This window comes from Venturia canescens, chromosome 11 (genome assembly GCF_019457755.1).
Source record: "Venturia canescens isolate UGA chromosome 11, ASM1945775v1, whole genome shotgun sequence".
NCBI lineage: Eukaryota > Metazoa > Arthropoda > Insecta > Hymenoptera > Ichneumonidae > Venturia > Venturia canescens.
The window spans coordinates 3,593,031-3,737,209 of NC_057431.1; the positions used below are offsets into that span (position 1 = coordinate 3,593,031).

A 144,179-nucleotide genomic window follows, 5' to 3' on the forward strand; every position below is an offset into this window, starting at 1 on the left:
GAGATCTCATCGGAGCAATAGAAAAGTTGTCAGACCGACCAGAATTCGCAGGAGTCCTAAAGGATATTGGGTCACGACCTTTTTATGTCATGTATCAGACTCCTTCTCAGTTACACGCGTACATTGAATATTGTAAAAATAACAAAGACAGTACTGTGATCATTGATGCTACAGGTAGCTTGGTAAAAAAAATTGATCACAACAACAATACCAAATCTGGCCACATTTTTTTATACAGCATGGTGATTAATTTTGACAAGCTTACAATCCCGGTATATCAGATGTTATCAGAGAAGCACAAAGCAGGATTTATCCATTATTGGATCTATGTATTTATGGAAGCAACCACTATTAGACCAAAAATAGCAATTTGCGATTTTTCAAGAGCTCTACTTCTCGCAATGTGTCTTGGCTTCAATAACATAACTCTAAAGAGCTACATTCAACAATGCTTTGAAAGTTTACTTGCAAACAAACTTTTTCGGATTGTAACTTACATTTTTGTGGATGTCGCACACATTTTACATTTCATTGCTGGATGGGAATGTTGGAAGACTGTCGCACACTTAGAAATCAAGCACTTTTTTCTGAGATGTGTTGGATTATTAATTGAAACGTCTGACTTGAATTCGTTTGCAAAAATTTATACGTACCTCTGTACAGTAGCTGCACAAAAGTTCTCTGACTCATTAATCAACATTCCGATCAAGAATGATGAGCCTACAGCAGCCGATTTGATGAGTGTATTGGCCATCAGGAACTGCCTTGAGGATTTAATTGGAAATAGGATGGATCTCAAGAAACTTGAAGAACCATATGCTCCTGAGAAAACCAATTATGTTGAGTTGAATGAAGATGTTGAAGAATTTCCAGGTGATAAATCTGATCCCGAAGAAACTGAAAGCATTACAACATGGATTGAAAAACTATTGACGATAGCCACAAATGCAACAAAAGTAGGCACCGAGATGAATGTCTTCTATTTGCCTAGTTTCGTAACATCATTGAAAAAAATTGCAGTTCTTTTCCCCATTTGGACAAATGTTGCAATGCCTGAACGCGGAAAGAAACATGCATCGTCGGCTTATGTTGAAAGCCACTTCAGTGACTTAAAAACAAGAGTATTCCCCAGCGGACCACAGCGGGTAGACAGTTTCATTGTTACTCACATAAGGGATATTATTGGTGGAACGCTTCTCTTTGTTGCAAACACCCAGAAATATCAAAACAAGTCACAGGTATCAGCGGACATGGCTATTCAGAACGTCTCCACCTTTTCGGAGGTTGACTCTCAAGATCCAGTCAACAGTTTCAATGACTCTGATTTGATGACCTATGAGGATTGGAGAGGAAAGGCATCGAAAAGTGAAGTGATCGCCGGTGACGACAACGATGAAGAACTGAATCACATTGAAGAAGTGATAGATAAGTGGGATCACTCTTACAGCAAGATCGACGTGGACTCTTTAGATACATCCAAAACAGAGAATCCAGAAGTGCAAGCAACTAACGCAAATGACGAAAAACAAAAAGGCACATATTTCACAATGTTCCCGGAAATTAAATATGTCAATAGCCAAATCGATCACAAATCTATCACTAGACGTCGGAACAAAACTTTTTTTTTGGAAAATGGCTCGAAGATTCAACAGCCGGTGAAAACAGACGGCAAATGTTACTTCGTCGAATCCACCTGTGGATTTGATTCATTGGTGCAAATTTTAATCTGCGGAGCCGTAGATCATTCCACTTATGCATCGTCGATCCGGAACTCAGAGAATACAACACTTTCCTTCGTTTCACAAATATTAACAACTGGTATAACTAAAAATACGTATGTCGACCGAGCACGACTTCTTTTGCAGTGGTACGCGGCAACACCGAAAGTTCAAACCGAAAAAAAAATTATCTCGTACACCGTGAGTGCATTTGACAGTATTGACAACTTAGTCAAAAAAGCTATGGCGTGCGAACCGAGTGTGCGCATGATCGAACGGTGCAACCGGTGCAACGAATGTTCCGAAAACTCAAATTCCTATAGTCAAGAGCAGTCATTGGTGTCGATTTCACCGAATCATAACACCATAAAAAAAAGTGGGTTCGGCGTCTTGGGAGCAGCTCTTAAAATTTGCCCGCAACTTTCGAAAAAATGTCCTGATGAGAATTGCTGTGGAATAATCAATACTTCGAATCGAATGGGGATTCACGTTTTTATTGAAAGCGATGTTCGTGCGAATTTAGGAGACCCGCGTGGAATAAGATGCAAGCTGACCAATATTCCGAAATTTATTCAAATTCCGGATTGCAACGGAAATCAGGTGCAATACCGGTAAGAGATTTTGTTATAAAAATGATATTATCCCTAACATGATTTTATCCCACTTAATTTAATTTTGATGTATTTCAGACTGATTGGTATAGTTGCGTACGAACCAAACCATTTTACTGCGTACTGCCTCCGAAATACAACAAAATGGGAACTGTACGACGATTTACAAAGAGCTAAAATTAATAAACCGGCGAAAACAGAAATCGAGCCACATCTAATCATTTATATTCCGACGGAAGTGTAATTCGTCCGCAAAACAATTTTGGTAACTCGAGAATTATTGTAGATAAATATATACTATTTCGATTTAAATATTTGTAAGTCAAATCAATTAATTTCTGTTTTCAATTTTTTCATTTGATGAACGTACTTAAAAATTTCGATTCAATCTTTATTCTCTTGATTAAATAATACATTAATTAAACGAGATTTCGACTAATTTATTTGGAAAATATTTGTGGTTAATGTAGAACCAAAGTTTCATTGGCTTCGTCGTGGTTGTTAACCGAGCCGCAGCCAGCCGAAGGGAAGGATTGCGTGCCGGCCCTTTATGCCCGAATCAAACGTTGGATACCAGAGCGGTACATTCATTTGCCGATCAACGCCGATTACATAGACACGCGATCAACGTTTTCGAAAATTGCACAGGAAGAAGTTTTGACTTGCCTGGGTATTTATGTTTCTGAGAGATTGCATCGCGTTCATAGACGATTTCGTGAGGAGGAAACAGTTCGTCGAATTTCGGCTGCTATTGCTATTAATGCACTTACTATGTTTTTTTAGTTTTTGGGAATTAAGATAAAAAAGACTGAAGTCAACTACGGCTCATTATGAAATTATTCAAATTTATTGTCGAATACATAATTGCAAACGCATGCGAATTTAGGATTCCGTATAAGTCAACGAACTGATCGATTTTTGAAGATTGATGCTCCGATTCGCAAAAAACGAACGAAATGCGAAAAAATTATTTGGTATTAAGAGAAGGTGAGTTTGATAAAACTCATTTTTCTAAAATCGTTTAAAAAACAGAAAAAAAATATTTGTACTTTCGACTGCGATATTTAATAAATTGACATGGTGACAACTATCAATTACATTTTTTGGCCTTTAATGAATTGTATAGACAATAGAAGGTACATAATGTCGTTTTCGTGGAAAACATTTAGTGAAAATCGATGACGACCAATTTAAAGCACCTTAACATTTATATGTTGTGTATCTTATGATACACATCCTCGTTTATACGAGGAATCTTATAACAAAAGATTCATCGACCGTCATTTTTATTTCTTCCTTACAATTCGTCTTTCGTCCCTGGTCCCACAACAATTCCCAACCTCTTTTTCATCCATGTCGAAGCATTGTGTAAAGCGTAATAGAGCAAAAGTATGCTATCAATTGGTTCATGAGGAGCTTGATGATAATGTCTTATTGAGGCACTTACTTTCCTTTAATTAGTCCACGTATTGACTGTTTCATGCCCATGAACCAGAGACAATAAAGCTGGAATGCGTGTCTTTCTAGTAGACTTGATTTTATTGATATTACCAAAGCTGGTGCGACAGGCATCTCACAAACGATGCACTAGACAGAAACTCTACAGGTAAGCAAAAAAACGCACATCAAATTAGGGAACATGATTTCCTAAGGAAGTTATAAGGAATTCAAATTCAAAATTAAAAAATGTTTTCGAAGCATTTGTATTTGTTTGCTAAATCTAAAGACCTTTTAACGTATTTCCTCATTAGTACAGTTGAAAAACAAACATTTGTAACTGAATATCGTTTGTGAAAAAAGTTGCACAACGCTAATGAACTTACTTCTACAATACTGTGAATCTATATTCTGTGGAGATCATCCTTCATTCTATTCATGTTCTCAAGTACATCACTGATCAACGCCTAGTAGTCGAATCGAACTACAGCATTTTCGTCCCTTCATGAGCTAAGTTCGTCTTCGGCTACGTTGCATTTGCCACTTGATTCTCATTGCCTGATGGAATTGTTGTTTTACAATCGTTTATCTTCACATGAAATGTAAATCCTTTGGAACCATCTTTGCTGCCTAATCTCCAATACTCCATCTAATCCTGTAAACAGTTATTTGGGATATTATTTTTTTTCAAACAGTTATTAATACTACCAGAACTCGCCTTTCAAAAATTTCAGAAATTAATATTATCCAAAATCTTCCGACATATTTTTTTGACAATAATTAATTCTTCAATTTCTTTTCCTTAAACTCCATTACAACCCATCAAAAAATTGTATCAAGTTTTTTTTTATATATTCCTGATAAATGAAATTTTTTATTACCCATTCTGAGTTACTGAACAGTAAGCGGTTATGAAATTCTGCATGAGCCGCCACAGACTCAAAAGTTACTGTAATAATCCATTATAATTTTTCCTTCACGAGAACGTGAAGAGGTTGGGGCTCCTCAACTTCTTGTACGTCCATGCTCATTGACGTACTTCGGGGTGATGACATTAGGGCTCTATTTGGTATTCGATGAATTGCCAAGATATCGACAAGATGTATACAAATTTAAATCATATTTTTTTCGTACTGTTCCATAGCAGCATTTGATAGCGCGAGAACTCTAACAATATTCTTTTCCTAGAAAGCATTGCATGTAATATAAGAGGAAAAAAACAATTCTAAGGATTTGCCAAGAGTCAGGTTGAATATTGATTTTTTTGTTTGGGCGCAAGCTTCGTAAAACGATTTGTCAATTCGATGAGTGCGAGAGGCATAACTGAACATGTAACACTCGCTGTTCTCAGAGACACTCGATATTTTGAGAAAAGAAAAATTACGCGTTGCAATGACTAAGAGAATCCATGCAGCAAGATTTCTACCAACCACAAGGCGTAAATTACTTTAATCAAAGAGTATGAAAAAGAAAAAATATGTACTTTTCGTTTGAGTTGATTTAGCACTTCCTCCAACGTTTGCCTCAATTTATTGACATCGAGCTCATGTTCATGTCGTTTGTGGTTAAAGCATTTTTCAGCAGGATCCCATCCTGTCCGTCAATCTCTGTAGTGCTTATTTTGATGTCAACACCTATCGTCATTGTATAACTACCATTGAATGTGTTGTCCACAAACCTCAGCAGTAACAAGCTTCTTCTCACACCTGTAAAACCAAATTCATACAATTAACTCTGTTTCCAAATTTGCGCATGTTTTTTTTCTGCCACTCAACTCCAAATTATCTTATGGGAACAGAACTTTTTATTCGCCGCAAAAGTTATTTTTCTATAAAAAGTTACATACACCGCCAATTAGTTTGTCTACTATTTGTCATTGTTTCTATATCTTCTAATGCTTGATAACCCCTTCGTTTATATGAGGGAATCACATAGAGGACAGTGATGAATTTTTCTTGAATGCAATGCAATTATTTTTTCTTCCTACCAATTACTCAAGTTTAAAAGTTAATTGAATACAATAAACTGTGCTTTTACATTAAATTGCAAATGGTCTTTGTAATTTAATTTATTTGAGAAAAACTTCGAGTTTCGTGGCAATTTTATAGACAAATTCAATATTGCACGTATATACGCGCAAAGAGCAAAAGAGAGAGTGAGAGAGGAAACTGGGAGACTGGGGGGACAAAATTGATTGGGTTAGCGAAACAACACAGGTTGAAAGATTTTCGTGCTTATTCACTGAGAGACTGTCTACTTCCATGTCACGTCTAATAATCTACTGTTTAGCTCCGACCCAAACGATATGAATGATTGATATAACCTCCTCTTCCAACATGCGGCTGCCACCCAACATGAGATACACCACTTTATCATCATTTTTATCATCTTCTTTCATATCCAACGATTTTCTAAACTTTTTGTAACTATCAAGAGCCGCTCGAGGCATAAAAAACACCAATTCATCATTGAATAAAAATATTACTCTACAAACTTTGCTCTTGCCTCCTAACAAAAAGTCTAGTTCTTTCGACTAATCCAAGTTCATGAGCGCAAAGCCAATCAATTTATTAAATGTTTTGTTTTTCACCTGGTGTACAGCCAGAATCGATATCACCGATGTATCCAGGTGGATCAGAAGCACATGATTGTAAATCGAGTCGAGAATTCGAGTTGTCCAATGCATGAATTTTTACAACGCACGGATTGTCACAACACTCATTCAAGAGAGCTTTGTTGGAAGGGCAATCGGTGTTGCTACATCCTAAAAAAAGACCTGTATAGTCTTTAGGCAACTCATGAATTGCCAGCGTAGCTCGGAGAATATTCGCAACGAAAGGCATGATGATTAATTCGGTACCACTCGGCTTTCCTGGCGTGGGGAGCTAAAATTGCGGCGAGCACGCTGGGACGCAGATGTCTTACACGCAAATGCACTTGCTGCATTCTTAGTCAGATCGAGTCAGGAACTGCGTAAAAATATTGAAATTGAATTTGAAAAGTTTATGAAAAACGACTATTCCCGGGTCTGTAGTCTGTATTTTCATCCATTTTAGATGGAAATATTCGTTGCCGATATCTGCGTTCTGCAGCATGAAATTTTTTTCTTGCACTGCACTGCGCACACTCACTGCGCACACCGGAAGTGCGTCGTTCTAGGGACCCTAGGTTAAATCAACTAATTATAAATAATTTAATATCAATTAAAATATTAACTCTCGAACGATTTTCTTTCACTCTCAATCTCTCTCAAACGATTTTCAAGCGATTAAAAAAAAAATGAAACGTCCAAGTCCATTATTCTAGGAGATAAAAAAAATGGGGGCCAGCTTCACGCTAAAAAATAAAATCATTTTTGCCAAAAAAATAATTACTCTCAAACAATTTTTTTTTTCTCTCACACTCTCTCTAACGATTCTCAAACGATTTGGGTTAACGAAAGTTTAAAATAATTAAATAAGGGGGCCAAGTTAACGGAGGTGTATCTCAACGCATTCTGATTGGCTCACTCCATCTGACAGACCACGTTTGAACTCCTAAACGTATCCACGGTCACACTCCATGAACGAACGTAACCACGCTCAGACTTCGTCAACGTATATATGTACAACCATCTGTCAGTTTTTGATAGCATCATGAACAAACGTAGTTTCGACATAACAAAGTGCGGTCTAAATTTAATTTTAAAAAATGTTTGTTGTTTAGTAGAATGCATAATATTTATTATTTTAGTAAAAATAGTGATGTGGTGTCATAATATTAAGAAAACCGGTCTTTTAGTGAATTAAACCGGTATAAAAGCGGCCGCGCAAATGTAGTCTGTGATCCGTGTGTTTTTGGGTGATGCAGATTTTATTATTTCGTTCGATTGGAAATAAGTATTAATTCCTTCAATTGAACCAGTGTGCGAAGGATATTGTCCAGTGTAAATATATCGTCAGTTATAACGTGGTTATATGTAATGTGTGTAATTAGATTATGTATACGAGTTCGTTTTGATAGTTGTGTGGTAACGAATCAGCCGGCGTTTGACGTTACGAAGGCGCGACAAATGTAACGAACGTTCGCATAGTTGGTAAATAATATAAACTTGATAAGTCAAATCAGTTAATCGAAAAGAGTTCTAAAAGTTCAAAGTTGTGAGGAAAAACGTGCGTCAACCTATAATCTCAAATTTTCTTTTTGATCTGAAATGACATGGTTGATAAATAATTAATAAAACAAAAACACACGGAACTGTTAGTATGATGTTAGAAACTTCAATTGAATAAATGTTTTCTAATTTATTTCTTCTGTCATCATTATTTTTGAATATTCCCATATTTTGCTTCCTATTCAGTTTGGCTCTGCTCTTTCCGATCCTTGTTTTGACTCCATCGGTTTGCAGCAGATTGATACATAATATTAATTGGTTGCCTAATATGTGTCCTATGATTTTCTACTATTTCTTCATGCTGATTGTGATAACGTGATTCAAGAGGTTTCCAGCTATGATCATCAAACGCACATTTTGTACATCAGATTCTCAAAACAGTTTCTGGTCTTGATATAAGTGTAGTTATTCTTTTTCCACCTGGTCTGTCGAGTAATAAATTTTGAAACTTGTTCCAAAAAGTCTTTGGATGCTTTTTTTGCTGATAATATGAAAAGTCGTATCTTCGGAATGCGGTAGGCAAACACAAATTTTGACAACAATACTTATGAAATGACGTGTATGTTAAGTATTCCTATTCTACAAACTGCAAATGTGGAATTATTAGTGAAAAGATTCATTACGATAAGTCTACAGTTGCTCAGTTTTGGATGCGATTAAGTATAATACCTGCCAACATCATGGAAACCTACAGAATTTCTGAATATTATGTGCGCTATGTCATTTTAATGTAACATCATGACTTTTAACAACTTTTCACTATAATACTATAGATTTGGATCATTGAAATACAGCAAAAATCTGCAAACTATAAAATTTATATACTGTGCCATTCATTTTACTTTTTGACGCTCACCGTAACATAAATATGAAGTGAAAAATTCATTAGAAAAGTCTTCAATTGCTCATTTATGGATGGATTTGAAATTGCTGTCTTCCAAACTAATTGCGCAGATACATTGAATCGCAGCAGATACCTGCGAACTTTGAAATTTCTGTGGATAAATATGTGCCAAGTATCACTCCCTATCTTTGATTATGGTAATATGTAATGGAACTTAGTTGAGCAAGTTTTAAAGTGTTTCTTTTCAAATAGTATTGAAGTTTGTATTACTGCGGTATGGAGCGAATACCTTCAAACTTTCATATTTTTGTGTCGCAGCATTTGTGCCAAACATTCAAATTATTTACTCCAATCGTAGCATGTAATCTGGAAAATTCATCACAAAGGTCTTCAATTTTTCTGAATTTCTTAATTTTCATTTTTCTATTCTATTCTGAATTTTTACATTTCTGAATTCATTTCTAAATTCTCCTGAAATTGTTTTTCTCCAAAACCAATGAAGGTACCTTAAACGTTTTTGAATTCTGTTGCTCTGTTGAATTAAGTACGCTCAATTTTTTTTGCTTCTTTGAGTTCTGACATAATAAATGTTTCCGGGTGCCTTTTTTCGGCCACTGGCATACTTTGGAAATATATTTCATCGGGGGCACGTTTTGGATGACACGAAAATATCTAGATTCAGAATGCAAAAGCGACATTTAAAAATGGACAATTCTGTTGGATTTGTTGTGTCTTGAATTTGATCAATCTTTCCTCTTTTCCTTTCTTTTTTCTAACTTTCTAACGTTATAAGCCGAAAATCATATCTCAGCCCGCAACACGTATTTCGGCATGCTCTTGGGTTGCCAATAAGCATAACATATTAAAGTATAAGGAAAAAAATCGCCAAAGTCCAAGGATAGACCTGTGACGAAATATTTCCAGTACAATTTTGACGAAAAATAGATCTTTTTTCGTGAAAACCAACGTTATAAGCCGAAAATCATAAATAATTTATAGAAATTGAAACTAAAATCCTATAGTCATCTGAACATAAATAAGGAACTTTCGAGAAAAAAGACGTGATATCAAACCATAAACTTCTCCTAGGAAAAAAAAGGTTGAGACAAGTATATTGAAGGTCCCTCGTTTGCTGATAATTCCATCCATAAAAAAAACTTGAAAAATTTTTTTTTTTTAATTGTAAAAAAAATTATTTTGCAAAAAAAAATACAGAACAATTCGAAAAAAAATTTTCAAATCTTGAAAAAACATTATCTTTGAAAATAACTAATCTATATCTATTATTTAAAGTGTCAAAAGAATCAAATAACAAGTAAAAAATAAAAAACCGAAAAATCATGCTTGAAATCATTTTGGAAACCGATGCCTCATTCTTCTTATTTGATTCGAACAACTAAATCAATTGAAAAAATTCCATCTAATTTACGTGCAGCATTAAAATTTATGATATCAATCGGTGGACAAGTATTTTATTAGTAACTCCAAATTTTGACATTATTAAATTCTTCTAAGAAGCTTTTAAATCCAAAAAAATCACATGAAAGCTAGTCATTTGTTACTCTATGGTGCCAGAGACTTATAAGAAAATCGATTCTTCTCAGACTTTCAGGATCCTCTGGTATTATTCACAAAATTCGACGTCGATTGGATCGATACAAATTATGTTTAAATATGTGTTAAAAGTACTTGTCCCGCCCATCACTTTTCGTTCAAATTGTTTATCCAAATAAAAATCAGTGCTTGTCTAGAACTGATGAGTCACAAGTATTCATGCAGAGGGAATTGAGAGAATTATATTCAAGTAATTGTTGCTTAATTGCACTAATTTAATAAAAAACGGAAACAAATTATTTCGCAATATACAAGGGATATTATTGTGCATCGATAAATGAAAAAAATTGTACATAATACATATGTTTTAGCTTCCAAAATAACTCTCCAGTTTATATTCAATAACGGCAATTTTTACTTCCCACTTATTCTTCCAGCGAACGAATTCCATTCGGAATAAGAACTAACTTATATTATTATTAAGAACATTAAATTAATAATGAATAGCACTTCAACAAATTTTTAACCAGATTATGCCGTACAATTTCGTTTTTTTATGATTGATTTTTTATTGAATGAATAGTGATGGGCCGGACAAGTACTTTTAACACATATTTAAACATAATTTGTATCGATCCAATCGACGTCGAATTTTGTGAATAATACCAGAGGATCCTGAAAGTCTGAGAAGAATCGATTTTCTTATAAGTCTCTGCCACCATAGAGTAACAAATGACTAGCTTTCATGTCATTTTTTTCGATTTAAAAGCTTCTTAGCAAAATTTAGAGTTACTAATAAAATACTTGTCCACCGATTGATATCATAAATTTTAATGCTGCACGTAAATTAGATGGAATTTTTTCAATTGATTTAGTTGTTCGAATCAAATAAGAAGAATGAGGCATCGGTTTCCAAAATGATTTCAAGCATGATTTTTCGGTTTTTTATTTTTTACTTGTTATTTGATTCTTTTGACACTTTAAATAATAGATATAGATTAGTTATTTTCAAAGATAATGTTTTTTCAAGATTTGAAAATTTTTTTTCGAATTGTTCTGTATTTTTTTTTGTAAAATAATTTTTTTTACAATTAAAAAAAAAAATTTTTTCAAGTTTTTTTTATGGATGGAATTATCAGCAAACGAGAGACCTTCAATGTACTTGTCCCAACCTTTTTTTTCCTAGGTATGTTCTATATAACAAACACTCGCGAACCGATTGCGATGAGCGTAAACTAACCCACATGGTTTTCACAAAACTTACATAACATTTTTTTTTTATAGTCATATAAGAATTTTGAATCGAATTCATACAGCTCGCACTATTTCTCCGAAATTTTATCATTCAGATCGCTGTTGCTATTAATTTTCTCATGCCATCAAAAACTGACAGATGGCGATGTACTATAAATCACTGTGGGCTCCCGAAGCTTCTCATCACCGCCACTACGCGGCTAAATCCGTCGAACAGTTTCTCGTAAGCAGAAGGTTAGGTCTGCGTTTCAATATAACACACATCGCTCTGCGCCTCGACATCCACAGCGCGTCTAGGGCACGGTACGAGTCACTCAGCCCTACTGATGAGTCTGTGACCGTACCGGAGACGAAACGCAACGATCCCATTCTTTTCGACCGCTACGCACTGCGTAGGGATCTTCTCTACCGACCTAACCATTCCTTAATTACATGGAAACTCCTCGACGGTACACGATTTGTGTTGGATTCGGGCCTGAACGTCCCCACGGACGCGCCGGGCACACCGAGTCGCTACATCACGTCAAAGTCACTATATGTCTGGTTTTCGTAATACTGTATGACACCACATACCACTATTTTTAATAAAATAAATACATATTTAACACTTTATTATATGAAAAATATTTTTTTGTCACCCCGCACTTCGTAATGTCGAAAATCCGTTTGTTATAACATCAATAACTGACGGCTGACTGATAGCCTTTATATTCATAAACTGTATTCCGCTGGAACGGTACAGCAAGTGTCCTGACCAATCACAACTCATTATTTCTGTAGCCGGGGTCCCGGGACCCGAGCTTCCATAGAAATGGGTTATAGCTGACACAGTGAATCCATAGATGTGTTAGTAACTTTTGCATAATATTGAGCCCGTGCAAAGTTTTTTCTCAGCAATTACGCCACCGATCGTATTGATTTTGGGCGCAATCGAAAGAGAATTTCTTAATTAGCTGAAAGTTCAATTTTCAAATTGCGACATAACTCCTGAGCTTCACAATTCAAGAAAATGACATGTCAATTTTACCCCCACCACTGAAATTTACTTTATTCAGAGATAATATAGTCTCGGCGAGACCCTCGGGCCAGCAGACGACAGGGCTGTCAATGTACTTGTCCCGAGACTCTACCGAGTCTCTTGATAATGTACTGTTAAAAACGCCAACTGCGACATGATAGCTCGCAATGCATCTGAGCTAATCCGAGGAATGTATGCGAACAAAGCTGAAAGGAAATTGATAGAAAACTCTAACTCCTTCACGTTAAACGATTTGCGGTATTTGAATTTCAGCAAAGTCAGAGTGAAGAAACAATTCGCTCTTGAGACTTCTGAGTGTTATAACTAATAAACTAATTATCCGACAGGGCCTGGATTTTTCACAAAGGAAGTATCTATCAAAACCTACAATCGTACAAAAAAAAATGATTCATCTTTAAGATTAGCGACGAAAGAAATTTTTGAAAAAACGCTACTTTTTAATGTTTTTTTTAAATTTTCTCCGTTAATTGTTAATCGATCGGGTCGTTTCAGGGCTCATTCTCTTCGTATTTTTGTTCTCTACATTTCGTCTATTGTTTGCTTTCTCATAGCTCCATTGGTTTTCGTTTTATAAGCGAAAAACCAAAAAAAATGCGTTTTCTTTCACTAATTTGTTGATAACAAATAATAAGATCATAATTTTTTGTCCACAATTATTCAGTTAAGTTTGGGGACCATTACGCGTGTGATGGCACTGACGGCTTTCAGATTAGAAATGAATCACAGTCTGAGGAATTTAGAGCTCCGTTTCCTGGCCTAATACTGAAACGTTTCGTTATTGCCACGTGTGTCAATCGGGCAGCTCAGTCCCGGGGGGGGAGGGGGAGGAGGAGGATTACGAAACAACAAATGAGAGTGAGATGGACTCTGAACTCTAAGATTTTGCTTGATTGGAATCATTTTAATCGGCAGTCAGCTCCTGTCTCGATTTTCACTGGTCGTAGTAAATGTTCCAGGGAGCAGAAGTACTTTCATGTGTACGAGATCGACCCTTCATCATAGGCATTCAGTGAATGCGAGAAAGAGATCGCTGCTAGAGGCACAAAAAATACGAGGCAAAAGAATCACAATTTAAATAAAGTCTCAAAGAGTGGAGTTCTTACCTTGAATGTGGAGTATTACTTGATAGGAAGTATTACTTGTTGAGTATTACTTGATAGAAGGCTTCGTAGTATTTTATCAGCTCAATTATTAACTACGGAGTTCGAGATCCGAGAGCGCTTATGAGAAGAACAGGATTATAAATGAGCAAACCTGTTGATCGACACACGGGCGTCCCGCGTTGGTGTGCGAGTGGCTCGGAGTCACTCACACACGTTCTTACCTTATCTCTCGTTCGCGAAGGTCTCACACGTTATGCCACACAGACGCGAGATTCGACGATTTTAGTTATGATTATTGTGGCTCAGGACCCGCATGGCTCTACATGCAAGGGAGAGAGAAGGGCGATGTGAAATGAAATGCGAACACCGAAATATGCTCTACTGCTTCTTTATTCAAGAAATTACGAAGTTACATGGAATAAAAGAACGCATTAGCGTATTAAGATATTTAGAGAGTGCTTTCGATTTTATACAGATAGAAGAGGAGCCCGAAGACGCATTTTGAATTCGGATTTAAGTCTTTTAGCTGTTAAACTCCCGTGAAGCGGGAGGTTCAAGGCACGAAGAGAGGAGATTCTCTGTCTGTCTGTCTCTCTCTCTCTCTCTCACTCTTCTCACGACGTGGGCTGTACTGTATGCTAAGCTGGACGAGAGGAGGCCGAGTTCTCTGGTACTACGAGAGACGAATTAAGAATTCGCTCTGAAAAAATGACAATTTTAAATTTTCGAATATTTTTACGGGGCTAAGATCCGACGGAAGAGAGGCTTCCGTACGCTGTGTCGCGGTAAACAAGAGCAAGATCGTAACGTAGGGTAGAAAGGTGCGCTGTACGATTTGCGGTGTAACTATAAAGTTAAGGGTGGATTTCTCAATTTGCGAATCTTTTGTACCGGCCTACCTACGGTCACTTTCTATTGCCAAGTCTCAAGGTCTGGCATCCAGTGCAGTACTGGGGCTTTCCAGGAGACTTGGGTCCTTACCACGAGCTCAGGTGGATATTAGGCTGGAGCAATGCTCGAGAAGTTGGAGCATTACCTTTTGGTGAAAATTTTGTTGTCGAAAAGATCATTTTGGCGATAGAATCACCCTTATGTAGACACGGACCATAACCATCCCTTCTACCGCTGGCCGGTAGTTTTCTGGGTGGGATGACGTCGAGAGTGGTGGACTGCTTGGCTGTTGAACCACGATGATTGTTTCGCCTCCATTGTTGGAATCTCGCGATTATTTGCAATTGTGGAACTGGGATTTCTCGAGGTGTATCCGGGATTCATGAGAAGTGGGGAGTTATTATCGTTGATTTCGGGCGGCCACTCACCTGAGTTGGGCGTTCGCATAGTGGTCACCAAGCGGGAGATGGAGGTTCGCATGAGGTGACAGAAGCGTATCAAATAGTGCGGTGTCTCCAGAAGTAATGTAAGTGGGATGGTACAAATGTTTGCGCGCTCTCCCGTTCTCTCGCATGCCGAGGCCACTTGCCCGAACGCTATCGCGTACGATCGGTTATTGATGTGATGTGCCTTTTATTTCCCTTCTTACACAGTGTGGCGTCTCGTTACAATACAGACACATCAAATTTCTAAATGTGTTAGTAGCTTTTACATAATCCTATGCAATAAGCCTATGCAAAGTTTTTTCTCAGCAATTACGCTACTGATCGTGTTAAATTCGGGCTCATTCGAAAGTGATTTTGAAAATTAGTTTCCAAACCAATTTTCGCTTTACAAAACATCTCCTGATATCTGCAATTTTAGAAAATTACATACCACTTTTACCCCCACCACCACGAATCGTTTTATTCAGAGAAAATATAGTCTCGGCGAGAGCCTCGGGCCAGCAAACGACAGGGCTGTCAATGTACCTATCCCGAGACTCTACCGAGTCTCTTGATAAATTTCGAACCGATAACTCTACAAACAAACGATTGTAGCAGCAAAAGCAAAGTTGTGATTTTTTGTCTTTATTTGCAATTAACTGCTTAATTAACAATGATAGCGCATTTTTGTATATTTTTTATAAAGGACGTCATGCCGAACAACTTTCATGTTTTAAGTTTTTCGATCAGATGCGTTCCCTGAGCACCTTCTCAAAAAATCGATTTTTTTTCAATAATTTTTTATAGCAAAAGTGCAAGTCGGATTTGTTCGAAAACTCAGGGCTAAATTCCTGTAGGTCCAAACACAACCTATAAAAAAATTGGCTAATCTCTTAGGTCTCTTGAATAGAACTTATGCTAAGGTGACTGGAATAATTCAAATACGTGTTAAAAGTACTTGTCCGGCTTATCACTTTAGCCCATCGCTGAGACTTTCTAATGTATCGAAGATTCGTAAGAATCGTGGAAACGATGAATTCTCAACACCGTACTTCTAATAACAATCCTTCAAACATTTTCAAAGGCACAATTGTATTCGTGTACCCCATTCCGATACTCGTAATACTGATACATTGGTGCAGCTAATTGTCACAATGCAGGGCAACAGAAATCCCCTATTTAATGATGAATTTTGAATCTCCTATGATATCTGTGATTCTTTATTGCATCATAAAGAATATCACCGGCATTCTGTGGGATACCGTGATGGTTACATTCACACCAATTATTCTGACTCTTATACTTAGTTGGCAAACTATCTCATTCATATGGAAACTTAACTAGAAAGCATCCAAATTCCTCATAACCTTCCGCATTGTGATAAATTTTAATGACTACCAGCTGTTTCAATACGAACTTATTGACATGCATCTTAAAACCTTGCAAATCCAAAATGACTTCCATTACTTAGCTTTTTTCATGGTATCGCAATGCCTAAGTGTTCAGCATAAAGTGATTCGATGGTGAGGGAAAAAATCGCCTTTTATAGGTTGCACCTCCTACTATGACACTCGCACACATTTTTTTTTAATTTTAGAATCAAAACTCGAGAGCCTTTCAAATCGAGATGATGTCATCATTTTGGAATATTTAAAATGAGGTCATCATTCTGGAATATTCGAAATCACATCATTAATGGCGTCATCATTCTGGAACATTCGAAATTACGTCATCAATGACGTCATCATTCTAGAACATTAGAAATGACGAAGGTTCCAGGTGATGATGTCATCGTGACAATGATTTAGCAGAATACCGTAACGGATTGTACGACCAAGGCATCGGTCGAAAAAAGTACAAAAACGACCGAAATTGGTCGTTTTTCGGTTGTTTTCGGTCGTTATTGTACTTTTTTTACCGATGCCTTGGTCATACAATCCGCTAGGGTACCCAGAACCGGTACTATATGTCTGCTGAGAACTTCCCCGGCTTCGATGTGCATTTTCATCTAAAATTTGCAAGTGTCCCAATTTTCAACACCTTTCAGATTTTCTATACTCACGAGCTTACTATTCATTGTGTCTATTGTTGCACTATTGCAACAATAGCTGGTTTTAAACTTAAAAGAAAGGGTCGTGAATCTCGTACTCGATCAAATTTCCTCATTCTCACAACGAACTATATTTAATTTTCAGGATCTGGGCCCAAAGCCTATTGTCATATTAAATTATTATTAAAAAAAACTGTACGATCACAAAGATAGAAAAACAGAACTTGATTTATTGAAAGAAAGAAATACGCACACTTTTCAAACAGAAAAAATAACAACGTAAAGAAATAAAATAGTTACTATGACAATAACAAAACAAATAGAGTACATTGCATGTCACGCGTTATCATATAAACAAAAACAGTCGATCCAACTATAGGGTGAAAGTCGCTTTACTTCCCAACGAAGGGTTATTTTTTCTATACGATGGCGAAATATTACACGCATTTGTTCCAGTAATTCTCGGAGGATCATTTCAAAACCATAAAAGTCCCCTCTAGGGGAAAAAAATATGGATAAGTACATCGATGTATGATCGCCTGTTTCCGCATGATATCACAAAAAATGTGAAAGAAAAATTTCGTACTAAAAGTTATTTTAAACCGTTACAAAAAATCAAATACACCACTCAAAATCAAAATCCTATATAATGATCCTATATCATAATCCTATAGCACCCAAAGACCTCGCTTGAAAACATTTTAAAAACCGATTTCCCATTCTCCTAATTCCATTCTGACAGAGGAAAAACTGAATGAATTGGAAAGTTGTAACGCGTAGTACAGAATCGTTGTTATTATCGCCATTTAAAACGAAAGGAATTCGGTGTGAATTGGAAGTGACTTTTTCTGATTTCAACAACCAAATTCTCATGGGTTTTTGTAACGATGTATCTAGTTACCCACAAATTGGTTGTCGATAAAATTGGTGGTCAACAAAACCTCCAGATCGGATAGAAACAAAATTTTATCAACCATCGCTTTGTAATCAACGAAACCTCCGCGATAACCAAATTGTGCTAAAATTCCACAAAAATAAAATGAAGAGTTCTTAACTGAGTTCGGCACTCTCGTGCGACAACAATTCGTGAGAGCAGTTTTTGATAGGTTATGTGGCCGATCAGAGACCAGACCATGCAGGCGAAGCAGTGTCGATACTACACAGCATTCAGGCGTATGATGCACGGTCAGGAAATGCTTCTACTTTGCGCGGCGTCGTACCTGAGAAACGAAGCTCACAGCCTGTGCTCACTCCGCTGCAATTGCAACATTTTGGTGCTAGATTGACGCACTCATTCGGCGCTCACCTTACGTTATACTGATACAATCTTGACAGGATTTCGATTTCTTTTGAACGACATGGTCAGATTAACTAGCATGCTCCAGTCGTGCTGACAATGCCGGCTGATTTTAGGACCGAAAGCTGGTTGTTTCGTTCAGCGGATTGTGGTTGAAGTGACCACCTGGTCCAGCGTCCAAAAAGGCATTCGATTGAAGCATACTGGTTGGAACGACCAATTTTTAACCCAGCCAGCTAGTTGTTCCTACGTAACACGACCGACGAGATTTCGATTTATACTGTTCACCGGTGGACAACTTTTTTCCGAAGTACTTTTCCTACCATCGAAATGATTGATATTTGAATTAAAAAAACTTAGGTCAAATTGTTAATATATTGTATTATGATGTCATAATCAATCAAATAAATTTGTATTATCGGTGGCATCTAAAAAAAAGTATTAAAATTACACCGGCACACAAAAAAAAGTTGTCAGTACTTTTGAACGAACCCATCAACAGCTATATATTTCGACTCGCTAAATCGGAATTTCAGCCCAGTTCAACGCCTACACCCACCGATTTTAAGTAAATTTAAAAACCGATAAAAATTTCAAAAAATTGCAATTCCCAGTATTCAAAATTTCTTTCTGACCTACTTTATATAATGCATGATTTTTATGTAATTTGATGCGCTGAATCTGAATTCAGGGTTATCTCAGTTCGTCTACCGCTAAAAATTAAGTAAATTGCAAAAAACCATTAGAAATGTCCAAAAATCGATATCCTAAGTTGACTTAACTTTGGATCATCAAACCGTTGAGTAAATAGCGAAAAACCTCTAATAATGGTAAAAAAGCGTAGCTATGCATAAAAAAAATTTATTGATTTGATTTAGGTATTGTAACGGTACGCTTTTTAGACGTCACCCGCTACGCGTGTGTTCGAGCTACTAAAATTTATGAGCAGGCATGAAATGAACGAAAGAGTGAGAATTTGTGTTTTGAAAATATAATAATTGGGTTTATTCACTGTTTCTTTTGTGTACAAAATTAAATGTGATGCGAATCGTTGGTGTTTTGTGGTGTAAATGAAAATCTCTCCCTAATTTCAATCAATTTGTCCAGTTTATGCGTGGTATCGCTCTCTTATGTAAAGAAACTTGTCCAGTTTTAATTATTTCTGCTCTCTTTTGCTAATTCTTATCAATTCTGGTCTGTGAGCTCAGAAATTAATTCCTAATTTTTTTTCGATTCTCAAATTTAATCAATCTGATTAATTCTGTGTTCCTATACAATTTTAAAGGCTATTGTTGGACTGGCTCGATACAAATCAACTGAGATTGATTAAATTTTTCTTGACAATTAAATTAATTTTTATTTTAATTAGCCCTCGCTTCTAAGAGAATAGTGGATGCTTATGCTCTCAAAATAAATGATTAATGTTTCCAACAAAATAAAAAGGGAAAATTTGAAAATGGTCCTATGCCAAGAATCTTCAGACCCCACGGAATCGCAGGGTCCCCTCCCTCTTTAGCATAGGAAAGATGGATCAAGTTTGAGAATCTTCAGACCCCACGGAATCGCAAGGTCCCCTCCCTCTCAAACTGAATGAATAGGAAATCACCCTCGAATCTTTGGCCTGAACGGAATCGCTCAGTCCCCTCCCTCTTGGCGTGATCGGAAAGGAATCTCACCCTTGAATCTTTGGCCTGAACGGAGTCGCTTAGTCCCCTCCCTCTCGGCGTGAGATTTGGAATATTGTGGGTGGTTTGGTTTGCTGGAGCTTGTTTTCCAGAGTCACTACCTCTGTACTTGAAGCGAGAGCTGATTTAAGAATGGGCTGCCGTGGTTGCTCCACACGGCCTTTTATACTCGTTTGAACAAAGGAATAATAATAATAATTCCCTTTAAAAATAACTTGGACTTCGATTCGCTTAAAAAAATAATCTCCAACCAGAGTTCGATCTCTAAATTCGGGGATTGGATCTCCAATTCCCGCTCGAGCTGTGGTTGGACAAACTTGAGGTTGATTTCCCTCGCTTTTGTGAAACTAATAGTCTTTGTGTAAAATTAACTGCTTTTAGCGAACAAAAATTGTATTTTGCATCTTCAAGTGTAAATAAAACAAGTTTTTCTTTAGTGAACGTTTAATTTATAAATTATGATCATTTTGGACCATTATTTCCCCTAGACCCAAGTGCTCGCTCGTGACTGGTCATTTCCGTTGGAGGCAGCACGCAATTGGAGTTTTCTGGACAAGTTTTACCTGAACTCTCTTTAATTTGTTTTAAAGCTTAATTTTTATAAGTTTTGTTTAATTGAATCTCGCCTCGTATCAAAATGAGATTGATTGTGTAATTTAAAACATAAAATGAAAGTAATTACGAAAGAAAAGAGTTTTTCTTTAATAAGGCAATAGCCTTTACGCCGAGCCATGGAGAGTCGCGTCGAGCGGCTAAGTACGAACTCGCGTGGTGCGGGGTTCAAATGTGATGTTCACGCGATTAAAAAGGTAGTGCCATTTCAGTATGTTATTCGTGTATTGAAATTAATTTTACTTGATTGAGCGAAGAGAAACTGCAAACACCGTGACAGCCTTCGCAGAAAACAAAAAAAAGGCCGTGGATGAAATTGTAACTCTTGAATCAATGGATTTGAAGCTTCCCGATGAAGAGGAAGTCATGGAAGTTGACGAGGTTTTTGAAGGAAAAAGTTCAGCTGACGATGAATTTTTGCCAAATGATGGCAGATATTCTCCGCAAACCTTCGACCAAAAAGAATTGAATAATCTCGTACGAGATTTAGAGTTATACCTAAAGACGGAGCTGAATATTTCCCAGCAGCATTGAGAAAGAAAAATCTGTTCGCTAAAGGAACGTCAGCTTATTCCTATCGTGATAGAGAGGAAAAGTTTCGGCAATTTTTTGCGAACGATAAAGAGAATTCCTTATTATAATGTTAGGATGTAAAAGGCTTGGCTGATGTATTGAAACCTAATTCGTACAAAGATGATGAGTGGACACTTTTTATTGATTCGTCAAAAAGAGTCTCAAAGCTGTTTTACTCCATAACGTAAATACATACGCATTCATTCCAATAGCACAATTGATCAAACTGATAGAGACTTATGAAAATTTGCAGATTTTAGTGGAAACATTAAAGTATTCGGAACATTTCTGGCAAATTTGTGGAGATTTGAAAATTGCAACAATACTTTTAGGATAAAGGGTTTCACATAAAATCTCTGCTTTTTATATTTATGGCATAGTAGGGACAGGAAACAACACTCCGTTCAGAAAGAGTGGTTAACGAGAACGAACTTCGATCCCGGTAGTAAAAACATCATACGAGTACCATGAATTGATTTATCATAATATCGTCTTCCACCGTTACATATTAAGCTCGGTCTTATGAAGCAGTATATTAAAGCTTTGAATAAAGATGGCAATTGCTTCCAGTATTTGAGAAAAAAGTTTCCCGTGAAAAGTGAAGCTAAACATAAAGATGGTATGGATCCCTCTTCGATGAATCCAAAATTCGTAGTTTATTTTCAGATGAAAGTTTTCTTGGAGCAATGAATGATATTAAAAAAGCTGCTTAGCTAAGTTTTGAAAATGTATCTCAAAACTTTTTAGAAAATAAAAAAAGTGAGAATTACCAGAAATTGGTAGACGAGTTTTTGGAATATTAAAAAAATTTGGGTTGCTTGATGAATCTTAAGACATTTTTAACGGTTTTTAGCAATTTCCTTGCTGCTTAGAGATGGACGAGCTGGAATAACGCTGAATTCGAACTGAGCGCATTAAATTACATAAAATTTATTCATCATATAGATCAGAAAAAACTTCCGAATAATGGAAAATGCAACTTTTTGAAATTTTAACGGTTTTTTGAAATTTATTCAAAATTAGTTGGCTGAACCAATTTTAAAATTAATTTACTCAAAATAAGAATTGAACTGGGCCGGAATTCCGATTCTCCGTATCAAAATACATAAGCAATTGATGGGTCCAGTCAAAAGTACTGACAATTTTTTTTTGTGCCAGTGTTATTTATAAAATTAATTTTTTTTCTCACCATGATTATACTCTCATTTAATTTTAGCAATGATGAGGAAGCAAACTTTTTAATTGACAATGACAAAATAGAACAATCATTCAAAATTAAGACTGCGTACTGTTAATACTTGGCGTTCTCTTTTTACTTTTTGAAAGTATTTGTTATAAATATACCTGACCCTAAATTTTTTCGCTTCAATAACATTACCGGTCATGAAAATATTCTTAATTTTTTTATCTCCTCAATTTGGCTTTAAGAAATTGGTTTTGCAAACCAACAATCTCCATGTGCATTTTTGTGGATGTGTGTTGTGACGAACAGTCACTCCTTTTTTATACAACGCACTGCTGCGCCGTTAAAGTACTAAGAGAGCGCTAAACGGATGATCATGGTCAGACAATTGTCGAAAGAAACGGCATTATCTAATTCCTCTACTTTGAATATTTTTTACACACGTGCGAAACCTGCGCCTTTTGAAACGTCGCCCTAGCTGTTAACCAGCACTTCGGCAAAGAGCGACGGGATGTGGTGATTTTACGCGCAGGGCGCAGCAAGTTCACGCACTTCGACCTCACTCATCGATTTCCAATATTTCTCCTAACCCGAGATCTATGCGGAAGGAGGACCACGCGACAGAAGAAAGAGAGTCGAAGGAGAAATACCGTCGGGTAGACAGGTCAACGAAGTAATTGTGGCGTCGGATAAACGAATTTTTGTTAAAGAGCTTTTTTCGTCGGTTAGACGAAGTTTAGTTAAAGCGCCGGTTAAGCGAGAATTGTTTTCGAGCGTCGGATAAACGAGTCCTAGTTTATTGTTACGCTGGTTAGGAAAAATCTACGAGATTTATTGTAATCCGAGAAGAGGAGATTGGCTGTACCTGGCATTGTCACGCGCAACGATACGAGGAAATTGTTATACCGCGCGATTAGCGCACAGCGAAGCGAGAATCGATATATTGTACAGACTTGCGTAATTTGCACGCTGATTGAATAAACCAGGGGAAGAATTTTACACCTCGAGTCCAATTGTTTGAGCAGCGTCTAAGAGGTAAGTTTGAAAGTTCATTCTGTGTTAGTATAAAAAAGAAAAAATTTAAATTAACAGATTGTGATTTGTGCATGCAAGTTCGGTGTGGCCTCCTCACGACTCCCTTTCTCCTCAAGCGCGCGCTAACGCGAAGTCTAAAAGCATTCTAAGCCGCGTATAGTTTATACCACCCTCACAATTGAGCTAGTCGAATCAAGTGCGTGAGCGAGTTGGTTGCAATGTAGTGCGTTTGAAATTATCTTCCGTTGAAAGGTCCAACTTTTTTTTATTAAACTCTGTAATGTAGTGAAAATAGTATATTACACTACAAGGGCAGAAAGTTTGAAATTCCTGCACTGCGCGTCATAATGCCCGAGGCGAAGCCGAGGGCATTTGAAGCGCAGTTCAGGGCTTTCAAACGTCTGCCCGTGTGGTGTATACTATTTTTCTTTACAGCCGGTCGAAAGTACGTTTCTTCCGAAATGTTCATCTATCGATAGATGTTTTGATGCCTGCCCCGACATTTGCCAGCTGGTCGGGGGCAGGCATCAATATAAAAAACAGTAAATATAATTAAATAAAAAGTTCAAACTTGTGCCATTTTTATATTTTAGGTTATAAATAACGGAACAAGTATAAATAATCGAACGATACAATTATTATAGTTTAAAGAAGACTATGTCGAGTCGTCTGGAAATCGTATGAATAAGGTTATGTTATGAAAACAGCGCTAAACTGCTACAAGTCCGGATGGTCCGGACTACGGATTACACACGACAAAAGTTCTCAGCAGCAATATATAATCCGGACGAATAGGCTAATGCTAAATATACGGTAACCGGACGATCAGACAATGCGTTTAAAAAAAAGTGTGTACTTTCATAATGTGTCACTGGTTTTGTTAAATTTATTCCACGCATTTTCATTTTTCGCTACATGCAGTTAACAATTTCTCTATGAATATTTCCCGCTACTATACTTGATTCGATTACATTATTTTTTGTCGTCGCATCGATTTCATCTGGAAGAGTAAATGCATATTATTCGCCCGGTCATGTAGCAGTTTAGCGCTGTTTTGGTAACATAACCTTATTCATACGGTTTCCAGACGACTAGACACGGTCTTTCTCAAAAACTGTGTAGGCAATATCGATTTAAACGTCAAACGTCAAAAAAATCACGTCAATAAAACTATATCAAACCTTTCGGAATGCAGACAAAATTGTTTGCTCCCGCTGAGACAAATGACGCGCGTGCAGTTTTGACAGTGCAGAAATGTTGTACTTTCGGTACTAAAATTGGTGCAAAAACTGCGTACTTTCGACCGAGGTGTAAAGAAAAAGTAGGTTCCATATCCTAAACTCGTAATTAGATTTTGAAATAGCAGGTATGATAATAGGTTTTTGGGCTCACATCAAATTATTTACCATAAATATTTTATATGGGTCTGATGATATCACCGGTACACAAAAAAAAAGTGGTAAGTACCTAGAACCAGACTCATCAATCTCTACGTATTTTGGCCCGCTGAATCCGAATCCGGAGTCAGATTGGCAAATATACCTCCAAAATTTTGAGTAAATTCCAAAAAACCGCAAAAATTGCGGAAAATCGCTGTTAAGAGCATAAGAAAAGTTCTCTTCGCTTTACGCGGGGGTGTTTTTCATGTAATTTGACGCGCTGAATCTGAATCGAGGGTTAGATTGACTGATACACCCCCAAAATTTTGAGTAAATTCCAAAAAAACTGCTAAAATTGCGGAAAATTGCTGCTAAAAGCATGATAAAATTTGTCTTCGACCTTACGCGGGGCTGTTTTTAATGTAATTTGATACACTGATTCTGAATCGAAGGCTAGATTAACTGATACATTTCCAAAATTTTTAGTAAATTTCAAAAAACCGCAAGAATGACGGAAAATTGCTGTTTAAAGCATGATAAACGTTGTCTTCAACCTTAATCGGGGGTGTTTTTTTATGTAATTTGATGCGCTGAATCTGACGGGTGGGGGTCAAAACAACGAACGACAAAATAGCGAACAGGACATCCAGTATATCTATATATGCATATATAGAATATACAGAATGCCTGTTCGCTATTTTGATCGTTCGCTGTTTTGACCCCCACCCGAATCTGAATCTGGAGTCAGATCGGCTGATATACCCGCAAAATTTTGAGTAACTGCAAAAATCTCTAAAAATGGGTCAAAATCGCTAGCATGGGTAGAAGAAGAGTTTTATTGATCTAGATCGAGTACGCTCCTTTTGTATTTTGATGCGCTGAAACCGAAACCGGGCGTCTATTTAACTCGTACGTCTCTAAAATTTTGCTTCCATGGAAAAAACCGGCTTTATGAATTTCGAGCAGCTCAATGCGAATCCAGTAGCTAGTAGTCGCGATCATACATATTTCGGTCGAAGATTGAAAATAACAAAAAAATAGCAAAAAAACGTCAAAAATAGTTTTTTAAATGTTTTACATGTGCATGATTCATCTTAAATTGTACACAAATAAAAAGATCTATATATTCTGTATGCAATAAACTAGAAACTGAGGAAAATTGTATAAAAAACTTGAATTTAAAACTATCGCAGGCATGATTGTTCTTTCAATTCTGCTTAATTGATTTTTTTTTCACTTTCCACAATAATATGAGAATAAAAAAATGTTCATCTATCTTAAACCGTCGTTCTCTTGTAACGGATTCTTTTCTCTTCAAACGACCTATGCAGTGGGTTTCTCTTCCTATTTCTATCTTCTCTTCCTCTTTCTCTCTTTAGCGTCCAGCAAAAATCTGCCATCATATTGATATTCCACCTTCCCTGATACCGATTTTCCATTTCGCTGATGTCTTGATGAAATCTTTCTCCTTGTTCTTCACTTAGATCTCCAAGGTTTTCAGGAAAGTAGTCGAGGTGGGAGTGTAGAAAGTGCAGCTTGAGATTCATCAAGCAACCTAAGTTTCTAAAATTTTCCAACAACTCTTCAACTAAATCCTGGTAATTGTCAATTTTCTCATTTCCCAAAAAGTTCTGAGAAACTTTTTTGAAAATTTGCCATGCTGCCTTTTCAGTATCGTTCATTTTTTTAATGAAATTTTCGTCGCCAAATAAACTACGAATTTGTGGTCCATCAAATATACCCTCCTTTAACTTTGCATTACTCATCGCGGGAAGCTTTTCTCCCATATACTGGAAACAATCGCCATCTTTGTCCAGAGCTTTGACATACTGCTTTATAAGACCAAGCTTAATGTGGAGTGGTGGTAGCAGATATTTCGAAGGATCGATCAATGATGTTCGTATGATGTTATTACGGACTAGATCGAAGTTTGTTCTTGTTGGCCACCCTTTCTGAACATAGTGTTTTTTTCTGTCTCTACTGTCCCATAAACATAAAAAGCAGGGATTTTCTGTGAACCCCGATTGTTGACCTAAAAGCAGTGTTGCAATTTTAAGATCACCACAAATTTGCAATTGATGTTCCGAATACTTTATATTCTCCAATACCAATTGTAAATTTTCGTAATTTTCTTTCAGCTTGGTCGAGTGAGCTATTGGAATAGGAGCATATGTGTATCCGTTGTGGAGTAGAACGGCTTTGAGACTTCTCTTTGACGAATCAATGAAGAGTCTCCACTCGACGTTTTTGTACATGTTAGGTTTGAATTTATCCATTAAGCCTTTCACATCTGAACAGAACACAGAACACCAATGAATTCTCTTCGTCGTTTGTGAAGAATTGCCGAAACTCTTTCTCTCTGTCACGATAAAAATAAGCCGATGTTCCTTTCGATAGCAAGTTTTTCTTTTTCAATGCTGCTGCCAAGTATTCAGCTCCGTCCTTCGGTAGTCCTAAATCTCGTATGAGATCATTCAATTCTTCTTGGTTGAAGGTTTGGGGAGCTTTTCTTTCACCATCTGAGAGGGAATCGTCATCTTCGGAACTTTCTGCTTGATAGATCTCGGCAACATCCATGACTATCTCTTCATCAAAAAGCTCCACATTCATCGGTTCGGTAGTTCTGATTTAAACCACGCCCACTATTTTTGCTGATTTCTGCACTGATGAAACATTGGCATACACAATTTTACTTCTGGAATTTTTCGTGAAACCAGTGATGTCGGTCATACAAACATAGCAATTCCCTTGACCTATCAGTGCAGATAGTATCGTAGGTTTTGTGAATTGCAAGGACTCTTGCTTTCTGGACTTATTCCATCGTATTAACATTGTCTTACACCGACCACAAACTGTATGTGGTATCCAATTCGCACTCCAGTCTACTATTTTAATACCGAAGCAAACCTCATAAAAGAATTTTAATCATGCCTGCGATAGTTTAATATTCAAGTTTTTTATACAATTTTCCCCAGTTTCTAGTTTATTGCATACAGAATATATAGATCTTTTTATTTGTGTACAATTTAAGATGAATCATGCACATGTAAAACATTTAAAAAACTATTTTTGACGTTTTTTTGCTATTTTTTTGTTATTTTCAATCTTCGACCGAAATATGTATGATCGCGACTACTAGCTACTGGATTCGCATTGAGCTGCTCGAAATTCATAAAGCCGGTTTTTTCCATGGAAGCAAAATTTTAGAGACGTACGAGTTAAATAGACGCCCGGTTTCGGTTTCAGCGCATCAAAATACAAAAGGAGCGTACTCGATCTAAATCAATAAAAATCTTCTTCTACCCATGCTAGCGACTTTGACCCATTTTTAGAGATTTTTGCAGTTACTCAAAATTTTGCGGGTATATCAGCCTATCTAACTCCAGATTCAGATTCAGCGCATCAAATTACATAAAAAAACACCCCCGATTAAGGTCGAAGACAACTTTTATCATGCTTTAAACAGCAATTTTCCGTCATTTTTGCGGTTTTTTGAAATTTACTAAAAATTTTGGAGATGTATCAGTCAATCTAACCTTCGATTTAGAATCAGCGTATCAAATGACATTAAAAACAGCCCCGCGTAAGGTCGAAGACAACTTTTATCCTGCTTTCAACAGCAATTTTCCGCCATTTTAGCAGTTTTTTGGAATTTACTCAAAATTTTGGGGGTGTATCAGTCAATCTAACCTTCGATTCAGATTCAGCGCGTCAAATTACATGAAAAACACCCCCGCGGAAGGCGAAGAGAACTTTTATTATGCTCTTAACAGCGATTTTCCGCAATTTTTTTGCGGTTTTTTTGAATTTACTCAAAATTTTGGAGGTATATTGGCCAATCTGACCCCGGATTCGGATTCAGCGGACCAAAATACGTAGAGATTGATGGGTCCGGTTCTAGGTACTTACCACTTTTTTTTTGTGTGCCGGTGTATTTACTTGGTCGCATTCTTTACCTCTTCACTGGTGGAGCATTTAAGAATGAAATGGCCTTTTCGGGTAGACGATATTTTGCTTACTATGAACTTGAAATTCGGTAGTCGGGGGTTTTCGGGGTCACTAATTACGACTGGGCCTTAAAAATTTCGGAATTCAAAATGGCGGACCGAAAATACAAAACATAATTAAATGAAAGCGAAAGTTGGTACTCTGGGAATTTTGAGGTCGCTGATTACAAATCTACGACAGCCCGCCATATGGCGGGCCCATCAGTGAAGGGGTTAATTATGAAATTTCTCTATAATATAAAAAGTTTATCATTAGCTAATACTAAAAATATCGATAATGATAAAAGATTTCACAGAGGAACTTATATTCTTATCAGTCAAAATTTATCAAAAGACATGGCATTTCGTATCCGGAATAGAATTTTTTTTCATATTGTGAAGGTCTTTAAAATTTGCGCAAGTGATGGCTAAAAATCGACAAAATCTAAGAATCAAGATTTGTATAAATGTTGGTGAAAATGAACTAACGACTAGTGAAGATCAGCGTTGTCTTAGTTGAATTTTCCCAGTTCATGTTTTTGTATGACGCGAACCGAGTGATAAAGAAAAGAATCGATTAAGCCGGCAACCGTAAAGACACCACCGATAATAGCGCATACGTTGGTAGCAAAATGCCCAAATGATTTGTCCTTTTCCGTATACTTGACCATTAATGGACTCAGTTCATAGGTGAAAAATACACCTGGTACGCCTGATTCACCAGTCAGAACTGAAACTTTGCGTGAATGTCTCGTGACTGAGAATTGATTAGTTTGCCACTGCCAGCCACCGGCGCGAACATAAGTGGTCGGTACGATTTTAATGTAATGTTGGAACATCATCGCTCCTGGAATAAAAAGAAAATGATCAAAGTAATAATCAATCATGAAAATTCTTGGGAAATTTAAAAAGGAAAATGAAGATGATAGTGTAACATCTCTACATGGCTATTTTCATAAATTCGAAATTAAATTATGCTGGGAAGTCTGAATTGCGAATAATGGTTAAACCTTTCCATGTCACCGTCAGCTTTTATGATTTTTTTCAAGTTTTTCTGTAGAGCCGTTTTTAAATCTTTGAAAATTCAAAGATTTGCAATTGATGTTTTTTTTTGTGTTAGAAATATCAATCCTCTGAATTGTTTTTTGAAGCGTTAACGTAATGATTTTTATATCTAAAAATTTTAGCTTTTTGATGAAAATATTTTCCCTATTAAACATTTTTTAAATATTTTTTTCTATGAATATACAGTGTTCATAACATAGTGTATTTATCTAAAATTCCCTTAGGAAAAAAAGGTTGGGAGAAGTAAATTGTTGATCCCTTGTTTCCTAACCATATCACGAAAAATGTAATGAAAATTCTATAAAAAAAAATATGAAACCAACTGTGAATAATTTCAACAGAACAATTCGAAAAAAAATTCACAAATTTTGAAAAAAAATTACGTTAAAAAAAAACAAATATGTAATTATTTTGTTAAATAAAAAAAATCAAATAAAACATGAGAAATAAAAAACCGAAAAATCACGCTTGAAAACATCTTGAAAAACAATGCCCCCTTCTTCTTATCTTATTGTAACAGCTAAATCAATTGAAAAAAAATCGATTTAATTTACGTGCAGCATTAAAATTTATTATATCAATTCGAGGCCAAGTATTTTCTAATGAATTGAAAATAGTTACCACTTGAATTACGTGCAGCACTAAAATTTATGATATCAATAGGTGGGTTCGAATCCCGGCCAAGACACCAATGAAAATTGAAAAACCTAGGGAAAAAAAGGTTGGGACAAGTACATTGAGGTCCCTCGTTTCGTGATCATATTACGAAAAATGTGAAAAAAAATTGCATAAAAAAATTATTCAACCAACTGTAAATTATTTACACACAAAAATTCGAAAAAAATTTCACAAATCATGAAACAACATTACATTAAAAAAATCCAAATCTGTAATTATTATTTGAAGTGTCAAAAAATTCTAATAAAACGTAAGAAAAAAACGAAAAATCAAAATGAAGAATTTAAAAAAATCAATTGAAACAAATTTCCATCTATAAGTTAGGTTCAGCATTAAAAGTTATGATATCAATTCGAGGCCAAGTATTTAATGATAATTCAGAATATTCATTCCTACGGGTACCATCAGAACTTGAGAAAATTCTTATGAATAAAAAAAGTTACCATTTGAGTTACGTGTAGCATTAAATTTATGATAGCAATCGGAGGACAACCGTTTTAGTAGTAATTTCGAGTTTGAACATTATGAAATTGTTTCAAGAAGCGCGAAATCCAAAAAAAAACACATCGAAGGTATAGTAGTTTGTTACTCTATGGTGGCAGAGACTTGGTAGAAAATCGATTCTTCTCAGACTTTCAGGATTCCCTGGTATTATTCACAATATTTGACCTCGATTTTAGATCGGTACAAATTATCTTCAAATATGTGTTAAAAGTACTTGTCCGGCCCATCACTATTCATTCAAATAAAAATCAATCATAACAAAACGAAATCGTACGGCAGAATCCGGTTCAAAATTTATTGAAGTGCAATTTATTATTAGTTTAATGTTCTTAATAATAGTATAGATTAGTTATGCCGAATGAAATTCGTTCGTTGGAAGAAGTGAGAAGTAAAAACTGCCGCCATTGCAATACAAACTGGGGAGTTATTTTGGAAGCTTGAACATATTTAATGTGCAAAATGTTTTCTATTTATCGATGCACAATAACATCCCTTGTATATTACAGGACAATTCGTTTCCATTCTTATTAAATTAGTGCACTTAAGGGAAAATTACTTGAAGATAACTTTCTGAATTCCCTCTGCATGAATATTTTGTGTTTCATCAGTTCTAGAAAAGCCCTAATTTTTATTTGAATAAACAATTTTAATGGAAAGTGATGGGCCGGAGAAGTACGTTTAACACATTTGAAGATAATTTGTACCGATCTAAAATCGAGGTCGAATATTGTGAATAATACCAGGGAATCCTGAAAGTCTGAGAAGAATCGATTTTCTTCCAAGTTTCTGCCACCATAGAGTAACAAACTACTATACCTTCGATGTGTTTTTTTTTGGATTTCGCGGTCCTTGAAACAATTTCATAATGTTCAAATTCGAAATTACTCCTAAAACGCTTGTCCTCCGATTGCTATCATAAATTTAATGCTACACGTAACTCAAATGGTAACTTTTTTTATTCATAAGAATTTTCTCAAGTTCTGATGGTACCCGTAGGAATGAATATTCTGAATTATCATTACATACTTGGCCTCGAATTGATATTATAAGTTTTAATGCTGAACCTAACTTATAGATGGAAATTTGTTTCAATTGATTTTTAAAAATTTTTCATTTTGATTTTTCGTTTTTTTCTTACGTTTTATTAGAATTTTTTGACACTTCAAATAATAATTACAGATTTGGATTTTTTTAATGTAATGTTGTTTCATGATTTGTGAAATTTTTTTCGAATTTTTGTGTGGAAATTATTTACAGTTGGTTGAATAATTTTTTTTATGCAATTTTTTTTCACATTTTTCGTGATATGATCACGAAAACGAGGGACCTCAATGTACTTGTCCCAACCGTTTCTTCCCAAGGGGAATTTTTCAGATTTTATATCACGTCTTTTTTCTCAAAAGTTCTGCAATCTTGTTTTTCGGGTTAAAAGCTGGGCTTACCATGCACAATCACGCTGAGTTCGAAAAATAAAATCTATATACTCTACGATCAGAAAATTTAAAATTTGATTCAAGAAAAAAATGTTCACATACGAGACAAAAGTACTCGTCACATCGATATATTCTTGAACCTCCTTACCTATTTGTTTTGCAAAATTGAGAAAAAAAATTGGCTATTAGAACGCAAGAGAAAGTCGTAATACTAAAAAATTCTCTTTTATCTCACGTAACTTGCTATACTGATTAACTCAAGAACAAAAGTCAACAGAGTGTGGAATGCGAAATTGAAACATTGGTCCATCTATCGAGGAATACTCTGTCATATATGCTGGAATAAATGAAAGTTTCGTAAATAATATTTTTCTCATTTTTTTTAAATAATAAATCGAAAGCCGAATTATGACAAATAATTATAGTCATCAATTTAAACCATGGATGTTTGTTTTATGTGTCCAGTGCTTGAAATTCGATTCAAAACTCTAACGTTGAAAATACCGCAGAATCGGTATTTAAGTAGATAATATTATCCACTAATGCTGTAAAATTGTAATGAATTTGAATATTCCTCACGGTTTGAAATAATTTTTATTGTGAGATTTGAGAATTTTTGTTTACATTTTTTGTAGTATAATGCAAAAACGGGCGATCATCAATGTACTTGTCCAAATTTTTTTCCTCCGAGAGAGAATTTTTGCGGCTTGATATCAAATCTTTTTTCTGTGGTAGTTCTAAACGACCCAAAATATTTTTAAATAAGGTTTTCGAAAGTTTTCCAATGTTTCTATTATAATGTTTAAACATAATTTCTCCAATGATTTTCGTTAAGTTTTGTGCTATTCATAACAGTTTGATATTCTTCGAATATTTGAAATTTTGTGGGATTAAAGTCATTTACCGTAAGGTTTATGAATATTTCGTATCATTATGGAATTTTCCCCCCTCATTTATAAATTTTGTTTTCAATTTTTTTGATGAAATCATTGTGAATAAAAAAGATATGAAGATTTTTCAATGAAACGAATTTTTTGATTGATTTTCCTTAAAATTTAACGCAGGAGAGAGAAAAAAATATATACAATGCTCACCAAGTCTACCAGAATTCGCAATTTTCAGATATGTAATATATTGAATTTTGAGGCTAGCCATTTTTATTTCATTGAAAAATGTGCTTCCAATGACTTTTTGAAGCATTCTTTTCTATTCGTATTATCATACTCAGAGATAGAAAGTTGACGCACCCACGTCGATGCACAAAAGTTTTCAACTCTGCATTTAGCCACTAAGGTTCAACCGGACAAAAGAAAAAGTATGAAGTGCGTCAAGGCCAACAAAATTGCTTATTTATTAATATGTCCATTGCATTTGAAAACATAACTTCTTATGTCGTTCATAAATAGGCCATCACTGACTTCTTGTATCATTTATCATTATTTTGAATTATTTATTATTCTTAATCCATATCGAAATTCTGTAATTCTTCTATAATTTTTATTATTTGTAAGTATCCATATTTCATAATCGAAAATAGGAAGTGCTAATATCTAGCGTGCATGTCAATACACAGAGTTTTCAAAGTTTGCAAGTATCCGCTGTGATTTATTCATCTACATTTTAATACAGACAGAAAAAAATACTACCGATTCATAAAATTCATTATGCCAAAACTAAAAGAAAAAAAGACAGCGCACTTGAAATTCAACAGAACTCATAATTGTTTCATGTATCTTTGTTTATATATCACAGTTGGAACCAAAAAGTGAAAAGAATAGCACACCTGCCATTTCACAGGAATATTAAAGTTCATAGGTACTCGCTGTATACCAGTAATACAAACTTTGGTGCTATGGGGCAAAACACTCAAAAATTACCCGAATCACATTTTTGAAACTTATTATGTCACATTCAAGAAAAAAAGTGACAGATACGCTGCATGTTGAAGTAAATCAAATAGTGTAATTTAGTATGTCTCCATGGTTATACACAGACAAAATATTTGATCACATTAAAAAATGATCAGGCGTAGACTCACAGACATGAATTTTTCAACCCATAATGCCAATCGCAAACATGGTCTGGAAATGCTCCATATACATGTCGCTTCATCACTTTGTCGAACTTTAGAGGTGTTCATTGCATTTCGATGATATAAATTTTCATATCATGAAAATTAAGCACCCAATGCCTTATTGAAATAAATTTCCAAATTCATCATGCAACAACTCAAGTAAATATCTATGCATTTACATGGCCCAAAGATTTTTTAAAACTCGGGTGTATAAACAAGCAATCATGAAGACTTTTTGTTATAAATTTTTAAACTTATCTTGTTGAAATTAATATGAGAAAATATAAATACACATGTCTCACATATCGTCTAGAGAATAAATAGACATTGGTATGGATACACTGTAAGTTAAGGAGGTGGGAAAAAGGGCCAGGTGGACACAGCCAAACTAAATGAAAGAAAATATGACAACAATACATTGGATTAGACAGTTTTACTTGATCGAAGTTTTCCAAAATTTATTTGAATTTATTTACATACAACCACGTATATTTTTTTTTTAATATAATTACACAACATAAAATTTTTGTTTGGAAAGAACGTTTGAGAGGTTATAATGAACGAACGTTTTTTTCTCATTATTATTATTATTATTATCATTCAACACTAATTAGTCACGTCATTAATAATATCGGTTCCTTCCACTTTTCAATAACTATTTTCATTTTTTTACACTCCGCACGCAACAGCACTCTGGGGATCATAACCTCAAACGTCAACATGACGTGAAATCTGTTTTTTCTTTTATTCACTCATTTATTAACTGTACTTTTATTTACAGTCACAGCTAGTTATACACTGACACTCATCTTTCGATCGAAATTATGTCTGTTGTTACCGTGCTAGGTTTTTTTTAAATGTCTGCTGTGCTGCCGTGCTACGTTCTGAAGTTGTCGTCAGATTTCCAATCAACAACGACCAATTTCAACAACCAATCTAAAAATGGATGTCGTCAGATCGAACCAATCAGAAACTTGAGAGCATCCAAGTGCCTTTGACGGTGTTGTAAATACAGACACATCAAATTTCTAAATGTGTTAGTAGCTTTTGCATAATCTTGAGCCTATGCAAAGTTTTTTCTCAGCAATTACGCTACTGATCGGGTTAAATTCAAGCTCATTCGAAAGTGATTTTGAAAATTAGTTTCCAAACCAAATTTCGCTTTACAAAACGTCTCCTGATATCTGCAATTTTAGAAAATTACATGCCACTTTTACCCCCACCACCACGAATCAAGAGACTCCTTTTGTATTTTGATGCGCTGAAACCGAAACCGGGCGTCTATTTAACTCGTACGTCTCTAAAATTTTGCTTCCATGGAAAAAACCGGCTAAAATTGTTCTTTATGAATTTCGAGCAGTTCAATGCGAATCCAGTAGCTACCCAGATAGATATTTTGCGCTAGAATTACAGCAATAACACGGCACGAAATTGAATTTTGAAACACAAATATGGTATCTTTTGCCGCCGCATAAAGCTTTATTATGACGGCACGGTATTGCGTTTAATACCGTAAAAAGAATCACAATACGCCGACACGACGTGCCAATTCGTAATAGCAACAGAACGACAACAGAACAGCACGCTGTGCCGTTGTATTAACCGAATAAGCGTGGGTAATGTAACAGCAACGAAACGGCAATAGAACAGCACGTTGTGCTGCTGTATTGCCAGCAAAAGAACAGCACATCGTGCTGCTGTATTGCCAGCAACAGAACGGCAAAAATAATTTTAACAAATTGAAAAAAAGCGGCCGTTCCGAGGGAGACTCGATCCCGGGACCTTCGGAGTCCTAGTCTGATGCGCTATCCACTACGCTACTAGATGTCTTATAGTTTAGAAACAACAAAACTTCTATATAAATCTTGGTTCACAATTTACATATAAATTTTGTTAGTATGTAAGTACAATATGCTGATAACGGAGTACATACGGCACTAGATTCGAACTCCGAAACTCCCGGGGTCGAATCTCGCTCAGAGCGAACGATTATTTTTTTTCGATTTATCTACATTATTTTGGCTGGCAATCCAGCAGCAGGCAGTGGTATCGCCAGTGTGAAGGCGATACGAATAGAATACCAAAAATAATTTGAATAAATCGAAAAAAGCTATTCCTCCGTGATTTATATAAGAGTTTCGATGTTATTAAAATATAAGACGTTTAGTAACGTAGTGGATAGCGCATCAGACTAGGACTCCGAAGGTCCCGGGATCGAGTCTCCCTCGGAACGGCCGCTTTTTTTCAATTTGTTAAAATTATTTTTGCCGTTCTGTTGCTGGCAATACAGCAGCACGATGTGCTGTTCTTTTGCTGGCAATACAGCAGCACAATGTGCTGTTCTGTTGCTGGCAATACAGCAGCACGATGTGCTGTTCTATTGCTGTTCTGTTGCTGTTACATTACTCACACTATTCGGCAATGCAACAGCACGGCCTGCTGTTCTGTTGCCGTTCTGTTGTTGTAACGCATGCACGCGTATTGCCGACATCTTGTTAATATTATTTTTCACAATTGTGCTGCCAAATTTACCAACGTGCCGTTAGTTTGCAGCTCAACTCGGAAGCAAAATATGCAATATTTACGTCATGCTATTCCGAATCGTAACGTCGTGTTGCTGTAGTTATTCTGTTTCTAATTTTTTCACAGCACGTTTGTCTATCTGGGTAGTAGTCGCGATCATACATATTTCGGTCGAAGATTGAAAATAACAAAAAAATAGCAAAAAAACGTCAAAAATAGTTTTTTAAATGTTTTACATGTGCATGATTCATCTTAAATTGTACACAAATAAAAAGATCTATATATTCTGTATGCAATAAACTAGAAACTGGGGAAAATTGTATAAAAAACTTGAATATTAAACTATCGCAGGCATGATTAAAATTCTTTTATGAGGTTTGCTTCGGTATTAAAATAGTAGACTGGAGTGCGAATTGGATACCACATACAGTTTGTGGTCGGTGTAAGACAATGTTAATACGATGGAATAAGTCCAGAAAGCAAGAGTCCTTGCAATTCACAAAACCTACGATACTATCTGCACTGATAGGTCAAGGGAATTGCTATGTTTGTATGACCGACATCACTGGTTTCACGAAAAATTCCAGAAGTAAAATTGTGTATGCCAATGTTTCATCAGTGCAGAAATCAGCAAAAATAGTGGGCGTGGTTTAAATCAGAACTACCGAACCGATGAATGTGGAGCTTTTTGATGAAGAGATAGTCATGGATGTTGCCGAGATCTATCAAGCAGAAAGTTCCGAAGATGACGATTCCCTCTCAGATGGTGAAAGAAAAGCTCCCCAAACCTTCAACCAAGAAGAATTGAATGATCTCATACGAGATTTAGGACTACCGAAGGACGGAGCTGAATACTTGGCAGCAGCATTGAAAAAGAAAAACTTGCTATCGAAAGGAACATCGGCTTATTTTTATCGTGACAGAGAGAAAGAGTTTCGGCAATTCTTCACAAACGACGAAGAGAATTCATTGGTGTTCTGTGTTCTGTTCAGATGTGAAAGGCTTAATGGATAAATTCAAACCTAACATGTACAAAAACGTCGAGTGGAGACTCTTCATTGATTCGTCAAAGAGAAGTCTCAAAGCCGTTCTACTCCACAACGGATACACATATGCTCCTATTCCAATAGCTCACTCGACCAAGCTGAAAGAAAATTACGAAAATTTACAATTGGTATTGGAGAATATAAAGTATTCGGAACATCAATTGCAAATTTGTGGTGATCTTAAAATTGCAACACTGCTTTTAGGTCGACAATCGGGGTTCACAGAAAATCCCTGCTTTTTATGTTTATGGGACAGTAGAGACAGAAAAAAACACTATGTTCAGAAAGGGTGGCCAACAAGAACAAACTTCGATCTAGTCCGTAATAACATCATACGAACATCATTGATCGATCCTTCGAAATATCTGCTACCACCACTCCACATTAAGCTTGGTCTTATAAAGCAGTATGTCAAAGCTCTGGACAAAGATGGTGATTGTTTCCAGTATATGGGAGAAAAGCTTCCCGCGATGAGTAATGCAAAGTTAAAGGAGGGTATATTTGATGGACCACAAATTCGTAGTTTATTTGGCGACGAAAATTTCATTAAAAAAATGAACGATACTGAAAAGGCAGCATGGCAAATTTTCAAAAAAGTTTCTTAGAACTTTTTGGGAAATGAGAAAATTGACAATTACCAGGATTTAGTTGAAGAGTTGTTGGAAAATTTTAGAAACTTAGGTTGCTTGATGAATCTCAAGCTGCACTTTCTACACTCCCACCTCGACTACTTTCCTGAAAACCTTGGAGATCTAAGTGAAGAACAAGGAGAAAGATTTCATCAAGACATCAGCGAAATGGAAAATCGGTATCAGGGAAGGTGGAATATCAATATGATGGCAGATTTTTGCTGGACGCTAAAGAGAGAAAGAGGAAGAGAAGATAGAAATAGGAAGAGAAACCCACTGCATAGGTCGTTTGAAGAGAAAAGAATCCGTTACAAGAGAACGACGGTTTAAGATAGATGAACATTTTTTTATTCTCATATTATTGTGGAAAGTGAAAAAAAAATCAATTAAGCAGAATTGAAAGAACAATCATGCCTGCGATAGTTTTAAATTCAAGTTTTTTATACAATTTTCCTCAGTTTCTAGTTTATTGCATACAGAATATATAGATCTTTTTAGGGAGAGCGGTTGGTCTGATGGACAAGGACTCGGGCCCGCAATCTGGGGTGGGGATCAAATGTTGGAATGACTAAAATTTCGAACAGCTAAAATCTCGAGTTTATAAAATTCGAATGATAATATGGAGACAAATAGATTTGACTGGAACTTTGAATGCCTAAAATAAATAAAGCAGAAACTGCAAGGTTCGAAGCACGTTTACATCGAAAATAGAATGTAACAATCGCCCATAGGACGATGACTAAAATATCGATTTTTCGAAAATTCGACTATCACTCTTTCGATTCATAAATTACTACGGTCAGCAATACTGTGAAAATTCACCATTTTGAAAATATAATAACGAAAGACCAAATATTACTGAGGTTGAAATACTGAAACACCAAAAAGTCGAACAGTCAAAATAGCGAAACGTTAGAAAGTCGATCGATCAAAATAAAGAAATGCAGTGGAGCTCCAAATACACGCGTCTCACTCACTCACTTACTCAGACCGGTGATCTCCAATTTTAAACATCGTCATTTTGTCGCCTTTTTGAGCTATCGCTATTCTGCATATCTAAGTTTCATAGGCTCGAAAAATTCACTTTCGATTTTTTGCTACTCTATATTCAGGTCTGTCTGTAAAACAATTACTCTCCATTTTGAATTCGAAAATATGAACTTTTGACATTCGAATGGTCTGTTAAAATTGCATTCGAAATGAAAACTATTGAAATATATATTTTCGGGTAAATACGAATTCAAAGAAGGAATTTTTAATTAAACACGCAATCTGCTGAATAGTCGATCGGGAATAAGAATTTCAAATTACTTATTTTTCTCCAAACTGATATCACAACTTTTAAAATTTCGAAATATCGACCGTTCTACAATTCAGTTATTCGTCATATTGAACCCCACCCGCAATCTGCGGGTCCCGGGTTCGAATCCCGGCCAAGACACCAATGAAAATTGAAAATATTTTCAATTGTTTTCTACTGTGATCCCGGGTGGTTCGGACTCCACCTTGATAAATCCACGGCCAAACACCTCTCTGTGATGCATGTGCGGTCGGTGTACGGCTTCGGGGGCCTCCCGTGGACGGTTCTCATCGTGCGGTGATGGCCCTCTAGCCGTGCACTGGCTGGCGCAATGTACCACAGTAGAGGAGGTGCATGTTTGAGCACCTCTGGTGGGAGCACTTGAGCGTACTCGCACTGCCATCCGAGGGGATCAACCAAGTACCGGCTGTATCGGCAAGGTTTTCTGCAGTTTCCCTTCGCTCACGGCAAATGCGATACAGTGGGGAGTAAGTCGGCTGCAGCCGCAACGGGCGGGGGAAAAAATGTGGAATGGGGACAAGGGGGGGGATAACGTAAAAACCGAGAAGGTATACGAGTGGAAAAAATTAATAAAAAAAAAAAAAAAAAAAATAGATCTTTTTATTTGTGTACAATTTAAGATGAATCATGCACATGTAAAACATTTAAAAAACTATTTTTGACGTTTTTTTGCTATTTTTTTGTTATTTTCAATCTTCGACCGAAATATGTATGATCGCGACTACTAGCTACTGGATTCGCATTGAGCTGCTCGAAATTCATAAAGACGGTTTTTTCCATGGAAGCAAAATTTTAGAGACGTGCGAGTTAAATAGACGCCCGGTTTCGGTTTCAGCGCATCAAAATACAAAAGGAGCGTACTCGATCTAGATCAATAAAACTCTTCTTCTACCCATGCTAGCGATTTTGACCCATTTTTAGAGATTTTTGCAGTTACTCAAAATTTTGCGGGTATATCAGCCGATCTGACTCCAGATTCAGATTCGGGTGGGGGTCAAAACAGCGAACGATCAAAATAGCGAACAGGCATTCTGTATATTCTATATATGCATATATAGATATACTGGATGTCCTGTTCGCTATTTTGTCGTTCGTTGTTTTGACCCCCACCCGTCAGATTCAGCGCATCAAATTACATAAAAAAACACCCCCGATTAAGGTTGAAGACAACGTTTATCATGCTTTAAACAGCAATTTTCCGTCATTCTTGCGGTTTTTTGAAATTTACTAAAAATTTTGGAAATGTATCAGTTAATCTAGCCTTCGATTCAGAATCAGTGTATCAAATTACATTAAAAACAGCCCCGCGTAAGGTCGAAGACAAATTTTATCATGCTTTTAGCAGCAATTTTCCGCAATTTTAGCAGTTTTTTTGGAATTTACTCAAAATTTTGGGGGTGTATCAGTCAATCTAACCCTCGATTCAGATTCAGCGCGTCAAATTACATGAAAAACACCCCCGCGTAAAGCGAAGAGAACTTTTCTTATGCTCTTAACAGCGATTTTCCGCAATTTTTGCGGTTTTTTGGAATTTACTCAAAATTTTGGAGGTATATTTGCCAATCTGACTCCGGATTCGGATTCAGCGGGCCAAAATACGTAGAGATTGATGAGTCTGGTTCTAGGTACTTACCACTTTTTTTTTTGTGTGCCGGTGTAATTAGTGTCGATAGTTTGAATCAACCTCGAAAACTAATAATTATCTCATTTTGTGTTTTTGGCAGGAAAATTATTGTAATGGTGGAAAAATTTTCGATTAATAAGCTCTAAATGTCAAGCCCACTCAAAACTTAAATATCAATTCACATGCATAATTCTCAGAAGGTTAGTATATAGCCGCAGTAGCAACGTCAGTGGCTGACGTTAGAGTGGTCAACGGTTCGAATCCCCAACACCAATATATTTTTTTTCCCCCATTACGACATTAAGAGGAAAGACTCAGTTTGATTCTTTTTTTCCAATTTTCGAATTATCTTTTTTAAACCTACCACAACAATTAACCGCCTTCTTTGCCTTTCCCTCTCTTTTCTTTCTTTTAGCCAGATAGGGTTGAAATCACAATGTTCCCCACTTCTTTACCAACAAGTTTCTTTTTACTCAAGTACTTTTTTACATTCCACGACTTGAATATTTAGGCATGAAAATGATTTTCTTTTTTCATTAAATATAAGGAATTTTGAGTGAACTTTTCGTTGCCGACGTTTGTGCATGACTAACATTTTTACATGGTTATTTTTTATTCTGATCTGACGATTTATAAAGAAAAAAAAACTTGTTTTACGTGAAAAGTGAGCGGCTGGCGGCACGTTAAACTAATATTTATTCATGCTTCAGAAATTTTCTACGTAACCAATTATGTTCAACGAATACAAATCAACGAGAAATCATCGAAAAAATTACGCAAAGTTTCTCATCAATGAGTGGTGCATCTATGTAGAGTCGATCAACCTCTTGTTTGTCTTTTCAATTTTTCTACTAAAGCTGTTTCCAAAGTTGCATGTTTATTTCCACGATTTTTCAGCTTTCTGTTACTTTCATATGGATAAACTTGAACAGTTTTTCAACTTTTCTTCTAATTTTACAATGATAAGATAGATCTCTCCACATATTAGTTCATGTGTTTGTGCATATAGAAGAGAGGGTTTGGAGTCATTTTAAATACTTTGGAAGTGACGAGCCACAGGGTCCTAATCTCTATATTACGTATGCACATTCATATAAAAGCAATATATTCTAGTCAACATTAAGTGCTTTAAAATTCTTAGTTAATTCATTAGTAAAATTCGTTTTTTAGACATTTTCAATAAGTTTCATTTATAGCTTTGTTTTAGTTTTGTAAAGAGTTTTATTTAGTCATAGAATTTGTTGAAATTTTTACTCAAAGTTCAATTTAAAAAAAGGTATTTGATTGAATGTTAAAATTGAAGTTTTATTTTTGTTTTTTCTTTTCAAAACTTTGTTCGTTTATTATTATTTTTTTTCTGAGATCTCTTAACTCTTTCGATAAACAACATCAGAATCTTGCATGAAAGGGTAATCCTACTGTGACATAACATGTTTAAAAAATCCGAAAATTTATTCCGAAGGAAAGGAAAAATTCTGTTTCTTTTTCAATTTTAAGGAAGCATGCGTCTTTTTCCGTGTGATAACCTCTTAAGATGATGGATCAGTCGGTAATCACAACCGTGAGTGCGAGAGAGATAGCTGCAAATTTCTGAAAAGGACATTTTTCCACATCGTTCGTCTGATCGAAAAAATAAAAATGTCATCGAATTTTTGCGATCGTGCTGCGTACGATGACATTTTTATTATTTTAATCGGACGAACGATGTCAAAGAGATTCAATTTAAAAAATTCGAGGTGTGATTACCGACTGATCCGTCATCTTAATTTCCCACTGAATCTCATTTTACCTTCCTTTTTCTATAAATCCTTCCCCTTCTGATAGAAAAAACCCACCACCTCCCCGTGGTTTCTATTGGATAATTTCAGCTCACGTATGTCTTTTTCTTATTTTACGCACTTGCTGAAATTCACTTTTCATCTATTAAGGAGTTTCGGTACAGAAGTCTAAATATTAAGAAATTGATCAAATTTGGTGATAATGTTTTTCAACATCAAGTGCGAAAACACAATTTTTTTCAAAATTTTCTTCTACTTAGTTATCGAGTAATTACGCATTAAAGCAGATTTCTTATGGCCGGAATGTATACCTATATATATGGAAACGCTATGCTTTTACGCATGAACTTTAGTGATCAATTACTCGATAACTGTGTAGAAGAAAAATCTTAAAAAATTTGTATCGTCAAATTTGGCACTAAAGAATATGTTCATCAAATTTTATAAAATTCTGAACTTTTTGATGTTTTGGCAACATTATCTCGCCTGTATCGAAACTCCTAAAATGGATTTTTTTGTGTGAAAATACACGTGAACTAAAATTAACTAAGAGTGGGGTCACTATTGCTTATACTTGCATGATTTTTAATTTGTTCGTTAATGGCAACTTCGAATTATTTCAACATGAATTAATCTATACATTAAGATTTGAATTTGAAAGAAATAATAAATTGTGATACGTACAGTCTCTATATTTTTTATACGAATTTTGTTTTTTCATCGATTTCAATCAAACTCTTTGCACATCAATTTATATTATGAACGAACTAAGAATTTCATAACAAAAAGTTTGAATACAAATAGTTTAATTTCTTCCGAAAACTCTCAATACTGAAATATAAAAGTTCGTTTCCTCAGACTATTTTAACACAACCTCGTGTTTGACATGAACATCATCAGAGAATGAATTAATGTATCAGAAAAATTGAAAAATTTCAAATTATTTTTAATGCAGAAATAAAACTTTTTTGTATTTATGGTTTTTGATATAAAACTCATAGTTTGATATCTATGAACATTGATGTACTTGGGGATTCGACTGATTGTGAAATGGTGAAAAAAAAAATCCACACAAGTAGGATTGGATTGCTCTACGCAAGCCGCTCAGCACAAGGGTTTTCGCTCTCAACATCCGAGAAAGAGATATATGCCCCCCCCCCTACCCTCCCCCCTGTGCCATGACGGCTGTTCGCTCGTCGCGCTACCAGGCGGCCGATTCGGCCGCAGAATACTTGTCTTCAGGCCGCTCGTAAGAACTGGCCTTCTATGTAGTACGTTTGAATTCGTTGGTAAAGCTCAGGCTCAGGTTATCCAGCCAAATTTGCGGAGGTTTCCGTGATTTGGTGCATACTGGTGCAGTACTACCAATCACGAACCTTGCAATCATCCTATATGATAATAGCACAACAGATATATAACAAGGTATAAATTGAGCCGATGATCCAACCGGCTTTGGGGCCTCATTGAAATATATTTATTATAACAAAGAGTGAGTATTTAAAAAGATCGGGCCAAAATAAAAATGTGCGATCAATTATTCTCCTTAAAGATCGCTAACATTTTTTGGAAACTGAGCAAGGTGTTGGTTGAAATCATCTTTATTTTCTAGTATCTCTAGTGGATTTTCCATCACGAGTAAATTTAACAAATGTGAAAGTGAAAAATCTCTCCACAACATAATTGTTTGAAAAAAAATACGAACCCGAGCTTTTCTAAAGTAAATACCAAGTAAATGTAAATAATCAGTCAAGTTTTCAAGATTCAAATGGTTTTCGGATAGGTTAGAATGCCCGTCGTACCTAGCAGCGCCTACCAAACTTCACAACCATCGTGTTGGGATAGAATGAAAATGGGTTTTGGACTTGGATTTTGCATAGGAATGGCATCAGGGGCACTCTTTGGTGGATTTTCAGCCTTGAGGTATAGCAAAAATATCGAATTAGTAATAAGAAAATTTTAGTTCTACATCATTGCTTTGTAAAAATAAAATATCTTTCTGGATTTAGGTACGGCCTGAGAGGAAGAGAGTTGATAAACAATGTTGGTAAAACAATGATCCAGGGTGGTGGAACATTCGGAACGTTTATGGCAATTGGAACAGGTATCCGTTGTTAGCAGTAAAACTAGCTGCTATCTCTGGTTTACAATAATGTTAAATTGTTGCATTGGACAGTTCATATTGTGCCGATATTGTTAAAATGAACATTAGGAGACTAAAAGGTTACAAAACTCAAAAAAGGTTCTATAAAAAGAACACTGAAATTGTGCGGACATGATGAAGTAAAATAAAAGAAATAAAAATAACTAAAAAGTAATATAAAAGTAGTATTCAACAAAAACCAAATAATGGTACACACCTTCTTGTGCTATGACCGTCGTGTTATCCATAGGGTTTGTTTTTCCTGGTATGTTGCGACCGAAACTCAAATGACGAACTATGTGAGTGAGATTAAATTGCGAAGATGTGTACGGCTGAACATCATGCACTGTAAGAACAGTTGTTCACATCGTTTCAATATGTATTGAAGATCAACATTAAATAATATTAGCATGTATTGAAAAATACTTTTAAAAAATATAATTAACCATGAACATGATTGATGGAAAAACTTTCGCCAGGTGAAATGTGGAAACTCCCACCAACCCGATTAACTTCCATGTATCCATAAATTTGACAACCCTCACTTGTACCTCGCTTCAGTTTCTCCATTGACTCATCATTGTGACATTGTTCGATTGATACCGGATCCGGAAATGCCCATTTTTTAATTCTATATGCTTTTCTCACCTCCTCACATGTGTTGCAGCAACTAAACATCAAATAAGTATATACTTTTATCAATAAAATCTCGAACTCTGCCAAATGAATAATTTAATAAAAAATTCCATAACAATACTGTTTTTGTATGCAAACTTTTATTAGAAACTCACGTTATGTTCATTCCTATGTTTTCAGCGCCATAGCAGGAGCCACAGGCTATGAGAGTAGCATTGTCCTCCTGCAATGACATTTCAACCTAAATGAATTGTTTATTCTAATCAATAATCAACAATTTGACAAGAAAAAATTTTTTATATCACGGGGTACGTAAATGGACGCTTTTGCGTACGCTTCGCATACACAAAACCCCCATTTCCGCACCTCGTAATATAAAATTTCGTATAACACGCGTACGAAAAACTTTTTCGTCCTAGTGTTATAATGTACTATTATTCATGATCAACTACAAAAGGAAACGCATTTAAAAGAACAGCAAATTTCAGTTTTTCAAATTCGATCTAGCTAATTTTCTCATATGACATACTAGATGTTCTCCTCAGTTATTCTATGAATTCGGAGTGATGAGACGTCTCTAATACTTCGGAGATATAAACATTTTTCATATCAGAGCTTTTGAATTTGTATAATGGATTAAACTAGCTTTTATAGAAAAATTAACTATCTTCGAATATTTGAGCGATTGCCTCGTTCGCAATTGAGTGTATAAGAAGGAGGGTCTTCTAGATTCATTAATCAATTCTGTACGGCTATATTGGAAATTTTATATTTTTATGACCAATTGTCCATAGTTTAAATAGCAAACTAACATTAATAGAATTGAATATAAATTTCTAAGAAGCAACTCACTTTACTTTTTCCACTAGATTTTGTTTCCATAATATCTGTTTTTTTGGGATCCTCTATGGGTTTTCCGCTCAAGTCCAAGCGTCTTTTAAATATATTATGATCTATTTGCAGATGCTGTTCCCCTGTTGTGTCCATTGCATCTAAAGATAGAACTGTATTCGTCCAAAAAAAAAAAAAAAATAACGATTTCAATATAGTCATAAGAGGCATTCTCAAAGTAGCTCCTCATTTTTTACATCACCACACTTTTCAATTCCAATTCTTGGAGGGTAATTTAACACGAGGAGTTAACACATATCTCAGAGTCGCTGCCGCAATTCTAGATTTGCAAATTCTCCAATTGCAAATTTTCAAAGCTTAGAACTCGAAGGCGGAGATCAATTTTTATTCGAGAGAAGATATCAGGAAAATAGGTTTCTGTTGATTTTCAAAATTATTCATTTGAAAAAAACGAAATTATGTTTTTTCGAATATCGCAACAATAGAAAACCATGAAATAAGGACGAGATGCTCACGAACAATATTGTACTGTATTTGTGAATGTGTTTGAAAAATAAAACAAATGAATTGACTATATCATTTCACATGTGATAAAGAAGTTTAATTTTTCAATTCACCTGGATGAAGTTATATTTTTTAGCACTGATTGAAACACTATTAAGGTTCCTGTTATCAGTTGATTGCTTGAATATTTACAACATAATTAGAAAACGTTATGAGTTTTTAAATTTTTATTTATAACTCAGTTATTATGAATCCACATTTCTGTTTCCAAATTGCATAGTACAAACTTGTTTCTGAAGAACACATATTTTTTTGAGTAACGAAATTGATTGTCTCTAAAATTGTACTTTATATTCGTATGAATTTTTTTTTCATACATATACTTTTGCAATAGTCGTTCGTGCTCTTTTGACTTGCAAAATAAATATATATAATTAAAAAGTTCAGAAAGAAAATTGATAAATTGATAAAAAGATATTGGTGGATTCCTACGGTCACAAGAAATGGCAGGAACAACAACATCCAAATTAATTCGTAATTTGGAACCCCTGGAGGTGTCGACAAATAACTCTTCGTTTATACTTGGTGTGAGATAATCTTTCAACTCAGAGACGAATAGTACAAACATAATGGTTGAGCTTATTATCGTCACTGAAAAGAGATAAACAGAAAAATTTCAGTTTTTTTTATACCACCAGAAAAATAAAACTCATATGGTTATAGAATTATTTGTATTGACGAGCCTAGTAATGTTTACACATTAATATTCTAGACGAAATATTAGATTCGGTACATGATTTACAAAACATTCTAAGCTATTACTACATTTGATTGATTTACAAAAAATTCTAAGCTGTTACTAGATTTTTCCAAATTCTATAATTTTATTAATCAAACAAAATCATAGTAATTCTGGTTGCCTTTCTGAAAAATTTGGAATGCTCTTTTTCAGTAATTGAGAAAAAAATATGATATGTATACATAAAGTCAAAGGTTAATCACAAAATATATAAATTTTTTTTATGTTCCTTGTAAGAGAGGCATGTAAAACTTAAGGAGGGTGGCTAGGGACGATACAATGTTGCCATGCTAAACCATGTAAAATACATTAAAATTTTCAAAATGATAAGAATTTAATAAAATTTGGTGAACATATTCTTTAGAGTTAAATTTGACAATACAAATTTTTTAAGATTTTTCTTCTGTACAGTTATCGAATAATTGATCACTAAAGTTCACGTGTATAAGCATAGCGTTTCCATATATGCATTAATGCGTAATTACTCGATAACTAAGCAGAAGAAAATTTTGAAAAAAATTGTGTCTTCGCACTTGATGTTGAAGAACATTATCACCAAATTTGATCAATTTCTTATCAATTTGACGAACGTAGCCACCCTCCTTAAATCTTGGACAAAAAGTATTTCAAGTTGGAGTGAATTGTCAAAAATTTTACAAATAAAAAATGAATGACAGTATTTCCAAATACAAACACTGTTTAAAGAAATGATGATTTTAAATTTTAAACACGACGACCTTCAATGAATATTTAACAGACTTTTCTCAATGAAATTGCATCAAAACGGGATACAATAAGTAGCTCATGTCAAAACAATATAATTTCAGACTAGATTACTTTTACATTATAGTACCAAAATATTTTGTTATTATATTATTTGGATATACATGATCAGTGATAATTCTGAAACGAAAAAAGTCGGGCAGATAAGATTACGAAAAATAATTAGCGAAACAATCTGCAATTACCAATAGCGCCGCTGAAAGTTTTTACTCGAAAATCTTCGAGAGTTTTTGGATAGGCATCCGCTTGCCTCAAAACCTCCACAATATTCATTTTTTCGACAGTAGAAAATATAACCTGCTTGGCTACTCGAATTCACGATAATCTAGCAGCGGCGCGAATCGCGCCCACAAGTATACTGTATACGTATACAAATTTGCAGAACCAACGACGAAAAATCTGACTTCGTGACAGTATATACTGGTATATACAGTGAGTATAATATACGTACAGTGATCACGTGTCACAGCGTACGGCCTGAAGTTTTTTCAAAAGGTCTGTTGGTGTAACGAGTGCAGCTAAGGCCCGCTACACACGGTCAATAATATTGCACAGTAATATTGCACAATAAGTTTGTATGGTGTGTAGTGCGCCATAAATTTAAGATAACTCAAACTTCTGTTCAAAATGATTGCGCAATGTTTCAATACTACATCTACACGTTCAATAATATTGTGCAATATATTACTGTGCAATATTAGGCCTGCTACACACGATCAATAATATTGCGCAATATAGGTGATTGCACAATATTATTGAACGTGTAGATGTAGTAGTATATTGAAACATTGCGCAATCGGCGCAATCATTGAACAGAAGTTTGAGCTATCTTAAATTTATGGCGCACTACACACCATACAAACTTATTGTGCAATATTACTGTGTAATATTATTGACCGTGTGTAGCAGGCCTAAGGGCCGGTGGCCGGTCGGTACGGGACGGGAGTCTAGAGGCCAGAAGGGAGCGCCTCTATCCGAGGCCCCTCCGAAAGGAAAAAAGAAGAAGAAGAATTGTCTGCTCAGTCATCGTCTGGATCGTCTGGATTCTTTTGATTGATTGCATTTTTATTTTTAAAGCAATAAAGAACAAGGTTAATCGTGTTTTAGTTAATTTGGTGAGCCTCATCACGAAACTTTCTCAAATTCCTTTTTTATAATTCATACAAATGTTTCCTGGAGATATAATGTGTTGAGAACCCAAGTGAAAGAATGAAATATATGAGAAGACGTCAATTTGTAGGTTAAGAATCTCTTACGAGAATAAAAATATATTTTGAAAGATAGTAGGTTACTGTTGAACTACAATTCTAACAGCAGCTGTTTAGTAGTTATTTTTTAGGAACAGAATAAGGAGTAAAATAGTATTTGACAACTGAATCAAATATCAAATGTTGTTCTATTCAATTTTTAGATACAAACAAGAATGGCACTCTTCCCCTGTACCCATTGGATGGTAAAATTACGCAATATTCAAGCGAAACATCTGAGCAGTCTGACAAAAATTGGAGAAGCAGTAATATTTCCAAATGAGGAAACGATAGTCTGTTGGCATCCAGATAAAAATTTCCCTTACAAGTATTCGCAGCCATTGCCACGAGAGGAACATACTGCATTTTCGACACTTAAAATCAGTGCCCCCAAGGCTCGAGCAACCTTTGCCAGGAAGAAAGACAACAAAACAATTGCAGAAGAATGTGCTAAGCTAACCCACACTACAATGCATCCTTGGTTCCCAAGAAGCAGAGACAAGAAAGCAAAAAAATCTCAGGCCGACAGACCTTTTCTATAATTCTGTCAATTTTTTTGAAATTATTTTCATCATTTATTGACAATGGACAATGTATTCTATTTGTTTTTCTATGGGTATTTATCTAAATACACGTAATGATAAATAAAGCTCATTGATTCTTCAATTGTGCTCAAACATTAATATATTCAATACATTATACAGATTTGTCTTTTTCCATCTTACAATATTTCTTATAAATTTATAGTAAAAAAAAGTCAACAGTCAAAAAAATGGATGGACTGAAATGCGATCCATTGAGACGCGAGTGAAAGATTCTTGGCTTAATTATACAACTGATGCTCTTGCGGATCAGAGAATGACGTTACGAGGAAAGAGCTGTCGTTCTCCCTCATGCATAAGGATGTTCATGGCCTTGTAAAGAAGAAATTTGCCGAGAGATTTTTTTTTCTCATGGTTCATGGCGGTCGCAGTATAGCCGTAATAAGTACCGTAAACGCGATTCGTCAAATGATTAGTACCCAAGGCTTCGATCATAAGTGCTTCACGAGAGCAAGCTTCTTCGGCCATTGTATGATTAAACATATTTAAACACACGACACCTTGGCCACTCTGCCAAATTTCAAGAATACGAGAGATTTTACGGCAAATTTTACTGTATCTAGATTCTTTTTCACTGGACCAAATTTTGAAAGCATCATATAGATGAGCCGCCGGTCTCGCAGCTTTCCCCTTGCCTACATAAAATACAGCTTTGAGAAAACGATGCCATCGTTCCTCTATCGTTAAATCATAACCACAACGTGGCAAATCTTGTGTCAATCTCGGATCCAACAAGAGATAGCAGAAGGAGCTTTTCGATGTCCCACCGCGATATTTGCGTTCCGGGTTGGCAATTGCATATTCTTTAAAAGCTATTTCTTCCAAATTTCTGTAATAATCCTCACGATTTATCCAATCAACAACTAATAAATATTTCGGTATTGTACACGCAAATTTCTCTACTTTGAAATCGGATAATTTTTGGTTATATTGCATTTTGTTGTTTCCATCTTCAACTGGCTTGCATTCCAGCCTCCATAAACGTTTGAGGTACACATCGAAAGTAGTCCGCGTGATAGGCCCAGGTACTTCACCAAAGGCTTTCAATCGATCGCGCAATTCGCGTTCGTCCGTAATTCCTATTGTACTTTTTACAATTCTATTTGACGTTTTTGATTCTCTAGAATCATCTTTTGTATCGATTGATAATTCGCCTGTTGAATAAAAAATTTTCATGAAAAAAATCAAATCAATAAACTAATGAATGGAACTGTGCGAAATAAAAGTTAATAAATTCATTATCTTTTTGAACTAAGATACGCTATATTTACCCAAGCGATCGATCCACGAATTTTCCCCCTTTGCTCGATTCATTTCTTCTTGTAAGCTGCAACATACAAATCACTACTCGAAATCGAAACAACATTTCACTTTTCTGTTGATGTTTCAAAGACTTGCTATCTATCACGCTTTTTTTGAGAAATTGATGTACAATATTCAAAAATGTTTATCGCCCGCTGCTCAATAACTTTGTTTTGCTTAATTCGCTGAACGCATTCATGTGGGCTAATGTTTGATTATGAAGGTTTCTCAAAAGTTATATCTACAAAAATGTTTTATTTTATCTCTAATGAGAAAGCTTATTTTATCTTACTGAATTGGAAATGATTTTTATATAATGCAACCACGTTTTCCTCGCTTTTTGAGCCTGCTAGCGGTACGCAAAGTAAGTGTTTTACCGACTGTTGAAGTGGATTACCGGTGGAGAGTGCGAAAAACACCACTTTTAACTCCTAGGGGTTAAAAAACACCTACTTTCCGTACCGCCGGCACGCTCGAAAAAGCTCGGAAACGTGGTTTGATTATATAAAGTATCGTGTGCACCTCTGAGGCAAGGACTTTTAACATCTCCTTGATACACAATGTACTATTATTGATTTAATATATGTATATATAACCTTGGGGGAATAACACGGAGATGTCGTTCGATAAATGCAACCCCCTTTTCCTTATCTTCGTAAGTGTATTCTTCATCCACGCTAATAAAAGATTTACTATGAGACCTGTAGAAGAATCGATTATAAATAATTTAGATAGAACTGAAAATTATTTAATTACATATCGAAATGATGATATAACCCAATAAAGGGGTACAATATGTATTTACCACAAACTTATTTCTCTCGGCTCGGCCTCGTGTGGTATCCAACACAAACTCGATTCGTTGTTGCTGTTATCCGAATGAGACATTTTAGTCATGTAAAAATTTTCATAGTTTTCAAGGAAAGAAATTGAAGCTGGCAGAGTCGGACTTCTATCCTTATGAGCTTTATCAATTTCTAGTAAAATTTTCGCCTGTTTGGCAACTTGATTTTTATTCATAGTTGGATTAAATTTTTGCTCGAGGGAATAAACCTTTAATAGATTTGATGATTCAGGATTTTCTAAAACGTCATAATTTTTTTCCTTGTTTTTATACAACATAATCGATTCTGTTTCATGGTAAGTTGTTGTATCTAGTTTTTGGTGATCATACTGTTTATTCTCGTTTTCTTTATTATCTGGAATGGATGAACTTTGCATTTTAACTTCAGAGCTAATTTCAGGATATTCATCATCCATTCGATCCACCAGCTTGATAGAAAGATTTTTGGCCTTATTTTTGTTGACGGCTCTACATTCCTGTAAGAAATCTGTATCCGGTGAACGTAAATTCATTGCCGTGTCAGAAAATCTGTCAGATATTTGAAGCTTTGCCTTTTGTTCCCCTTGCATACTTGATGGACATTTTCTATCTAATATCCGGAATGATTCTTGAAGACAGAGATGCGTAAGTGCTCTGCTTCTCGTAGAACCAGTATTACTTTTCATTGTGTATTCCGCGGATCTAACTTTCATTTTGGGCTGAATATTCATTGTCTGAATGGAGTAATTTCTCATTAAATTCAATGGCGCATTGGTCATTGAATTTTTTGTGTTCGACGTTTTATCGTTGATTGTAAATAATTTTAAATTTGGTGATTTGCTAATTATCGAAATGTCACCATCTTTTTTGTGACGCGATGTTTTTTTCGTACTTACGGTATTATTACCGCTTTCCAAAATTCTTTTTCTAATATACGTGTTTCCGTCATACGTGGACCCCGTTTTGATCGCAAGTCCATTCGAGAATCCATGAATGATATTACTAATGAGAAGCTTCTCTTCATCAAAGTTTTTATCACTGTTTAGATTTACAGGGAATTGCGGAATAGATTTTCCTCTGTAGCAGCGACGAATGGTCACATTATTGTGAAGCCTATTAAACGTTTCAAATGATCTGGAAACTGATTGTTCATCGTCACTGGAAATGAAGCATTGATTTTTTTTGTTTGATTCACTGCTCTTTGTTTCCAATTCTACAAAGCTCTTGGGGAAATTATCAGAGAGCATATACTCTGCGATGACATTCCTCTCATTTAGGAGAATTTTATCTACACATGAGAAAAAATTTAATTATCCACTGATAATGATAATAATAAAAAAATTGTATATGATAAATAATTTCTTTGGAATAATAGTAATGATACACAATCTAAAGATTAGCAGTTTTTACGCCACATATTAAAGAGGCAAGTCAAGAAGGGCAGCGTATCTATACTCGAGATTAGGCAATTTCCTTTGACTTGCAAAGTTGAAGTGGTCGCCATTTGTAGAGAATTTACTATAAATACTTGATGGAGGAAAAATGCAGAAGCTACCTAGCGTCAATTTGTAGTTGGGTCTCTCATCCATGTCAATCTTGTTGATGTCATTACTGGTGCAGTAATTTCCAAGTATGGCAATGATGTGGTAATAAGCACCATCAAAGGCATAATGAAACGGGCTGCGACCTTCGTCATCCAAACATAATGGATCACCCCCATGTGCTAACAACAACTTTAGCACCCCAGCTCTTCCCCAAGCTGCGGCAACATGGACGGGTGTCATCCCATCAACAGATCTAACGTTTGGATTACCTTCATGATGAAGGAAAAGTTTGGTAACGCATTCTGCGAACTTTTCCGATTTGTTGCCAATTGCAAGATGAAACGCCGAAACTCCATGATTTGGGATTAAAACGTTTGGGTCGGCACATTTAATAGAGAGGAGTGTTTCCACTTGTCTAGAAAAAAAGTTTATTCTTATAGTATTTACTATTTAATACTTTATAACAGCAATTGTGAAGGAAGAGAGATTCTACAGAATATATTCGTTTTTCATGCATATAAATCTATATTATATATAACACATTATCAGCAATGCGATCTTGCGTGTTAAAAAAATTTTATACTAACATCTTTTTGATAAAAACTAGAATAGTTTTTCATGTATAATTACAGATTTTCATCTCAACAGATACAGACACCAAATTTTAGAAAACGTTCGAAATATTAATTTTGAAGTACCCCCTAGCGGATTGTACGACCAGGCATCGGTCAAAAAAAGTACAAAAACGACTTAAATTGGTCGAAAACAACCGAAAAACGACCAACTTCGGTCGGTTTTGTACTTTTTTTTTACCGATGCCTGGTCGTACAATCCGCTAGGGCCAATTGTAAAATTCTCGAAAATTTAATTTTTTCAATAATTTTTTATTCAAAGACAAAAGCGTTCGTGCTTGGACAGGAACGACTCGGATTTACAGAAGTGTTAAGTGAAAAACCGATTAGAATTTCGTAATCGTGGTGGGCTGACGCTTTTTTTCTAGTTGTTTCCAATTTAATGATCGATAAATGCGTATATGAAAAAATCACTTGATGATACTGAGCTGGAAGTGTTCAGTAAAAATAATAAGTTATCTAGGTCGTGTGTTCCGATATTGACTGCGAGTACTGCGAGTACGTGCCTTGCTATAGATAGAGTTTATACAGAACATATAATATTCGTTGTTTGCATATAAATTAACCAAGCTCACCGTAAACTATTATCTTCGAGTCCATCGCAAAGTGCAGATGCTAAAAACAATTTACTCCGAGATTTGGGGGTTGATAACATTTTTCCTTTTTCTTTCATCTACTTTATGTCAATGAAAAGTACACACGGTTAAAGAAATAAGGTGAAACAAAAGGGAGCGATAATGAAAATCCTCGATATGCCCCCCTTTTTGACAACTGTAAAATAATAAAGAGGGAAAAATAATGTTAGAGCTCGTCGTTGTCAACGAATTCAGGCTGTGTCCTAACAACGGCATTAACACTAACGGGCCCAAACCGTTCCGAGAGAGAAGTACATCTGTGCTAACGTCTCTTTTTCTATTTGATTTGTGCGCACGCGCATTTTTTGTCAGTACGTCGCACGTGTTCGATTTGAAGTGAACGCGGTGACGCTGGTTGCGTTCACGTCATCTTCGATTTGGTGCGATTAGAAAATGGCGGAACCAACAAGTGATTTGTTCTTTTTCAATTAAGGCGGGTTATTGTTCCAACTTCTAGGTAAGCCTATCTGACAGTTAAAGGTCTACAAGTCAATGCTTTTATCCGCCAGATAAGCTACAGACGATTCTCTCTGTGGATGCGTTCAACCATGAGAACACAATTCTAAACGCACCCATCGAAACGCCTGTAGCGTTTACAGCTAAGTCGAAAGCAAAATATATAGCGCTATTAACGCTGTCAGCGCCCAAATAGAATGTACCCTATACACGTCAAATTTCTAAATGTGTTAGTAGCTTTTGCATAATCTTGAGCCTGTACAAAGTTTTTTCTCAGCAATTACGCTACTGCTGATCGTGTTGAATTCGGGCTCATTCGAAAGGGATTTTGAAAATTAGTCTCCAAAACAATTTTCGCTTTACAAAACATTTCCTGAGCTCTGCAATTGTAGAAAATGACATGCCAGTTTTACCCCCACCACCATGAATCATTTTATTCAAAGAAAAGTATAGTCTCGGCGGCGAGAGCCTCAGGCCAGCAGACGACAGGGCTGTCAATGTACTTGTCCCGAGACTCTATCGAGTCTCTTGATGAATTTATTGATCAACTTATGGCCGTTTTCTCCGACGCGGTTCAAACTCAATTCAATTTTTTTCATATAGCTTCGAGATAGAATAAACCGGAACCGAGTTTAAGGTAATTCTATCGCTTCAGTCTAGTCATACCACTGCTAATAGTTAAGGACTTATAGTAATTAATATTATTTTGACATATGGAAAAAAAATTATTTCTTATAAGTAAAATTTTCCATGTGTAATCCTTTAAATGAATGTTCCTATTGAATTATAAAAATTAAAAAAAAGTTAATCCAACGATTCACGTAGTATCTCCAAGTTTACGTTTGGTAACCAGAAGTGACCAGAAGTTAGGTTTTTGTCGTTTTTGTATGCTGTTTTGAAATTCCTTCACGAAAACCACCAAGTATATCTGACTACGTTTACACGGCCCTCTTATTCCGGTTTAGTTATATCATTATAGATATACAAAATGCATATCTGTCGATTTATATAAATATACCCGTCTGTATATACAAAACCGGAATAAGAGGGCCGTGTAAAACGTAGTCATAGTTCATGGTGGGAAGTCAGTTCGTGAATAAGCTTTACGTTCAAAGTCACTAGGCAGCGGCGCATCTTTCTATGTACTATTTTTGTAACCACTCGTGTCGAAAATGGCGTCGGTGTTGTGAATTCGCTCGCAGCGCAGTTGAGAAGTGAGAAAAATATTTTTGTTTATTAACAATTAATCATGGAAAACTTAAATTGATTTCTTCATTTTCAATCAGCAAACTCTCTGGAGAGCGATTCAACAACGCAGTATAGATTGTTATTCCATATGTGTCTGCAGGTGAAACACAAATCCTTGTCATAGGTCTGAATTATTCCCCGTGTCCGGAAAAAAAGAAATATGTGTCGTTCCGTATCGTAAAACATTTGACGGTGGCTAAATAATTTGGAATATTCGAAAAAATTGACACAAGATTAAATTCAAATAGCAATCATGTTTTTACTTCCACTCCACTCCACAGTTACTTCCACTCACTTGCTTGGTATATTTTTATTATTAATAGTGGGTAGGTGTTTTTTTTCGATTTTGTTCATATTTCCTTCATTGACTATTTTTGAGCAATGAATTTATTTAGTTTGAACAATTATTATTTCTCGAATTTTATGTTTATTTAAATGTATATGTAAAACGAAAAAATGCTGCCTTAAACAGAGACACGATTTTAAAACAAGTTAAATACAATCTTATTGAAGTAACTTGGAAAACCATAGAATGGCTTATAGAACCCAAAATTACTGGAACAACTTATTGAATAACTTGCTGGTGCCGAAGTCTCGTTATTTTTGTCTTCACAGTATAAAAATAATATAAAGTGCTCTTGGACACATTATAATCGGTATATCAACTAGAAATATAATCTCTTATCAGCACAGAGTATTGTATATAGCTGCAACCTAGGCTTATCAGGGTGATGCAGTTGCTGTGCTATTTAATCATATGTGAGATAATTTTCCATATTGTTGTTACAGCCTATTAAACAATCATTAGAACTAATTTTTTATTAATTTTCTATTAATGGGCCCTTTGAGTATTACACCATTACGACCAATTTTGATTATAGATGAAAAAATTTTTTTGCGATATTCTAAGCAATATTTCTTTTTTATTCAATTTATTTTAGATGAGTTTAGAACAGAAAAATATAACTGATATATGTAGGATGATAAATCCAGTTTGACTGATCTTCATTAAACTTCTGAATTACTTAACAATCTTCCCTATGCTCAACCGCATTAATGAATTCTTCTGAAAATGAAATATTTTTTATTGGATTTTGTGGAGTCATTCTACCGACTGATGGTTGACCTTAAATTTTTTGGCTAAAAGCGCATACATGAATCCATATGCAAAAAAAAGAAATTTGCATAGCTCTTAAAGGTTCTAACAGTCTCATATTTATAATTCAAATAGGAAATGATAAAAAATTTTAGGCTACACTGGAATATAGTAATCTGTTTTACTTTGATCAGGATAACTTTGGCAATATAAATTTTCTATTGGAAGACTGATAAAATAGTTTACGTTACATATTTGAAATGTTTATCAAATGTGAAACCATGTGGAAATAAAAATGTAGCTACCTCAAGGATTTTAGCATCACTGTAAAAATTAAAAATAAGACGCTTTATATTATTCTACAAGTGCTTTTGCATTTTTTTCTGATTTGAATATATGTCAACCTGCTAAATAAAAAAGAAGCCTTATCAATGATGAAATCTTATGATTCAGGGGTTATCACCTGCTCAAGGATACATGTTGCAAAACCACACAGGGGAATAAAGAAGGAGAATAAAAAGAGATTTGAGCCGAGCAAGGTAAAGAAAAATTAATGAGAAACAAAATTGAAGATCAAACAATGTACAATGAACTACAGCGGGAACATGCCAGACTGGCATCAATATAATGCGTCGCAAAGATCAAGAACATCATCTTCGTCATTGATATCGGGAGGGATAAAAAATGGTAACAAACACATATATGTACCTGGAGCAAGTTCACCGGCACTGGACGGTATTGCTTTGACAAACGAGATACACCGTATGAACGGTAAAAATTCGAATGATGGAAGTATCTATCATAGTGGAAGGAATTATGGTATTGCGTCAGGAGCTATACAATTAGGAGGAACTCATTATAGTTCAACATCGGTGCAAGATCCGATAATGGATACGCTGTCGCCTATTGGAATATCAGTTGCCCCGGCTAGTGTTACTGATGATGTTTCTGTAGCGCATCATAATGCGCAAATAGCGTTTGTTTCAGGAACAAGCGGTAACATACCAGGAAGCGTTGTGAACCCAGGTTCAGTCATGCATAATTCAATAATGGGATCACAATGTTCACCAATGGGATCTTCTTCCCCAGTACGCGGAGCAGTAATTGGTGGAAGTCAGACTTACTCGGCTTGCAAGGCTCCATGTTGCAACAGTGACTCAAATTTGTATCAGCATTGGGAAAAGTATCCGCATTACGGGAATAATGCGAGCACGTATCGGGAAACTATTCGCCAGGCTAATAGTTATTCCAGTTCTATTGATGGGAGAAGATACTTACCAGATGTGCGAAAAGATTGTCATGAAACTAAAGAAATAATCGAGGCTGGCTCTTATTCGGGAGACCATCGTGGTACAAGACACTATCAAGATTACAGTAAATACGGCAGAAAAGATAGTTTAATGACTAGAGCGTATCCTGTTGGAAGTGGAAATACACTTTTACATCAAAATTATCCAATGCAAAGCTATCAGTTCCCTAGTGATTACCAAAAGTGTCCTTATTCTGTTAAAGATTATGCTAGACGGAGCTCAACCAATCATCCTCCCGTAGCGAATGCCAAAAACTCCGGGATGATGAAGTATAACGAACAGAATGTTATGGTTACACAAACATATCAACATCCAAAGCAATTACAGTATCAAAGTGCTCCTGGTTCCGCATCGAGTACTGCAAGACCAAATGTTAACAATGTTTCGCCAGGCTTGCAAACCTCGTTTTATAATTCAAATCATCATCCGCGGAATTATCTACAGGATTATGGTTCTCAGGATCAATCAGTTGTCGCTAATCGTATGGCTCAATCAGCTACTAGCGCTCACGTTCATGGCTCTTTTCAAAAGTATCACGTGTATCACCAAAAAATCGCGATGCAAAGATTTTCCTTGGAGAATCATTTGCGTGCATTCTCACGTATTCCAGGCTATCAGACGCATCCAAAATATCAAGAGTGCGTCATGAGATACCGAGAATTGTTGAGATTACAACAAACGGTAGATTACCAGAATATAATCCAAGAATCGCCGAAAGTTCCGAGCCCTTCGACTGCACAGACAAGTCCAGGAGTAGCCCCAATCAGCCTGCAGTTTGATCAGAATGGAATGCTGATTAACTCGAATTATATGTCTTCTTCCGGAGTGTACAACAGTGGAGCGGCAGGGTCTGTTTCAACCAATGATATTAATAACAGCGTGGCTAATAAAAATCGTAGTTTGCCTTTTGCTAATGAGTCTTACGAGAATTCCCATGACTCTAGTGATCGGAAAAATGAAAGGGCTTCGGATGATAACGAAAAATTGATGAACCACAATTCGAACATAGATCCTCTGCGAGGAGAGAATGCTGAATCTTACTTTGTGGTAAACGAAAAGAAATCTGAGGAAGATCATGAGCTAACGGCTCATGAAACTAGTAAGTTGAATATTAACAAAAATTGTCAGAGGATGGTTTTCATGAATGAGAGGGATAAGAGTAAATCCCCAGGATCTCCGATTGAGGAGTATAAGAGTACGAATGATTTCGCTGACAAACCAGAGCTCGATGTGCGACAATTTTTAGCGAATTGGGATGAGTCCGAGGATGAGGAAACTGCAACAAGTGTTCTAGAAGTTACTCGTAAATCAAAAACTCCAGAGAATTTTGAGAAGAACAGTTCAATCAACTCTGAAGTTACTGCGGAGAAAGAAGCCTCAACGCAAGTGAATGTTGAGAAGAAACAAGAGAACGTCAGCGAGATTGAATGCGTAGAATCGGTGGAGAGCATGGATGACATTCCAACAATTCATATAGTCGAAAACGTGGAGAGTAATGGAGTAGAAATGGAAAAAATTCATACAGTGTTTGGGGATTTAGCCTCTACGGTACTGAAGCCCGTATCGATTTGCGAAAGTGCCGCCGAGATTCAGCCCATTGAGGCAAGAGACTTGACTGAAACGGACACTGCAATAGTTTTATTTGAACAGACGCATAAGATTTGCTCTAAAGTTCTGGAGTTTAAGATGGGAGAGACAGTGAGAAAAAAAGAGCAGCAGCTAGAGCAACAATTACAAGGAAAAATCGACAATGTAGAGCTCGCTAAAGGTGCTATAGTATCGTGTGCCGATGTTCCCCGATCAGTTGTCGACGATTCTATAAGCATTGAGGATAAAGGTAGACCAGATATGATACAAAAAAATTCTTGTATCGATGCTTTGGCTGACATCGCAAAGGAAACGAGCACGACGATGATAACCACGACGAAATCTATAGCCTCTATTTCCAGCCCTTCGAATTCATTATCAAGTAGCTGCGAAACCTCATCGAGCAATCCCAAACGTGATGGTGACGTAACAGTTCCGAACCTACATAAACAAAACAGTTTTACAAGTGATGAATCGCATAATCCTGATGACATAAGTTTACCTGATCTTCAAACGTCCGAATGTACACCGATATCGACGACCCTTAATACCCCGATACACTCTGATAGTGAAGAATTATCAGAGCACGTTACTGATCTCACGACATCAACCAACCCAATTGAGATCATTCAAAATAGCCCGATCATAAGTTTTACGCATTCACCCATAAAAATAGAGCCTTATGAGCAATTAGAGCGGGCACGAATTAGCGATAATTCACAAACTATCACCAACGAGCCTGCTTCATTGGATTTTGATTTTGATGAGGAAGTCGCCAGCAACGAGAATCGAAAATATAATGAGAATTGTGATTCGAGTCCAGAGAGCGTTGTCGAAGAGTTGGAAAATCAGGCGAAAGATGTTATGTACAAAAAAAAACGTTCTGTACAGACAATGAGAGATTCTAGTAATGAAAAAAAAAATGATTATTATCACGATCCTCTAGTCGGTATGGCACCGTTGACGAGTCCTCAAACCGAGAAAACTTCGTCATTATTACGAGATGCAAATGTGACTGACCAGAATCCAAACAATAATGTTGGTGCTGAGAATAGCGCGGAAATGTTAGAGCATGATAATGTCGCGGTTGATGAGTTCAATCGTTCCGGCGACCTCGAAACATTGTGTGATATGTCTCTCGATGGCACATGCCTGATTCCGTTGATACCCGACGATGTTGTTTGTGATGAACCTCGGATACCGGTTTCACCCATGGAGGGAAATTGTCTAACGAAAATACTAAATAATACGTTGCCAATAACTGATCTTGACGTGCTTGATAATTCCGGGAGCGCGATCATAGACAAAACTAACGGTGAAGATGATGTTTGGGGCCAAGTGAGCCAGATAGGTGAACATTTTCAGACGTCGAGTGTGGAACCCGTGGCTGAAAAAATGATAAATGTCAAATCCTCGACAAACATGATACAAACCAATAAGTCGTATGAAAAAAACCGGAGTCAAATCGAAAATGATGACTGCTGCTATGCATCAGACAACAATAATGGATTCCCTCAAAACACTGAAGGGAAGAAATCTCTAGAGAAAGATGAGAATTCTATGACTACTCTAGACAAAGTTTTAATTCTAGGCCAGAACGAACGTAAGAAAACCAGCAAACTACATCATGTTGATTCCAACGTGGAGATCCAAGTGGCTAATTTTAATGTTCGAATCCACAACGAAGTTGAAAAAATTATGGATGACGAGACCAAAAATCAAGAATCGTCAGGAAAGGCAATTGAGATAAAAATTAATTTGTCAAGGGGTGATGTAACCCGAATAATCAACAAAAATCTAGAGGACCAATTACAGGAGGGAGAAATTGAAAACAAAAAGAAAAGAAACCACTTAGCTGCCTCTGTCGGGAAAATTTGTGGTCGGAGGCGTCGCCGTAGGTCACTACCCGAACCAACGGACAATTTTGAATCGAAGCGAGCCCGGAAAATAACCGATGAAGAGCTCAGCAAAAAACTAAACAAACATAAAAGAAATCGTCGATTTCGAAAGTCAATGGATGACAAATTATTGCTTATGAATGAGGAATACTCGTGTCGAGAAAACTCGACATCATCCAGTAGTGAAACAAATTTTCGACGGAAAACCGCCATAATGAATAAAAAGGCACGGGTTTGTACTCTGCCCGTGATTTTACCAGATGCGCGATCCTTAAACATTCAGAAAGATGATCTAATGGAGAAATTGAAAAATAATACTTATACCCGAACAGAAAAACAGAAAGATACCTGTTGCTTGCCCAGCCCTTCGTACAATTCGTCAGTACTTGATGTCGACAACTTCGACGTGGCGCCAAATCACTATTCCAATATTGATGAGAGGTCCTCATTTGTGAAAGAGTCTCGTTTTACACGAGAAAAACAACGCTATGAGGATGCGGATAGAAAAAAGAAATTGAGTAATCGCTTCGAGGAACTGACGACGACCGAAGCCTTTGAGAAAAACCTCAACACAGTTCCGATATACACGACTAAAGATGGTAGAATAACATACAGTCCTAATCGGAATTATACTTATCAAGCTTTGATAATGGAAGCTCAACAGCGTGGAAAACGCTCCTCTTCTGGTTTAAAAAAATTATTCCATTATTCGAAATTGAGAAATCCTTATCGGGATATAGGATCTCGACAAAGTTTTGCCAAGCTCTATCCGATATTGGAAAACAAAAAAAGTGTAGATCATAGAAAGAGCAGAACAAAAAGAACAATCGGTAAATTTCATGATGACATGTTGGGAAATACAGATATTAAGCTGAGGAAACATGAAAATTGTCGCACGAAAGAAATATCGAAGGAAGATCAATTCGATATCACTGAAATCTCAGAAAAAACCATCATAGAACAGCAAACATCAGAAGTAAATGTCAGAGACTTGAGATCAGTACCGGAAGACTGGGAGCATTCAAAGACTACAGAAATATTACATTACGTATCGATGAAAAATCCTGAATTAGTCGAAAATTCTATAGGTCCAAAAAATGCTTGCGTCAACGATTTCGAAGCTGGGGTTGTTGCTAGAATATTCGATGATCAAGAACTAGAAATTTCAACGCGTGATATTGACAGACGCACTGATCGTTCAGCGGTATTGATCGAACGAGAAAGCTGCGATTCGAGTTTACGATTTTTTCCGGAAAATTTTGAGCTCCCGAAAACCAAAGCAACCGCAATAATGGCTAGTCCATCAACGAAAGTTATAGAAAAGAAGCCACAAATGTGGAGCATTGATTTTCAAGCGGCACTATCCGATAGCGGCCTGGAATCTTCAACAACTTTTGCGGATGCTTTTAAGGATTCGAGAAAAATACAAAAGTGGACAAAATCGTTTTGTGATCGAGCCAGTAAACCAATGTTCATTGTATCTCAAGGAAGAAAAATAGACTCTGGGTCTACATACTTGTCAAACGAGAATAACAAATCTTTCAATCAAATTCCAAAAGAATTGTCGGCGAATATTAGAGAGCAGTTTCTTGAAACGATTTTAATGCCAGTGAATTATGATACCACTGAAATTGTCGACAGTCTCGATCTTGCGTTTCCATTTAGCAATCAAGAGGATTACGGGCAAATCACGAGAAAAAAGAGACGAAGAAAGACGAAAAAAGAGCTTAACGAGGCTCGAGCAAAGACTGTCAATGAATCCTCGGACTTGTTCCGAAGATGTGTTTCCAACGACAGTGGAGAGTTTACTGGTTTGTTATTTCAGATTCCAAAATCGAGGGATAACTGGTTTAATGTTAGAGATGCTATATCGAATGAAACTATTTTAGAGGAGAGTGAAGTTCCAACGGGATTAGATAATTCAAGCATATTAGAAACAGAAAATTTTACTCCACCCAGCAACGATACCTGCAGCATCTTATCTAGTTCTAAAATTTTAGAGGAATCTAGTGAATTAACAATGGTAACGACAGTGCTTCAGTTAGAAGACACATCGACACGGTTTGCGAGTGAGTCGATGGATTTCAACGATCTACATCCTTTGACCAACGATGATAATCTCATGTATGAGAAAAGTAACTCGTATTTAGATGAAAATGCGGTTGATCCAAGCATTGATTGTTCAAGGAAAAGCGACGATTCTGGAAAAGCACCAATCCTCAGTTTCTCCGGACAAATACAGAGCGACGGCAGTCTTGGAGACTCATATTCGAAAAGTCCTCCGAGTCTTGCTCATGAAAGCCACTGGTCAGGAATTTCGGAGGTCTCAATAAAAAAACTGAGTAACAAAGTACATCCCAAGATACCTAAAATGATTATAAAAAATATAAAATCACGTCCTGGAACTCCTACCAGCGCGGAAGATGGTGAGAAGATATTATCGACGAACGCAAAAATTTCTTCGAGATCTTATAATCAAGGGATCAAAATTGATGAGAGTGGATCCAAAATTCCAAAAATAAAGATCCGACTGGAAGATTCTGATTTGCCGAGAATGATTTCGCGGGATACAAAATATTTGAGAGACGGAGAGAAAAAGATAAAAAACAAAAAAAACAGTAAATTATCTGTTTCTGCAATTGTCAAGAAACAGCTCCCGCTCGTGGGTAAATTATCCAGGCAATCCTCCGAGGTGGAGTCCCAAGATTCTAAGGAAAATACAGACAACAGCTCTTACAAGTTTACTCTGATGCAAAAATCGTCAAAACATCATCATCATCGTAGTAGGAGTAAGGATAAATTGTTTTCGAAGAGTCACCAGAGCAGAAGCATAGAAAAATTACCGAAAAGAATGAGACAAGAGAAAATACCAAAATTAACCATCAAGAAGCACTCCTCAATAAGTATGATTGAGACATCTGTAGCTCAGGCTTCTGAAGAAACAATGATGCAAAAATGTGAATTAATGATTCCTAAAAAAGATGTAGTAAAAAAAGAAGAAATGAACGAGAACAATAAAAAATTTGACGACTGTTATAATAAGAACGACGATTCTCAGCAAAGCATCGCAGAAAAAGTACCTAAAGTTATTATAAAGCGTGCCTCCCCAAGCGCCGAATTCAAATGCGAATTGAGCAAAAATGACCGAGACGCCATTATCAAGGACTCAAAATGGCAACCAGAAGTTAAACTGCAACGCTTCTGGGTGCTTGATTGTATGGCAAAAGAACCCGGAAATGGTCAAGTAGCCTTGAAAGTACTCGAGTCAACTTTGGACCAAGTCGGCAAGAACATTTGGAACGATTTGGTTCGCAAATCGAATTGCATCGATTCGGGCTCTCAAAAATCGAATGAGAAAAAAGTTCATGAAACGAAAGTGAGACGAAAATCTGATTGTGACTTGAGTAAATCTCAAATGGTGATATCTAAAAATCGTCGAAAGAGCTTTGACTTGGAAAACATTGACCTAACGACGAGAACACATAACTTTACAGCCAAAAATTCTAGAAAGGAGATACCGGCAAATGGTGGGTCGAAAAAATTGCAGGCAAGCAACTTCGGGGATAACAGTCATGTGATAAAGATCGATTCGTCGGACGAAAGCCAAACAACGATTGAAATATTGCCTGCATCGCCGGGCAACATTCAAAGTGAATTGGAGCAGAAAAATCAATTTTTCATGGCCAATGGAAGTATGGGCAAATTGTATTCAGAGGATGCTATACCGACACAATTTGAATTGGAGTTGGAAATTGTTGATAACAGCAGTGTGGATTCTCTAGATGTTCCAATTCCAAGCTGTTCACTCAAGGGCAACGATTACGAGGAAGGAGAAAGCAAATACTTCGACAAAATAATCAAATCCAGTGAGAATAATCCGGAAAAGAAAAGTCTGTACAAAACTGGAGCGAGTTCACTTGTCGCGAGCATGAAAAACATATGTTGCTCGGATTCCTTAGTAAAGGAAGTTTTAGCAGCAAAGGAAACATTGAAGCGTTACTTGGAAAAAAAAATATCCAAAGATTTCAGTTCAAAAACATCTAGACCGAGACCCAAAACAGCAGCAGAGAAAAAACAGGGCTCAGGTTATGAATATTTTCTATCTGACAATCATTCAATCGACAAAAAAGATATTGCAGAAATTCCAGTAGAAAATAAGATCAAAGTTTCGAAAGGAGAAAAGTTGGTCAGCCTTCGAGAAACTGATAGGATAACCACTCTTTCCGAGATTGGAAAAGAATCAACCAAGAGTATTGATTGGAAACGACCAAGATCTACCAGTCACATTGAAGTCTGTAAACCTTCAAAAATGAATAATGATAATTTTATGGAAAATGTCCATGTCAAAAGTATTGCAGCAGTACAACCGAATACTTCGACTTTCGCAGAAAAAGCAATAGCGAAGAATAAAAAAAAAGCATCAACTGCGGGGCTTCATAGAGAAATAGGAAAAACCATGAAATCCTACAAAATACCAAAGATATCACAAATCAGGGAAAATCTAGCCAATAGCATCACGTGCTGTTTTAACGAAGAAACAAGAAAATCCCCTAGTCCCATTAAAATGCCCATCTTAGAGCCTCAAATGGATCTCAATTTTGAACTTTCTGGTCGTGATTCAGATCGTGATTATTCTCGTTCTCCACCCGTGATCACAAAACACGAAAGATCACCTGATAATATATCCGCATCTAAACAAATGGAAGATTTGAATGTCGACTCTAAGAAAATTGATAATGTCGAGAAGGAAAGGGACACCAGTGAGACGTCTGTAACCTTTGCTGACATTGTTTCACAGTTGGCTTATCATGAGAAGGTAATACGGGTTTAATCTAATGAATTTTTTTCTTTAATGATTCGAACGAATTCGAACTAGATAATGAGGTTTGATCTTGAAAATAAAAATACAAATCGATTCCCAAGAAAACTGATAAGCAATGTGAATGAAAATAATTTAATCTATACTTGTTTTGAATTTATGTTAACATATCAATCGAAGAAAAAATAATTTCCTAAAAAACAGATAATTGTACAGCAAGTATTTGTCAATAAACAGAAAATACTTGTATTTTTGCAGGCGACGATTAGACATAGACGTTATTGTAAACTATGCGAGCGTTGGTTTCCCACGGCAGCGAGGCATCGCAGACATCTCACTGGATATCAACACCGACACACTGAGCTTACACAGCGGAGAACCGTTCACGCACTCTTCATGTTATTTACGGGTAAGCCTTGTCCTCGTCTGCTGCCTGCAAGTATCGTTAGAACTGATTGCGCCCCAGGCGAGCCAACACCTCTTCAAATCGCTGTTCAGGTAAATAATACTAACAATTTCATCCATGCGTTATAATACGCTATAAAGATTATGTATTCATTTCGTCAACAACTGCGAAAACTACAAGATCAGAAGAAAATCCTAAGGCTTATAAAATTTTCTAAAGTTGCGGCTGTGATTCAAGACAAGGACATTGATGTTATAATGTCGTTGTCGATAAAGCGAGTCGTTACTACAGTCAGTGCAGCTAAAAGAGCAAATTATTTGTTTTGGTGATCCTTTATTGGGCAGGGTCCCAGGTGTGTCCTGGGCAACCGTGGCTCATGTCAACTGTACCGGGCATCCAGCTCTCGTAGTAATTCTCCACCCGTGGCAGGTCTACTTTGTCTCACGTATGGATCGTGTCAACTATATCAACTGTACTCAGAGCCAGCTCTAATTCATGCGAGCCCGATATTCCCCCGCCGCTCGCTTATCCCCACTCTTTGCCGTCTCTATAAGAAACGAACTGGGCAAGTCCCCATGTGTCAACCGTTCCGGCGGGGGATTCGCAAGCAGATAGTGCTGCCGTACAGACGTGCCTCGAGATTCAAATTTATTCCGCTACTATCAATCGTGAGCTCTACCGAAGAGCAGTGAAATATAGTTTCTCCAAAGTGCTAAGTGATAATCTAATAACTAATCCAAATCTAACATGTCTCGTAATTTTTTTCTAACGCATCTAATAGCGACATTAAAAGTAAAGATAGATATATTAACCGCTCCAGCGGCAGAATTATTAGGAAGGAAGAGGAGGTGATCCCCAGCATCTTCCCGACTTCTCCGTCACCGGCTCGGGTTTTCCTCAATCAGACTAAAGAATTAACTTGCACCATTGTTCAGTGGGTGAGCTCGTTCCTGTCGCCTAATCATCTATATCCATTTATTTTTCTAGTCCGATTGTTTCACATAATTTGCTAGAGTCCTTCGAATTCATTCTTTCGATAGTAGTAAGAGAGCTCTTGGTTATCTAGCGGCTCTGCTGATTATAGGAGCTCATCAATTCGCTATTTTCATGTAATTAACTATCAAGTGTTACTCAGCACTATATAACTATTGGTTCTAGCAATAAGAATATCTCTCCTCATTCCTCGATAGTCCGTTATTTTGAAAATTGTTTTGATCAAATCTATTATTCTTTGATCTAGAAAAACATCCCTCGTTCCGCTTCGAGACTTGTTTGGAGTTTTTCCTCTGGAGGCTTGAACCGGGGGTACCTAGGCCTCTTAAGGTTGATGGGTGACGGCTACGTGATTTTTGCAGCAACTATATTTTTCGAAAATTTCAAAAGACGAAACTTGCTTGGAAACCATAATTTTATTATTTTAGAAATATAATTGGTAAAGAGTCAACATTTTTATACAATTTTATTATTAAAAAAACGTTTGAAGAGTTCATTTTGACTAGCGTGGTGCAGCAGCTGCCGCTGCTGTTGATGTCACGCTGTCACTTTTGTTTACAAATTTTATAGGTTGTGAAGTGAGTTTACTGTCCAAAGTAGTATTGCAGTGGAGAAAAATGAAAAAATGAACGATCAAAAAGTTTACCGGGATAAAAATCGTCGTTTTGTAAAAATTTACGAAAAAACGTGGCGAAGCTAACGAACGACAAAATATGACCAAAAGGTCGAACTGACGTCACATGCGAACGTATATTGAATGCAGCCATGTCAAACGTTACTGATCCATTTGTCGTGTAATCCGAATGGTTTCTTATGAGATATTTTTTCATATTTCAGCCGATTTTCAATGGTAAAGTTTAAAAACTAAAATACTCATGTATTCTTGAATATCCACGAAATACAACGATCGATTTTTTTTTGCGAAATCTTGGATATAACTAACGAAAAAATTCAACAACTTTTGATGTGTGTACGGCTTTCATATGCCGGAGTGATAAGTGTCAGAGAAAAGTCGATATTCAATAATTAATTTGCTGCTAAACTGCACGGTAACTAGTGTCGAAATTTTGCAAATCTATCCAGTGCGTATTCATTTTTGCCTACCAAAAATATCACCGCGTAATCTTGGATAGCGAATATTCACCCATCTACCTTAACATAATCACAACCTTCCAAAACAAACCGACTCGTCGGCATATATAGTCACGGGACTCTTGATCCTGGAAACCTATTTCTTATTACATTAAGACTTTACTCTCACTTTATATCCCAGGGAGAAATATAATCTCAAATACGGTTTATTTAATCGCGCAGAGGTCTTCATACTAAAGGAGATCTCCCCAACGTCAAACCTTCTCCTTTCTTTCTAGGTCTCGCTCTCTCAGATAAATTCTTAGATAGAAGAAATTCTCGACTCGCTCTTGGATCCCCGTTCGACTTATATTTTATTTTGCCTGTCAGTATTCCCCATTCCTCTCATCCATTATTGTATTCGAATTATTTAATTCTTCTTGCTCTACACATTGCCTAATCTTGTTGAGAACTGCAATATGTCTCTGTCTCCGCGGGACAAGAAAAGAAAAAAAAATGGAGAGGGATCTTCGTCGCCTGACGAATCCCACTCGATTAAAACTGGATTTAAACCTATTACTCCCTCTATAGTAAACGATGATGCCAATTTTATCCCACCTCTGGTGGAGAGACCACTAAAAAACCGATATTCTTCTAAATCTTCGGCTCCGTACTTAGTCTAGGTCTTAGACACAGCATTAGGCAAAAACTTGGGGAATTTGCACCCCATGAAAATCGGCAAATCCTTTGCCTCTCTTAACAATGAGCTACTGGAAATTAAATCTTCGGGCAATGACAGAATCAATTTAATAATCGAGAAACCGGAGAAGGTGAATCAGCTGGTCACTTCTGGTATAAAAAATATTAACCCGAATTGGGTGGTTTTCATCCCGGACCATAAAGTTTCGTCGCTGGTCCTGATAAAAGCTGTCGATACCGAATTATCGGAACGTCGATTTGGTTCGTCAGACGGAATGTTCTCCCTTTCATTCCAACCACATAAATTTGTTTCAATTGTTTTATTTTCGGCCACGTCAAAGATCAATGCAGATCTAAGACTATAAGATGTTCGAGGTGCTCCGGCAATCATAGCCTAGCCCAATGTACTGAAAATAATTTTTTTTGCCGCAATTGTCTCGGTGACCACGCTCCATTAAATAAACAATGCCCAGCTTTTCTTTTCCACAAAAGAGTGAACGAGTTTAGATATCTTAATAACTTATCTTTTAAAGAAGCTGAGAAACATGTTAAAGAATTGGAAATGGCCAACATTTATTCTGCTCCATCAGACTATGATCGTAACTTTCCCCCTCTGCTACACAACGCTCAAGGTCTAGACAACGCAATGTCACCATCAAGTGCGAAGCGGATATCCCCTCCCCACGTTAACTCGGCTTCTCATTCGTCGAGTCAAAAATTCTCCATGGTTCTCTCCCCAGCTGTAAAAAAAAAGGGTTTCAACTTTCCAAATGACTTATCGAACTACTCAGTTCAAACGCGGGTTTTATCTCAGGATTCCATTTCTGTAAACAATGATGAGAATGATCCCGTAGACGAAAATTCTTGTATCAAATCTTCCTTCGAGTTTGATCCTCAAATTATTAACGTTCGAGAAATTGTCTCGGCGGAAATCGTCATAATTATGAAAGTGTACAATCAAAATATTTGCGAGTCTATTAAAAACAATCTCTCCGATTTCTCTCAACCTGCCGATCTGGCTCAACTTATTTCCGCTGCGGGGGAGCAATTCATCAAGTCGTTATAACCAATGGGCCTGCCTAACAAAAAGAACTCCTTGTTGGTAGGTCAATGGAACTGTAGAAGTGTTTTGCCCAAAATGAATGATCTTCACAACATCTTACCTGACTTTGATATATTCGCTCTTCAAGAGACTTGGCTCCAGAATCATAACATACTTTCTATAAAAAATTTCAACGTGATTCGTAAAGACAGAGAACATTCTCTCGGCGGGGGTGTTGCAATTCTCATAAGAACACATATCCCGTTCCAACAATTAGCCTGCCGTTTTGTTAATGAGAAATTCGAATACTTATTTATAAGCTTTTTTGTAGGTAACGAAAAATTCCACCTTTTCAATTTATACAATCCTCCGAATAATTATGTTACGATCCAACACTGGAATAGTCTCTTTAATCAACTAATTGATAGCTATTCCAACTTGATAATTGTAGATGATTTCAATGCTCAACATCAACTATGGGGCAGTGATCTGATAAATCATACGGGTCGCTCGCTCGCTGAGTCTTTAGAAGCCGTCAATCTTGCCATAGCCAACGACGGCTCATCTACTAGAATTCACGTAGACTCATCTCTTAAAAGCACTCCCGATCTCACCTTAATTTCGCCTCATCTCCTAACTAGAATAGAATGGTCCATATTTCCAGACGCGATGGGAAGTGATCATTCGCCGATCAAAATTTTAATTAAAAATACCGTTATTAAATGGGATAAAGCTCGACCTAGATTTTCGTTAAACAAAGTAGACTGGAGTCTTTTTAGAACTCTTATGGAAGAATCTCAATCAGCCTCTCCTGATAAACTCGAATCCTATCCTATATCCGTATATTACGATATCTAATATCTGAGATGAAAGATAGTTTGATAAAAGCCGGAGCCAAGCCTCCGTTTCGGAATTCGAACTATAAAGCTCCCCCTCCTGTTCCTTGGTGGTCATTTGAATGCTCTAAAGCTGTGGAGCTCGGCACAAAAAAAAATATCTCAAGGGCCCATCAGACTCCTCGTACCAAGGGTATATCGACTCCTGTTCCAACGCGAAAAAAATTTTGAAGAACGCAAAATCGAGAAATTTTCAAGTTTTTCGCTTCTCTCTTAATCCGCAAATGAACTCGGCCAAGATGTGGGCTATTATCAAATCGTTCAAGAAAAGATTGAATGTGGATTTGTCTCCCCCAGGCTTCTCTGGGGAAGACCCTCATATTATTGAGGCAATAAACAAAATAGCCTCGTCTCAAATGCTCGATCCTCCGATCCTCTATCCAACTAACGATCAACTCTCTCGTTTCCCTGAACTCTCTAAGAATATCTCGTTTACAGAGGTGGACGAGGCTCGCAGGAAAACAAATAAAAAAGCTTCCCCAGGTACGGATCTTATCACAAACGAAATGCTCTATAACCTTACTCACAGGTCCATAGAAACTCTTCGTCACCTGTTTAATTCTTTTATAAAATTGAATATTATTCCGGAACAATGGGCGGAATACCATGTGATTTTAATTCCTAAACTTAACTCTCACAAATTTCGACCAATAGCTATCTCCTCAGCGATTTTCAAACTCTTTGAGCGAATTATTAACTGGAGACTCCAATGCAGTATCGAAAAAAACAGAATCCTTCCTAAACAATTCTTTGGCTTCAGGAAAAATAAATCTTGTATGGACAGCATTACGACTCTGGTCACCGATATCAACATAAATTTCATAAGAAAGCAGTTTCTCACTGTCGTCTTTATTGATATTGAGGGAGCCTACGATGATGTAGTTCTTTCCTCCCTACTGTATATTCTTTTCAAATTAAATATTCCTACTAACTTAATTAATTTCATAAACAATATCGTCTCTGATAGAACAATTTTCCCGTCGGTAAATAACATAACTTTTCCACCTAAAAAAGTGAATAAAGGCCTTCCGCAAGGATCTGTATTAAGTCCTCTCCTTTTTAACCTCTATATCCACGAGATCTTGAACCATGTTTGCCCATTCATAAAAATCCTCACTTTTGGAGATGATATCGTTATATACAATTCCAATGGTAATCTGGATAACTCTTTGCTAGAAATTTCAGCCTCTTTATCTTATCTAAATCTCAAATGATAATATTCTCTAAAAATAATCTTCCGACTCCGTTATCAATATCCTTTAACAATCAAACAATTCACAACTCAAAAGCTACGAAATTTTTGGGCCTCTGGTTAGACTACAAACTATCATGGAGATCCCACATAAATTACATAAAAAATAGAGCTAAAGTTTCTTAAGAATCTTGAAAGCAATATCTGGGGTATCTTGGGGGTCTCACCCCAAAACCCTTTTACTGGTATTCAAAGGGTTGACTAGATCGATCTTGGACTGGGGGGCTCAACTCTATGGTGATGCTCCTCTCTCTTTACTTCAATCCTTAGACAAAATTCAATTTGCTGCTTTTTAAGAATATGCTTAGGCTGTATCTGCTCCACTCCTACAAACGTACTTCTCCGTTTAGCTGGCGAACCCACTCTCCCGGCCAATAGAGTCTATCTGATTGAACGGTTTCTGGCCAAAACGATTTCTCTGAACAGCAATATAATCATCCCAAGATTCAAATTAATGGAGGGATTGATGAGACAAAGAAAATATAAAAATAGACGCTCTGGATATCATTTGATGTTTGAAATCTGGCTTCGAGACAAAGAATTATTCCAAGAAATAGCTAGTTACGACTCTCCTCTTGTATTCGCCTTCAATACTGAAACTATTTTATCTCCGATTACTACTAACATTGAAATAGGAAGGGATATTAAAGAGGATGTTTCAGATATCTCTCCCAATATCCTTTTCAGAGAAAAAATATTGAACAGCTTTCCTAACGCCACGTACATTTTCACTGATGGCTCGAAGACAATGGAGCCGGACAGTGTCGGTGCGGCCTATTACTGCCCGTCCTTACAGTTGGTCCGACACTTCCGAATTAACAACCATTCATCCATTTTTACAGCCAAATTAGTTGCAATATTGGAAGCTTTATCGATTATTGAAAGGGATGACATATTGGAAATCATTATAATCTCCGACTCTCTCTCTCTCTCTCTCTCTTCTGTCACCGCTCTGAGTCTTCCAAATAGTAACTTCAGATCCAATTCCCTAATTTTAAAAATAAAAGAAAAAATCCTGTATTGGAGAGCCTTGGGTAAAGCAGTCTCTATAATTTGGGTTCCAGCTCATATGGGTATTCTTGGCAATGAATTCGTGGACAGAGCGGCAAACCATGCGAGATCACTCGATCTTTCTGTCAACTATTTCAAATGTGATTCGCAGGATCTCTCCCCCATATTCAAACAGTCGCTTGTTAAAGCCATTAACGCTTATATCTTGGAAGCAAGCAAAACTAAGGGCTCCAAGTATTGTTCCTTTTCAGGTCCATTTAAAAGAAAAACCTGGTTTCAGTCCACTCTGATTAGTGAAAATATGTATCTATAATTAATAGAATCAAATCTAGCCATACTTTGTCACCGGCCCATCTCTTCAGCAAAGGCATTACTACTGAGGAATCTTGTGCCTGTGGATACTATTCTGGTACCATTAACCATATTTTTTAGCATTGTCACCTCTATCATGACTCGAGAGAGAGAAGATCTCCGCAGCCTTTGCGGAAGCTTAAAATTAATCCTAATGAAGATCTATCTAAATTGTTTTTATCGAGGAAAGTTAGGGCTCTTATTCCTATCTGCGACTTTTTTTATTTTTAATGATATTCTAATTTGAATTCCAAGTTCTTTTTTACAACACCGAGAGCTCTCTTTCTAGAATGGCAAGTTCATACAATTTAATCGATTCCATTCGGGTAATTTTCGGAAGGGCGGCAGGGTACCGGGCCTCCCTCCTCAATTTGTCACAATCCCTCCTCTATTCTTCTTATTATTATGCAGAACGAAATCTAAAAAAAAAAAACAAACAAACAAACAAACAACAAAAATAAAAATAAGATATATATATACAAACAATGTGTCAGTTTTTGATTTTGATCGGATAAACAGAGTTTCGACATTACGAAGTGTGCGCGGGATAAATAAAAATAATTTTCGTCATCTAACGAAGTGCATATTACTATTTATTTTGTTAAAATTTGTGATATACTACACCGGTATCAAAACGGCCGCGTAAATGTAGTCTGTGATGTGTGTGAAAAAGAATATAAAAAAATGCGCGATGCATATGTCAACGAAACTTTTCAAGATTTCATTATTTCGTTCGATTGGAAATAAGTGTTAACTGAAATGATCCTTCAAATAAACCAGAGTGCGGGAAATATTGTCCAGTGTAAATATATCGTCAGTTGCGTTGTTATATATCATGTGTAAATAGGTTATATATACGAATTAATAAAAGAAAAACACACGGAACTGTTAGAATGATGTTAGAAACTTTAATTGAATAAATGTTTTCTAATTTATTTCTTGTGTCATCATTATTTTTAAACATTCCTATATTTTGCTTGATATTAAGTTTGGCTCTGCCCTCTCCGATCCTTGGTTTCACCCCATCGGTTTGCAGCAAATCGATACATATTATTAATTGGTTGCATAATATGTGTCCTTTAATTTTCTACCATTTCTTCATGCTGATTGTGGTAACCTGATTCAAGTGGTTTCCGACTATGATCATTATTCGCACATTTTGTATATCAGATTCTCAAAACAGTTTCTGGTGTTGATATAAGTGTAGTTATACTTTTTCCACCTGGCCTGTCAAGTAATACATTTTGAAACGTTTTCCAAAAAGTCTTTGGATGCTTTTTTTGCTGATAATATGAAAAGTTAAATCTTCGGAATGCGGTAGGCAAACACAAATTTTGACAACAATACTTATGAAATAACGTGTATGTTGAGTATTCCTATTCTGCAAACTGCAAATGTGGAATTATTGGTGAAAACATTCATTACGATAAGTCTACAGTTGCTCAGTTTTGGATGCGATTGAGTATAATGCCTGCCAACATCATGGAAACCTACAGAATTTCTAAATGTTATGTGCGCTATGTCATTTTAATGTAACATCATGACTTCTAACACCCTTTCACTATAATACTATATATTTGGATCACTGAAATAGAGCAAAAATCTGCAAACTATAAAATTTATATACTGTGCCGTTCATTTTACTTTTTGACGCTCACCGTAACATAAATATGAAGTGAAAAATTCATTAGAAAAGTCTTCAATTGCTCATTTATGGATGGATTTGAAATTGCTGTCTTCCAAACTAATTACGCAGATACATTGAATCGCAGCAGATACCTGCGAACTTTGAAATTTCTGTGGATCAAGAGACTCGGTAGAGTCTCGGGACAAGTACATTGACAGCCCTGTCGTCTGCTGGCCTGAGGCTCTCGCCGAGACTATCTTTTCTCTGAATAAAACGATTCGCGGTGGTGGGGGTAAAATTGGCATGTGACTTTCTTTAATTGCAAAGTTCATGAGTTATGTACGGCTTTGAAAATTGAACTTTTAGCTAATGAAGAAGTTCTCTGTCGAATGAGTCCAAAATCAGCATGCTCGGTGTCGTAATTTCTGAGAAAAAACTTTGCACAGGCTTAAGATTATGCAAAAGTTACTAACACATTCAGGATTTTACGTATCTGTATACGCGTACTCCAACCGCTACAAACATAGGCCTCTTGGCCCCCATGATCACCAATCCCTGGTGAGAGAAATTTTGTTGTAACCAATGAAGAGTGAGAGAATTTTTGGGCCAATGACATTCAAGAAAAAGAGCAAGGAAGTTTGGCGGAAAGCTAAGGAGCTCGAGAGCTCGAAAGTACTCGAAAGTCACCAGCTGAAGTTTCACGTCATGTTGACATTTGGGGTTATGATGTTATGAAGTGCGTGCGGGAAAATAAAAATAATTTTCACGTCATCTAACGAAGTGCATATTGATATTTATTTTGTTAAAACTTGTGGAATACTAAACCGGTATAAAAGCGGCCGCGTAAATGTAGACTGTGATCTGTGTGTGAAAATAAAAAATATAAAAAAATGCGCGATGCATATGTCAACGAAACTTTTCAAGATTTCATTATTTCGTTCGATTGGAAATAAGTGTCAACTGAGATAATCTTTCAATTAAACCAGAGTGCGCGAAATATTGTGCAGTGTAAATATATCATCAGTTGCGTGATTATATATCATGTGTAATAATGTAGGTTATATATACGAGTGCCCTTTGATAGCTGTGTGGTAATAACGAACCGGCCAGGGTTTGATATTGTGCGGGACAAATGTAACAAACGTTCGCATAGTTAGTGAATAATATAAATAAGGCAAATCAGATTATCAAAAATAGGTCTGGAAGTTGTAAGGAAAAATGTTCGTCAACCTAAAACGTCAAATTTTCTTTTTGCGATATGAAATATTATGGTTGATAATTAATAAATCAAGAACACACGGAACTGTTAGTGTATAATGTGAGAAACTCCAATCGAATAAATGTTTTCTAATTTAATTCTTGTGTCATCATTATTTTTGAATATTCCCATATTTTGCTTCCTATTGAGTTTGGCTCTGCTCTTTCCGATCCTTGTTTTGACTCCATCGGTTTGCAGCGGATGGATACATATTATTAATTGGTTTCCTAATATGTGTCCTATGATTTTCTAATATTTTTTCATGCTGATTGTGGTAACGTAATTCAAGTGTTTTCCGACTATGATCATCAATCGCACATTTTGTATATCAGATTCTCAAAACAGTTTCTGGTGTTGATATAAGTGTAGTTATACTTTTTCCACCTGGTCTGTCGAGTAATAAATTTTGAAACTTGTTCCAAAAAGTCTTTGGATGTTTTTTTTGCTGATAGTATGAAAAGTTGAATCTTCGGAATGCGGTAGGCAAACACAAATTTTGACAACAATACTTATGAAATAACGTGGATGTTGAGTATTCCTATTCCGCAAACTGCAAATGTGGAATTATTGGTGAAAACATTCATTACGATATATCTACAGTTGCTCAGTTTTGGATGCGATTGAGTATAATGCCTGTCAACATCATGGAAACCTACAGAATTTCTGAATGTTATGTGCGCTATGTCATTTTAATGTAACATCATGACTTTGAACAACTTTTCACTATAATATTTTGCCATTCATTTTACTTTTTGACTCTCACTGCAACATAAATATGAAGTGAAAAATTCATTAGAAAAGTCTTCAGTTGCTCATTTATGCTTTGAAATTTGATTTGAAATTGAATGAAAATGATTTGAAATTCCTGTTTTCCAAACTCATTGCGCAGATACATTGAATTGCAGCAGATAACTGCGAACTTTAAAATTTCTGTGGATATTTATATATATATATATATGTGCTAAGTATCACCTCCTATCTTTAATTATGGTAATATGTAATGGAACTTGATTCAGCAAGTTTTAAAGTGTTTCTTTTCAAATAGTATTGAAGTTTGTATTACTGCGGTATGGAGCGAATACCTTCAAATTTTGATATTTTTGTGTCGCAGCATGTGTGCCAATCATTTTAATTTTTTACTCCAACCGTAACATGTAATTTCAAAAATTCATCACAAAAGTTTTCATCTTTACTATTTAACTTAATTTTCCTTTTTCTAAATTCCATGCTAAATTTCTGAATTTCTAAATTTATTTCTAAATTATCCTGAAATGAAATTGTTTTCCTCCACAACCAATGCAGGTACCTTAAACGTCTTTGATTTCCGTTGCTCTGTTGAATTAAGTACGCTCAGTTTTTTTTGCTTCTTTGAGTTCTGACATAATAAATGTTTCCGGGTGCCTTTTATCTGCAACTATCAAACTGTAGATAATTGGATCTCAGCGGCCACTTGCAAACTTTGGAAATATATTTCATCAGGGGCATGTTTTGGATGACACGAAAACGTCTAGATTCAGAATGCAAAAGCGACATTTAAAAATGGCCAATTCTGTTGGATTTGTTGTGTCTTGAATTTGATCTGTCTTTCCTCTTTTTCTTTCTTTTTTCTAACGTTATAAGCCGGAAATCATATCTCAGCCCGCAACACGCATTGCTACATGCTCTCGAGTTCCCAATGGACAAAACATATTAGAAGACAAGGGGAAAAATCGCTAAAGTCCAAGGACAGACCTGTGACGAAATATTTTCAGTACAATTTGGACGAAAATTAGGTCTTTTTTCGTGGAAACCAACGTTATAAGCCGAAAATCATATCTCTGTCTCCAACCCGCTTATCGCCGTGCTCTTTCGTTCCTAATTGACAAAACATATTAGGGTACCAGGAAAAAAAGTGCCAAAGTCCAAGAACAGACCTGTGACGAAATATTTCCAGTAACATTTTGACGCAAAATAGGTCCTTTTTCGTGGAAACCAGCGTTATAAGCCGAAAATCATAAATAATCCATAGAAATTCAAACTAGGGAGAGCGGCTGGTCCGATGGACAAAGATCCGGGCCCGCAATCCGCGGGTCCCGGGTTCGAATCCCGGCCAAGACACCAATGAAAAATTGAAAATGTTTTTCAAGTGTTTTCTGCTGTTACCGCGGGTTGTTCGGACTCCACCTTTATAAATCCATGGCCTAACACCTCTATGTGATACGTGTGTGCGGTCGCGGTGTACGGCTTTGGAGGCCTCCGTGGACGGTTCTCATCGTGCGGATGGCCCTCTAGCCGTGTACTGGCTAGCGCAACGTATCACAGTAGAGGGGTGCATGATTGAGCACCTCTGATGGAAGCGCTTGAGCGTGCTCGCACTGCCACCAGAGGGGATCAACCAAGTACCGGCTGTATCGGCAAGGTTTTCTGCAGTTTCCCTTCGCCCTCGGCAAATGCGATACAGTGGGGAGTAAGTCGGCTGAAGCCGCAATAGGTGGGGAAAAAATGGAATAAGGGAATAGGGAGGGATTGTAAAAAGGCAGAATGCCGTACACTGGTAACAAAATAAAAAAAAATAAATGAATAAATAAACAGAAATTCAAACTAAAATCCTATAGTCAACTGAACATAAATAAGGAACTTTTGAGAAAAAAGACGTGATATCAAACCATAAACTTCCCCTAGGAAAAAAAGGTTGGGACAAGTACATTGATGGTCCCTCGTTTACTGATAATTCCATCCATAAAAAAACTTTAAAAAAAATACAGAACAATCCGAAAAAAATTTCACAAATCTTGAAAAAACATTATGTTTAAAACAACACTGTATTATTCACTGTATATAACACTGTATATGTTCTGTATCTATTTTTTTAAGTATCAAAAGTATCAAATAACAAGTAAAAAATAAAAAACCGAAAAATCGCGCTTGAAATCATTTTGGAAACCGATGCCTCATTCTTCTTATTTGATTCGAACAGCTAAATCAATTTAAAAACATTCAATCTAATTTACGTGCAGCATTTAAATTTATTATATCAATTCGATGCCAAGTATTTTATTAGTAACTCCAAATTTCAACATTATGGAATTGTTCTAAGAAGCTTTTAAATCCAAAAGAATCACATGCAAGCTAGTCATTTCTTACTCTATGGTGGCAAAGACTTATAAGAAAATCGATTCTTTTCAGACTTTCAGGAGCTTCTGATATTATTCACAATATTCGACGTCGATTGGATCGATACAAATTATGTTTAAATATGAGTTAAAAGTACTTGTCCGGCCCATCACTTTCTATTAAAATTGTTTATTCAAATAAAAATTAGGGCTTTTTTAGAACTGATGGAACACAAATATTCATGCAGAGCGAATTTAGAGAGTTATCTTCAAGTAATTTTCCCTTAATTGCACTAATTTAATAAGAATGGAAACGAATTGTCCTGTAATATACAAGGAATGTTATTGTGCATCGATAAATAAAAAACATTTTGCACATTAAATATGTTCAAACTTCCAAAATAACTTCCCAGTTTGTATTGCAATGACGGCAATTTTTACTTCTCACTTTTTCCAGCGAACGAATTTCGTTCGGCATAACGAACCTATACTATTATTAAGAACATTAAACTAATAATAAATCGCATTTCAATAAATTTTTAATCGGATGCTGCCGTCCAATTTCGTTTGTTTATGATTGATTTTTATTTGAATGAATAGTGATGGGCCGGACAAGTACTTTTAACTCATATTTAAACATAATTTGTATCGATCCAATCGACGTCGAATATTGTGAATAATATCAGAAGCTCCTGAAAGTCTGAAAAGAATCGATTTTCTTATAAGTCTTTGCCACCATAGAGTAAGAAATGACTAGCTTGCATGTGATTCTTTTGGATTTAAAAGCTTCTTAGAACAATTCCATAATGTTGAAATTTGGAGTTACTAATAAAATACTTGGCATCGAATTGATATAATAAATTTAAATGCTGCACGTAAATTAGATTGAATGTTTTTAAATTGATTTAGCTGTTCGAATCAAATAAGAAGAATGAGGCATCGGTTTCCAAAATGATTTCAAGCGCGATTTTTCGGTTTTTTATTTTTTACTTGTTATTTGATACTTTTGATACTTAAAAAAATAGATACAGAACATATACAGTGTTATATACAGTGAATAATACAGTGTTGTTTTAAACATAATGTTTTTTCAAGATTTGTGAAATTTTTTTCGGATTGTTCTGTATTTTTTTTAAAGTTTTTTTATGGATGGAATTATCAGTAAACGAGGGACCATCAATGTACTTGTCCCAACCTTTTTTTCCTAGGTAAGTATATGTGCTAGTATCATCCCCTATCTTTGATTATAGGAATATGGAATGGAACTTTGTTCAGCAAGTTTTAAAGTGTTTCTTTTCAAATAGTATTGAAGTTTGTATTACTGCGGTATGGAGCGAATACCATCAAACTTTGATATTTTTGTGTCGCAGCATGTGTGCCAATCATTTCAATTTTTTACTCCAACCGTAGCATGTAATTTCAAAAATTCATCACAAAAGTTTTCAGCTTTACTACTTAACTTAATTTTCCTTTTTCTAAATTCCATGCTAAATTTCTTAATTTCTAAATTTTTTTCTAAATTATCCTGAAATGAAATTGTATTCCTCCACAACCAATGCAGGTACCTTAAACGTCTTTGATTTCCGTTGCTCTGTAGAATTAACTACGCTCAGTTTTTTTTGCTTCTTTGAGTTCTGACACAATAGATGTTTTCGGGTGCCTTTTTTCTGCAACTATCAAACTGTAGATAATTGGATCTCAGCGGCCACTTGCAAACTTTGGAAATATATTTCATCGGGGGCATGTTTTGGATGACACGAAAATGTCTAGATTCAGAATGCAAAAGCGACATTTAAAAATGTCCAATTCTGTTGGATTTGTTGTGTCTTGAATTTGATCTGTCTTTCCTCTTTTCCTTTCTTTTTTCTAACGTTATAAGCCAGAAATCACATCTCAGCCCGCAACACGCATTGCTACATGCTCTTGAGTTCCCAATGGAGAAAGCATATTAGAAGACAAGGGGAAAAATCGCCAAAGTCCAAGGACAGACCTGTGACGAAATATTTCCAGTACAATTTTAACGAAATTTAGGTCTTTTTTCGTAGAAACCAACGTTTATAAGCCGAAAATCATATCTCGGCCCCCAACCCGCTTTTCACCGTGCTCTTTGGTTCCTAATTGACAAAACATATTAGGGTACAAGGAAAAAAAGCGCCAAAGTCCAAGAACAGACCTGTGACAAAATATTTCCAGTACTATTTTGACGAAAAATAGGTCTTTTTTCGTGGAAACCAACGTTATAAAACGAAAATCATAAATAATCCATAGAAATTCAAACTAAAATCCTATAGTCAACTGAAAATAAATAAGGAACTTTTGAGAAAAAAGACGTGATATCAAACCATAAACTTTCCCTAGGAAAAAAAAGGTTGGGACAAGTACATTGATGGTCCCTCGTTTGCTGATAATTCCATCCATAAAAAAAAAACTTAAAAAATTTTTTTTTTTAAATTGTAAAAAAAATTATTTTATAAAAAAAAAATACAGAACAATTCGAAAAAAATTTCACAAATCTTGAAAAAACATTATATTAAAACAAAAACTAATGTGTATCTATTTTTCAAAGTGTCAAAAGAATCAAATAACCAGTAAAAAATAAAAAACCGAAAAATCGCCCTTGAAATCATTTTGGAAACCGATGCCTCATTCTTCTTATTTGATTCGAACAGCTAAATCAACTGAAAAAAATTCCACCTAATTTACGTGCGGCATTAAAATTTATTATATTAATTCGAGGCCAAGTATTTTCTAATGAATTGAAAAAAGTTACCACTTGAATTACGTGCAGCATTAAAATTTATGATATCAATCGGTGGACAAGTATTTTATTAGTAACTCCAAATTTTGACATTATTAAATTCTTCGAAGAAGCTTTTAAATCCAAAAAAATCACATGAAAGCTAGTCATATGTTACTCTATGGTGGCAGAGACTTATAAGAAAATCAATTCTTCTCAGACTTTCAGGATCCTCTGGTATTATTCACAAAATTCGACGTCGATTGGATCGATACAAATTATGTTTACATATGTGTTAAAAGTACTTGTCCGGCCCATCACTATTCATTTAAATAAAAATCAATCATGAAAAAATGGAATTGTATGGCAGAATCCGGTTAAACATTTATTGAAATGCGATTCATTATTAGTTTAATGTTCTTAATAATAGTATAGGTTAGTTCTTATTCCGAATGGAATTCGTTCGCTGGAAGAATAAGTGAGAAGCAAAAATTGCCGTCATTAAATACAAACTGCAGAGTTATTTTTTAAACTTGAACATATATATTATGTACAATTATTTTCATTTATCAATGGACAATAATGTCCCTTGTATATTGCGGAACAATTTCTTTGCTTTTTTTATTAAATTAGTGCAATTACGTAAAAATTACTTGAAGATAATTCTCTCAATTCCCTCTGCATGGATACTTGTGATCCATCAGTTCTAGACAAGCACTGATTATTATTGGGATGAACAATTTAAACGGAAAGTGATGGGCCGGACAAGTACTTCTAACACATATGTAAACATAATTTGTATCGATCCAATCGCCGTCGAATTTTGTGAATAATACCGGAGGATCTTGAAAGTCTGAGAAGAATCGATTTTCGTATAAGTCTCTGCCACCGTAGAGTAACAAATGACTAGCTTTCATGTGATTTTTTTGGATTTAAAAGCTTCTTAGAACAATTTAATAAAGTCAAAATTTGGAGTGACCAATAAAATACTTGTCCACCGATTGATATCATAAATTTTAGTGCTGCACGTAATTCAATTGGTAACTTTTTTCAATTCATCAGAAAATACTTGGCCTCGAATTGATATAATAAATTTTAATGCTGCACATAAATTAGATAGAATTATTTTCAATTGATTTAGCTGTTCGAATCAAATAAGAAGAATGAGGCATCGGTTTCCAAAATGATTTCAAGCGCGATTTTTCGGTTTTACACTTTTACTTGTTATTTGATTCTTTTGACACTTGAAAAATAGATATAGATTAGTTTTTTTTAAAGATAATGTTTTTTCAAGATTTGTAAAATTTTTTTCGAAAGGTTCTGTATTTTTTTTTATAAAATAATCTTTTTTACAATTAAAAAAAAATTTAAGTTTTTTTTATGGATGGAATTATCAGCAAACGAGGGATCATCAATGTACTTATCCCAACCTTTTTTTTCCTAGGGGAAGTTTATGGTATCTATTATTTTATTATTTATTTATTTTAAATGATAGTGTGATGTCATAATATTACGAAAACTGGACGTCCTAGTAACTTCGATGTGAAAAGTGTCAATGGTGTGATCGAAAAACTCTCCGAGTTCTCGAATATTATTCTTCGAAAATAAAACCGAAACATAACCTACTTTTGAGCCTAATCATCGTTTGAAAGCATGACTCTATGAATGTACAATATATATCTATTATATTGTACAGCCATATCTGTCAGTTTTTGATGGCATGAGCAAACGAGTAGCAACAGCGATCTAAATAATAAAATTTCGGAGAAAACAGTGCGAGATGTGTGAATTCGATTTAAAGTAAAGTTCTTATATATAACTATAAAATGTGTTATGTAAGTTTCGTGAAAACAGTGCGGGTTAGTTTACTCCCATGTCAATGATTTGCGAGTGTTTATTGATATATAAAATATCATGCAGTGTTGAAAAATTTCTACTCGTATAAACACATTGACTTTACGTTTGTTTATGAGATAATTTTGTTGCAATCCTTTTTCTTATATTCTTTTAAATTTTCAAAGTGGGTTGCGAGCAAAAAATGTTTGTTCATTATAACCTTAAACGGTTTTTTGAAACAGAAATTTTATGTCGTGTAATTATATTAAAGAAAACACACGCGCATTTGGTTGAATCTAAATGAATTCAAATAAATTTTTTAAAATTTTTATCGAATAAAAGTGTCTAATCCAATGTATTGTTGTCATATTTTCTTACATTTAGTTTAGCCGTGCCCTCCAGTCCCTTCTTTTCACCGCTTTAGCTTACAGTGTATCCATACCAATTTTTGTCCATTCTTTAGACAATATGCGTGTTGTGTATTCCTATTTCCTCATATCGATTTCATCAACATAGTTTAAAAATTTATGACAAAAACTGTACATCATCGCTTGTTTATACACTCAAGTTTGAAACGATGCTGAAGTTTCCAACATTGGAGTCCAACGAAATGAACGAAAAAAAACGTTTGTAATTCACCAATTTTTTTATTTCACGAATCGTTGGTGCAGCTTGAAAAACTACGAATCGCAAATTTGGCAGAGAACAAAATAGATGAATTACTGGAATTATTGGAGAGTTTTTTTCGATCATTTCGTTGGACTCCAACGTTGGTAACTTCAGCGTCATAGCTTGAAAGAAATCTTTGGGCCAAGTAAATGCATAGATATTAACTTGTGTTGTTACATGATGAATTTGAAAATTCATTGCAATAAGTCATTGGGGGTTTAATTTTCGTGATATTGAAATTTGTATCTTCGAAATGCAATGGAGATCTCTAAAGTTTGACAACGTGATGAAGCGACATGTATATTGAGTATTTCCACGCCATGTTGGTGATTGGCATTATGAGTTGAAAAATACATGTTTGCAAGCCTACAGTTGATTTTTGGATGCGATCAAATATTTTATCTGCGTATAATCGTGAAGACATCAAAAATTAATCCATTTTACTTGCTTTAACATGCACGATATGTCTTTTACTTTTTTTCTTGAATGTGACATAATAACTTTTCAAAATGTAGTTCAAGAAATTCTGAAATGTTTTTCCCTATAGAGCCAAAGTTTGTATTACTGGTATGCAGCGAGTACCTGTAAACTGTGATATTTCTTTAAAGCGGCAAGTATGCCGATCATTTCACTTTCTGGTTTGAACTGTAGTGTATGAACAGAAAAATTCATTACTAAAGTCTTCAGCTGCTTACTTCTGGATAGGTCTGAAATTGCTGTCTTCGAAAGCCAATGCACCTATACATCAAACAATTTGAAGTTCTGTTTGCTTTTAAGTATGCTGTCTTTTTTACTTTTAGTTTTGGCATAGTTACTTTAATGAATCTGTGGTAGGAAAATAAAGATGAATAAATCACAGTGAATACTATCAAACTTTGAAAATCCTGCGTATTGACATCTGCGTCAATTATAATCATTTACTATTTCTGATCGTGGAATATGGATATATATTAAAATAAATAATAAAAATAATTCAAAATGCTACAAAATGTCATCGATGGCTCACTTATGATAGGTATAAGAATTTATGGTTTCAAAATGCAATGCAGATATTGAAAAATATGCAATTATGTTGGTCTTGACTCGTTTTATACTCTTTCTTTCTCCGGTTGAACCTTGGTGGTTACAGGCAGACTTTGAAAATTTTGGCCATCGACATATGTGCATCCACTTTGCATCTCTGAGTATGGTAATATGATGAAACGGCACTCCCTTTTTAATCGCGTGAACATCACATTTGAACCGCGCGCCACGCGAGTTCGTACTTAGCCGCTCGACGCGACTCTCCATGGCTCGGCGTAAAGGCTATTGCCTTATTAAAGAAAAACTCTTTTTTTTCGTGATTACTTTCATTTTATGTTTTAAATGACACAATCAATTTCATTTTGATATGAGGCGAGATTCAATTAAACAAAACTTATAAAAATTAAGCTTTAAAACAAATTAAAGAGAGTTCAGGTAAAACTTGTCTAGAAAACTCCAATTGCGTGCTGGCTCCAACGGAAATGACCAGTCACGAGCGAGCACTTGGTTCTAGGGGAAATAATGGTTCAAAATGATCATAATTTATAAATTAAACATTCACTAAAGAAAAACTTGTTTTATTTAAACTTGAAGATGCAAAATACAATTTTTGTTCGCTAAAAGCAGTTAATTTTACACAAAGACTATTAGTTTCACAAAAGCGAGGGAAATCAACCTCAAGTTTGTCCAACCACAGCTCGAGCGGGAATTGGAGATCCAATCCCCGAATTTAGAGATCGAACTCTGGTTGGAGATTATTTTTCTAAGCGAATCGAAGTCCAAGTTATTTTTAAAGGGAATTATTATCATTATTCCTTTGTTCAAACGAGTATAAAAGGCCGTGCGGAGCAACTACGGCAGCTCATTCTTAAATCAGCTCTCGCTTCAAGTACAGAGGTAGTGACTCTGGAAAACAAGCTCCAACAAACCAACCCACCCACAATATTCCAAATCTCACGCCGAGAGGGAGAGGACTGAGCGACTCCGTTCAGGCCAAAGATTCAAGGGTGAGATTCCTTTCCGATCACGCCGAGAGGGAGGGGACTGAGCGATTCCGTTCGGGCCAAAGATTCGAGGGTGATTTCCTATTCATTCAATTTGAGAGGGAGGGGACCTTGCGATTCCGTGGGGTCTGAAGATTCTCAAACTTGATCCATCTTTCCTATGCTAAAGAGGGAGGGGACCCTGCGATTCCGTGGGGTCTGAAGATTCTCGGCATAGGACCATTTTCAAATTTTCCCTTTTTATTTTTTTGGAAGCATTAATCATTTATTTTGGGAGCATAAGCCTCCACTATTCTTTTTGAAGCGAGGGCTGTCTCCAACATCCAAATTACTTTAAATGTTTGGTTAAAATAAAAATTAATTTGATTGTCAAGAAAAATTTAATCAATCTCAGTTGGGTTATGTCGAGCCAGTACACGAACTTTATTTAAATTTATATCGAATCACAGGATTAATCAGATTGAGCGAATTTGTAAGTCAAGAAAAAGAGGAATTAATTTCTGAGCTCACAGATCAGAATTTATAAGAATTAGCAAAGGAGAGCCGAAATAATTACGATTGGACACGTTTCTTGACATTAGGTAAAGAAATCGTAAATTGGACAAGTTTCTTGACACTAGAGAAAGAAATCATAAAATTGGACAAGTTTATTGATATTAGGGAAATATTTTCATTTACACCACGAAACACCAACGATTCACATCACATTTTCTTTTGTATACTAAACTTACGGTGAATAAACCCGATTATTATATTTTCAAAACACAAATTCTCACTCTTTCGTTCATTTCATGCCTGCTCCTAAATTTTAGTAGCTCGAACACACGCGTAGCAGGTGACGTCTAAAAAGCGTACCGTTACAATGAATATAAAAAAATGCTTTGAAAAAACATTAGAAGCACATTTTTGAATGAAATAAAAGTATCTAGATTCAGAATACAATATATATATATATCTAAAAACTATCAATTTTGTTGGATTTGATGAGCATTATATGTGTTTTCTCTCTCTCTCTCTCTCTTTATTTATTTATTATACTGATTGCACCATGTGCCCCAAAGCATAGATAGGGCATAAATAAAATTCAATCAATCAATCAATCAATCTCTCTCACTCTCTCTCTCTCTCTCTTTCTATAAAATTTTGGAAAAAAAAAATCAAAAAAATTTGTTTTACTGAAAATCTTCATGTTTTTTCTATTAATAATTATTTCAACAAAAAAATTTAAAAAAAAATTTATCAATAAGAGAAACAAATTCAACTATGATGGACAAAAAGTATGAACCTTATGGAGAATAATTTTAATTTCACAAAATAGTGAAAACATTCGAAATTGTTGAAAAATTCAGGGGTTCACTTTAAATATATAGAAAATATCAAACTCGTTATAAAATGCATAAAATTGACGAAAATCATTGGAGAAACCGAGAAATTAATTTTGAACATCACATAAAAACTCTCAAAGACTTTAAGAAACCTTATCGAAAAACATTCCATTACAACTAAAAAAACCGCAAAAAAATAATTTGATATGAAACTATAAAAATCCTTTCTCGATGAAAAAAAATTCGGACGAATACATTGATGATCGCCCGTTTTCGCATTAAATCTCAAAAAGTGTAAATCCAAGTTTTCAAACTTCGCAATGAAAATGATTTAACACGGTGAAAAAATATCAAATATATTACCATTCTATAGCACCCGAAGACCTTACTTGTAAACATTTTAAAAACTGATGCCCCGTGCTCTTAATTTTATTCTGACAGAGAAATAATAACTAAAAAATGAATTGGAACAGTTTCCATCTACGTTACATGCCGCACTAAAATTTATGATATCACTTTGAGGCCAAGTATTTATTGGTAATTGGAAAATTGAAATCAAAATCCTATAGCCAACTAAAAAGATAGAGGAACTTTAGAGAAAAAAGTCGTGATATAAAACCGCCAAAATTCCCATAGGGAAAAAAAGGTTTGGACAAGTACATTGATGTTTCCGTGTTTCCTGATCATATCACGAAAAATGTGATAAAAATTTCATAAAAAAAATAATGAAGCCAACGGTAAATAATTTCAACAGAACAATTGGAAAAAATTTCACAAATTTTGAAATTAAAAAAAAAAACATTACATTAATAAAAATACAAATGTGTAATTATTTTGTAAAGTGAAAAAAATTCAAAAAAATCATGAAAAATAAAAAACCGAAATATCACGCTTGAAAACATTTTGAGAAATGGTGCCCCTATTTTCTTATCTTATACTAATAATAAAATCAATTGAAAAAAAATCCATCCAAGTTACTTACAGCAATAAAATTAATGATATCAATTCGAGGCCAAGTATTTTCTAATGAATTGAAAAAAGTTACCACTTTAATTACGTGCAGCACTAAAATTTATGATATCAATCGGTGGACAAGTATTTTATTAGTAACTCCAAATTTTTACATTATTAAATTGTTCTAAGAAGCTTTTAAATCCAAAAACATCACATGAATGCTAATCATTTCTTACTCTATGGTGGGAGAGACTTATACGAAAATCGATTCTCCTCAGACTTTCAGAAACTTCTGGTATTATTCACAATATTCGACGTCGATTGGATCGATACAAATTATGTTTAAATATGAGTTAAAAGTACTTGTCCGGCCCATCACTATTCATTCAAATAAAAATCAGGGCTTTTTGAGAACTGAGGGAGCACTTACATTCATGCAGAGGATATTTAGGAAGTTATCTTCAAATAATTTTCACTTAATTGCACCAATTTAATAAGAATGGAAACGAGTTGTTCTGTAATATACAAGGGATATTATTGTGCATCGATAAATGGAAAAAATTTGCCACAATAAACATGTTCAAGCTTTCAAAATAACTCTTCAGTTTATATTCAATGACGGCAATTTTTACTTCTAATTCTTCCAGCTAACCAATTCCATTCGGTATAAGTATTAACCTATACTATTATTAAGAATACTGAAATAAAAATGAAACGCATTTCAATAATTTTTTAACCGGGTTCTGCCGTACAATTTCGTTTTTCATGATTGATTTTTTATTGAATGAATAGTGATGGGCCGGACAAGTACTTTTAACTCATATTTAAACATAATTTGTATCGATCCAATCGCCGTCGAATTTTGTGAATAATACCAGAGGATCCTGAAAGTCTGAGAAGAATCGATTTTCGTACCATAGAGTAACAAATGACTAGCTTTCATGTGATTTTTTTGGATTTAAAAGCTTCTTAGAAGAATTTAATAATGTAAAAATTTGGAGTTACTAATAAAATACTTGTCCACCGATTGATATCATAAATTTTAGTGCTGCACGTAATTAAAGTGGTAACTTTTTCAATTCATTAGAAAATACTTGGCCCCTAATTGATATAATAAATTTTAATGCTGCACGTAAATTAGATGGAATTTTTTTCAATTGATTTACCTGTTCGAATCAAATAAGAAGAAGGAGGCATCGGTTTTCAAAATGATTTCAAGCGCGATTTTTCGGTTTTACACTTTTACTTGTTATTTGATTCTTTTGACACTTGAAAAATAGATATAGATTAGTTTTTTTTAAAGATAATGTTTTTTCAAGATTTGTAAAATTTTTTTCGAAAGGTTCTGTATTTTTTTTTATAAAATAATCTTTTTTACAATTAAAAAAAAATTTAAGTTTTTTTTATGGATGGAATTATCAGCAAACGAGGGACCTTCAATGTACTTGTCCCAACCTTTTTTTTCCTAGAGGAAGTTTATGGTTTGATATCACGTCTTTTTTCTTAAAAGTTCCTTATTTATGTTCAGATGACTATAGGATTTTAGTTCAAATTACTATGAATTATTTATAATTATCGGCTCATAACGTTAGAAAAAAGAAAGGAAAAAAGGAAAGATGGATCAAATTCAAGACACAAAAAATCCAACAGAATTGGCCATTTTTAAATGTCGCTTTTGCATTCTGATTCGAGCCATTTTCGTGTCATCCAAAGCGTGCCCCCGATGAAATATATTTCCAAAGTTTCCAAATGGCCGAACAAAGGCACCCGGAAACATTTATTATGTCAGAACTCAAAGAAGCAAAAAAAACTGTGCGTACTTAATTCAACAGAGCAACAGAATTCAAAGACGTTTAAGGTACCTTCATTGGTTTTGGAGAAAAACAATTTCAGGAGAATTGAGAAATGAATTTAGAAATTTAAAAACTCGGAATAGAATTTAGAAAAAGGAAAATTTAGGAATTTAGAAAATCTGAAGACTTTTGTGGTGAATTTTTCAGATTACATGTTACGGTTGAAGTAAATAATTTGAATGATTGGCACACATGCTGTGACACAGAAATATGAAAGTTTGGAGGTATTCGCTTCATAGCAGTAATACAAACTTCAATACTATTTGAAAAGAAACACTTTAAATCTTGCTGAACCAAGATCCATTACATATTACCATAATCAAAGATAGGGGGTGATACTTAGAACACATATTTATGCACAGAAATTTTAAAGTTCGCAGGTATCTGCTGCGATTCAATGTATCTGCGCAATTAGTTTGGAAGACAGCAATTTCAAATCCATCCGTAAATGATCAACTGAAGACTTTTATAATGAATTTTTCACTTCATATTTATGTTACAGTGAGGGTCAAAAAGTAAAATGAATGGCACAGTGCATAAATTTTATAGTTTGCAGATTTTTGCTGTATTTCAATGATCTAAATTTATAGTATTATAGAAAAAAGTTGTTAAAAGTCATGATGTTACATTAAAATGACATAGTGCACATAACATTCAGAAATTCTGTAGGTTTCCATGATGTTGGCAGGCATTATACTCAATCGCATCCAAAACTGAGCAACAGTAGACTTATCGTAATGAATCTTTTCACTAATAATTCCACATTTGCAGTTTGTTGAATAGGAATACTCAACATATTATTAGCAAAATATATATTATCAGCAAAAAAAGTATCCAAAGACTTTTTGGAACAAGTTTCAAAATTATTACTCAACAGACCAGGTGGAAAAAAGAATAACTACACTTATATCAAGACCAGAAACTGTTTTGAGAATCTGATGTACAAAATGTGCATTTGATGATCATAGCTGGAAACCTCTTGAATCACGTTATCACAATCAGCATGAAGAAATAGTAGAAAATCATAGGGCACATATTAGGCAACCAATTAATATTATGTATCGATCCGCTGCAAACCGATGGAGTCAAAACAAGGATCGGAAAGAGCAGAACCAAACTGAATAGGAAGCAAAATATGGGAATTTGTAGTTTCTAACATCATACTAACAGTTCCGTGTGTTTTTGTTTTATTAATTATTTATCAACCATATCATTTCAGTTAAAAAAAGAAAATTTGAGGTTATATAGGTTGACGCACGTTTTTCCTCACAACTTTGAACTTTTAGAACTGTTTTCGATAAACTGATTTGACTCATCAAGTTTATATTATTTATCAACTATGCGAACGTTCGTTACATTTGTCGCGCACTTCGTAACGTGAAACGCCGGCTGATTCGTTACCACACAACTATCAAAGGGAACTCGTATACATAATCTAATGACACACATCGACACACATCACATATAATCACGCTATAACTGACGATATATTTACGCTGGACAATATCCCTCGCACACTGGTGCAATTGAAGGAATTAATACTTATTTTCAATCGAACTAAATAATAAAATCTGCATCACTCACTTTTTTAAAACACACGGATCACAGACTACATTTATGCGGCCGCTTTTATACCGGTTTAATTCACTAAAGACCGGTTTTCGTAATATTATGACACCACATCACTATTTTTACTAAAATAATAAATATCATGCACTCCACTAAACAACGAACATTTTTAAAATTAGATTTAGACAGCACTTTGTTATGTCGAAACTACGTTTGTTCATGATGCTATCAAAAACTGACAGATGGTTGTACATATATACGTTGACGAAGTCTTGAGCGTGGTTACGTTCATGGAATCTGACCGTGGATACGTTTATGGAGTCTAAACGTGGTCGGTCAGATGGAGTGAGTCAATCAGAATGCGTTTAGATACAACTCTACTACCACTAACTCACGTCAAAGCGCGTATACGTATACGTCGAATCCCGAATGTGTTAGTAACTTTTGCATAATCTTAAGCCCGTGCAAAGTTTTTTCTCAGCAATTATGACACCGATCATGCTGATTTTGGGCTCATTCGACAGAGAACTTCTTAATTAGCTGAAAGTTCAATTTTCAAAGCCGTACAGAACTCATGAGTTTCGTAATTAAAGAAAATCGCATGCCAATTTTACCCCCACGACGGCGAATCAAGAGACTCGGTAGAGTCTCGGGACAAGTACATTGACAGCCCTGTCGTCTGCTGGCCCGAGGCTCTCGCCGAGTTATACTTTCTCTGAATAAAACGATTGGCGGTGGTGGGAGTAAAATTGGCATGTGATTTTATTGAATTACGAAGCTCAGGAGCCATTTAGCAACTTGAAAATTGAAGTTTAAGCCAATTGAGTAATTCTCTTTCGATTCCGCCCTAAATCAGCATGATCGGTGTTGTAATTGCTGAGAAAAAACTTTGCACGGGCTCAAGATTATGCAAAAGTTACCAACACATTCAAGAATTTATGCGTCTGTATTTATAAACACCATCAAAGGCACTTTGATGCTCTCGAGTTTCTGATTCGTTGGATCTGACGGCATCCATTTTTAGACGTTGTGATTGGTTGTTGAAATTAGTTGTTGATGATTGGAAATCTGACGTCAACTTCAGAACGTAGCACACGGCGCAGCACAGCTGGTGGTAACAGCAGTCATAAATTCGACCGATATACATATGTATATGTACAAACCATGTGTCAGTTTTTGATCGGATGAACAGAGTTTCGACATTACGAAGTGCGTGCGGGATCAATAAAAAAATAATTTTCATCATCTAAAGAAGTGCATATTACTATTTATTTTGTTATTTGTGATATATTAAACCGGTATCAAAGCGGCCGTGTAAATGTAGTCTGTGATGTGTGTGTGAAAAAGAATATAAAAAATGCGCGATGCATATGTCAACGATACTTTTCAAGATTTCATCATTTCGTTCGATTGGAAATAAGTGTTAACTGAAATAATCCTTCAATTAAACCAGAATACGAGAAATATTGTCCAGTGCGAATATATTGTCAGTGGCGTGGTTATATATCATGTGTACATAGGTTATAAATAGAACAAAAATACACGCAACTGTTAGAATGATATTAGAAACTTTAATTGAATAACTGTTTTCTAATTTATTTCTTGTGTCGTCATTATTTTTAAACATCGCCATATTTTGCTCAATATTCAGTTTGGCTCTGCCCTCTCCGATCCTTGTTTTCACCCCATTAGTCTGCAGCGGATCGATTCATATTATTAATTCGTTCCCTAATATTCGTCCTATGATTTTCTACTCCTTCATGATGATTGTAGTAACATGATTCGAGAGGTTTCTAACCATGATCTTGAATTACACATTTTGTAAATCAGATTTTCAAAAAAACATCTGGTCTTGGTATAGTGTGTAGTTATTCTTTTCCCATTAGGTCTGACAAGTGATAAATTTGGAAACTTTTCCAGTAAGCCTTTGGATGCTTTTTTTGCTGATGATATGAAAAGTCGTATCTTAGGAATGCGGTATGCAAACACAAATTTTGATAACAAAACTTATAGAATGACATGTATGTTGAGTATTTCCACTTTGCAAACTACAAATATGGAATTATTATAAAAAAAATTCATTCCAATAAGTCTACTGTTGCTCAGTTTTGGATGCGATCAAATATGATGCCTACCAACATCCCCAGAAACTTACAGAATTGCTGAATGCAATGTGCGCTATGTCATTTTAATGTAACATCATGACTTTTGACAACTTTTCATTATAATGCTGTAGATCCGGATCATTAAAATACTGCAAAAATCTGCAAACTATACAATTTAAATACTGTGCCATTCATTTTACATTTTGACTCTAACTGTAACATCTATATTATGAAGTAAAAAATTGATTATAAAAGTCTTCAGTTGCTCATTTATGGATAGATTTGAAATTGCTGTCATCGAAGCTCATTGCGCAGATACATTGAACCGCAGCAGATACCTGCGAACTCTGAAATTTCTGTGAATAAATATATATGCGATGGATTACCCCTTATCTTTGATTATGGTAATATGTAATGGAACTTGGTTCGGCAAGTTTTTAAGTGTTCCTTTTCAAATAGTATTGAAGTTTGTATGACTGATATACAGCGAATACTTCCAAACTTTGATATTTCTGTGTTGCAGCATGTGTGCCAATCATTCAAATCATTTACTCCAACCGTATCATGTAATCTAGAAAATTCATCACAAAAGTCTTACGCTTTTCTAAATACTTCAATTTTCCTTTTTCTACTCCATTGTGAGTTTTCGAATTTCTAAATTCATTTCTGAATTGTCCTGAAATGGTTTTCCTCCAAAACCAATGCAGGTACCTTAACCCCTTCGCAGTGAGGTGAAAATCACGTTTTCGTGCCATTTTTGTGTTGGAAAAAAATTTTCTTAGGTTTGTCTCAAAGTCACAGTATGAACGTTTTTGGGGTCACTGATTACGAATTCGACATCAGAATTTCAAAATTCAAAATGGCGGATCCAATATGGCGGACGCAAATTCGAAAAATGGTTTGATTTCGACGAAAGTGAGTACCTCATGGTTTTTGGGGTCGCTGAATCTGAATCTGGAATCGGTTTTTCAAAATTCAAAATGGCGGATCCAATATGGTGGACGCAAATTCGAAAAATAGTTTGATTTTAACGAAAGTGAGTACCTTATGATTTTGGGGCCGCTGAATCCGAATCTGGAATCGGTTTTTCAAAATTCAAAATGGCGGATTCAATATGGTGGACGCAAATATAAAAAATACGGCTTTAAGTTTTGATTTAATTGAGTTGATTTAAACTCGAGCGCCTAAATGTGAGAAAGAATTCAACATAATATAAAAGTATTCTAAACCATGTAAATATATAGCGAGATTTTTTCTTTTCGTATAGGCTCCCAGGTCGCGGAAATAAAGACACCACACTCATACTCGGTATAGATCAGTTTCATTTGGCTTCATACGCGTATTTTTGTACTCAATCAGTTGTAGATTAATTTTATCACTACTCTTCATCTCATATCCGAGCCCGCTGGACCTATGTCTGCACTCTAGTGCTTCTACAATGTTCCCGCCACACCTGTGACATGAAAATCGAGGGTACCATCCTAGGGGCATCCACTATACCCTTGAATCGCTCTCTTTTGACCCGAAGTTGATCTATGATCCCATCGTCGTTCTCTAATAATCAACTCACCATCTCACACACGGTCATCATCGAAGGATTGGGAGAACCAATATATTTTTCTTGAGGGTGTCAAATAGAGTAAAAGTCGAATTTTCATTCTTTGAAGAAGTAAGAAGAAGGACTAAGAATAAAGGTACTCACTTTCGTCGAATTCAAACCATTTTTCGAATTTGCGTCCGCCATATTGGATCCGCCATTTTGAATTTTGAAAATCGAATGTAAAATTCGAATTCAGCAACCCCAAAAACCATGAGGTACTCACTTTCGTCGAATTCAAACCATTTTTCGAATTTGCGTCCGCCATATTGGATCCGCAATTTTGAATTTTGAAAATCTGATGTTGAATTCGTAATCAGCGACTCCAAACACCATAGTGTACCAAATTTCAATCGAATCGGTGCAGTAGAAATATGTTTTTTTACAAATGCCCCTATACGTGTCATGACACAAAAATGGCACGACTTTTTTTGCCCCTATACGTGTCACTCACAGTGAAGGGGTTAAACGTCTTTGAATTCTGTTGCTCTGTTGAATTAAGTTCGCTTAGTTTTTTTGCTGCTTTGAGTTCTGGCATAATAAATGTTAGAAGTTTTCGGGTACTTTTTTTCAGCAACTATCAAACTGTGGATAATGGGACCTCAGCGGCCACTTGCAAACTTTGGAAATATATTTCATTGAGGGCACGTTTTGGATGAAATGAAATCTCTAGATTCAGAATGCAAAAGCGACATTTAAAGTGGGCAAATCCGTTGGATTTTTCGTGTTATGAATTTGATCTATCTTTCATTTGAATTTTGAAGAAAAGGGATAAATAAAATCTGTTCTATTAAGGAAATCTTTATATCAGTTCTTTCTTGGTATGAAGACTTGGAAAAAATCGCCAAAGGCCAAGGACAGACAGGTGACGAAATATTTCCAGTACAATTTTGACGAAAAATAGATCTGTTGTCGCGGAAACCAACGTTATAAGCCGAAAATCATATTACAGCCCACGTTCTGTTGTCTGTTCTGATGTCTGTTCTATTAAGGAAATCTTTACATCAGTTCTTTCTTGGTATGAAGACTTGAAAAAAATCGCCAAAGGCCAAGGATAGACAGGTGACGAAATATTTCCAGTACAATTTTGACGAAAAATAGATCTTTTGTCGCGTAAACCAACGTTATAAGCCGAAAATCATATTACAGCCTACGAGACGCATTTCTTCACTTTCTTGGGTTCCTATTACACAAAACATATTAGAAGATAAGGGGGAAAATCACCAACGTGAAAGAAGAAACCAGTGCCGAAATATTTCCAGTACAATTTTGACGAAAAATAGGTCCTTTTTCGTGGAAACCAACGTTATAAGCCGAAAATCATATCTCGGCCCCCAATCCGCTTTCTACCATTCTCTTGGGTTCCCAATAAGCATAGCAAATTAGAGTAGAAGAAAAAAAATTGCCCAACTCCATGGACAGACCTGTGACGGAATATTTTCTGTACAATGTTGACGAGAAATTTGTTGTTTTTCGTGGAAACCAATGTCATAAGCTGAAATTCATATCTCGGCCCGCAACACACTTTTCTCCATGCTCTTGGGTTCCGAATAGACGAAACATATTAGAGTACAAGGGAAAAAATCGCCAAAGTCCAAAGACAGACCTGTGACGAAATATTTCCAGTACAATTTTGACGAAAAATAGATCTTATTTCGTGGAAACCAACGTTATAAGCCGAAAATCATATTATGGCCTACAACACGCATTTCTTCATGCTCTTGGATTCCCAATAGACAAAACATATTAGAAGACAAGGAGAAAAATCACGAAAGTCCAAGACCAAACCAGTGCCGAAATATTTTCAGTACAATTTTGAAGAAAAATTGGTCTTTTACGTGGAAACCAACATTATAAACCGAAATTCATTTCTCGGGCCTCATCCCGGATTCCTCCATGATGTTGAGTTCCTAATAGGCATAACATATTAGAGTATAAGGAAAAAAATCGCCAAAGTTCAAGGGCAGACTTGTGACGAAATATTTTCACTACAATTTTTACGAAAAATTGGTCTTTTATGGTGGAAACCAACTTTATAAGCCGAACATCATACCCAGGGAAAATAAGATTGGGAAAAGTACATTGATGGTCCCTTATTTGCTGATAATTTCATAAAAAAGATTATCCCATAAAAAATGTTCATAGGAGAATGGAATCTATAAAAATGTACTAAGCAAATAATTCATAGAAATTTATACTAAAATCCTATAACCGTCATAACATAAATGAGGAACTTTTGAGAAAAAAGGCGTGATATCAAACCATAAACTTCCCCTAGGGAAAAAAAGGTTGGGACAAGTACATTGATGGTCTCTTGTTTCTGGATGACATAGAAAAAAGGTTCAGAATCAGGAAAAAAATTCTATAGAAATAATAAACGAAAAATTGAAAAGTTCAAAAAAATTCAACAAAAATAAAAAACAATTGAAAAAATTCTGTAAAGAAAAATAAAAAAATTTCAAAAAAATTCATAAATATTGAAGACATTGAAAAATGTACTATCCAAGTTACATGCAGTATAAAAATGTATGATATCAATTGGAGGCCAAGTTTTTATTGATGATAATTTGGAATATTTATCGAACAAATTGGAAACTTTAATGAAATTCATGATAATTATTTTCACGAAAAAAGTTAATGAAAAAAAAGTCATAACGGAAGTTACGTGCAGTACTAAAATGTATTATATCAATTCGAGGTCAATTATTTATCAGTTATTCGAAATATAATCTCCGGCGACAAATGAGCGTTGAGAATCCTTGTCGGGCTCACAACGTTTTATCAAAATTACTAAAAAATGAATGGAAATAAAATCATTAAAAATTCACATGAAAGTCATTCGTTACTTCAACAAGGTACACACTTTAAAGAATCGATTCCCCTCCGACTTTCAGGATCCCCTGATATTATTCACAACATTCAACTTCGATTGGATCGGTACAAATTATGTTCAAATACGTCTTAAACGTACTTGTCCGGCCCATCACTTTTTATTCAAATTGCTCATTCGAAAACAAATCAAAAACGAAGTTAATGCATGTGTTAATATTAAGGAACAGTAATTCCCGAGAAAATAATTTTCCTTCGAATCGTTCTTGTCAAAATGAAACGAAAATGAAAGATGAAGTTGATTAATCTATTTATATTATATGGAGTCATAATTCACAACAAAATCATTTTTCTTCAAATTCCAGGAATCCACGTGTCGTACTCGACTAGTGATATTTATCAAAATGTGTACGTGACCATAGAAAAAAAAAGTAATGCGCCTGATTATTAATTTCTCATTTTCATTGGTTCTTACCGAATGGTATGTGTTCACTAGGGTGCTTCAAAAAAAATCGATATTTTTTTTTTTTTCGTGGGCCGAAGAGGGGTGTTAGTACATGTAAAAAAAATGATTTACTCAAATTTTCAGATCTTTTGAAAAATATATAACGGTCCCTCAAACGACTTTTGTATTTTTTTTCGTGTTTTGGAGACAAACGTCATGAAAAAAATCATAAATCGTTATGCAAACATAAAATGCACTTCTCCCTTGAATACATGAAACTTTACCTTTGTGTTGAAAAAAACAATCATTAATTAAATGGTCCCTCAAATGACTTTTCTGTTCATATGACATTTTTGTTCGTACTAGTGCACTTGTACTTGTTACATTGTAGACCGTGAAGCAATATAAACAGAGCTACTGTGACCACGGCAAGGACAAAGCTCAACAGCTACATGAGCTAGGGTCTTCGCAAAAAACATGGGAAAAATATGCTTCATATTCAGCGCAGAGAAAAATTATTTCCGAGCTAAATATTCAAAAAACATATAACATAATTTTGCAATGAATTTGCGTAGTATACTCGAATACACATGTTCAGCGCATTATTCAATGTATTTTATGCTCACAATATTTCACTTATTCAACAAAGAAAGTGCATTTTATGTTTGCATAACGTTTCATGACTTTTTAAGACTTTTTCCATGACGATTTTCCTCAAAATAGGAAAAAACATAGAAAAATCGTTTGTGGGACCGCTAAATATTTTTTTTTTAATCTCAAAGTTTGGGAAAGTCACTTTTTTTATATGTACTAACATCCCTCTTCGGCCCACAAAAAAAAATCGATTTTTTTTGACGTACCTTAAAAAACATATAACATAATTTTGCAATGAAATTGTGTAGTATACTGATGTTCAGCGCATTATTCCAATGTATTTTATGTTCACAATATTTCACTTATTCAACAAAGAAAGTGCATTTTATGTTTACATAACGTTTCATGACTTTTTAAGACTTTTTCCATGATATTTTTCCTCAAAATAGGAAAAAACATAGAAAAGTCGTTTGAGGGACCGCTAAATATTTTTTTTTTAATCTCAAATTTTGGGAAAGTCACTTTTTTTACATGTACTAACATCCCTCTTCGGCCCACGAAAAAAAAAAATCGATTTTTTTTGAAGCACCCTAGTGTTCACTGAAGAAAACGAGAAGTGGATATTACTATACGAACTTGCGAACAATCAAGTTCAAATTACTTGGAGATATTATTCTTATTTCTATCCATTTTATTATATTTGTCATTATAGAACAGCCCTGATTTGTTTTCGAATGAGCAATTTGAATAAAAAGTGATGGGCCGGACAAGTACGTTTAAGACGTATTTGAACATAATTTGTACCGATCCAATCGAAGTTGAATGTTGTGAATAATATCAGGGGATCCTGAAAGTCGGAGGGGAATCGATTCTTTAAAGTGTGTACCTTGTTGAAGTAACGAATGACTTTCATGTGAATTTTTAATGATTTTATTTCCATTCATTTTTTAGTAATTTTGATAAAACGTTGTGAGCCCGACAAGGATTCTCAACGCTCATTTGTCGCCGGAGATTATATTTCGAATAACTGATAAATAATTGACCTCGAATTGATATAATACATTTTAGTACTGCACGTAACTTCCGTTATGACTTTTTTTTCATTAACTTTTTTCGTGAAAATAATTATCATGAATTTCATTAAAGTTTCCAATTTGTTCGATAAATATTCCAAATTATCATCAATAAAAACTTGGCCTCCAATTGATATCATACATTTTTATACTGCATGTAACTTGGATAGTACATTTTTCAATGTCTTCAATATTTATGAATTTTTTTGAAATTTTTTTATTTTTCTTTACAGAATTTTTTCGATTGTTTTTTATTTTTGTTGAATTTTTTTGAACTTTTCAATTTTTCGTTTATTATTTCTATAGAATTTTTTTCCTGATTCTGAACCTTTTTTCTATGTCATCCAAAAACAAGAGACCATCAATGTACTTGTCCCAACCTTTTTTTCCCTAGGGGAAGTTTATGGTTTTTATCTTTGTTTGATACCAAAACGACCCCCCAAATGCGAGTCAAAAAAGCCGCAAGGGCAGATTTCCCATACAAATCCGGCTATACCCTTTGACAAATTTATAAATGGGGAGTGGACCCTGAATTCTGGGACTGAAACATCACCGAATCGCTCCGAGATTCCAGGCATCCAGGAAATTTTAGGATAGGTTAGGTTGCTTACCAAAACCAGGGAGAATATTTGAGGTCAGCCTTTTTGTTCCGAGTCAGAATTTTGAGGAAGGACTGCCTCCCGAATGAGTCGCGCAACGCTTCTTATACCCGTTTTCTCACCATAAAATTATCAAACGCCGAATTTTCGGTTTTCGGATCGGTTCTGTGCATCTTTTCCTAACGTGACTCGCGATTGGCCGATCGTGATTTTGCCCGATGCACCGAATTCCGCTTTTTATGTTTTTCAGCTTGTTATTCTATTGAAATGATAAAAACTTTATGAGATTTGTTAGTATTTAATTATTTGAATCATTTGGCTTCGCTATTTTATTGAATCTTGTTCAAATTAATTTTATTCGGGAAATTGCAAAAAGTCACGCTCTATCCGCGCATGCGTCGTAAACACGCGTCTTGTTTTATTTGAATTGACACAAATTTTCTAAAAGAAATAATCTTTTCATTATTTTTTATCGATTCGTTATAATTTTCCGTGTTTTTTGAGCCTAGTTACAAAATTTTACGAGATCGCGTTGAGTGTTTATTAACAAAACAAAAAATGTTGTAGTTCGGGTTTTCAATATGCGGCGCCGCTAGTATCGCGCTCCACGACTTGTTTCAGGCCTTTGTATAGTACGGCCACCGCCGGCCAGCAGTGACGCGGCTCACCAGTCGTTGTTCACTTTCGGGAAAAACATCGCGCCGCGTCGCGATGTATTTTTGAGGTTATGGTCGGGTTCGAGTAAATTCGGGTTGTTCAAGAAGCCTTACATTACAATAGATATGTTTACTTTCCGTTTCCCTTCCGCGCGACAATGTTTATCCTTTGCATCCCCAATGAAAACTTTTTAAAAATGGCAAAAATCATGCCAAGTATTAAAAATATAATTATATCATTTCCATAAAGTCAAAGACGAGGGATGTTTATTTTTGTTTTCTTGAAAAATTTGGATACAAAATTCTAGCTTTTGAATAAAAACTTAGCGTGCATGGTTTTTCAAATTAATAAATTTTCAAAAAAATTACGATAACAAAACTCTCCTTAGACTGTCTTTACTTTTTATTCAATGATTTGATTAGAGACATCTCCCGACAAAAATTCTGAGATCTCTTTTATTCCAGACTTTTTAAAGCTTATTACTATTTTCTTAATTAGAGAAGTTTTTCAGTCGGGAGTTTTATGTTTTTCTAAAATATTTTTTTTTTATTTCACTCTTTTTAAAGTTGTAAAGCTACGAATAGTAGCTTTACAATTCTAAAGCATTCATCAATATATTTTTTTTTTTAGTGATTCGTTTAAAAATAGGTTATTTTTTAATATTTGAAAACCGTAGGTTCCCAGCTCGACAGCGGCCAAGTCGTCAAGTGTGATAACTCTACATCATATATAGATATTCTCCACCGTTGGACGATCGCGAATGATATATCTGTATATAATGTAGAGTTTACACACTTGACCACTTGACCGCTGTCGGGTTGGGACCCTACCTTGAAAACAACAGCTCAAAGTGATAATAGCAGCGTACAATCGTCCGAAGTTATGGATAATCAAGCACTATGTTTTTGGTCATCAATTCGATATGGCAAATTAAGTTTGAACATAAATATTAGTTTTCCAAGCGAGTTCATCATGGATTTTGACAAACTATGTTTAAGAACTCTGTCCATCAGATATAGAAAACACAAGTGAAAATTGGTCAAGACTGTTCCAGAAAAAAGTTGCTTCAAACCCCCCTATCAGCTGATTACAGTGAAACGCATAACTTACGTCTTATTGCCCTGCGGGCAGTCGGGATTTAACAAATAACAACTCCAACTTATAAGTCAGAGATAATTTGCCAGTTTCGAGTATAGATACTAGGGTGTGCGAAAAAAAAACGATATTTTTTTTTTACTTTGCATCCAGCCGAAAAAGGTGATTCAAGGTGAAAAAAAAGAATCCCAGAAGGAGAGCTCACCAAAAAATTTTTTCGAATGGCGCTTCGCGTTTCAAGATTTTCCATAAGAATAACCCACGAAATGAGTGAGACCTCCGATCATTGTGTCATAACTCTTCAGGAAAAAATCGCACAAAAACGACAATGATATGTTTTTATAGAAAATCGATTCCCCTACAAAAAAAGTCCTTATGAACCTTATGAACAAGCTTGGAACAACCATTCTCGTGCTATCACCCTTCGAAGTTGGATCGATAGAAAAAAAATTTCCATAAAACTATCGAAATCAAATTTTTCGTTTCACAAACAAACTTCTAGGAACTTTTTCGTAGAAAATTACTTGCTCTTTTAGAAAATCGTTATTATTATTCGAACAATGCTCTTTTCGACAATGCTGTGCCGGTGAGCGTGAAGGCTAAAATGTTGCAATCTCGAGCAAAATCTAAAATTCCTTCAGAGCGAGTAATCATTGAAAAAAGTGATTACAAAACGTTGCTTTCAAAGGATATAAGCTATTTCGTCACACAAGAATCCTTATCCCTTTTCAACCAAATTAATTTACCCCATGACTTTCTGAGGGTAAATATGGACTTTATGGCCTGAAAATGCCAGTTATTTAAGATGCTCCGATTTTTTTTTTAAATTTGAAAATTGTCAATGACATGGCTAATGGCATCGCTTTGATAGAAGCCTACAACGCCTCATTGACCAAAAACGAAGAGCAGTTATAATATTTATTGAAAATAATGCAAACTCATCGTCAAAAATAACCCAATTGCAATAAAGGCACACTTAAAAATAGCAATGGGTATTATTTAATCTTACCTCGTGTAAGCAAAAGGGTTAATTACCCTCATTTGTAATTTTATGTTTGATACCAGGTGAAAAAAAATCATGGCAAAAAGTAAAAACTTTTGAAACCCGATTATTGATAAATGTCGTTTCTTTTATTATTTCTTTTCATACCCAATTATAATGAAAATGAGATGGAAAGTTTATATTTAAGAGTTTTTTAGTGGTAATCATTGTTATCCTATGGAAACCAAGCACGAAACATGTTTGCAATAACTTGATGAAAATCATAAAAAATAAGTAAATTTATTCAAATTATAAAATTCGAATAATAATAACGATTTTCTAAAAGAGCAAGTAATTTTCTACGAAAAAGTTCCTAGAAGTTTGTTTGTGAAACGAAAAATTTGATTTCGATAGTTTTATGGAAATTTTTTTTCTATCGATCCAACTTCGAAGGGTGATAGCACGAGAATGGTTGCTCCAAGCTTGTTCATAAGGTTCATAAGGACTTTTTTTGTAGGGGAATCGATTTTCTATAAAAACATATCATTGTCGTTTTTGTGCGATTTTTTCCTGAAGAGTTATGACACAATGATCGGAGGTCTCACTCATTTCGTGGGTTATTCTTATGGAAAATCTTGAACCAGGAAAAAAATTCTATAGAAATAATAAACGAAAAATTGAAAAGTTCAAAAAAATTCAACAAAAATAAAAAATAATCGAAAAAAATTCTGTAAAGAAAAATAAAAAATTTTCAAAAAATTCATAAATATTGGACAAATGGAAAAATGTACTATCCAAGTTACATGCAGTATAGAAATGTATGATATCAATTGGAGGCCAAGTTTTTATTGATAATTTGGAATATTTATCCAACAAATCGGAAACTTTAATTGAAATTTATGATAATTATTTTCAAGAAAAAAGTTAATGAAAAAAAGTCATAACGGAAGTTACGTGCAGTACTAAAATGTAATATCAATTCGAGGTCAAGTATTTATCAGTTATTCGAAATATAATCTCCGGCGACAAATGAGCGTTGAGAATCCTTGTCGGGCTCACAACGTTTTATCAAAATTACTAAAAAATGAATGAAAATAAAATCATTAAAAATTCACATGAAAATCAGTCGTTACTTCAATAAGGTACACACTTTAAAGAATCGATTCCCCTCCGACTTTCACGATCTCCTGGTATTATTCACAACATTCAACTTCGATTGGATCGGTACAAATTATGTTCAAATACGTCTTAAACGTACTTGTCCGGCCCATCACTTTTTATTCAAATTGCTCATTCGAAAACAAATCAGGACTGTTCTATAATGACAAATATAATAAAATCGATAGAAATAAAAATAATATCTCCAAGTAATTTGAACTTGATTGTTCGCAAGTTCGTATAGCAATATCCACTTCTCATTTTCTTCAGTGAACACATACCATTCGGTAAGAACCAATGAAAATGAGAAATAATCAGGCACATTACTAGAAATTTTCGAACCTACTCAGCCATGAAATGTTTTTTTTTCTATAGTCACGAAAACTCACAATGGAGTAGAAAAAGGAAAATTGAAGTATTTAGAAAAGCGGAAGACTTTTGTGATAAATTTTCTAGATTACATGATACGGTTGGAGTAAATGATTTGAATGATTGGCACACATGCTGCAACACAGAAATATCAAAGTTTGGAAGTATTCGCTGTGTATCAGTCATACAAACTTCAATACTATTTGAAAAGGAACACTTAAAACCTTGCCGAACCAAGTTCCATTACATATTACCATAATCAAAGATAAGAGGTGATCCGTCGCATATATCAGAGTCAATGTATCTGCGCGATGAGCTTCGAAGACAGCAATTTCAAATCTATCCATAAATGAGCAACTGAAGACTTTTATAATCAATTTTTTACTTCATATATATGTTACAGTTAGAGTCAAAATGTAAAATGAATGGCACAGTATTTAAATTGTATAGTTTGCAGATTTTTGCAGTATGTCAATGATCCGAATTTACAGCATTATAATGAAAAGTTGTCAAAAGTCATGATGTTACATTAAAATGACATAGCGCACATTGCATTCAGCAATTCTGTAAGTTTCTGGGGATGTTGGTTGGCATTATATTTGATCGCATCCAAAACTGAGCAACAGTAGACTTATTCGAATGAATTTTTTTTATAATAATTCCATATTTGTAGTTTGCAAAGTGGAAATACTCAACATACATGTCATTCCATAAGTTTTGTTATCAAAATTTGTGTTTGCATACAACATTCCCAAGATACGACTTTTCATATCATCAGCAAAATAAGCATCCAAAGACTTTTTGGAAGAAGTTTCAAAATTTATTACTCGACAGACCAGGTGGAAAAAGTATAACAACACTTATATCAACACCAGAAACTGTTTTAAGAATCTGATATATAAAATGTGCGATTGATGATCATAGTCGGAAACCACTTGAATCATGTTACCACAATCAGCATGAAGAAATAGTAGAAAATTATAGGACACATATTAGGCAACCATTTAATACTATGTATCGATCCGCTGCAAACCGATGGAGTCAAAACAAGGATCGGAAAGAGCAGAGCCAAACTCAATAGGAAGCAAAATGTGGGAATATTCAAAAATACCGATGACACAAGAAATAAATTAGAAAACATTTATTCGATTGGAGTTTCTTACATTATATATATACTAACAGTTCCGTGTGTTCTTGTTTTATTAATTATCAACCGTAATATTTCAGATCGCAAAAAGAAAATTTGACGTTATAGGTTGACGAACATTTTTTCTTACAACTTCCAGACCTATTTTGATAAACTGATTTGCCTTATTTATATTATTCACTAACTATGCGAACGTTTGCTACATTTGTCCCACACTTCGTAACGTCAAACCCCGGCCGGTTCGTTACCACACAGCTATCAAAGGGAACTCGTATATATGACCTACATTATTACACATGATATGTAATCACGCAACTGATGATATATTTACACTGGACAATATTCCGCGAACTCTGGTTTAATTGAAAGATTATCTCAGTTGACACTTATTTCCAATCGAACGAAATAATGAAATCTTGAAAAGTTTCGTTGACATATATATGAATCGCGCATTTTTTTATATGTTTTATTTGCACACACAGATCACAGTCTACATTTACGCGGCCGCTTTTATACCGGTTTAGTATACCACAAGTTTTAACAAAATATACATTAACCAATTTTCACTAACCATTTTCATTTATTAATTAGAGTCCGCACACAACAGCACTTTGGGGATCATAACCTCACCTGTCAAAATGACGTTTAGTATGAAAACAAGTCTCGGGTGGTTTCGGATGTGCGTATCGATGTATTGATATCTTATAACCTATATTCACAAATGATATAAATGATAAACTTATTTTCAATCAAACGAATTAATGAAATCTTAAAAAGTTTCGTCGACATGCACCGCGTATTTTTTTATTTTATTCTTTTTCACACACCAGACTACATTTACGCGACTGCTTTTATACCGGTTTAGTTTAGCATTCCACAGGTTTTAGTACTATGCACTTGGTTAGATGACGAAAGTTTTTTTTATATATTCCACACGCATTCCATAATGACAAAACTCCGTTTGTTTATACGATGATCGAAAACTGACACATGGTTTATATATATATATAATATTTACGGAGTCTGAGCGCGGTCGGGGTAAGACTCAAAAGTTAGAAGGCCTAAAATGGCGAACAGGCATTCCGTATAACGCATATATAGATATACAGAATGCCTGTTCGCTATTTTAGGCCTTCTAACACTTGAGCCTCACCCGCGGTCGGCCTAGCAGCTGGAGGAGCCGACATCGTTGAGCCAATCAGAATGCGTAGAGGCAACAACTCTACTACCACTAACTACGTCAAAACGCGTATACGTATACGTCGAACTCGTGATGTGTCAGTAACTTTTGCATAAACTTGAGCCCGTGCAAAGTTTTTTCTCAGCAATTACGCCACCGATCGTGTTGATTTTGGGCGCAATCGAAAGAGAATTTCTTAATTAGCTGAAAGTTCAATTTTCAAAGCCTCAGATGACTCATAACTTCGGTAATTCAAAAAAATCACTTGCCAATTTTACCCCCACCACGGCGAATCGTTTTATTCAGAGAAAGTATAACTCGGCAAGAGCCTCGGGCCAGCAGACGACAGGGCTGTCAATGTACTTGTCCCGAGACTCTACCGAGTCTCTTGAAACGCGAAGCGCCATTCGAAAAAATTTTTTGGTGAGCTCTCCTTCTGGGATTCTTTTTTTTCACCTTGAATCACCTTTTTCGGCTGGATGCAAAGTAAAAAAAAAAATATCGTTTTTTTTCCGCACACCCTAATAGATACGCTATGTGTCATGCCTTATTTTCTTATGACTTTAGATGATCTCGTAGGCATTTGCATGCTTTTATTCAGTCACAAACGTTTTTCAAATTTTATAAAAAATAAATTCCTAACTTTTATTTCTTTACAGGACGTTGCGATCAGTTTGGAGGATGGTGCGTGTACGAAGCTAAAAAAACCGATGAGTGACCAGCTCGGATAAAATCTCGTTAGGAATACTGGCCAGTCATTTGTAAAAAGAACCTGTAATGAAAAAAACATATGCATGAAACAACTACAGTGATGTTGTTTTGATCAGGATTAGCCAAAGATATTTTGAGAAGTTATCGGGTTAAAAAAATACTTTTCGAGCGTGTTGAAAAACAAAGTTTGTGTGTGTGTGCGTGGGCGCGCGCTCGCGATAGAGAAAGAGAGAGGTGTAGATACGAAAAAAATAACTAATGACAAGTCTTCGAGGACCTTTTTGGAATGTTGCGCACTAAACTACAACGGAACCAAACCAAAATCACACCAAACTAAAAAACCGAAAATAACGACGTTTTGACATTTCATGTATCACAGATTTGTACTTTGATAAGCGTTGCTGCGGCTCGTACGAAGAGTGGCTATGGACTGAGTTGAAAGGAAAAAAACAATATTTGATTTGAGCATATTTGTTGTAAATTGGAGTGTGATGGAGTAAAAATAATGATGTGAAAGGGAAAGAAGCCGTTTAACGTAAGAAGGTTGTATTCGCATTTTTGATATTTTTCTGTGTTAGAAAACGAAAAATGATGCTTCATTTAAAATTAAAGGAATCCAATTGTATGTGGAAAAAAGATAAAGTCGAAAGTCCAGTCATTGCGAATTGAAAAAAAAACTAAACAGTTATTTTATTTACGAAAATTATTGAATATGAAAAACAGAATTGTTTGATTCGTATAAAATATTAACACATTGAATTTGTTTTTACGACTTCACGAAAAAAAGAAAATATGAAAGTCCTTTGCGTGAACTGATAAAATTAAACTACAACCTCTATCTTATATGTAGTTTCTTTCTTTTAACGTACTCCAATTTCTTAGGAAATATGAGGAAAGAAAATCGACTTTTTATGAATGATCTGATTTTTAATATTCATATCAAACCGATTCCGGTTGTATACATGAAACTCATAATTTACGTATGACTAAATACCTATTCCATTAACTACAACTTCTGGAATTTCACGATTGAATTCCGAAAGAACTTTTAATACTTTTTTCCTATCGGTTATCTGCGCACGTAAATTTTCACAAAGAGAATCGACGGGTTCCTGTATGTTTCTATTGAAACTTTTTCTGGAGCGGATACATTCCTGAAATTTTATTTACATTTGAATAAAAAAAGTCATTTCGTGGAGCGAAAATCACAATTCTCGATACTTTAATTGAACGACGAATCTCTTTAATCTTCGTTGGAATTAAATTCAAATATCACATATAATGGAGGATAAGACTTGTGTGGAAAAGTACAAAGTTCAAAGGATAGTAAAATCGATTGAAAAACAATTTTTTTACGTTTATTTGTTCATTTAAAATCATGAAAAACGAGTGAAAAAATTATCGTTGCAAAAAGTCGTCGCGTGTGTTCTATGTGCCTAAATACAAAAAAATAGAGAATTTATAAATATGTCTATTTATACACACATATATAAAAATAATTAATATATAGTGAAGGAAAAATATTGATGAAATATGTTAACACTTGACGACGAAATGTGTAGAGTTGTCACACTTGCCTTAAACTGATCGGAAATTAACGAATCCAGAGGTTGCTCTGTTGACGCAAAATATGATTATATATATGTAGGTTATTTATTCATTTTTCCGATCAATGCGACTTATACAAAAGATTGGAAAGTAATCGAAATGGCTAATCATGGAAATAAAAAACTTGTAAAGTTTTCAAGGGTAACTTGAGCACGTGAAAAAAGGTATAAACCATTTTTTGAACGCATTCCTTAACTTGTAAGAATCAGTATTTTGATTGATAAATGTTTATTTTGCCGTCACATCACGAAAATCCCCCAAGATGTTAGTATTCTGCAAATGAAAAAAATTAAATTGTATCTGATCTTGACAAAATGGGGAACATATTTGAAGAAACGGAAGAAAGGGAGTAAACAAAACGAAGTCGTTAGTGATTAAGTATTGATTGTTCCACAGTGCTCAGAGAATTTTATCGACACGCCTATGTGTGTTTTTGTTTTTGTTTCGTTAATGTTATATTAGAACTATTATTTAGTGGATAGAAATTTTTGATTTTGTTTCAAGTTTGATCTTTTCGTTCTATTTTAACAGCATCACACCATCGTTTAGAGTTTAATCATTGTTAAATTAATTTGACGATATTAAATTATGTTCAAAACCGATGTGGTTTTCATTCAACTTTCGAAAATAACTTTTCATACTTTTCGCAGGCACTTTTCTGTGGGCACGCGATACGTGTTTTTATCGCTGTCCACAATCCTTCGAATGGTCTAAACTATAATGTTACATAAATAGGGTAAGCCGTCATGATATTATTGCCTTAGAAAAATTCTACGTTATATTATTCTTATTACTATCAATACGAGAGCCGACGACCAAAACTATGATAGCCAAACTGTATAAAATCGGAAGATTATATTATTTTGAACTCGACTAGACGGGTTGTAATGGTCAAAAGTGTAGCAAATGCTCGGGAAGTCATTTCTGCTGTGTAAAAAAAGGCAGTCGGTATTATAGCAATACGTGTAATAATGGAAATGTACATAGGTATTGTCATTTCATGACCAAATAGTTTAAGCCTGAGCGAATTTGTACAAACGTTAAAAAATTCAGCCGACATGTATCATAGCAACCGGGATTAATTTTTTTTTTTTAAGAATTTGTATTGAAACTTCTGAGCCAAAATAACGTTTGGATTTTCTGCTAAATTGCAATTGAAAGATAGTGACTAAAATGATTATTAAAATTTTTCATTACTAATATACTCGTGTTTTGAACATTTTATGACTCCAGCAGTCGTATGGCGTAGAAAGTTCGGTAACAAGGTCGCTTAGCGTAAGAATGCGTGTGTCAGAGTTTTGTGAGTACGCGTGACCATAAAGTTAGTTATGTGGCGTTGCCAAATTGATTTTCAATCAGTTCGTGTAGTCCATCGCGTTCATAAACCAGTGCGATTAACTTGACATTTCATCGATAACCCTACATCTAATGTATAGTACTTTACATCAATCTATTACCTGGAATCTAAAGTTACATGTGTTTATTTTTCATTAACGAAAGATGGTATTTTCACGCAGAAAAAACCAATAATCTCATCTCGGTATCCCTCACGTCGTAAGACATAATTTTAAAAGTTCTCAAAATGGTGATTTTGAAATACAATATCCCAATTTATAGACGGTAAATTATTATGAAATTTTTCCACAAGTTGGATTTCGCTTTGAATTTCGTGTTTACAAAATTTGGTAATTATGTAGTTTGGATACTTTTCCGAAAATCGATGCTAGAATTTTTTTTTGGCATGAACTGCTTCGATTAGTCACCATTAATAAAATTTCGTCGGTGGAGGCTGACATTTTCCATAAAAACAATAAATTATGGGATTTCGAAGTTGTTGGAAAAACGTTACAAAATAGGGAATATTTGAATATTTTGAAGTTCACATTAGAACAGGTGGACAAACACACACCCACGCACGCGCAGACGCGGGCGCGCACGCACTCACATACACAAGCACTCACATTGAAAATGCTCTGAACTTACCCAACGATCCCGCACACGCATAGAAAGATGTTCCAAACGCGTGATGTGTGTGCGAAATCGTCAGGTGGGTTTAGAACACTTTAGGTGTGTGTATGTGTGTGTGTGTGTGGTGCGCGCGCGCGCGTGCGTGCGTGTGCGTGTATATTAGGGTGCTTCAAAAAAAATCGATATTTTTTTTTTCGTGGGCCGAAGAGGGGTGTTAGTATATGTAAAAAAAATGACTTACTCAAATTTTCAGATCTTTTGAAAAATATATAACGGTCCCTCAAACGACTTTTGTATTTTTTTTCCTGTTTTGGGGACAAACGTCATGAAAAAAATCATAAATCGTTATGCAAACATAAAATGCACTTCTCCCTTGAATACATGAAACTTTACCTTTGTGTTGAAAAAAAAAATCATTAATTAAACGGTCCCTCAAATGACTTTTCTGTTCGTATGACATTTTTGTTCGTACTAGTGCACTTGTACTTGTTACATTGTAGACCGTGAAGCAATATAAACAGAGCTACTGTGACCACGGCAAGGACAAAGCTCAACAGCTACATGAGCTAGGGGCTTCGCAAAAAACATGGGAAAAATATGCTTCATATTCAGCGCAGAGAAAAATTATTTCCGAGCTAAATATTCAAAAAACATATAACATAATTTTGCAATGAATTTGCGTAGTATACTGGAATACACATGTTCAGCGCATTATTCCAATGTATTTTATGCTCACAATATTTCACTTATTCAACAAAGAAAGTGCATTTTATGTTTACATAACGTTTCATGACTTTTTAAGACTTTTTCCATGACGATTTTCCTCAAAATAGGAAAAAACATAGAAAAATCGTTTGTGGGACCGCTAAATATTTTTTTTTTAATCTCAAAGTTTGGGAAAGTCACTTTTTTTATATGTACTAACATCCCTCTTCGGCCCACGAAAAAAAAAAAAATCGATTTTTTTTGAAGCACCCTAAAAAACATATAACATAATTTTGCAATTAAATTGTGTAGTATACTGATGTTCAGCGCATTATTCCAATGTATTTTATATTCACAATATTTCACTTATTCAACAAAGAAAGTGCATTTTATGTTTACATAACGTTTCATGACTTTTTAAGACTTTTTCCATGATGATTTTCCTCAAAATAGGAAAAAACATAGAAAAGTCGTTTGAGGGACCACTAAATATTTTTTTTTTTAATCTCAAATTTTGGGAAAGTCACTTTTTTTACACGTACTAACATCCCTCTTCGGCCAACGAAAAAAAAAAATCGATTTTTTTTGAAGCACCCTAGTGCATATGCGTGTGCGTGCGTGCGTGCGTGCGTGTGTGCGTGTGTATGTGTGTGTGTGTGTGTGTGTCGAGTCGTCGGGTGGATCTCGAACATCTTTCGATGTGGATGCAGTATCGTTGGATGGGTTCGGAGCACTTTCAAAGTGTGTACGGTCGTCACTAGGTTATTTGGTTATCAGCTTTCGAAAGTACACCCCAGAACAGGTATGGGTGTGTATGTGTGGGTGCGTGCGTGCGTGCGTGTGTGTGTTTGTGTCCACCTATCCTAATGTGAACTCCAAAATATAAAAATATATGTACCTTATTCCATGACATTTTTCTAACAATTGCAAAACCCTATAACTTATAGTTTTTATGAAAAATGTCAGCCTTCCCGATGGAATATCACCTATTGTAGTTTAATCAACAACTGCAAGAAGAAATAGTATATTGTGCGCCTAGGGAGTGAAGTAGGTCCTTCTCTACACGCATATCGTTCGCGTGTAGGGAGGCCTACTTTACTTCCGAGATGCACATACTATTTTTTTCCCATCGATGTGGAAAGTTCGCGAACGTATACAGTGTAGGTAATGAATGAACAGAGAGTTCAAAACTCGCTGAATTTTTTTCAGGGTTTATGAAAATTTATAAAAAAAATTGATTAATAGCAGCGATTTATTTTTAAGTAGAAGGATAAAGTTTAAAAAAATAAAAATTTCTGAAGAAACCATTTTTTTTCAATAAAAAATTTATAAATTGAAAAAAATTGAATTTTTCAACGCTGAAAAAAAATCACAAATCATGAAGGAGATGAAAATTTTTCGAATTTTGAGAAACCAGATTTTTTTTATAAATAAAAAAAGAACGGAATTCTAAGAGTTTTGAAAAAAATCATTTTTTTAAATTTTCAAACCATTTTTTAAATTTTTTAAAAGGCAAAAAATTTGCGATTTTTCTGCAATTTTTTTTCAATACTTCAATTTTTTACATTCCGTAAATTTCTTTTTCGAAATTTTATTTCATCAAATACAACATCGATACGAAAAACAAATCCATTGTTTCGTTTATTATCGATTTAGTACAATGTTTTCCGAAGTTAATTCTTTAAAATATACTAAGAATCGTCAACACTAGTAGTTGTTTGATCCTTTTGCCGTTGTTCAAAACCTTCCCAGCACTGTATATAGATATATATATATACGCATATCTAGATATACAGAATGCCTGTTCGCTATTGTCGGCCTTCGAACTTTTGAGTCCCACCCGGTTACTAGATTTTCTGAATTTTTGCCGATAGCGGATTCATAATGAGTGCCATCGAATGCGCTGGCAGGGTGTCAGTTGGACACCGGGCAATTTTCCATTGTGGCATTTGCACCGTGCTATTCTCCATTGTTGTAACTCTCCTACTCTGGCGATTGGACATTCGACATTCATAGCAGTTCGACATTTCCCTGACGCTCGCGTATTCCCACTTTTCGCACCATCAGGCTCAGCCATCCCCACCATGCCCGCTGATGGGCATCGTTACCAAACGATGAAATTTTTCTATTTTCTCGCGAATCACCGAAAAATTAAAATGTTAGGAGACGAAACATATATGGGGTATTCCACGTCAAATCAGCCACTTCAAAACTTTTGGATTTTTGATTTGGTTCAAAATTTTTCAGGTTATACCCATTGAAAGGAGCTCTCTTGATTTTTTCCAGAATTTTTAGCCGATTGGATAATCAGTTATAGTTTTTGGAAAAAAATAGAGATTGTTTTTTCTTTTCCATATAACTTCCGAAAAATGGGCCGAATTGAACTTTTTTTTAAAACTTGAGTGTTTTTTTCTGTTCTTTTCGAAGATATTTTAAAAAAAATTATTGGTGTAGGTTTTAATCAATTTTTCGCAGTTGAAACAGCACGTATGAAACATCACTTTTGGTTGAATGTCCAGGTCTAAAACTAAGATTTTATTGGTGATTTTTTTTTCAAAATTACGAAAAAAATATAACCAAACGAGATCCCATAACGCAACTAGTCTTAAAAATCGTTGGATTAGTTGAAGTTTTTTTGAGAATTTTTCGAACAAAATTGAAACTGTCTTATTGCCTAAAATTGATAGTTTTTTTTACTTAAAACTGCGAAAAATTGATTAAAATCTACACCAATAATTTTTTTTCAAAATATCTTCGAAAAGAACAGAAAAAAACACTCAAGTTTAAAAAAAAAGTTCAATTCGGCCCATTTTTCGGAAAGTTATAGGGAAAAGAAAAAACAATCTCTATTTTTTTCCAAAAACCATAACTTATTATCCAATCGACTAAAAATTCTGGAAAAAATCAAGAGAGCTCCTTTTAATGGGTATACCAACTTGAAAAATTTTGAACCAAATCAAAAATCCCAAAGTTTTGAAGTGGCTGATTTGACGTGGAGTGTCCCATTTATATTTCGTCTCCTAACATTTTAATTTTTCGGTGATTCGCGAGAAGATAGAAAAATTTCATCGTTTGGTAACGATGACCATCAGCGGGCATGGTGGGGATGGCTGGGCCTGATGGTGCAAAAAGTGGGAATACGCGAGCGTCAGGGAAATGTCGAACTGCTACGGTGTCCAATTGCTACAGTAAGAGAGTTACATAATGGAGAATAGCACGGGGCAAATGCCAAGATGGAGAATTGCCCGGTATCCAACTAACACCCTGCCGAATACGCTTACTTACAAATTTTTGCGAAAAAATACGGAATTCGGAATTCCCGGACGGAAAAGTGTCCGTTTGGGAGTAAATGGGTTAACGTGGCTTTTGCTGTTGCTATGCATAAAATCAATTTTTATCAAATTGTATTTTGTAGCTTAAGGAGTTTCGGTACAGAAGTCTAAATATTAAGATATTGATCAAATTTGGTGATAATGTTCTTGAACATCAAGTGCAAAAACACAAATTTTTTCAAAATTTTCTTCTACTTAGTTATCGAGTAATTACGTATTAAAGCAGATTTCTTATGCCCGCAATGTATACCTATATATATGGAAACGCTATGCTTATACACGTGAACTTTAGTGATCAATTACTCGACAACTGTGTAGAAGAAAAATCTTAAAAAATGTGTGTTGTCAAATTTGGCACTAAAGAATATGTTCACGAAATTTTATAAAATTCTGAACTTTTTGAAATATGTTATGTTTTTAGCATGGTTTAGCATGGCAACATTGTATCGCCTGTACCGAAACGCCTTAAAACAAACAGTTTTTTTGTTAACTTCATCCAAGTTCCCTTTTGTGCCATTTATTCAACTCCTCCAACTTCAGTCCTACGGTTTCGGGTAAATGGAGTATCGAAAAGTTTTCTGATAGAGAAAGTGCTACATTAAATTTTTATGAAACAAATTTTTTCTATTTCTGGACAGTTCATTTCATCATGTCGGACACTTTTCAAGAATATTGCTATAATACTGATGGGTAAATTTGTTTAACAGTTTCACAATAGTCTTGAAATGTTATGTGACAAATTTTTTTTCTAAAATTTATTTTGGTCGCATCAACTTATCCAAATTTACTTATAAAGATGATTTTCAGACAGATTGTTATGATCATTTTTTTGTGTCATTTTTATTTTTTCCGTCATCCCCCGGGTTTGCTCTACACTAATGATTTGTAAAAAATATATTTCTGGTATCTTAGAACTATCATTTAACTACCTTCCGAAAATCAGATGTATTGCTATGATACATGCCAGCTCAATTTTTGTTTTTTGACATTTAGAAAATTCAGTTAGGTTAATCACTACGCGGAAAATTTCTGATACGGGTATTTTTGAGTTCAGGATACAATCGTGTCGATCGACTTGATGCGGTTTTGGTTATATTGCTATAGGACAAAAATTTTGGTCGTGGGCTCTCGTACTGTATCAATATGACCATGGTTATTGAAAATTGAAATGTCTATCATTCTTATTGTAATAATTATCGGTTGATCACTTTGCAGCAATGCTGTTGTTAAGTGCTGCAAAAATAAGAAGAAAAGGCGAAGGACTGCACTTAAATGATCGTATGGGTGGAATTCGACGTCGAATATATTGCCAAGTCAATATTTTCGAAATATTTAGGCTGTGAAAAATATCGATGATTTCTCTTTTGCTCACATTCATCGAAAAAATGTTGAGTTATGGTGAAACAAAAGTTATGCTCGAAATTGAATTATTTCGCAGGAAGTGTGTAGTATTTCAATATTTTCCATAACTGCAAGATATAATAAGATCTCCGAACACTGTTTTATTTTTTTTGAGAATGTAATGGGAACAAATGTTTAACTGATATTATTATTGCTAAAGGTGAGACAGCTTTTTTTTTACGTCTTCTTTTGAAATTTTTTGGAATATAAACATACACCTGTGAAATTTTACCTCATATTTATTGAAATTTTTGGCATCTTTTATCATTATTTCCGCCCTGAATTGTCCCTTATTACTAAGTCACACGGTGACCTAGCTACATATTTTTGAAAGACGTTTTTTCTGATTAAAACGATAGTAAAAGCATTCTGCTTGTCTGAAACAAAAAAAAATAAAAAATCATTTTAATCTCGAAAGTTTTCACTGGTTTTAGAAATAAGATTATCAAAAAATATTGACAAGATAATTTTTGCCAATTTTCAGAGTGTGAAGAAAACACAAAACTGACGATAAAAGTTTAACACGTCTCCAAAAATTGACACTTCTCAACTAACCCAATCCGGAAAAAAATACTGAATAAAGCGAAAAAAAGCCTTGACGTGTGTCGTTCACGATTCTTAAAGATATTACTTCTCAATAAAATTGAATGACTCGAAAATGATATGAGATAGACAATTGAATTGTAAATAAAAAATACGTGTTCGTTTTTCAAATATTTTCATTTTTTTCAGATAAAAACTATCGTGAGAAATTTCAATAAAGTTTTAATGACGATTTTTTAAGAAATATCTGTTTATGCAAAAAAAAACCATTAATTGCCCGTAATGAATTGAATATTATGGAAATGGACAAAGAACAATACTGGATCAATTTAATTTTTTTCGCATTTCTATAAGAGCTATGATTGTATAGTTATTATCATCGTTACCTGTACGCTTAGAACGAAAGTGGGCACTAGTTTTCATGCCGGATGTGTTATGAAACGGTACATAATATTCGAACCTTTTATGATATTTATGATTTATTCAAAAATTCTCTTGAGCTATAAATTATTTTCATAGATGATTCGAATACAAATACGTTCGTAACTTTTCTGTATTATAATATATCTTGGAATGTAGTGCGTTTCTCGCGATAATTTAATTTCGAGCTCTTTTTTCATAATTTAACTATTTTTCAGGAATGAAATTGCAAGGATAATTATGATTTTTTTCATAGCCTAGGATTCATATATATGTATATGGCGCCTGATTTACTGATTTTCGACTGCAGTGGTCGGCTTCAGTCAGTGATTTAAACTTAAATTACAGAAATTCTACTACTGACGGGATTATGAAACATTATACGAGTTAGTTTTTCACGCTAGCTTTAAAAAAGGTTGAAGACTCGTATGATGTCAGTAATTTATAAAAAGTAGGTATTTGTAGAATATTGTTCCCCGGACTGCATTGAAAATATAGGCGAAAGTTTCTATAAGTAGCAATTTGGAAAGCTTTCTAATGGAAGTGGATTTGTTTGGGATAAAGTGAGAAACTTTTTTTCTTCACGGAAATACGAAATATTGAAATTAATTGAAGAAAGTTAAAAAAACAAAATTTCCCAATAAAAAATCTGAAAATCTCCCCATCAACCCTTATTCTTCACCTCTTTTGAGAGTAGATAAGTGAAAACCAAATTTGTGAATAAAATTGGCAACCTCGAAAACTCCTAAAAACAAATTTTCGTCTATTTCGGTAACTTATTAACTTGCACCAGTTTCAGCACGAAAACTGGGGAAAAGCTTACCAGTCAACCGGTTAAGGTAACTACTGTACTGCATGCTAGTCAAATGGGTGCTAAATTTTCGAAACGCTTTTAGACCAAGTTTAACGTACCAATTAAATGTATTGTTAGTAGATTTGTATTAGAGCATATCTTATGAACATGTAAAAATATTAAAAATGATATTTTTGCAAAACCATCAACTGATAAATGCTAATTTCCACGATGACCCATTTTTACTGGTATTTTTTAAAGAATTATCTGCGTTTTTTCATCGACTCTATTGCAACAAGTCTCATTTTGTTCCTCAACTGATCCTCTACGAATCCACCATGTAGTTGTTTTTTTAACTTGATCGTTTCACTGTTGCTGCTAATTGTTCATAAAGTGAAAAAACTTCTTCATTCATAATATCTGAAGGAATGAATTTAAAGAAAAATCTACATGATGAATGAATAGAGTGTCAGTTGAGGAACAAAATGAGATTTAGTGCAATAAAATCGGTTAAAAAATACAGATGATTCTTTGAAAAATACTTGTGAAAATGTGTCATCATGAAAATTTGCATGTATCAGTTGATAGTTTTGCAAAACTACTATTTTAAATATTTTTTCACGTTAATAAAATATGATTGAATGCATATCTACTAATAATAAGTTTAATCGGTACGTTAAACTTGGTTTAAAAGCGTTTTGAAAATTTAACACTCATTTAACTAGCATGCGGTACAGAAGTTATTTAAAAAACAGCATTCAATATTTCATTGCGTGCTTTGAAAAGATGTGAATCCTTCTTCGACCAAATGAATCGATCCTTTGATTGTGATCACAATCTACCCTCACAATGGGGTATTTCTGATCTATGTTAACGAAATTGTGCAACCTGGGATTTCCCTTGAAACAATTTGGAAAAAAATATATTTCACTTAATTATATAATTATAAATGTAGGGAAAATTCCTAATGTGCTATTTTCGAACATTTTTAAGCGTAATGCCATAAGAAAGAATGAAATTCTTTTTCTTGTGTTCTTTCTCAGATTCACCACAAGCAGAATTTTACGCGAAGCCTTAAATCGAATCGTTTATGTATGTCCACATCCATAGAATAGTCATCAAGATGAAATATTTAGTAGTGCGTGCGATTTTAAATATATTTGGTTGTATCAATTGTTTATGAATTCAATATTTCACCATTTCCTGGTAATTGAATTTTGAACCAGGCTTCGTAATTAAAACTTAATCAATACTTTATACACAGACATAAGTATAAATATGGCGTTGATCTATTACAATAAATTTTTATCATTAAAATTAATGAAGGCAATAATCCTGAATTACACGAGTTCAATTAAGTTTTTTTGGCGGAATCAAAGTATGAATGACTGTTACACATTCCATATTCGATAGATATGGAATCTTAAAGCTGATATATAGGGATTGTATGCGTTTAATCCGATATACCTACGATTATTGTTATTAACAGTTGTCTATTGGTATTGCAAAATTAAATATACACCACGAGCTTAAATATGGGAAAGCAAATCCGTATTTTCAGCAACACCGGAAGTTCGATTGTTTATTCAAAACAGCACATGTTGCGAAATTTGAAGAGGACATAGCCAGTTGTCATTTGCGTTTTTTTTTTTTAAATCAAATCTTGGGCTTACTAAAATAAAAGTTTCCTTTTCGTATTATCCGCAAGTTCTTTTACGTTACTCAATTTATCGGAGATCTGACTAGATATTATAGAAAAGAGTTTTCTATGTGAAAAAAGCAAAGAATTACCACAATTATACGCCTAATTTGTATAACCAAACGAACCTGAAAAACGACCATTCTCGGATGTACATACCAGGTTGAAAGAAATTTAAAGAAATGCATAGTCTAGCTGAATATCTTTTTCAAAACTTAATTTCCAGAATAAGAACATCCGTTATTACGATAGAGCGATTGACTTTTTAGTGCGGTCTACAATTTCGATTGATTATTCTGTGCTTTCGGTCAATAGTATCGACCAAGTAGATCACCAAAAGTACGGAAAAACTAATCGAAATATATATTTTTATAAATAGAACATATGTATATATATATATCTTGAGCATTCTGGGGTTGAACGGCAACTTTAGAACATTTTTCATTTGGTCAAAAATTCAGACAGTATTGAGTTTTATTGAAAAAGTTTCGATTTCCAAAAAGACCGCCCATAATGGCTGATTCTAAACGCTCAATATATGTTCTCATGTTTTTTATTGGAGTTTATAGTGTCTTAGGGGTGTAGTTACTTAATAGAAATTTTTATTGAATAAAAATATGCAACGTTTCTTATGAATGTGCGGGTGCGATGAGACTTAATTGATCGCTGAATTACAGCCTGTTGCACTTATACTAATAAAGAGAATATACATTCAAAATGGGGTTATATTGTATGCTTGTTTTACTTCTTGACATTGTGTCCAGTTTTCCCTTTGTTCGACTCAAAGCAAGAAAATGATAAGATCTTGTTTTTACGGGCGGTCGATTGTTAGTGAGATTTAGGAATTAAAAGAGCAGGTCGAGTTCCTTTCTAGCATTTTAGCACAAACGGCACAAGTACAAGCAAATCGGACTGAGCAGGCGTCTGCGGAATTCATATCGAGACCAGGAAATACATCGAAGACTTTAGATCTTGGTAGCTTCAAGACTGCGATGTTGACGAAAGAAAAGTCATTCAACCAGCAACCAAGGAGCATCTTGAGGTCTTGGAGAAACTTCAACGTTTTGATAACTTAGGAAAGAGGTAAGATTCTCAAATGCTCTCAAGAATTTTAGAGCGTCTCCTGGCTTTACTGAACTAAGCGTGAAGATCTTTGCTACCTGGAGAAGCGTAGGAATCCCTTTTCCTCCACAGAACGTGTCTTAGCCGCTCTAACAAATGCCGTACTGGACCAAAGAGACTTAATAAGGTAAGGTTTACAGGAAGTAAGCAATTGGGCAATTTGTAACCCTAGAGAGTTAAATCCGGATGCGTTATACGAGCAGCTGTCTTCATCTTTTGGTGTAGGTTCACAGAGCTTTAAAAATGTGGAAACACACTACAGATAATATGTGGTAAAAGAGCTGAGTGCATTGAAAATCGAAGAAAACGATTGCTGTCAGAGTTAACAAATAAGAATGTTCAGTTAGCTTTACGAAAAATTCTCCCGAATCGCTTTAGGAATCAATTTTCTTCAAATTCTATATCTAGATATATTAAACTTGAACATATCTACGTACAAGGTTTTTTTCATGCATGAAAAACCATGATATAAAGAATTTTTTGAAATATGGTATTTCTTATAAAACATATTAGGTTTCATAATCTATGGCAAAAAATTTATTTATGACTTACCACTTGAAAGTTGATGGGAAATATTGACGCCGAACTCTCGGAAAGCTTTAACAAAGTTTGATGCATTGTCGGTCACAGTTGCGCGGATATTTTCTGGTGTTAGCCCAAATTCTGCATGTATTTGCGATAGCTCATTTGCAATTGCATCAGCAAACAATGCGTATTGGCAAATCTTCTGCAAGCAATAGCTGCTGATTACCGATCAAGAGTTTTCAGTGTAACGTAACGCTCTTGCCGACCCGGCCTGAACGCCGCCACGCGTCGGTTCGAGCTACCTAATTTTAAAAGGAGCAGGTATGAACGAGACGAGAGACAAGGATTGTGTTTGACAAAATAATAAATGAATTTATTAAACAATAATTTTGACTGTTTTTACAAGAATGAACGGGACGTTCAACTACACACGTTAGTTCTAACAATGAACCATAGAAATTTGAAAAATGAGGAAAAGACACGTTTTTATGTTCTTTGACTGAACCTCTGACACAAAATTAAAACTCAACAGATATTTAAGCTTTCTACGTTTAGTCCAAGTATATGAACTATGAATTTTATCGAATAAATCGAGGTAGGGTAGAAATTGTTGAGGCATCTCAAAAAATACTAATGTAAGGTATATATATATATATATATATATATAATCAACCATCGAATTTTCTCTCTCTCTTTCTCACTATACTTTGTCCATTTCTCTATGGAAGAACGATCTTTATCGACGAACTACGATTTTTCATTGGAACGTCTGAAAAGAAAATGTCTAAAATATTTTATACAGTTTGAACCTCGCGATTTCAAAGTCCTCCTGTTATGAATATAGTGCTCTTATGTTTTTGTGGAAACACACCTGAAAGCGAGGAAAATCACAATTTTTTGATTTTTATAGTAACACTAAGGAAAATAATTATAATGTGTAATTAATAAAACAATTACAATTCTTGTCGTTGAATAGTATCGCCTTAATAAAAAGATATTACTTTCTTTTTTCTCTTTGAAATGTGATTTTATAATAAATATCACTGCGTCAGCCAATTTTGCGATTGCAAGAAAATTTTCAATTTTCGAAAAGATTATATTTTTCACAGAATATCAAATTTGAAAGGGTTGAAATTATGAAACGCGATTTAATGAGGAATCGGAAAGAAGCTGTGAAATGTTAAATTAGTTGCAAATTTCTTGCAAAATTAGTCGAATTCCCGTAGATGCACACCGCATGCGCACGAGAAAAAGGCCCCGACCGAGCATGTACCACTTGTGGTAGTGACTTCATTGCTGCGCGCATGTGCCGCAGACCCGATATACTTTTTTCCCCGCTCTATTAACAGCTTCCTTTATTAAACATTAATTTCTTCAAACAGTTCAATTTTTTTCGCATAACTTATATAGAGGAGGGGAAGGATTCGTCTATAAACCTTTTTATTTCGTGAGATGCAACACAGTCGTGAAATAATTGACCCTAAAAAATGTGGAAAATTAAAGTGATCGCGGCAAATTTCAGAAAACTTACGTATTATATTTAGGTACGGTTAAAATAGTGTGAACATTTTTTTTGGTATCACGTCTACTTTTACGGCTACAGGGGTTGTGCGCGCCGGTTACCCGCTTGTACGCGCTTGCACATTTACTGCTGGGCCTTTTACAGTCTGTTATGATACGTCTTTTCGAGCGTTTCATAATATCCGAAAATCTTACCGCATCATTGCTTCTTTCGTCTTGCTTATACATTTTTTACCTTCGTTCTTATCCTAATTTAACTATCAATTAAGATTTAATATTAGTCGTGTATAATTTTGTATTTTTAATATCTTCGTACAAGTGTTTTTTATCGTTAGTGCTGTACATATCTTCCTTGTGTGATTTTTTGCGAGTTTTGTATATTGTGTACTGGTTGGAATTCAACATGCCTCCAATGAGAGCTCAGAGACGTTTGCTTCAATCCGATCGGATTAAAAACGGACGAATTTACCAAAAAAGTGGCACTTCCCGTGATGGCAGAACTACGTAAGTTAAAATAACTTGATAATATATCTTTTCGACATTGATGCTATACGTTGGCAGTGGGTTGCACGCTTCATTGAACATGCTTCCACGGCTGACATTCGAGTTGAGGAACAATTGTTTAAGACCACTATCAAAAATTCCATTCGAAAAATTGTATTTTTTTGATGTTTTGTGTTCGTATATCTTTCGCAAATATTAACGATTTTAAATGATGTTTCATAATAATAAATTCACGCATTACTTTTTAGAACCGTTAGCTTCAAGCTTTTATATGTTTCGTATTATGCCTAATGTTTTCTTATTTTTATGCAAATTCGTATCATTTATTTTTCTGTTTTATACTTTCGTTGGTATAAACGGTATTTTTATGATATGAAAGATGAAAGTATTTGCGTTACTGCGACGCAGGGCATGAAACGATGTAGAGGACAAGCAGTTGAGTGTCACCGCAGAGGGCTTGTTTACACCGGGCCAGCACGCGACTCTGTTTCTGTACAACTGTCTCGTTCTCTCTCTCTCTTTCTTCCAGAATCCAAGTGTCCGAATGCAATGGTTCATTTTTTATAATTCTTATACTCGGTGGTCTATCCTTCCTACAGAAACATTTCTTTGTTATTAATAAAATTCAGTTGATATGTAACTTTTTGTTAAAATTGCCGAAGTTGGAAAATTTGAACACGCACGCATGCACGCACACACACACGCGCGCGCGCACACACACACACATGTACGCACACACATATTTCGAAGTGCGTTGTGAATCTGCACGTTATATTGTGAACACTTCATTTATTGCATTTTCGTTTCGAATTTCCCATAATTTGTGTCATTGTGCCTACTTTTCAATTTTTCCCTCGCGCGCGTACGATATGATCTTTTACAGAGAATTTGGGAACTCATCGTTTGAATGGAAATTGAAAATTATACAGCAAGTTTTCTGTACCAAGAGAGAGAGAGAGAGAGAGATTGATATTGATTGATATAATTTATTAAGCCTTGGACAATCGTCCTTGAGGCTAAGAATACAAAATAAAGTATAAAGTTGTAAATTTAATTAATATATAGACTAAAAATAACAGTTTACATTTAATATAAGAATATAATATAATACAATATAATTTAGACATAAGTGCTAGCATAGCTATATCACAATAATATAGGAATAAATAATGAGAAAATAAAAAACATAAATCATAACTATATTTAAAATTTTAAAGTGGCTACATTCTTAAGGTGCTTTGCGCATCCACAACATCAAATAAATACGAAAACAGGCGAGTCAGGCGAGATGAAGAGCTGCGTATCAGATTAGGTAAGGAGTGCCAAAAATAGATGGCAGCTATGACGAATGAATTTTTGAAAGTACTGGTACGATATGAAGGAATATGAAAAATATCAGCCTCCCTGCGATTACTGGTTCTGAGAGATGCATTTGCACGCGGGAAGAGATTAATGAGATAAGATGGTGCTTGGTTAGTCAAAATTCTGTAAACTAGGATACCCATAAAATAAAGTCTACGAGACTTTACAGATAGCCAGCGTAACTGTCTTCGGTATGGAGTGATGTGCTCATCGCGTTTTAAATTAAAAATATATCGGATGCTTGAGTTCAACAAAACCTCCAGCTTGGTGTTCAATTCTGCAGTAAGGTCATTGTAAACGATACAGCAGTAATCTATCACTGGAAATACCAGTGTAACCACTAAAGTAGTACGCACCTCAGTTGATAATGCATTTCTATTGTGTTTTAGACGGTACATTACACCGTTTAACCTGCTCGAGATGCTGTTTATGTGTTTTTTCCACGATAAATTCGATGACATGATAACACCTAGATTGCGAACATCGTGAACATAAGGGAGAGTCACACCATCAATACTTATGACAGGAAGATTGTTTACATTTAATTTATTTATGTACTTGCTGCTACCAAGTATAACAGCTTTTGATTTACCCAAATTAAGCTTCAGACCGTTTCTCACAGCGTAGTTGGAGATTGCTTTAACGTCTTGAGCTATGTTGTTTATTTCAACTATTATATTCAATGGGGAGCAACTTCGATATATTTGAGTGTCATCTGCAAAGATAAGATACTTGCTGTATGTCAAAACATTACCGATATCATTAATAAAAAGTGAAAATAAAAGGGGGCCAAGGACGGATCCTTGGGGTACACCCGATGTAGTTTTGGCCCATTCTGAGCAGATTCCCATTCTGTCAATACAAGCTTGAGATCGGTCAGTGAGATACGAATGAAAAAATTTTAAAACATTATTAGAAAAACCAAAGCTACGAAGCTTGGTGAGTAAATTTGAGTGTGATATTGTATCGAAAGCTTTACTGAAATCAAATAAAATTAAAATGGTTACTTTCCTGTCATCGACAGCTTCTCTTATGTCATGGCATAAGCGAAGTAGGGCTGTTTGTGTGCTGTATAGTCTGCGATAGGCTGACTGGTAAGGGTCAAGGAAATTGTGTCTCTCAAGAAAGGAAGATATTTGATTGAATATGCAGCGTTCAAAAAGCTTTGCTGATTCACTGAGGTTCGCAATCGGTCTAGTATCGGATGGTGAAGCTGGAGGGTTTGTTTTTATGAGTGGACGTATAAAAGCTTTTTTCCAAACGGATGGAAAATGAGCAAGCCGAAGACAGTTATTGAATACAGATACAAGTACCGGTAAAATATTAGTAAAACCCTTCTGCAATGCAAATGGCGAAATATTGTCAGGTCCAGGAGACAGAGAGGCAGACAATTTACTCGTCATAATGACATGTAGAGAATTAATGGTAATCTCAGAAAATTCGAAAACCGGCCTGTTTTCATCTAGTAGCGACAAAAAATTCATGAATGAATTTAAAGAGCAAGGAGCTGTGGTGTTAGAGACTTGGACGTAATGTGCATTAAGTTCATCACGTGAGAAAAATGAGAATGGTGAACTAGAGTTTGTTCTAATCAAACCAAGTTTCGAGAGCTCACGCCATAAAGAAGCGGGATCTCTCGTGCTAGTCACTCCATCAAGGTAGAATTTGTTCCTGGCCTGTTTTATTTGCAAAGTGACTTGATTACGGAATTGTTTATAAATAGCCATATTTAGAATGCTACCTGAACGTTTGGCTTGTTTGTACTGTGACGTGACATTTCTGCCCCGCCACTCGTACGGACGTTGTCGACCAGTGGACCGGGTTTACGGCCCTTTTGACACCCCTCGACTCGTCGGGCGATGTTCGGACTGAGACTCAGCACCACGTAGCTCTTAAGTTTAGCTTAGAATGCGCCTATATTACCGACCGAGCGTTAATTACCTTCTGTGACTACCTTTTACCTCTGAGTGCAGGGTGGAGAGAGAATTTTAGTTTGTCTGTTTTTGAGTAATCATGACGTTGCGTTTTGACAGTGGAGTTCGATATTGGAACGAGTTGGTGTTGTCGCTACCACAGGGGCCTAACAATGAAAACTTGTCGGCTGTCTCTCCGGCTGTTCGAGCCGATCTCGCTCGCAAGAACCCATCCTCCCACACCGTCTACGAGCACCGAAAAACAATCTCGACCTGCGGGCGGTTGAAATAACACGCTGGCATTGGCCATTTTATGAACGCCGCCCGTGTATTTCCCGCCGTAGCAACTCCGAGTTGCATCGCCCGCACTACCGTAGATTCGGGTGTCAAAGTCCGCGTGAACCGGCGCCTCGTCAGGTGGGATCTGGGGGAGTTTTCCGGAGGTGAGGTGCTGTTTTGCCTGGTGGTTATTTTATGGGCCCACCACGCATCCTAGACGTCAGGAGTCGTGAGGGAGGCCTCCCCTCAGCCTTTCGGAGCTGCCCGCCGGATCCCCAAGAGGAAGGACACCCGGATCACGGTCATCTTGTAGGGAGGAGTGTTTCGAGTGAGCGGGAAAGGTGAGAGCAGTGGAGGAGTCAGTACTCGATCCGATCGTGCAACAGACGTAACAGTAATTACGACTCTGACGCAATCCCTGTTTGAAAATCCCGCGCGGCAGCGCGAACCCCGAGTTCGCGCTCGGGTTCGCGCCTAACGCGTGAAGCGCTGCAGTACCTGGGCCTCGTGGTGGGGATAACGCCGAATCGCGAGGACCGCTCGCACGCACCAATTAGTCTTTCTTCGAGCATCGTTACGACGAGTCCACAACCGAGCCTCCCCAAAGTCGAGTTTTCTTGGTCCTGGTGCGGCGAGCGTGTTCCTCGGTAAGTCCACGTCTCTTTCTCCATCGAGTTCGTTAGTTAAGTCGAGTCCTTTTTGAGTTTCGAAATATAGTTCCGGTTTCTGTAGAGTTTTTCGTTTTGGTCGTTGTAGTCGGGCACGGGGCGAAGTATCGAGCGAGATTGTGGCCGATACTTCCCGTGCTCATTCTTTAGTACGGCAGTTTTGCGTGGCTCGACTTGACTATCGAACTCACAGTCCATTTGGTCTTCGCGTGAATTAATTAAAGCCTTGTTCATTCAAATATTTCGAAAATATCGAGTTCAAGTTTGATGTAATGTAGTGTTAAGCGCTGGAACTTTCCACGCAGTTACGTTGTTCTCTCTCTCTCTCTCCCTGCGCGCGCTGAGGCTCTCGCCGGCCTGTTCGTTCGCGCCTTTGTTTTCGTTCCGTCTCTCTTGCTCGCGTGGTCGCGCGTCGTTTATACGGCAGTACCTGTTATCTTTTGTGTTGAATATTTCTCGATTCTTTCTTTTGCCTGAGCCTTCACGCTACGATGTCTACTGCGTGTCGTATTTTAGTCACATCCCGATACATTTTTGCGGGCGGCGTTACGCCCTAAATTTCAATCCGTTCTCACATCATCTCAATATTAATTTTTCTATTACTTTATTCTCTAACCCCCTCTCGATCGACCGGGTGCCGCTACCTTTTGCCTCGAATTACCTGCGACACCGTTCGTTCTGGCGTGGGTTATCTTTTGCCTACTACCTCCAGCCCCGCTTGTCGGGTTACTGGCTACCTGTTACCTGCCATGTCAGAGCATCGGTTGTCGTCTATCTACGGCACCTGTGAGATCGCGGGGCGAATCGCTAATCGTTTTCACCCGGCGGGTTCGCGCCCGCCGTACGCGAATTTCCATCGTCGCGGCGCAAGACCTAACCGTTGTACGCTCGGACTCGGTAGCGACTTACTTCCCCCCCGGTTTTGTTTTATATCGCATCCACTCTATTTCTAATATATCTCTCGCTGTATTCTGATCTTTCGAATAAATTGTGACACCTTTTCTGAATTACTTGATTTGTGTCGGCTATATTTTTTTTGTTGCGTTACGAATTGTTACTCTCTCCCAAGGATCCCCCCCTCTACCTTTTGTACCTCAGCTGAGCTGAGTAGCCGGACCGTCCTCGGTCACTTGTTTCCCTCGTGCTCTCTACATTCTAATTTTGCCTGACGTTACCATCGCGAGATCCGACGAAATTCAAGTCGATTCATTCGGCGGTACTTTGTACCTGGCGCCCAGTCCGTTCTCGCAGCCGGAGGGTAGCGCGAGGCGAGGTGAGTGAGCCGGGAAGGGACGAATCGTACCTCCCCGGGAAAAATTCGTTACAGTACATAGTATTTTTCTGCTTAATAAGTATCTTCAATTCATTTGTTAGCCATGGTGCAAGTGGCTTCTTTATCTTAAAAGTGCTAAGCGGGGCATGAATATCGAGGGAGACGAGTATCTGTTCACAAAAAGATTCTAACATGGTGTCAAGATTCGCGGTAGAATCGCATACATTAAATGATAAGAGGTTATTTTTCCTTAGTAAAAAATCTAGTGTTTCATTAAATTCCATATCGTTAAAATTTCTAAGAGTACGTTTAATAACTGTGTGTTGATTTGCGTGATTTATGGGAAAAACATAACGCAGAGCTAAGATATCATGGCCTGCAATGAAAGGGGTTTCAGATTTAATAAACGAGGCTATTTTATCAGGATTATCAATAATAAGAACATCGAGCCATGAGTCGGAACTTTTCGTGTGATGAGTGGTTTCAGATTCAATGATATGGAGAGCCTGTGAGAAAACAAGGTCTCTCAAGTAGTTGCCTTCGTAGTTGGAACAGGCTAGATCGCAATTTAAGTCTCCTGATATTACAATATTTTCGTAGAATGGAGAAAACCTCAGGAAATCATCAATAAAATCGTGAAACAATAAGCCCTTAGGCCTCCTATACATGGAGACAAATAAAAGCATCGAGTTGGAAAGAGTGCGAATCTCAAGAAAAATATATTCAGGGGCATTTGTGAATTTAGTAGGTGAAGAAGCAAGAATCTTAACACCCAGGGATTCATGTACATAACATGCAACGCCGCCCCCTACTTTACCCTCTCTATCATTACGAATTAGTGTATAACCATCTAACTTGATCAGATCGTCGGAGAGTTGAGAATGAAGCCAAGTCTCACAGATAGAGATAATATGCGCAAAATTAAGTGAGAAGTGAGCTTTAATTTGATCGATATGGCCAAGCAGAGAGTTTGCATTAAACGAGGCTATGGTTAAAAGGTTCTCACAAAATACAATATTGTTGAGGGGGGCTGCAGAAACTTCAGGCGTTGACGTTGAGCATGACGATGGTTTCCGTGGTTGTCAAGTAATCCTGGCGAAATCCGTTTCGGAGTTTATGGGAATAATCTCCGAGCCGTCCGTTTTTCGTATAAAGACTCCACGCGAAGTAGCCCAAGCAGATTTCCATCCGCGTTCCTTCGTAATAGAACGGACTCGGCCAAGAAATTGGTGCAATTGGGGAGGGAGAAACTTCTTTATAATAATGTTTCCGTTTGAGTTCGTAGAAAATACTTCATTTATGGAAAGAACTTTTTTCCTTCGTTTCTTTTGTAAAACTTCATTGCACACCGATGCAGATCTGAATCGAACCAAACAAGATTTCGAACGAACTACGGATGAAGTTGATTTTTGACCATCAATAGTGCCTTGTGGTTTCTTGTCGAGACTGCGGATATCCATAATATCAGTTAGAGAGTTCGATGTGCCCAGAGAGGCAAAAATCTTTTCAACGAGCGTACGTGGAGTATCATTCAGGGTTGCAGGGAGATTTCGAATGACAATTCCTGGTGACGTGAGCTGCGCATACAAGTTTGTGACGTTGAACACTATGTCGTTCATCTGCGATTTTAAAGCAGTGTTTTCAGTGGCGATGTTTGTCGTCTGGTCACTGAGGGTTGTCATTTCAGCTCGTACCTCGGTAATAACAGCACCCATGTTGTCTTGGGTAGTCGCAAGAACCGAGACTTCATTTCGAAGAAGCGAAATATCCTGGACGACTCCATTTATGGTTTCAGTAAGGGATTCGAACCTTGACGTCATTTGGTTCTGCATTGACACTAAATTTGCATTTATTGCTGCAGAATTCGATTGGATCTGTCGCATAACATCCTCCAATGTAATGGGTGACGATGAAGTAGTAGCTGGAGAGACATGAGAATCAGAAGGTTTGCTCCAAAGACATGGACCACAGCAGAAACTCTTGAACTGAACATCATCATGAAGATCCAGTTCAAATTTAGTAGAGGCACATTGGATGTGAAAAGTTTCTTTACACGGACCCGTACAGACAACAACGTCGTTTTTGGCCAAACGTTTACATATCGAGCAGTAACGTTTCGTCATTTTTTTTTTTTTTTTTTTTTTTAACACGGTAATGACTATACAGACGTAAGATGTATCGACTTTGAATTTTCAAAATTCGTTCAGAGTAACAGTCTTATCGATCGATGGTAACGAAGATGACCAAACGGAGAAATTCAATGATCAGATCGATAAGGTAGTGACTATGTAGTTGAAAAACCGGATTCCGTCGCAGACCACTTCAGAGAGTACATTTAGACACCTGCTGATAATCGATCTAATATACCTCGATCACCGGTTGATGAAAAACAGTATGCCTGTGTTAGTCGATATCACTGACAGGTTGAGGTTAAGTAATCGACCCGCGCGCGATATCAAGTCAAGACGATAAAAAAGAATTTCGCTTAGATAAAACGGAACAACACACTGCGAAAAAAAAATTAAAAAGTCACTGTGGGCTCCGATTTGTGCAAAAGTTAATCACAAAACTGTTTGACGACGGAAAGTGATAGCAGAGATTGCCACACAAACACATACAACAAGGAGTTCAAGTACAGTTGTAACTGTCAAATCGAAAAGAAATCACACGTAGAGTAAAAGTTAAAATATACATGAAAATACCCGATCGCACAAAAAGGTAAAAACAGCACAATGATTTAAAGCACTATTATTCACTGTTGTTGTACTATGATAAATTATACTGTTCGTTTTAATAGGTAAAAATACAGCTTTATACGGAGCTGATAATTTCTTCACTTTCCCGCTCGAGAGAGAGAGAGAGAGAGAGATTGATTGATTGATTGATTGATTATTTATTGTGCCCCTGGAACCCATGGGGGCAATTTATACAATTATTCTCATTTTTCATTTCCTTACGATTATTATTATTATTATAATATTATGATTACTATCCTTATTATTATTCTTATTATAGTGAGTGTATATATTCCAATTTGACTTTGTGCTAGTAAATAATTAACTTATTATAATAAAATATACTGATAAATTTTATATTTTTTCATCATTTTCATCTTCATTCTCATTCTCGTTTTAGTCTCTTACACTTATATAAACTCAATAGCATAAAATGATTTTAGTTCATGTTGATAATTCATATTTCATAATCCATATATCATATACCATATTTCATGATCCGTTTATTCAAAACTATAACCAATTCCACATTACCAAATTCTAGTTCCAATTTTTTGACTATAATGCTCCCTCAGATACATCATTCATTATTCGTTATAAGCAAGCTCGGTATGCAATAAGTAATTAAATAGTTCGGTTTTGAAAACATTTTCGGATGAGATTCCTGTGATTTCTTTTGGTAAAGACTCCCAAAGAAAGCAACCCGAAACACAGAAAGCACTCTGAAACATGGATGTTCTAAATCTCGGGATTTGGAAAACGGCATCAGGGCGTCGATCCGATCGCCTAATGTCGATATTTATTTCCCTAAAAAGCTCACGAATATAGTTCGGTGCACGCCCATAAACTACATTATGTATGCTTATTGCTTGAAAATAGAGTCGTCGATTTTTGACAGACAGCCAACCAAGCTCCAATCTGAACGGTGTTATGTGCACATAGCATCTGAGATCAAAAATGAATCGGATGCATTTATTTACTAGTCGTTGCAAAATTTTATTTAGATCATCAGGCAAGGGGTGATAGACGACACAGCAATAATCGATCAGCGGGAAAATCAAAGCCATAACAAGTTTTTTACGAAGTTGTACAGACAACAGACGCCTGTTGTATTTTAGTTTATGCAATGCGGCATTAACTTTCTTCGAAATATGGGCTATATGACAGGACCAGTTTAAATTTTCTGTAAAAATGACGCCCAAATTTCGCGCTCTTTGTACATACGGTAGAGGTGACCCATTTATGGTCATTAGAGGCAACTAATTAACCGACAAGCAACGAGTACGAGCATTACTCCCTAGCAGCAGTATTTTTGATTTACCCACATTCAAATTTAGATTATTCATCTTGGAAAATTCATAAATCACATTAACATCGTGGCTCACTTTCATCAAACCAGCATTTAACGCGTTTATATCGCATGAAAAGTAGATCTGAGTATCGTCAGCGAATACCATATGACGTGTGTACTTTAGGTTTTGTGAGATAGCGTTAATAAAAATCATAAAAAGTATGGGACCAAGTACCGAACCTTGAGGAACACCCATCGATGTATGAAGCCACGAAGAGCAATGATTTGCATGATCAATTACCGACTGACTTCTACCAGTAAGATACGAATAAATCCAATATAATTCCGGGTCATCGAAGCCAATAGCTTTCAATTTAGTTAATAATGTAAAATGAGAAACTGTATCAAAAGCTTTGGAAAAATCAAACAGGACTAAAATCGTGATTAAACCATCGTCAATAGCTTTCCTGATATCATCGCATATTTTAATCAGTGCTGTTTGCGTACTGAACCCATGTCTATAAGCTGATTGCTTGTTGTCAAAAATACCGTTAAGCTCACAATGTGAATAAATCATGTCTTTGATACCACGCTCAAAAATTTTAGTTAAAGATGATAGATTTGCAATAGGACGCATGTCAGATGGTGACGAGGGTGTCCGAACCTTCAGTAAGGGCCTAATGTAAGCTCTTTTCCACACCTCTGGAAAACAGCTTAGATCAAGCGAAGCATTAAAAAGCACAGCTAAATAATTTATGAGTATCGGGGAAGCCTTACAAACAGAAAAGTTAGATACGCCGTCAGGTCCTTCAGATAACGATTTTACTTTCAATAAGTTGATTTTCTTTTGGATGAGATCAGGCGTAAAACGATCAAATTTAAATATAATCTCACCTCGCGGATATAGCTCAAGGTCTTGAAATATTTCATCATCACTACGTCTCACTGGACAAAGAGAAACTGTGGCGTAATGTGCATTTAGGACATCCGATGAGTAGAAATTCAACGGGGAATTGACTGTCTTTTTTACTAATCCGATACGCCCTAATTCACGCCATAGCATAGCAGGATCGCTCAAGGTGGAAAGTCTACTAGTATAGTAGTTAATCTTTGCAACTTTGCTGTCACGTGAAAGACGATCCCGAAATAATTTAAACTCAGCTATTCCAAGGAGACTATTAGCGCGTTTCGCACGCTTATACATTCTATTTCTTTCAATGACTCTACTTCTTAATTCCATAGTCAACCAAGGTGTTGGTTTATTCTTAGCTGGAAAGGCACGTAAGGGCGCATGAACATTCATGGCATTGATAAGTGCGCATGAAATTCATTCAACACCTTCATTTACCGAATTTGCACATAACAAGGAAAAGTCTTCAAGAGAGGGTAGACAAGCACGAATAGTGTTCTGATACTGTAGTATATTGAAATTTTTTACTGTCCTCCGATACACAGTTGTCTCAGTAACTACGTTGTCATCAAACCGATAGCTGAGAGTTAACATATCATGTCCATTTATAAATGGTACATCCGATCTTTCAAATTTTGCCACCTTATCACGGGAGTCGACAATCATAACATCAAGCCATGAATCACAGGAATTAGTATGATACGTAGCATCCGACGGTACAATATATAATGCATGTGAGGACACCAGATCAGTTAAGTAATTAGATTCAAAGTTATTCTTCATTAAATTGCAGTTTAGATCCCCAACAATTAAAGAATTACGGTAAGCATGAGAGACTCGATCCCACGCGCTTATAAACGCTTCGAGCATTCGACCTTTCGGCCGTCTATAAATAGATGCAAATAATAGTGGAGTGCCGTGCAAAGAGTTAATTTCTAGTAGTAAAAATTCTGGCATATTTGTGAATATGCTAGGGGATCTATCCAGCTCTTTAGTGCGCAGAGACTGATGAATATAGCACAGTACTCCACCACCCACTTTGCCTTCACGATCATTTCTTAATATGTAATAATGCTGCATAGCTACCAGTTCATCTTGAATATCCTCAGTTAGCCATGACTCAGAGATGGATATGATATGAACAGGATTATGAGCAAAATGATTGCGAATTTCGTCAATATGGGCAAGCAGCGAGCAAGCATTGAGATGTGTAACACGTAGCAATTTCATGTAATCAGTATTACCAATAGGACAATCGGATAGGCTACCAGATACAATATTGTTTGTACTATTCATCTCGAAAAAACGCATCGAAATCACCCACAGAGTCAACCCTGTGCTTCAGGTCTCCTTCCTTCTTTCGAGCATAGACAATACCACTACGCTCCCACACAAACTTCACATTCTTGGCTTTAGCTTTAGATCTGCATTCCATCAGAAGCTTGTGAACATGTTGAGGGAGCATTTTAGTAAGATAAATTTTACGATTTTTACTTTCCTCTGCACAATTTTCAAAGATATCGGATCTTAAGATATTACCTCTACTCTTCTTTTTCATTATAATTGCATCTGCAATAGAATCAGTTGATAGAACAACAACATACGACATCTGAGTTCGTTTTATAGTTGTGCCTGGCGTAACATTAGTTTTCCGCGGTAGAGCACGCACGGATACAATGTGTGAAATTAAATGCTGCATATCCAACACTTCAAAAATTTTTTTGGCTATGTCGTAAGGCGACAACGCAATATCATCAGGAATACCTGCCAATCTTAGCTCACGCGCGGTTTTTAAGTCTCTTGAATCTCCCAATCCATTCTTTTTAATACTTTCAATTTCAGCTTTTAAATCAAAATTTTCTTGTTGAAGTTTTGCAATATTCACAGTATTTTCGGTCACTTTAGCCTCTATAATAGGAATACGTTCTAAAAGATTGCGAAATTCATTGTTAGTGATATTTTGATTTTTCTCAAATTCAGTTATTTTAGATGTGATGCGGCCCTCGGTAGATTTGATTTCTTTTAAAATGTGAGTAAGCGTAGCTCCTATATCGTAATCATTATGATTTTGTGAGTTAGAGAACGTAGGTGAATTTGTATTTGAGTTTACTGCAGTGTTTTGTTGATCATCAAATAACTCATCCAAGGTGGTATTATTTCCCACATTTCGAGGCATGTTACATGACATATTTTGACTGAAGAGTGTGACGTTTTCAGGACAATTCGAAAGAGCGGGTAGATTATTTAGACAACAAACATATGCCGACTTAGTTTTGATATAGTAAATAACACAGCCCTGGTGGAAAGCTCTATTACAGTCTTTGCATTTTAATCCATTGTTAATAATGCACTTTCCGCATTTAAAACAATCAATAGCCATTGTGACAGCTAAGATAAAATATGAGTACTTATACTTGCAAAGTTAGTTTAAAAGAGTCAAAAAATCAGATAAAATGGAATAAATAAAAGAGTTATCAAAGAGCAGAATCAAAGCTTATAACATTGCACTCACACATACACCACACGACGCATAAAGAGCTAATGAACTAGCTATATCCTAATACAGCAACGCACAATATCAGCTGCTCAGTTCCAAACATACATACACAGTACACATACGAAGTAGATTATATAACATGTGACCCTAGGAAAAAAAAGGTTGGGACAAGTACATTGATGGTCCCTCGTTTGCTAATAAATCCATCCATAAAAAAACTTTAAAAAAAATTTTCTTTAAAAATTGTCAAAAAAATTATTTTATAAAAAAAAATACAGTACAATTCGAAAAAAATTTCACAAATCTAGAAAAAACATTATGTTTAAAAAAAAAATATTCTGTATCTATTTTTTAAAGTTCAAAAAAATCAAATAACAAGTAAAAAATAAAAAACCGAAAAATCGCGTTTGAAATCATTATGCAAACCGATGCCTCATCCTTCTTATTTGATTCGAACAGCTAAATCAATTGAAAAAAATTCCATCTAATTTACGTGCAGCATTAAAATTTATTATATCAATTCGAGGCCAAGTATTTTCTAATGAATTGAAAAAAGTTACCACTTGAGTAACGTACAGCACTAAAATTTATGATATCAATCAGTGGACAAGTATTTTATTAGTAACTCCAAATTTTGACATTATTAAAATATTCTAAGAAGCTTTTAAATCCAAAAAAAAATCACATGAAAGCTAGTCATTCGTTACTCTATGGTGGCAAAGACTTATAAGAAAATCGATTTTTCTCAGACTTTCAGGATCCTTTGGTATTATTCACAAAATTCAACGTCGATTGGATCGATACAAATTATGTTTAAATATGTGTTAAAAGTACTTGTCCGGCCCATCACTTTCCGTTTAAATTGTTTATCCAAATAAAAATCAGGGCTTGTCTAGAACTGATGGTTCACAAGTCACAAGTATTCATGCAGAGGGAATTGAGAGAATTATCTTCACGTAATTTTTACTTAGTTGCACTAATTTAATAAAAAACGGAAACAAATTATTCCGCAATATACAAGGGATTTAATTCTGCATCGATAAATGAAACAAATTGTACATAATATATATGTTCAAGCTTCCAAAATAACTCTCCAGTTTATATTCAATGATGTCAATTTTTACTTCCTACTTATTCTTCCAGCGAACGAATTCCATACCGACTAAGAACTAACCTCTACTATTATTAATAGCATTAAACTAATAATGAATCGCATTTCAACAAATTTTTAACCAGATTCTGCCGTACAATTTCATTTTTTTATGATTGATTTTTTATTGAATGAATAGTGATGGGCCGGACAAGTACTTTTAACACATATTTAAACATAATTTGTATCGATCCAATCGACGTTGAATTTTGTGAATAATACCAAAGGATCCTGAAAGTCTGAGAAAAATCGATTTTCTTATAAGTCTTTGCCACCATAGAGTAACGAATGACTAGCTTTCATGTGATTTTTTTTGGATTTAAAAGCTTCTTAGAATATTTTAATAATGTCAAAATTTGGAGTTACTAATAAAATACTTGTCCACTGATTGATATCATAAATTTTAGTGCTGTACGTTACTCAAGTGGTAACTTTTTTCAATTCATTAGAAAATACTTGGCCTCGAATTGATATAATAAATTTTAATGCTGCACGTAAATTAGATGGAATTTTTTTCAATTGATTTAGCTGTTCGAATCAAATAAGAAGGATGAGGCATCGGTTTGCATAATGATTTCAAACGCGATTTTTCGGTTTTTTATTTTTTACTTGTTATTTGATTTTTTTGAACTTTAAAAAATAGATACAGAATATTTTTTTTTTAAACATAATGTTTTTTCTAGATTTGTGATTTTTTTTTCGAATTGTACTGTATTTTTTTTTATAAAATAATTTTTTTGACAATTTTTAAAGAAAATTTTTTTTAAAGTTTTTTTATGGATGGATTTATTAGCAAACGAGGGACCATCAATGTACTTGTCCCAACCTTTTTTTTCCTAGGGGAAGTTTATGGTTTGATATCACGTATTTTTTCTCTAAAGTTCCTTATTTATGTTCAGTTGACTATAGGATTTTAGTTTAAATTTCTACGAATTATTTATGATTTTCGGCTTATAACGTTGGTTTTCACGAAAAAAGACCTATTTTTCGTCTCAATAGTACTGAAAGTATTTCGTCACAGGTCTGTCCTTGGACTTTGAGGATTTTTTTCCATGTACTCTAATGTGTTTTATCAATTAGGAATCAAAGAGCACGGTCGAAAGCGGGTTGGAGGCTGCGATATGATTTTCGGCTTATATCGTTAGTTTCCACAAAAAAAAGACCTATTTTTCGTCAAAAATGTACTGCAAATATTTCGTCACAGGTCTGTTCTTGGACTTTGGCAATTTTTTTCCTTTAACTCTAATATGTTTTGTCAATTAGGAACCCAAGAGCACGGTGGAAAGCAGGTTGGAGGCCGAGATATGTTTTTCGGCTTGTAACTTTGGTTTCCACGAAAATAGACCTATTTTTCGTAAAAATTGTATTGGAACTATTTCGACAGAGGTTTGTTCTTGGACTTTGGTGATTTTTCTCCTTGTCTTCTAATATGTTTCGTCCATTGGGAACTCAAGAGCATGGAGCAATGCGCGTTGCAGCCCGAGATGTGATTTTCAGCTTATAACGTTAGAAAAAAGAAAGGAAAAGAGGAAAGATAGACCAAATTCAAGACTCAACAAATCCAACAGATTTGGCCATTTTTAAATGTCGCTTTTGCATTCTGAATCTAGACATTTTCGTGTCTTCCAAAACGTACCCCCGACGAAATATATTTCCAAAGTTTGCAAGTGGCCGCTGCGATCCAATTATCTACAGTTTGATAGTTGCCGAAAAAAGGCACCTGAAAACATTTATTATGTTAGAACTCAAAGAAGCAAAAAAAACTGAGCGTACTTAATTCAACAGAGCAACGGAATTCAAAGACGTTTAAGGTACCTGCATTGGTTGTGGAGGTAAACAATTTAATTTCAGGATAATTTAGAAATAAATTTAGAAATTCAGAAATTCAGCATAGAATTTAGAAAAAGGAAAATTAAGTTAATTAGTAAAGCTGAAGAGTTTTGGGATGAATTTTTGAGATTATATGTTACGGTTGGAGTAAAAAATTTAAATGATGGGCACACATGCTGCGACACAAACATATGAAAGTTTGCAGGTATTCGCTCCATACCGCAGTATTGGCACACATGCTGCGCCACAAAAATATGAAAGTTTGAAGGTTTTCGCTCCATACCACAGTAATACATTTTCAATACTATTTGAAAAGAAACACCTTAAAACTTGCTGAACCAAGTTCCATTACATATTACCATAATCAAAGATAAGGGGTGATCCGTAGCATATATATTTATCCACAGAAATTTCAGAGTTCGCAGGTATCTGCTGCGGTTCAATGTATCTGTGCAATGAGCTTCGAAGACAGCAATTTCAAATCTATCGATAAATGAGCAACTG

General features: G+C 35.4%; 7 protein-coding genes across 13 annotated transcripts; 3 read left to right on the forward strand and 4 right to left on the reverse strand.

Moving 5' to 3' along the window:
* Nucleotides 1-5,248: 5,248 nt before the first annotated feature.
* LOC122417814 (uncharacterized) lies at nt 5,249-6,991 on the reverse strand. Its single transcript, XM_043431617.1, has 2 exons — nt 6,357-6,991; nt 5,249-5,472 (listed from the first exon to the last, which is right to left on the reverse strand). The coding sequence occupies exons 1-2, from the start codon at nt 6,607-6,609 to the stop codon at nt 5,291-5,293; spliced, it is 435 nt and encodes a 144-aa protein (XP_043287552.1). The 5' UTR covers nt 6,610-6,991; the 3' UTR covers nt 5,249-5,290.
* An 18,832-nt stretch (nt 6,992-25,823) lies between these two features.
* On the reverse strand, nt 25,824-27,796 carry LOC122417811 (uncharacterized). Its single transcript, XM_043431615.1, has one exon. It carries the CDS (start codon nt 27,117-27,119, stop codon nt 26,121-26,123), a length of 999 nt encoding a protein of 332 aa, XP_043287550.1. The 5' UTR covers nt 27,120-27,796; the 3' UTR covers nt 25,824-26,120.
* A 1,335-nt stretch (nt 27,797-29,131) lies between these two features.
* On the reverse strand, nt 29,132-49,667 carry LOC122417810 (endoplasmic reticulum-Golgi intermediate compartment protein 3). Of its 3 annotated transcripts, none has more exons than XM_043431614.1 (7): nt 49,404-49,667; nt 48,129-48,287; nt 47,133-47,284; nt 46,436-46,521; nt 46,196-46,314; nt 45,862-45,990; nt 29,132-29,676 (listed from the first exon to the last, which is right to left on the reverse strand). In XM_043431614.1, exons 1-7 carry the CDS (start codon nt 49,489-49,491, stop codon nt 29,342-29,344), a joined length of 1,068 nt encoding a protein of 355 aa, XP_043287549.1. In that variant the 5' UTR covers nt 49,492-49,667; the 3' UTR covers nt 29,132-29,341. The 3 variants fall into 3 exon arrangements, with proteins under 3 accessions (XP_043287549.1, XP_043287547.1, XP_043287548.1); XM_043431612.1 differs by having other exon boundaries at nt 46,091-46,314; nt 49,404-49,663; XM_043431613.1 differs by having other exon boundaries at nt 46,091-46,314; nt 46,436-46,503; nt 49,404-49,661.
* On the forward strand, nt 44,762-45,819 carry LOC122417816 (reactive oxygen species modulator 1). 3 transcript variants are annotated; one of them, XM_043431621.1, is made up of 3 exons: nt 44,762-44,926; nt 45,285-45,424; nt 45,511-45,819. In XM_043431621.1, exons 1-3 carry the CDS (start codon nt 44,897-44,899, stop codon nt 45,617-45,619), a joined length of 279 nt encoding a protein of 92 aa, XP_043287556.1. In that variant the 5' UTR covers nt 44,762-44,896; the 3' UTR covers nt 45,620-45,819. The 3 variants fall into 3 exon arrangements, with proteins under 3 accessions (XP_043287556.1, XP_043287555.1, XP_043287557.1); XM_043431620.1 differs by having other exon boundaries at nt 44,765-45,083; XM_043431622.1 differs by having other exon boundaries at nt 44,772-44,993.
* A 511-nt stretch (nt 49,668-50,178) lies between the features above and the next one.
* Nucleotides 50,179-51,131, forward strand: mRpL42 (mitochondrial ribosomal protein L42). Its single transcript, XM_043431618.1, has 2 exons — nt 50,179-50,454; nt 50,630-51,131. Exons 1-2 carry the CDS (start codon nt 50,428-50,430, stop codon nt 51,005-51,007), a joined length of 405 nt encoding a protein of 134 aa, XP_043287553.1. The 5' UTR covers nt 50,179-50,427; the 3' UTR covers nt 51,008-51,131.
* LOC122417808 (uncharacterized) lies at nt 51,132-56,226 on the reverse strand. 2 transcript variants are annotated; one of them, XM_043431609.1, is made up of 6 exons: nt 55,944-56,226; nt 54,748-55,151; nt 53,175-54,480; nt 52,966-53,070; nt 52,339-52,394; nt 51,132-52,221 (listed from the first exon to the last, which is right to left on the reverse strand). In XM_043431609.1, exons 1-6 carry the CDS (start codon nt 56,039-56,041, stop codon nt 51,317-51,319), a joined length of 2,874 nt encoding a protein of 957 aa, XP_043287544.1. In that variant the 5' UTR covers nt 56,042-56,226; the 3' UTR covers nt 51,132-51,316. The 2 variants fall into 2 exon arrangements, with proteins under 2 accessions (XP_043287544.1, XP_043287545.1); XM_043431610.1 differs by lacking the exon at nt 55,944-56,226 and adding an exon at nt 55,324-55,454.
* Nucleotides 56,227-57,626: 1,400 nt separating this feature from the next.
* Nucleotides 57,627-113,836, forward strand: LOC122417823 (uncharacterized). 2 transcript variants are annotated; one of them, XM_043431633.1, is made up of 5 exons: nt 57,634-57,673; nt 57,746-57,807; nt 59,257-68,414; nt 68,676-68,915; nt 111,575-113,836. In XM_043431633.1, exons 3-5 carry the CDS (start codon nt 59,391-59,393, stop codon nt 111,644-111,646), a joined length of 9,336 nt encoding a protein of 3,111 aa, XP_043287568.1. In that variant the 5' UTR covers nt 57,634-57,673; nt 57,746-57,807; nt 59,257-59,390; the 3' UTR covers nt 111,647-113,836. The 2 variants fall into 2 exon arrangements, with proteins under 2 accessions (XP_043287569.1, XP_043287568.1); XM_043431634.1 differs by lacking the exon at nt 57,746-57,807 and having other exon boundaries at nt 57,627-57,673.
* The last annotated feature ends 30,343 nt before the right edge of the window (nt 113,837-144,179 follow it).

Excerpts from the sequence above, each read along its gene's own strand:
- LOC122417810 (XM_043431612.1), bottom strand. The coding sequence starts at position 49,491 with ATGAATATTGTGGAGGTTTTGAGGCAAGCGGATGCCTATCCAAAAACT. Across the intron at positions 48,288-49,403 it reads AACTTTCAGCGGCGCTATTG|TGACGATAATAAGCTCAACC; the intron begins GTAATTGCAGAT and ends ATCTCTTTTCAG. Across the intron at positions 29,677-45,861 it reads GACGGTCATAGCACAAGAAG|GAGCGATGATGTTCCAACAT; the intron begins GTGTGTACCATT and ends TTTTTATTCCAG.
- LOC122417823 (XM_043431634.1), top strand. The coding sequence starts at position 59,391 with ATGAACTACAGCGGGAACATGCCAGACTGGCATCAATATAATGCGTCG. Across the intron at positions 68,415-68,675 it reads AGTTGGCTTATCATGAGAAG|GCGACGATTAGACATAGACG; the intron begins GTAATACGGGTT and ends GTATTTTTGCAG. Across the intron at positions 68,916-111,574 it reads CTCTTCAAATCGCTGTTCAG|GACGTTGCGATCAGTTTGGA; the intron begins GTAAATAATACT and ends ATTTCTTTACAG.
- LOC122417808 (XM_043431609.1), bottom strand. The coding sequence starts at position 56,041 with ATGAAAGAAAAAGGAAAAATGTTATCAACCCCCAAATCTCGGAGTAAA. Across the intron at positions 54,481-54,747 it reads CAACTACAAATTGACGCTAG|ATAAAATTCTCCTAAATGAG; the intron begins GTAGCTTCTGCA and ends TCTCATGTGTAG. Across the intron at positions 52,222-52,338 it reads TTCGTGGATCGATCGCTTGG|GCGAATTATCAATCGATACA; the intron begins GTAAATATAGCG and ends TTTATTCAACAG.
- LOC122417814 (XM_043431617.1), bottom strand. The coding sequence starts at position 6,609 with ATGCCTTTCGTTGCGAATATTCTCCGAGCTACGCTGGCAATTCATGAG. Across the intron at positions 5,473-6,356 it reads CGATTCTGGCTGTACACCAG|GTGTGAGAAGAAGCTTGTTA; the intron begins GTGAAAAACAAA and ends TTGGTTTTACAG.
- LOC122417816 (XM_043431620.1), top strand. The coding sequence starts at position 45,027 with ATGTGCGATCAATTATTCTCCTTAAAGATCGCTAACATTTTTTGGAAA. Across the intron at positions 45,084-45,284 it reads TTTTTTGGAAACTGAGCAAG|GTTAGAATGCCCGTCGTACC; the intron begins GTGTTGGTTGAA and ends GTTTTCGGATAG. Across the intron at positions 45,425-45,510 it reads GGTGGATTTTCAGCCTTGAG|GTACGGCCTGAGAGGAAGAG; the intron begins GTATAGCAAAAA and ends TTCTGGATTTAG.
- LOC122417811 (XM_043431615.1), bottom strand. The coding sequence starts at position 27,119 with ATGGATAAATTCAAACCTAACATGTACAAAAACGTCGAGTGGAGACTC.
- mRpL42 (XM_043431618.1), top strand. The coding sequence starts at position 50,428 with ATGAAATATATGAGAAGACGTCAATTT. Across the intron at positions 50,455-50,629 it reads ATATGAGAAGACGTCAATTT|ATACAAACAAGAATGGCACT; the intron begins GTAGGTTAAGAA and ends TTCAATTTTTAG.